A 144,179-nucleotide genomic window follows, 5' to 3' on the forward strand; every position below is an offset into this window, starting at 1 on the left:
GTGGCGCTCAGGTTCGGCAGGGCGGCTCAGCGGTGGGGGTGTTCGGCGGCGTGGCGCTCCGCGGGGGCGGGTGTTTGGCGGCGCTCCGCAGGGGGGCTGGGGGGTTCGGCGGCGCGGTGCTCCACCGGGGGGGGGGGGGGGTGGCGGCTCAGTGCTGAGGGTGTGTGTTATGGCGGCGCTATGGAGGGCGGCGCTCTTTTTTTTGCTTGGGGCGGCAAAAAAGTTAGAGCCGCCCCTGGCACCAAGGCCCAGTGCCAGGGTGAAAGGCGGATCAAGGCACAAGCCAATGGGGTGGGGGGGGCAGGTGTGCGGCCCCAGTGCAGCAACCGCAGCAGGGTGGAACGTGGAAGTTGTGCCCCACGACACAGCGCGGCGGGGGAGGAGAAGGTCTCGCGGGGGGGGGAGTAGTAACGTCAGCACCGGCCCCCATTTGCAGCCGGTTCGCGGGTTTGTTTTGCGCGGCTCCGGCCCCACCTGAGGGTGGCGCGCGCGGCTCTGGAAGGAGGGGGGGTCGCTCCCCAGGCTGCTGGACAGACTCCGCCCCCCGCGCCTGCGCAGTCCCCTCGCGGCCAGGCCGAGCCCGGAAGCGCGCGGGGGGTGAGCGCACCGCGCGGCCGCGGAGCGGAGCAGGATGCTGAACGTCCCGGCGCAGGCCTTCCCCGCGTCCGGCTCCCAGCAGCGGGCGGCCGCGGGGGGGCGCAGCAAGGTAGGGGCCGGGCAGGCAGGGGGGCTGGCCCCGTCTTTCCCGGCGGTGGCGGGGCGCTGCCTGTTTCGGGGCTGCCGCCCGGCTGCGAAACCTGGGCAGTGCCGCCGCAGGCGGGTGTCGCTCGGCTCTGCCCGGGGCCGGTGAAGCACCACGGGGGCCCCACAGCAGCCGGGCAGGGAGCAGCCAAGCGGCGCCGAGATGCTGTGTGCGCTCGAGCTGGGCCCGGAGTAGTGGGCAGGCGGGGGCTGTCACCCCGGGGGCTGGGAGGCAGCCCTGGGCTGCTCTCCTGCCTCGTGTTTGGAACCAGCTGCGTCCTCATACCGATGCCCTGGGGATCGGGCACCTCTCGCCTGTTCACACGCTTCACTTGCGTATAGCGGGGAAAGCATGCGGAGTGCGGATCAGTTCCTTTCAATGCGAAGAGACAGAGCTGTAGTGCAGCGTTAGTGTCAGGGACTGGCAAGAACAGCTCCAGAATTTCCAAAAGGAAAGTGGCACTTATGGGGGTGCAGCAAGGAAAACCTCTGCTTAATGAAACGTGGTATAATTGGTCTATGGGACTCATTGCCACATTCCATGAGTATAGCAGGATTTGGCATCTTTATATATAATGAAGACAGTCCACAATTACACTGTTGTATTTTTAATAATTTTATAAGGTTAAAGGATCTATCTCCTTGTGCTTCAGGGCCGAAGCTAAGGAGGACACTTGCCCTATGGGCTGACTTTTATAATTGTCCATTTGAAGTTTCTTGCACTTTCCTTTGAAGCATCTGGTACTGGCTACTGTCAGAGATAGAATGCAGGACTAGATAGATTGCCAGTCTGATGGCAAGTCCAGTGTTAACCATAACCCATATGTATTATTTCCTGTTAATTTTCTTTATTAAATCTAAACTTACATGTAGTATTTATCAATGTATATGCTATAAAATTATCTTTTGGAATTTCCTGACTTAATTTTTTTACTTTAATGTTGCGTTAATGCTTTTTTTCTTGTTTAATTTTATGTAGTTGGCAAGTATTGGTGGAACCGTTGTGCTGGGTGCTGTACGAACATTCAAGAACATGCATTCACTGTCCTTAGGAGCTTATGCTTGCTTGTTGCATTTTTGTTTCAAGTTTGTTACACTCTAATAATAGCAAAGTGGTAGGAAGGACATGGGTGGCAGCGATAAGATCAGATTGCTACATAGGTATCTGCACAGCCTTATGGTTCCAGATAATCTGTATGTCTCTTTAGAGAAAGAGGACAGTTACCAGTTCCTTGTTAGACTTTCTAGGTTATCTCAGAATTTATAAAGGATAGCTCTTCTGCTGATGTTAACTTCACATTTTGCAGCTCAAACTCTACATGAGGATGTTTATATCCAATAAAGCTCTTCTGTTTAGGTTCCTAAATAAGTTGGGCCTGGCTTTCAAAAGCCCTGAGGACAGTTGGCTCCTGTTGGCTTCAATAGGAGCAGGATGTGTTCAATGTTTTTAAAATAAGGCTCAATTTATTTAGGAGCCTAACTTATAGGCATCTGCTATGTGAAAATTTTGACCATGTCAAATTTAAATTCCCTATGCAATATTCTCCAGTCCTCCCTTTTTCTTCATCTTCTCTTCTGTACACTCACGTGCTTTTTCACCTCTTTTGCCATATGTAAGGCCTTGTCTACACCCAGCCGCTAGTTTGGCGGCTGGGAATCGAAGTTCCGGGTTCGATTTATCGCGTCTGGTCTGGACGCGATAAATTGATCCCGGAAGCGCTCGCCGTCGACTGCGGTACTCCAGCTCGGCGAGAGGAGTACCGCGGAGTCGACGGGGAGCCTGCCTGCCGCGTGTGGACCGCGTCTGAACCGCGGTAAGTTCGAACTAAGGTATGTCGACTTCAGCTACGTTATTCACGTAGCTGAAGTTGCGTACCTTAGTTCGAAGTTGGGGGTTAGTGTAGACCAGGCCTAAGGCTTGAAAATTTGATCATTGGTTTAAACCTGTTAGGCACAGATTAGTATTAAAGGTGTTAAAGATCAATGCCCAGGTGAGATGCCATCCTCACCTCCAACTTTTGGGAAAGGGAAGGTCCTGCTAGGATGGTATCCCTGGATCTTGCTTGGGGATTTTGGTTTTCTTTTTGGTCAGTCAATGACCGGTAAACTTGGAGATGTGTTTTCTTTGGGTGCTTGAATAGAGGAGGAATAGGTGTATCTATCTCTTCTTGAGCCTCCTAGCTGCTATGCAGTTTGGTGGAGATTCCTCTATCTGATGTGAAGGGTGTGTTTGTAATACTCTCTCTCCCTAAATTGTATTCTTGACTCCCTTCTTTCTGTGAATAGCTCTATTTCTTTTGCTATTCATAGACTTCCCAGCCAGCAGCAGAATGAAACTGATGTGACTCTTCACTACTGCAGTGAAGATTTGGTGTCTGCAGTCCAGTTTGTTGTGGACAAATATCCTCCCAGTGGGTGCTAATGTGGGCAAGGAGAGAGTGGAGAATGTCACTTGCCTCAAGTGAGTAGGTAGCTGTCCTAAGTAGTTTTGCTTTGGTCCAGGGGGTTCCCAATAGCAGTAGAGAAAACAAACAAGAGTGTCATCACTCTATCCATACCCTCTTTGTAAAACAAAACAAAGTAGTCTTTTGAATGTGCACTTTTCCAATAAAAGGTATTACCTCACCCACTTTGTCTCACACTTTTCCTTTAGCATTTTACAATGTTAGCATATATTTTACTTTTTAGGTCCCTTTAAAACCAGGCAGAAGTCTTATGGACTGGATTCGACTAACTAAAAGTGGAAAAGACTTAACTGGATTGAAAGGACGATTAATTGAAGTGACTGAAGAAGAGCTTGCTAAACACAGTAAAAAAGATGATTGCTGGATATGTATAAGAGGTGGGTTATTCACACAAAAAATACATATAGACAGTGTGAGTGTCATTTCTTCTCATTCATAAGTTGGTAGTTTGGGCATGTTTTACAACTTAGGCCAAATCCACTTTTGGCATAAGTGGATATAGCTCTGTTTAAGTTAAAAGTTAAATTGTTTAAGCCAGGAGTGAAATCTGATTTTTAGTGCACAAATTACAGGGATACCCATTTACCTTATTCCCTCTTCTGCCCACTAACCTCCAAATCCATTCTAGATTTTTCCTCTCAACAGAAGACATTTAAAAGGGGCCTCCAAAACTAGAACTGCTGTCATGGTAAATTCTCATGTTGTCAACTGTGGCTTGCAAATTGTGAACCCTGGAAGTTGCTTCTTACAGAGCTAATGCATGTTGTGTAGCTGAGCTTCTTGGAGGAGGTGTGCAGCTTGAACAGTAGTATCAGAATGCTTTGTGCTTATGAAACTATAAAGCCTCCCTGGCTCTTGACGGGGTGTGGTCAGATATTCCCTTGCTATAACATTGTGACAGGTTGGATCACAGAAACCCCCTTCGGGACTGCCACCTGGTGTGCCGAGACTACCTCTGAGCCTGTTTTCCCTGGCACCTTGAGACTTCAGAACCTTTGAGCCAGACACGCTAGCCTGTACAGACACAGACCCAGGTCTGAACCACGTTCCCCAAAAACTGCAGGCTTAACTGAAAACAGCTTAAGAAATGTTCCTGTCTCCAATACGCAGGTACCCAGCTCCCAATGGGGTTCAAACCCCAAATAAATCCATTTTACCCTGTATAAAGCTTATACAGGATAAACTCAAAAATTGTTCGCCCTCTATAACACTGATAAAGAGAGATGCACAGCTGTTTGCCCCCACCCCCGGTATTAATACATACTCTGGGTTAATTAATAAGTAAAAATGATTTTATTAAATACAAAAAGTAGAATTTAGGTTGTTCCAAGTAATAACAGGCAGAACAAAGTGAATTACCAAGCAAAATAAAATAAAACACGCAAATCTAATCCTAATACAGTAAGAAAATTATTACAGATGAAATCTCACCCTCACAGATGTTCCAATAAGCTTCTTTTACAGACTAGCCTCCTTCTACTCTGGGTCCAGCAATCACTCACACCCCTGCAGTTACTGTCCTTTGTTCCAGTTTCTTTCAGGTATCCTTTGGGGGTGGAGAGGCTCTCTCTTGAGCCAGCTGAAGACCAAATGGAGAGGTCTCCCAGGGGCTTAAATAGACTCTCTCTTATGGGTGGAGACCCCCTCCTCTCTCCTATGAAGAATCCAGCTGCAAGCTGGAGTATTGGAGTCACATGGGCAAGTCACATGTCCATGCATGACTCAGAACTTTACAGGTGGCAGCCATTGTTCACATGCTACCTTGAACGTCCCAAATAAACTTCTTATGTGGATTGGAGTCTTCCAGGGTTCCATTGTCCGTTAAGTGTTTCTTAATTGGCACTTGCAAATTCCTTTCTTAAGAAGCTGATCAAATGCTTTACTAAGGCTACTTAAAATCAAACAAGTACACAGCCAATATTCATAACTTCGAATACAAAAATGATACATGTATACAAATAGGATGAATATATTCAACAGATCATAACCTTTACAGAGATATGTTACATGGCATATGTAGCATAAAACATATTCCAGTTATGTCATATATACATTCATAAGCATATTTCCATAAAGCATTATGGGGTGCAACGTCACACCCTCCTCCTGAACTTACTGCCGGAGACTTGGACACTGCCCATGGCGGAGGCAGTATACTTAAAATTCCTGTTTGTCTCTGGTCACACCCTCTTTCAGTACCTTTAAACCGTATGATGTCATTCATAGGTGTTCTAGCAAGGTGCCTGAAAACAGGTTGGGGTGTAGTATTGCTAACAGAATGCAATCAGCAATATCTGTTAAAGTGTAGGTGTCTTGGAATTTAGCCACCAATGCCATGAGGCGATGTGCTTCAGTTTCCCCTTCCACACAGCAGCTTGGGCCTGTTATACTCTTGCTGCTGTGCCAAGCTTCCAGCCTGTTTACAGGTATAAGCTGAAAAGATGTCACCATCCCTAGCATGTACAAAAGTTTTTTCCACAAATCAGGTGCGTCCCACATCTTTAAAGCGTTTACCACTAGTATTAACTCCTTTGTTTTGACCCATAGATGAAGTAGTAAAAGACACAAGATTAACAGCAAATTTACGGCGGACAAGCTTTGTTCACACAATTTAGCTTGTTTAGTGTCTATTACATTTTCCAATTCCTTTGTGTACCATGATCGGTGCCCTGATGCAGATTCTTCTGCCTCTTTGGAGAAGGCTTTTGATTTAGGCATGTGTTTGGGGCTTTGGCAAGGAAAGGGTGTACTGCAACCATGCCTGCCCTCGGCCCCTCCCTCTGGAATTTCTTTGGGTTGGACCTCACCCCCTTGTGGAGCTTCCCAATAGCAGAGTTCTTCTTCCCCCAGCCTTGAAGAGACAGTGTTATTTTTTACAAGAGTGGCAGGAATAACATTCTTTAATGGAGTGCTTTGGATCGGTAAGATCCCCTCGGAGACCCCACTCTTTGCCCCCAACAGGTCAGCTGGATGGACTCCCCCTCCAGGAGATCTGACCCCCAGTCTTCCCTTAAAACCTGATCCACAGGAGAGGAGTCTGACATTTTAAATGCAGATTTTTCACCCTCCTCCTGGGAAAGAGCCTCCCTACAAAAGGTGGGTAGACTCTTCTGTCCCCCCTCACCTTCCGTCTGGACTTCCCTCTCTGGGCTCCCCCCTGGGTCAGTATAACTCCAAAAGGGAAGGTGACCCTGGTCCAGCTGTGGGCTCACAGCTACCAGCTATGACAGACCCTTCACTGGCCAGCAAAATCCCCCCCTTTCCCTCAGGTTGGGCTTGCTTCCTGCTACAGAGTCCCTGGGGTCTGTTCCCACCACAGTGGTTACCAGGACCCCAACTTCCACCTTCGGGATACATGTCTCTATGCACCCCATGGCAGGCCCTGTGCCCTGCTGACCTGCAACTTCCTGGCAGTCAGCAGCTGGGATGGCCTCCTGCTTACAAGGTGGAATTCTCCCCTCCCCCAGGCAGATGATCATGGGACAGGAGCTGGCTTTGTTCAGCCCCTCCTGTAGGGACTTGCCTTGAGCCCCGGGGCTACAGGAACTGGTTACAGCCATTCCTGCCCCCAAAGCTGCATCCTTCATTGCTACAGAGGAATTTAAGAGACACCTTCCTATTCCCCCAGCAGTCCATGTGGCCTCATCTCCTTCCCCTCCCTTCCCCCCCCCCCCCCCGCGGGCTTTTAGCACAAGATTCCTTCTCGATGCTAACCAACCCTGGTACAGATTCTGCCACATCAGAGAAATCATTCCCCAGTAGAAACAGTGCAAAATTGTGTGCCACTGTTGCAACCATCAGCTCAGCCTGCAAATAACCAGTTTCCATGTGCACCTTACCTAAAGGTGCAAGGATTTTGTAACCTCCCACCAGTTCTGCCATTTCCCCTGGCAACAAATCCTTCTCTTGGATCAGGTCCCTCCTGACCACAGAAATCTCTGCACCCGTGTCCCTTAAACCAACAAGCATTTTCCCATTAAGTTTAACAGCATGCATATGCTCACTGCTCGGTTGTGTAGAAGCAACCTTTACAAATCCTGTGTGGAAAGAGGCAGCAGCCTGGCTCTGAGAAGCAGCAGCTTCATGTGTTACCTGCTGCCTGCTCCCAATCAGCAAGGGACACTTATTCCTCAGGTGCTCAGTGGACTTACAATGATAGCACCTCTTGGGCTCCTCTGCTTGTACAGGAGATTTGTGACAAGTAACGGGAATGGGGAGGTGAACGCCCAGCCTCCTTTTTCCCAGGGGTAAAACAGTAATTGTGCTTTCCACCAACCCTGTACCCCTCTGCCAGTGGTTTATGTTTAATTGCAGCTTGTGACCGCTCGAAAGAGTCTGCAAACTCAGCTAATTCTCCCGCTGCATTCACCTTTTTGTCCCACAAATACTGTTTTACATCATCGCTGCACATATTCAGGAATTGTTCCTGAGTAACCAAATCTCACATTCTTTCAAAGCTTGTAATGACTTTTCCCCTCACCCACTTATCTAACAAGTCTCTCATTTCATTTACATAAGCCACATTACTCAATCCAGATCCCCTTTTAAGACTCCTGAATTTAGGTTTCAGGTGTAATCTGAAACTGTTTCAAAATCAGTTCCTTAAATTTACCATAGTTTTGAAGCATCATTAATAGGCATCTTATTGAATATGTCCAGAGCTCTTCCAGTCAATTTTGCTATCAATGTGGTCATCTTTTGATCTTCAGGGATAGCATGGAGGGTGCACAGTCTCTCAAAGGTGATGAAATAATCAGCAATATCGCTGGATTCATCATACTGTGGACATAGTCACTCCCATTTGTGGATTTTTGGGGAAGTAGAGCCAGCTGCTGGAGGGTTTTGTCTCTTCCACTCCATAACAGCCAGTTCATGCTTCTGGGCCTCAATCTGGGCCTGTATTTCTCTGTCTTTTAACTCCAGGGCTCTCTTGTCCCTGGCTGCCTCTGCTTCCATAGCCCTTTTGTGGGCAGCTTCCTCCCTGGCTGCCTCTGCTTCTATAGCCCTTCTGTGCACAGTTTCCTCTGCTTCTTTGAGCTTCAATTGAAACTCATGGTCCTTTGCCTTCTCTTCTGCTTCCAGTCTGGCCAGCTCTAGTTTAGTAGCTGCCTCGCTGGCAGTCATTTTCCTGCTCTCTTGTGCTGGGCCACACCCCTCTGCTGTTCACTGAAACTGAAATGCACTCAGCTCAGGGGCTTCTAGTTAACAGAGACTTTCCCAGTGCCCAGTGTTCAGTCTTTCTGGGCAATTTGCAACTTGTGCAGTTCTAGCTTCTTCTGATCTTCACTCTTACTTATTTTGCTTACTTTTCTGTCCCTATTTCCCTTACCCGAAATAAGCAAACAGAAAATAACAAACCAGTAACCACTTTGTCTGTTCTCCAGCCACCACGCCCAAAATTCACTTAAAATCACTATCCGTATCTCAAAGCAATCAACTGTGCACAGACCCTGCTCGACTACGCCACTGTGACGGGTTGGATCACAGAAACCCCTTGAGAACTGCCAACTGATGTGCTGGGACTACCTCTGAGCCCATTTTCCCTGGCAGCTTGAGACTTCAGTACCCTACCTGGTTGGAGCCAGACATGCTAGCCTGCTACAAACACAGACCCAGGTCTGAACCACGTCCCCCAAAAACTGTAGACTTAACTGAAAACAGCTTAAGAAGTGTTCCTGTCTCCAACACTCAGGTACCCAGCTCCCAATGAGGTCCAACCCCAAATAAATCCATTTTACCCTGTATAAAGCTTATACAGGATAAACTCATAAATTGTTCGCCCTCTATAACACCGATAAAGAGATATGCACAGCTGTTTGCCCCCACCCCCGGTATTAATACATACTCTGGGTTAATTAATAAGTAAAAGTGATTTTATTAAATACAAAAAGTAGAATTTAAGGTGTTCCAAGTAATAACAGACAGAACAAAGTGAATTACCAAGCAAAATGAAATAAAACATGCAAATTTTATCCTAATACAGTAAGAAAATTATTACAGATGAAATCTCACCCTCACAGATGCTCCAATAAGCTTCTTTTACAGACTAGCCTCCTTCTACTCTGGGTCTAGCAATCACTCACACCCCTGCAGTTATTGTCCTTTGTTCCAGTTTCTTTCAGGTATCTTTTGGGGGTGGAGAGGTTATCTCTTGAGCCAGCTGAAGACCAAATGGAGGGGTCTCCCAGGGGCTTAAATAGACTTTCTCTTGTGGGTGGAGACCCCCCTCCTCTCTCCTGTGAAGAATCCAGCTGCAAGTCTGGAGTCACATGGGCAAGTCACATGTCCATGCATGACTCAGAATTTTACAGGTGACAGCCATTGTTCACATGCTACCTTGAACATCCCAAGTAGACTTCTTATGTGGATTGGAGTCTTCCAGGGTTCCATTGTCCGTTAAGTGTTTCTTGATTGGGCACTTAACTTGCAAATTCCTTTCTTAAGAAGCTGACCAAATGCCTTACTAAGGCTACTTAAAAATCAAACAAGTATACAGACAATATTCATAACTTTGAATACAAAAATGATACATGCATACAAGTAGGATGAATATATTCAATAGATCATAACCTTTACAGAGATATGTTACATGGCATATGTAGCATAAAACATATTCCAGTTATGTCATATATGCATTCATAAGCATATTTCCATAAAGCATTATGGGGTGCAACATCACAAACATTTTAGTGAGATTTAGTGTGTGTTTGCTTTCAACTCAGCCATCGTGGTGAAGTGAGACCATGTCCCTTCCAAGGTCAGTCTATGCTAGCTGGTCTCTTGAATGTTGGAGTGTTTGTCACTATACTTTGGAATACCCCACTTGGTGTGTGTTTTGTATGGAAATCTTTTTCTCCACCCTTGCTTCCCTCTAAAGCACTCACACAGAGCTGAGCATATTTTAGTCTTGTCATATATTTGTATATTAAAATGACAGAATGCAGTTTCTTACATGGGATCAAACTAAAACCAATATGAAACAGCAAGATCAATATAAAAAAGTTGGCAAAAGTATGAAAGTCAAAATGCTGACATGCAGACAATCTTTACCCTGTCAGAGTTCAAAAAATACTAACAGATGAAGGAGCTTTAGTAATAACTTTTAATATTATTGTCTTTAAATTTTTTTTGACTTACATGATAGTCTAAGGGAGAAGTAAGCATGTGTGTAAGCGCATATTCGTATCCTTATGTCTTTAATATAATAATGCAAATTACAGTTGTTTACATTTAGCTGTAGCAGATGTCTGTGGTAACTAATTTTTTTAAATGACTTCTACTGAATCTTAGATCAAACATTCCAGTAAAAGCACCTCATCTTTCTTTGGCCTCGTAGTAATTAAAATAAATGTATTGTGAAAACCAAAGCTCTTGGTATAAGCAGTGTTCTTCTGGATATTTGATTGCTGGTATGCAGCTCAGTGGTTAGTTGAGAATAGCATATTGAGCACGTAGTTGTTTGTATTTCTTTTCCTAACCATTTTTCTCCCAAACTGGCAAAGCGTATGTTTGCAGACAGTTTAGTAATTTTTTATAGACCTCAATCTTCATAAACTCATTTAACATAAGTGTGATGTGGGGCAGCAGTGCCTTCATAGAAATAGTCCCTTACTTTCTGGGCTAGGAGAGGCTAGAATTGTCCTGGGGTAAAGCACTACTTCTTGATAAGAGGAGAAAAATATCACAATATCGACTTTTTTGACTCTTTAAGGAGTAGCTTTGATATACTCTGAATGGAGTTTATGCCATTCAAAAGTTGGTTTGGAACAAAACAGAACAGTTTACTGCCACATGCTTGATCTTGGACATACTTGCAAAAGTATAGTGGTAGTATAGTCAAAAGAAAGCTTGAGTACCATGGTATCTTCTGCATCTCAGTCTTCATCCAGAAAGAACCTCTTCCTGTAGTCCATCCAAAACACGGCTGCAATATCTTTCTTTCCTGCTGTTCTGACAATCTCTCCCCATTCTGGCTTCCCTTCTCCCGAGCTGCTGGGGCTTGGGGCTTCAGCCCCCCGGCTCTGCTCCGATCCCAGTTTCAGCCTCGTGGGGGGGGCCCGCACCAGGGCTCCCCATAGGTCTGCTCCCGGTTTCAGTGGGGGGCGCTGGGGCTCAGGGCTTTAGCTATGGGGGAGCGCTGGGATTTAAACCAGTGTCCCCCTGTAGCTAAATCCCTGAGCCCCAGCGCCCCCCGTGGGGCTGAAGCCAGGAACAGAGCTGCAGGGCTGAAGCCCCGGTACTTCCTGCGGGGCTGAAGCCAGGAATGGAGCCTCAGGGCTGAAGCCCTAAGCCCCAGTGCTCCCCACGGTGCTCCCGAGGGTCAGAAGCCCCGAGGCCCCCCCGCCCCCGGTGGCTGAAGCTCTGAGCCTCCGAGGCAGTACAGTATTTGCTGGGTTGGTGTTTTGGTTTTGTTTTGTCTCCACTGCTGCCTGATTGATTATTTTCAGGTCCACATGGTTAAGGCAGTGATTTAGTCATGGGTATTTTTAGTAAAAGTCATTGACAGGTCACGGGCAATAAACAAAAATTCACGGCCCATGACCTGTCCATGACTTTTACTATACAGTATACCCCTGACTAAATCTTAACTGGGTGGGGGGGCACTGCTATGGAGGATCAGGGGGCCGCTGCTCGGGGGAGGATACGGGGGGGGCTGCTGCTTTGGGGGGGGGGGACAGGGGCCACCGAGCAGCGGCTGCTCCTGCTGCTCCTGGGGCCGCTCACCTACTGCTGCTCCCACAGCCCCCGGGACTGCTGCTCAGGTGGTTCCCAGGGCCAGCCGCACCGGCCGCTGCTCTGTCGGTCCCTGGGGCCAGCTGCCCAGAGCATCCTGAGCAGTGGTCGATGCGGCTGGCCCTGGGGCCGCTCCAGCAATGGCCTGTGTGGCTGTCCCTTGGGCCACCTGAGCAGCTCGGGCAGCCCTGGGGTCAGCCACAGCAGCCGCTGCAGAAGTCACGGAGGTTGCAGAAAGTCACGAAATCTGCAACCTCCATGACAGACACGGAGCCCTACACATAGTGTCTGGTTGACTGATAAGTCCGTAACTCTGGTATTCGGATCTTTGAGGTTCTATTGTATTTGCTTGGCACATTTCACCTGTGTAGCATATTGTACTCAAGGACCATAAAATATTTAAAGTTATGAAGGTCCCTGAAGTTGTAACCACATCTCTAAGTACATGATTTGTGAGAACTTAGTACTAGTACTGTATGTCTCATACACTGTTTTGGGTTTTTCCATGTATGGTCATATGGGGCCTAATCAAAGCCCATTGAAGTGAATGGGAGTCTTTCTTTTGTCTTCTGTAGGCCTTGGATCAGGCTCACGTGCATGAGAAGAGACCATTCCAAGCATAAGTGATGGCAGGAAATAGAATGAAGAACAGAGTGATAGAAGGACACAGAGAAATAGAGGCCTGGAAAGAGCATAGGGAGTGGGAGAGGAAAAGAATGACGATGTAGGCTGTGGCAAAAATATGAAGGGCTTTGAGAGGGTGGATAAAGCACATAGACTTGATACCGAAGAGGAAGAATGCTAAATAGATTTGGGGAAGGGTGTGTGTGTGTGTGTGTGTGTGTGTGTGTGTGTGTGTGTGTGTGTGTGTGTGTGTGAGAGAGAGAGAGAGAGATTGCTGTGCAGACAGCCCAGGGAGGGAGGCAGGGGCTGATGTCGGGGTTTCCCCCACCCCCTGCCTCAGGACTGGTTGCTTCTTGCCGCTGTCTGAACTTACAAGACAGCCTGCAGACACACACTCTGTCCCCCAAAACACACTGTCTCTCTCCCCCTCTCCATACACACACAGACACACTCCCTGTCACACACTCTCTCTTTCCCCCACTTCAGTTGTAAAGCAGCTGGCAATGTAGTAGGATGCCCATGGAACAATGGGATTGGGAAACCTGCATCATGTGATGCTGTGCCTTCCCCATAAGGCATTGCAAACCCTTCCCAAAGCACTCTGCAGCCAGTTGCACAGTGGGATAGCTACCACAATGCACTGCTGTCTTTGCTGTTGCAAGAGCTGCTAATGTGGATGCGCTCCAGCGTCACAGGGAGCAATGTGAACACGCAACAGCGTTTTAATTCCAGTGTCTTAATAAAAGTGGTATAACTTGTGACGTAGAAACTTGCCACTGTAGACATATCTTTCAGGTGTAAATCTTGGAAATAAACTTGAGCTAAAAATGGTTCAGTTTTTGAGGACAAGGAGTAGAACAATGTCTCTTGGGAGGATCTGTATTTGAACAGTTTTGATGTCTTAGCAGGGAGTGACTGGAAACTTTAAATTTGTTAGGGACCCTAGGGCCTGATTTTCAGAGGTGATCTGGAGTAATGGATGGGCAGGACCTCTAGAAATCAGGCCCTAGGTTGAAAGTGTGCTTATTGGTGGTCTGCTGAAGCTCTACGTAGATTTGAAAGTTACAAGGGTTTAAACAGTGTTCTGTACATGCAAACTAATGTTTATTGAATAAGAGTTCATTGGCTCTGAGCATGTGTGTGAATGTAAAAGGTGTATTGGAAATGTTTTGGAGGATCCCTTGCCTCACTGAGTGCATGTCATACAGGACTGAGCTTTTTATTGTAGCTGCACATACATGAATTTCTTTTGTTTTTGTAATTTTTCCTAGTAAAAAACCCTAGTAAACGCCATACATAAAACCTCCATTAAAAACATTAAGATTGTGAATTGAAGCACTCACAAGTCTGGGTATGGCAAAGTTATGTCTGCATGTATTATAATAGCTTTAATTACATGGTCACATGTAACTTATTTTCTTCAACATTCCTGCTTTGTTTGCACAGGTTGAGTGGTGAATGGGGTAGTATTTTGTAGTTCAATAAGGCTGTAGTTAAATAAGGTTGCGAGGTTATTACATGGGCAGGATGTCATGTTGCTGAGGGCATGAAGAAGGTCAGTTTGTTTTGTTCTTTTAAAGCTTAGAAAAGTTAAATTCTGTGTAAAGGCGTCTTCCAGGCATTCTTCTAAGCTAGGCATATTTTTGGCACAGAACAGATTTAGTCACTTTTAAATCAATATTCTAAAACAGTCATCTGTTGTATCTTGATTTTAAACTTTAGGCCTTAATCCTGCCAAGACATGAGCAGTTGACTAACTTTAAACATGAGAGTAGACCCATTGATTTCAATTGGACAACTCATGCTTAAGTCTTCGCAGGACTGGGATTTTAGGCTGCCTGATATTACTCCATTTAATTAAACAAAATAGCTGTTGTATGACGTAGCGATATGGAAATTTCCAGTCTGCTTCATTTTAAAATGTTTCTCTTTGTTCATTATTGTATTACTGATGATTGAAGTATAGTGCAGTAGTATTTCATAATATTCTTTATGCCAAGATCTCTCTGCTGTTTCCCATGACTGAAGAACATTGAAATACTTTAAAATTAAAATTTGTTTTCTCCAAATAATTTAAAATACACATTTTTAATTAGGGAATTCTTTGCTATGATTTATACCTCCATTCTTTGATGCAGGACTTGTGTATAACGTCACTCCATATATGGAGTATCACCCTGGTGGTGATGATGAGCTAATGCGAGCGGCAGGAACAGATGGCACAGATCTCTTTGATCAGGTAAGAATACTGGAAGTAAATGACACTCACTTTCTTAAAAGGTGTTCTGAAAATTGCACATTTTCTGAGTTTCTTAGGGCATTTGGTGCATGGAGAGGGGAAAAAAGTTGTTAAAACATGTTCAGGACTTGGGTTCCAATACAGTAAAGCCTGACCATTCTTCCATTTCCACTTTGGTGTTTTAGACTATAGAGTTGGAGTATTTCTTATGGCTAAAGCTCTGAAGAACCACTGAAAATTAAAAATCCTTAGTTTCTCAAATCCTTTTATAGCAGAAAACTTGCTATTGATCTTGTTTATAGATCTGACTAATCCTCCTCTACTGTGTTCCCACTTTTTTCACTGCATTTAACTTCTTGTCCTTGATTTCAAAGCCCTACATATCTCCTCTAGACTTCTATCATGTTACGCCCCATTTCCTCTTCTCCACCCACAGTGTTGGTCTTGATGCACTGTTTGTCCAGTTGTCCGACAATGGTTTCATGCCTTTTTTTGTACTACTCCTTATCATGGAAACTGTCCCAATTCCAGTCTGATAAATCACTGCCTTTTCTTCATTCATATGACTCCTTAAGATTAACTGCTTCTCTGATGCCCACAAGAATGTAATTCAGCCATGATCATATATATGTACCTAAACTGTATGATCTTACTGTTATATATCTTCTACTTCTTCACCATCCCCTTTCCTGTTCTTTGTTACTCTTACACATCACCTCTAAACTAGTTTTAGCTCTCTGGGGCGGGAGCAATATTTCCTATTTGTCCTTCAAAATAGCTAGCACACTGACTTAGGTCATGTAAACATAATAAAAAATTACAGTAAATAACTATTCAAAGAATCCAGGAGTAACTTTAAAGACTGCTGAATCCAAATATTTGCAAAGCATGAAATATAGTGAACAAATTACAGTATCTCCCATTTTCCGAGGGTCCAGGAAAGAAAGATGACCAGTTGACTTCCAGTACAAAAGACAATGAAGCAAAATAAACATGTAAAAAAATCAAACTCTGATTAATAAAAGGTCCTTGGATATGTACTAATACCTTTGTGGCCCTGATGCTCCTGCCTGTGTTGATTAATGTAGCACGGGGGTGGGCAAACATTTTGACCCGGGGGCCTCATCTGAGTATGGAAATTATATGGTGGCACATGAATGCTTGCGAAATTGGGGTTGGGGAGCAGGAGTGGGTGAGGGCTCCAACTGGGGGTGCAGGCTCTGGGGTGGGGCCAGGAATGAGGAGTTCAAGGTGTTTGAGGGGGCTCCGGGCTGGGGGTTGGGGTGCGTGGGGAGGTGAGGGCTTGGGGTGCAGGCTCTGGGGTGGGGTGGGATGAGGGGTTTGGGGTGCAGGAGGGGGCTCTGGGCTGGGACTGAGGGGTTCGAAGGGCGGGAGGGGGCTCGGGGCTGGGGCAGGGGGTTGGGGCGTGGGAGGAGATCGGGGTGCAGGCTCAGGGAGACGCTCACCTCAAGCAGCTCTGGGAAGCAGCGGCATGTCCCCCCTCCGGCTCCTATGCGGAGGCGCGGCCAGGTTCCCAGCCAATGGGAGTTGCGGGGGTGGCGCTTGGGGCAGGGGCAGTGTGCGGAGCCCCCTGGCTGCCCCTACACATAGGAGCTGGAGGGGGGACATGCCGCTGCTTCTGGGAGCTGCGCAGAGCCATGGCACGTGTGGAGCAGGACAAGCCCCAGACCCCGCTCCCTGGCAGGAGCTCGAGTGCTGGATTGAAACGTCTGATGGGCTGGATGTGGCCCATGGGCTGTAGTTTGGCCAACCCTGATGTAGCATCTCAAAATTTAACCAGTGTGTTTGAGTCTCCAAAATAAAAACTGACCTTCATTTTCTCACCGTATAGTCTCTCACATGCAGTCAGAATTATAAATATTCTTAAATATATGAAAACTAATCTTTTCCTCCATGCAGGTTCATCGTTGGGTCAATTATGAATCCATGTTGAAGGAATGCCTTGTTGGAAGAATGGCACTCAAACCTGTTGCTGCTACTACAGGTACATTTTATAAAATGGAATATTTTAAAATCAAATAAATTAGAAATTAGATTATTTGAAAGTCTTGGGACACCTGAAACCCTCGGGTTGTTTGAGAGTTGGCACTCTGAAGTGAGGGAGAAGATTTAGATACCCATATCCGACTTTCCCAAAGCCATCTGTCTATTGATGGAGCTATATTATAAACATAGGCTTCTATACATAGTATCCCTCTGTTTAGCTCCAGTTTGTCAGTCACGGAAGCAGGCAGTTCAGACAGATCATCTTCTTTTTTTATCACAAGATGCTACTTTTAATTGCCCCACATCCTGTGCCAGCTCTGCTGGGGTACTCCCTTTGCATAACCTAGAGCAGTTTGTAAAGCCTCAACTCATTTTCATGTGGTATTTCCATTAGATAATGTTTAAAGCCCAAGATGTCAATTATGGGCTCACACTTCCTAAAATATGCTTTGTATTTTATTAAGCAGTTTGAATAAGCTAACTACTTAGGTGGTAGTGTGTTTCCCTACCTGTGCTTTTTGGAGTTAGTTCAAGCTTTGAGGCTTGTTTGGTCTTTATATGGAAAAACATATTGGAGATATTACTATTTGTTCTGCTTAAAAAATGCTTGCTTACCGAAATCCAAAACTGGTCATTGCTGCTTTGGATCACTGGATGAGATAAATAAATTGTCTTAAAAAGTGCTGGTGTGGATTCCCAGAGGCTTCAAAGTCTGTTATATTCCTTTTGCCTTCTAGTAATGATCAAGTGGCTAGTAATAGCCCCCTCACCCCCCCCCAAATATTGCTGAACAGCAGGTACTGTTTTTGAGTAGTAAATATGAGAAAAGTAGTATGGAAACAATGACAGAATTAATATGTAAAACTGATTTTTTTTTTGTGACTTTAGTTTTTAAGTGGCATTTAATTTACACTTTAAGCAATAAGTCCCATGCATCCGACGAAGTGGGCATTCACCCACGAAAGCTTATGCTCCAATACATCTGTTAGTCTTAAAGGTGCCACAGGACTTTCTGTCACTTTAAGCAATGAATCTCTCACTTCTATCTCCTAGTATGGAATGCTAACAGGCATTGTAATCCGGATGTGATTAGACCTTTCTAGACCTTACTTAAGTTACATCTCTAGGGCCATATTGTTTAATTGACTGTGTGCTTTATATCTACACTTACGGAGGAGAAAGCAGGAGACTGTGTTTCAGTGTTGTATGCAGCTAATTCCACTGTAAAATTTTGTACTTAAATGCTGGAATTTATGAACGAACTGAACCAAACAAAACAAAACCAACTTCCAAGCTAATGCAGTTGAGCTGTGACAGATGAGTTGCTGCCACTTACATTAATAACCTTTTCAGAAGTACCACTTACATTAATAACCTTTTCAGAAGTACATTGGCATAATTAAAAATAAACCAAACTCAGTGGTATCTATTGAATCAATTACAATCTAAACTTCCCTGCAGTGGGAGGGATGCAGTGTTAAACAGCTGTGGCCACTCGTTTGTTTGCTCCAGTGCCATTTCTTTCCTGTGTTTGTTTGGCTTTTCTTCTTGCTTACTCCACCATGGCATGCTGAAAGCTTGTACTTTTTAGCAATATCTGCAACATAGGACTTCACTTTGCAGTGGGCCAGCAGTATGAAAATGAATAATTTATGTATTTATTTTTTTGAAATAATAAAATGTTAAATATTTTACTTTAAAATGGATCAAGGTGTATTTGCTGAATGTTTATCACTACAAGTAAGTAGCATTAACAGGTCTGCTTTCCACAATCTGCTGCTGTTTATAATCATATAATATTAGGGTCTCTGATAAATACCCTTCAGTCAAGGCTATGTTTGACATTTGAAATATGACAATATTCTCTTTTTTAAAAGTGAACATAAAATAAAAGCTTTTCAGAAGGAGCAATTTCCTTCAGGGGAAAAAAAATAATTTAATGCAGAATTCCATAGCAAAAGGTTTCTTTCCTGTTCTCATCAATTAATAAGTTAGCAAGAATATCTTAGGCCTTAAAGTGTCTGAAAGTTAATATATAGTTGAGAAAATTATCTTGCCAAAAACCTTTTCATTTTGAAGTTGGTGATATTTTTCTAGTCTGTTTAGAGTTCAGTTGTGATCACAGTTTGATGAGTAATGAAAGTACTGCTAGCCCTTGGCAGCAAAGGGCAAATATTAAAATTTCTCCTGGTTTTATCCCAGTTTTCTAGATAGTGATAAAATAGACATCTATTGTGTGTATTACACAGTTCTGAAGGGGTGTTGGAGTATTCGCAGATGGGATAAAAATTAAACACTTATGAACAAATACAGGCTAATGGATTGCAGTTATTCAGTAAAATTACTTGCTGAATTTTCATGAATAATTCTCGCTGTGTAGCTTGTTTGTTAGCAGTTCATGACATACTTGAAATCTGATCTGTTTGATCACCTAAGTAACATGGTCTGATTTTGTTCCCTGATGGAACATCTCTTAGAATCAGCTTTCTATTAGAAATGCTCTTGGAGAGGGAAATTAACTAATTTTAAAATGTGAACTAATATTAGCAGAACACCTTTGCAGTATTTATCCAGCTCTTGAAATTGCTACATTAGCACTAATTTATTAAATTATACTGTAGAATTGGTAAATTCCTTCAGTACTTCTCTCTCCCCCCCATCTTAAAAAACAAAAACAAAAAGGAATAGTACCTATTTGTAGCATATACCCTGATTCTACATAGCAATACATGTGGTATATGAAGTGATTGTAGAAGAAAATATAGTGTGGCATAGGATCTTCAGATGACATTGTGTGCTGTTTTGATCAGTTTCCTTTTGATGGTGAGAAATGGGTGACAGAGGGTGGAGGGTGAATGCTCAGACAATGGCTGAACTAATTTGAAATAATAAAATACAACAAATATACCAAGTATAAAAGACTTTGGAAAATCTTGAGTTCATCTGAAATGTTTTAGAGCAATAATGGAGAATGCTCCTAGAAGACAAATTGATAGTCTTAGAAACAGAAACATGAATTACAAACAGGAGTATACTTGTTTTAAAATTGATCAGTCTATCTGACATATTTTCTCAAAGAAGCTAACAAATGATCTGATTAAGCCAATTGTATTACCTGAGGTGGTTAGCTACAGTCATGATCAATAGTCTGTATTACATTTTTCTGAAAAAAACAACTAATGATGCTACATAGAGAGGCTCTTTGGGGATAGTTTTAATACATTAAATATTGAATATATTAAAAATGGGACTAACAAATACACATGCCAGTCATCAGCTGACCTCTTTTTATGTTGTATCTCCTTCCCCACTCACTTTTCACTTATTTTTCTTTAGATAGTCTGACTTGAAGAGTTCACAATCTTACTATATGATTTTACAGTGCCTAACATTCCTTAACTATTACAATATAAGTAACAGCACCCTTATCCTTGAATCAGTACTGGAATTCTAGGACCAAATTTGTTTTCCAAATGTAAACATCACACTTTCCCCAAATGACTACATATACTGTTTTTTATGAAAGATGGTCTGTCTGTGTTATGATTTAGCAAGTATATGACCAGAACCTACCTGGACCATTTTGTTTTGTATCCTTTACTTGTAAAGCCATTACATTTTTAATATGTCTCTGTAGATGTCATATAGTGAAAATGTAAATGAATAGGGAAAACAGTTGTCTAAGGTTTGCTCAAGTAATGTTTTTAGTGAGAAGAGCATTTTTCTACTTGTGCTCAACAGTGAAATGCTTGTTTTGTAGGTTGTGATGTTGGAATCATATATTTCATCCTTAAAAAGATTTAGAATAAGGACTGTAAATTTGAATGTTTAATCCAAATACGTATCTTTATTATAGGCAGCACATTCAGCCTATACTTAACTTTCTCGACACTTCCCATTATAAGATAGTGTTTTCAGTTATCTATAACTTTGTCAAACTTTAACAGTTTGGGCTAAAACTTTCAACGCTAGGTGTTTGCCTCAGGCTTACATTTTTGAAAGTTTCAGCAAAAATCACGTAGTTGTTTCTGAGAATTAGAGAAAAAATACATTGTCTTGCACATGATAAAAATTCTTACAACCATTTTGTTGAGAAGCTCTAGTGCCGCCATCCTTAGGATCAAGGACTTGAAATTGGGCAGGGGAGTCACTTTTGTGGCAGGGAGGTGCCTTTTGCTTTTTCCATGGAAAAACTGCATGTTTGTCCAAGTTAAAGCCTCAAAAAAAATTTGATTCCACACATGCTTAGTAGAGCCTTGTTAGTTTGGCAGCGAAATTCTCTGAAGATTCCATCTGCGCTAAATATGCTCCATCCCAGGACTTTCCCTGTAATTGCCTGTGCAACCATAATTCAGCCCCCTTGTGTATATGCATTATGATAAAGTCTTTAAATACACGATCACATATTTTTTTTCCATGGGATCTCTGCCTCATTAGTACATTGGCAACCATAATTCTGACATTTTCTAACTTTTGAGGGATTGATTGTGAAACCTTAATTTTCTTCTAAATGTAGTGTTTTGCATGCAATATATAAAATAGCTAAAGGACTGAACATTTCATTTTGGCTGTTTTATTTCTTGATCTTTAAGAAATGTTATTCTGGTTAATCTGTTTGAATATTGTGTTGTAACTTGATTCTTGATCCTTATTTAGTTTTCCATGACCAAAGCTTTTTTAGTCAAACATATTTGAGTACTGTGTCTTAACCGTAGTAGCTGTCTAGTATTTTGGTCATTGTTGGGTTTCTTGCGTCCTTGCAGAGACTTGCTGCGCTCTACCTGAAGAGAAGAAACTCTTAAATGGTAAGTTTTCAGATGGTAAGAATTTGAAACTTAAACTAAGGAATATCCAAAGAAGTTAATAGGAGAAGCAAACATCTAGTTCAGGGGTTCTCAAATTGGCAGTCGTGACCCTTCGGGGGTCACAAGATGGTTACATGGGAGTCGTGAGCTGTCAGCTCCGTGGGGCTGACAGCTCCTAACCCCCATTAAATTAACACCCCATTTTTAATTTATAAGGGGGGGGGGTCACACTCAGAGGCTTGCTGTGTGAAAGGGATCACCAATACAGAAAGTTTGAAAACCACAGCTAGCTGGTGAACTCTGCATTATACATTTCAATCTATGGTGTTGCTGCAGTAGAGACTGTTGGACAACTCTGAGAATTACAATTCACAAAATCTTAGGTAGGATTTGTGAATTTAGCACTGAAAGATGTTTCACCCTAGAGAAGTTTGCTTTTGGGTTCTAAAATTCTGAGTACAGCTATAAAAATACAGTCTTAAATTGAGATGATATCAAAGATGAGTTCATCTGCTCTTGCCTGCTTTGCTGCTTTAATGATGCTCTGTCCTCCTGTTTCCATTTGTCATCTCTGATTTGCATATTGTCTTATAAGGTGCCTTACAATATTCCAAAATAGTTCAGAGTGATGAGTTTGGTAGGGCAATGACTCTGTAGGCAAATGGAACAGGCAGTATGCATTCTGCAGTAATTAGTTTATTCACAGCCTTTGGAACCTGTTTTACTGAGACACAATGTTGGTTGGAACATAAGGTTTATCAACAACTCTTGTTAGAAAGTGCTGTGGGACTTTTAAGTTGGAAGTGGAAAAAGGGAGTAACCCCAGTTTTAGCGATCATGTGAGAAATGTCCCGCTTAACAGTTCATCAGCCTTCCTGTCCCATTTTGTTCATTGGAGTATCAGGTTTGGGTACAGCTATAGTGATACAAATTCTCTTCTGTCTGTGCACTACCTTCTGCCAACTGTGAATTGTTGCTTGTTAAAGTCATACCAGACATCTCGAATGACTTCACTAAGGCATTAAGGGGTTCAACTTCACTAATACACTACATATATTGCAGTACCCTGATACATGTGGAAAAGTAGCTTACACCATGAATAGGCCCATTGAAGACAATTCTATTACATTACAATACTTGTGGAGTAAAGTACTAGTCAGTGTTAGCAAATGTGGGGCAGTGGGGTTTGATAGAAGTGGATGGATAATTTAGAGCATGTGAAGTGCAGAGTTGTCAAGGAAAATTCCATTTTTATAAATAAGTCTCAACTGTAAGATATTTAACTCTTTTGGATAAAAACTGTGTTCCATAAACATAATTAGAAAGGTCAAGATTAACATGGTAGTAATTTTTTTTTAGATCATCTTCAAAGTTCTGTTCTTGCTGTAGCTTCATTTGTAATCCAGACAAATTCATTTTTGTTATATATGCATGGAGTTACAGGACCCACAAATATCACACCAGAATTGTTATCTTGTTTGCTGGAGTATATATAATCCTCACAATGATATAATTTCTAAACTAAATAGGAAATGCTTCTAACTTTAATAACTAGAGTCTGATTTCTCCCCCCCCCTTCCCAATTTATAGGTTGTTAGATACAGAGTTTTTAATAATATGGTATCAGTGTTTCCATGAGGGCCTCAGTTGGGGAGCAAGCCTCAGATTTAGTGGGTGGTGGTTCTTCTTTTGGAGGAATATTATTTTTTAGCCCCAGTCTGCTGTGGCAGCTGCTGTATCACCTGTGATATATAAACTGTTCAGGAGCAAATGCATAATGATTTGCATTTATTTCGCACATGGTGTTCCCTCCTTAGTTAGTCATAGGTTTGTAAGGCCAGAAGAGACTGTTATGATCTAGTAGTTTGATCTCCTGCATGACATACACAACTTAATTTCACCCAGCAACTTCTGCATCAAGCCCAAAATATCTGGTTGAACTAGAGAACCTGTTACATGATATTTGGTTTAAATGGGAAAATGAATACATTCCCTAGTTACTTATCCCTGTCCGGTATGCATAACCATCTCTGGTTCACATGGTTTGTTGTTTAATGCATCTGAAACTGATTTTGAAATTAAAAAATGGGCAGTTCTATCTGGAAAGGAAGCATGATAGATCAGAGCACGCTCTGTCCAACGTAATCTTTGTTCTTATCATGAAAGTGCGTAAGAAAGTACTGGCTATGCATCAAGCTAATTTTAGGAAAACATCACATTGGTTGCTCAGGGGATTGGCCTTGGCTGGCATAAAATCCTTGCTCTTGTTTTGATAATAAACAGCCATCCACAGCAATAACCATTCCTTCCCAACTCTATTGTTACCCTTCTGCCTAGTCTGTTCCACTAGAAATCCTGCCCTCCACTTGGTGTCATGGACCACATAACATTTCAGGCTGTTCATTTTTCGCCATGCCCACAATGACGCAGTTCAGCTTCTTTTTAGCATCAGTGTTTAGGAAGGAGAATTGAAATCACTTGAACCTATATTCTCATTTCAGATTGTTGCCTGAATATTATTCTCTCTGTCAGAGATCAGTATTGTTGCTCTCCAAGAAAACTGAATAGTGATTGTTCTCACTATTAGTTTCTCAGACTTTGGTCAAGGTCACTGTGATTAAAAAGTAGAAAAACACTAAAATGAAAGCTGTTTATAAAAGCAGCTAGCTGAATACTACAAAGATCTCTAGCAAGATGCTTAGTGTAAAACAAGATGCTTAGTGTAAAGCAAGATTTAAAATGCCTGGAAGTCTCTGCTTGGCTTACTGAGGTTAAAGCTGAATTAGTGTATGACATTAAGTTACATACCTGAAAGTCACTCTTACTTTATTTTATTTTATTTTATTTTATTTTATTTTTGGAACTCTGTAAACAAACATGTCTAAGTCTTGTTTGGGTAAGTTATCTGGGGCTAGCATTCTAATGCTTTGAAAATTAAATAAAGTAAAATATAAGAGGTAGTTAAGAACATGCTTATACATATAGCTACAATTACATTCCACTGGTTTCCCAGAGCACATGCCAATTCCAGTGTAACTTGGGAAGCTCATACACCAAAGTTTTTTGTGGTGTACCAGTTGCATGGAACTCAAGTATGTGAAGTGGAAGTTAGTTTTTGGGGGGCTTGGGACTCATTTCTCAGGGGGGCAATGGCTAAAAAGCTTGTGACTTCCTGATTACCAATGGAAATGGAAATGCAAACACCAGGTATCAAGGAGCTATAGCTATTGCATGCATTTAATTTTAAAACTTTCTGGATTTCATTCCTACTAGGAGTAGATGTTAACACTCTTGGATGGGTGACAATCAACGCAAATGTGTTAATAAATTCTGTTTTTTTGTTTTGTTTTTTTTAGGCATACTTCCTAAAAATAAAGTATTGGATACTTCTTCCAAAGATTTAACTCCAAGGTATTGATCTATATTTTTATAGTACACTTTTTGTACACATTTTGTTAAATAGTGTATACTGTTAGCAAATACAGAGTGTACGCTAATCCATAAAGCTCAAAGTGCTTTATGTAGGTGGGTATGTGTCATTATCACATCTTACAGATAGGGAAACTCATGCTCAGTTAACTTAAATGTTTTGCTCGAGGTCCCACAATGAGTCTGTAGAAATGAGGGAGAATAAAATGTATATTTAGTGACTTTGCACTAGCTGCTGCCCTATGCTGCCTCCTACATAAATATAAAGTTAGTTCTTGATTCAGGATTCCTCCCTATTTGTGTTTTTCTATAGTGCAATAAATATTATTTACTTCAAATGTAGAAAAATTCAACAGTATCCAGTATTTATTTTGTTAAAGTATGGAATTTTCTGATATTACATTTTTTTAAAGGACGATGGGTAAGTGCAATATACACTTTGAACTATACCCACCAGTGTATGATGCTTTGGAGGTTCCCTGTGTAGCAGCACTGATGCAGTTCTGTGGCACAAGGGAAGATTGGCTCCATATAGGCTAGTGTAGAATGGGAACAGAATACAATGGAATATACATGAAGTGTCCAATGTGACTCTGATTACATTGATCTAATTGCTAAAAGCCCAAGGAACAGTGACTGCAGGGGGCTGTTTGCATGTCCTGTGCACTGTCTGCCAGTTGGGGTTGATTCCATTCCTACAACCACTTCATTTTTCCCCTTTTCCTAGTCTACCTCAGGGTTTGTGCAATAAGTTGTGAATCCTATCATTTGGTATGGGGACTGAGGTAAATAGGGAAGAGAGGACAACTCAGACAGACTACAAAAAGAACTAATCTACTTGCAAACATTCTCATTTGCAGTAAGTTTCAGGGTTTTGCTTTCTTGTCCGTTAGTCTAAAAGATGAGTACGATAATGTAAGATTTAAACTCAAATTCTTGTCCGAACATAAATACTGTATATCTAATACTTAGACATATTGTATATCTAATACTGAGACATCCATCCTAGAAAGGGGACAGGATCCATGGAAATGGAAATGAAAATAGGGGTGAGAGTAGTAATATTTATTCCACATGGCCAAAAGAGTCCTCTTAAATGATTTCTATTCATCCAAAGAATGAACTGCTCACTTTACTCAAATGTCTATAATCAATAACCAGTTTCTTTAAACCAGTCATGTGCAATTGTATACACATTCATACAGTTAGTACAAAGTTTATGCGCATTCTTGCCTAATCGTACTTTCTAATAATATGATTAACTATTGTATGCTAACTAGTGATGGATAACTAGAGTTCCTGTTTTTTAATGTTGAATAACCTTTCTTAAAATAATCAGTTTTAGACTTCTCGTCAGGATATAAAAATATATATTTGGTATATTATTTCATAGAAAGGTCAGCTTGGAAATTCTTGCCATTTAAATGTATTTTTTATTGGCTCACAAGAATAATTCCTTTTTTTCTTAATATTTTACAGCTATGATTGGTTCCAAACAGATTATTTGGTCACTGTTGTCATATATACTAAACAAAAGGTAAATGCATTTTATCAAAAGAAAAGAAATCATGAAATCTTACTGTGAATGTCGCCAGATATGTTCTGTGAGTTCTTCAGCATTGTTCTTATGTTCAAAAAGTATTTGAAATAATTTCCTTTTCTATATAAGGGCATGAATTCAGAAATGGTGATAGTTGACCATCAAGATGGTAGACTGAGAGTAGACAGCATTCTGAGGGATTATTCATATCTCTTGCATATTGGTAAGTGCTTTAGTTTTGCTTTGAAAAACATTAACATTGAATTCTATCATTAGTTTAATTTTACTCCTTCTCTCCCTGCCCCCAATCTAGTAGTTAGAGCATTTGTGTATTTTTGTATCTTATGCTTCTACATTTCCTATCATCATCGTCATGTTCCTATTACGCCTCTGGCGTTTAGGGCAGTGACAAAGCTCCTCCACGCCTGTCTGTTTCTGGCAAGTCTTTCAATGGTTCCCCAGCTGTGCCCCAGGTTTTTCAGCTCGACTTCCACCAGGGTGGATTTGATTTAAATCAAATTGATTTAAATCGCTAGTCAGGAAGACTCGATTTAATCATGGATTTCTACCATAAAAGTGCATTTTTGTTGGTTGTTATAACCTTAATACATATTCTTCACAACACAGAGATAGATGTAGGTTTAATTTTTAGAAGGTACACACTATACATTTTTAAACAGTGATTTTTTTTTAAAACTTTTCAGATTAGTTTTACAGCTATATGAGAAAATGAATGCAGATATTTATGAAGTCATTGGGAGGTGAACTATCTCCAATTCAACAGGTTAATCATTAATATATTGAGGATTTTCTTGCCTTTCTGAATTAGGAGGAGAACATCACCAGACAGACATTTAAGTTGTTTTATTTAACTAAAACAACGTTATGTATTTTGGATTTTTTTCCTTCTGCAGCAAACATATAACATTTTAACAAAACAAGCATATGAATTTTTGAATTTAAACATTCAAGTTTTTTAAAATCAGGTTTGTTTTTGTTAAAGTTGTTTTTAACTAAAATAGTTAAATATTAAAAAAAAAAAAAAAAAATCGGCTATGTCAGCCAGGTCAACATGAGAAACTTAAAATATTGGCTTCTGCAGCTAACTCCGTCGTCTTCACCTTCATTTTCCTGTTTGTTCATAATCTGGAAAAGAGAAACAAGTTTTCCTGCTTTTTCAGGTCCCAAACAATTTCTCAATTTGGAATGAATTAGTCCAAAGGAAGAACATATTCTTTCTACACCAGCAGAAGAAGCTACTGCTGTTAAAAGTGAGATTATCACTTCAACCGTCTCTGAATCCAAGTGCTTATGTGACTTCCACCAGTTCACTGGTGTGACTTTCTTTAAAACATCATCAGCAAACATATATTTCTTGAATGGTTCGCCCTTAGCTCTGAAGTTTATTATAGTTGGCATTATGGAGGGATGATTGCTGGATGTCCATGTCATAGCCAACTCCCCTTCTTCAGCAGTTAAGGTTTGACCCTGGTACCGAGTATTGAGAATATTTGCAAGAAGATGAGCTGGAGATAGTGCTTGTCCCATTTGTTTTTTTAATGCTTGTAATTTAACTCTGTCATTGCATATTTCTCTTTTTAAGATCTCACTCAGTTCCTTCCAAATTTCAACAGCGTCAGCAATAAAACAGCTATTTCCCTGCATTTTGTTCAAGGCTACAGAAATAGGCTTCAGGATACTCAGCATGTGTTCAACATTTCTCTTAAGCTCAATGTTGATAACTCTGGCTGTGTCAGTGCCATCTATTTTTTCACGATTTTGTTCACAAACTGTCATTAGATTAGGCCAGTTCTTGATATAGTGCTCAAAACAGTCCACTACTGAGTTCCATCGCACGTCTGGTGGGAGAGTTAGCTTGGTTCCTCCCACTTTTTTCAGAGCAACTGCTGCAAAGTGGTTGTTACGGAAGTATTTTGCAATTTCAACATCATTAGCCTTTATTTCTGGAACACTGAAGTCTTTGGCTAGGAGGTGCATCAAATGAGCACTGCAACCATATGTTATTAGCTTGGGACTCTCTTCACACTCTCCTAAATTTCTTCTCATCTTGGATACATTTGCAGCATTGTCTGTGACCAAACTACGTACTAGACATTTGAATTTTTTTTCACAGTTTGTTATAGCTTTTACTGCTACTTCTTGTCAGTACTACTGTGTGTGCATTTCTTGATGTATCAATTGTTTCTGTAAGGAAGACATTCCCTTCTTCTGTTGTCTCACAAGCCATATACAACAGGATCATTGTGGACATTGCTCCACCCATCAAGACTCCAGGTTAACAATTTCACCCTCTAGACCAGGGGTCGGCAATCTTTCAGAAGTGGTGTGCCGAGTCTTCATTTATTCACTCTAATTTAGTTTCATGTGCCAGTAATACATTTTAATGTTTTTAGAAAGTCTCTTTCTATAAGTCTATAATATATAACTAAACTATTGTTGCATCTAAAGTAAATAAGGTTTTTAAAATGTTTAAGAAGCTTCATTTAAAATTAAATTAAAATGCAGAGCCCCCTGGACTCAGGCAGTGTGAGTGCCACTGAAAATCAGCTCTCGCGCCGCCTTTGGCACATGTGCCATAGGTTGCCTACCCCTGCTCTAAATCTTTTGCACACTGCTCAATTTCTCTTTCATACACTTTATCCAGCAGTTTTTCTGCGACATCTGCTCTGTTGGGTGGACTGTATCCTGGTCTTAATGACTGAACCATGTTAATGAACTGTGGGTTCTCAATCATACCGAAAGGAGCGTATGTTGCATAAACAAACCGGGCAATTTTTTCATCAATTACCTCTTTTTGTAATCTGCTGGTTCTTATCACCAGGGCCGGCTCCAGGCACCAGCCCTCCAAGCATGTGCTTGGGGTGGCACCTGGAGGGGGGCGGCGCTCACCCGGGGAGAGCGGGGCCGCGGCCGGGCTCGCCACCCTCCCCCCGGCGCTCCGGCCGCCGGGGAGAGCGGAGCCGCGGCAGGCTCGCCGCCCTCCCCCTGGCGCTCCGGCCGGCCGGGAAGAGCGGGGCCGCCCTCCTCCCGACACTCGGCCGGTCGGGGAGAGCGGGTCCCTGGCCGGGCTTGCCGCCCTCCTCCCGGCGCTCCGGCCAGTCGGGGAGAGCGGGGCCCCGGCCGGGCTCACCGCCCTCCTCCTGCGCTCCGGCCGGTCGGGGAGAGCGGGGCCCCGGCCAGGCTCGCCGCCCTCCTCCCGGCGCTCCGGCCGGCCGGGAAGAGCGGGGCCGCCCTTCTCCTGGCGCTCCGGCCGGTCGGGGAGAAACGGGGCCGCGGCTGGGCTCGGCGCCCTCCCCTGCTGCGCTCCCCGCTGGGGGGCGGCGGGAGGCTTTTTGGCCTGGGGCGGCCAAAAAGCCAGAGTCGTCCCTGCTTATCACAAACTTATCTGTGGTTGTTTCTGGATGATGGAGATTTTTTTTTTTCTTTTTGCTACAGGTGATATACTGTGGCTATGTGTCACACATGATGTGACTGAAACACTATAATTGTAGATAACTCTGAAACTATAGAAAATGATGGTGATCTTGAAGGTGGATAGTCTTCAGAATCCTGTATATTGAGGATGGATTCTCCTAAACAAAATAAGTCAATGCAGTTATTTAATTATTATTACCGTACTGCTCATTTAGTATTACTCATTGCATTCACTGACACTCAGTACTATATTAAAGGTGAAATTATAAAAGGAAGATCTGCCTATTTCAGCTATTTATTTTGTGTCACAAGTGCATCTAAAATGATAGTACCTTAGGGTACGTCTACACTTACCGGAGGGTCCGACGGCAGGCAATCGATGTTCTGGGATCGATTTATCGCGTCTGGTTTAGACACGATAAATCGATCCCGGATCGATCCCGGAAGTGCTCGCCGTCGACGCCGGTACTCCAGCTCGGCGAGAGGAGTACGCGGCATCGACGGGGGAGCCTCCCTGCCGCGTCTGGACCCGCGGTAAGTTCGGACTAAGGTACTTCGAATTCAGCTACGTTATTAACGTAGCTGAATTTGCGTACCTTAGTCCGAAGTGGGGGGTTAGTGGGGACCAGGCCATAGAGTAACAACTATATTTTTTGCTCAAACATGAGAATTCAAGAATAGTCCAGAAGGAAGACAGGCAGTCCTTAAGAAAGAAGTATGAAATAGAAGAGTTTACCAACCTGAAGATCCTGCATGTTCAGACATGTTCCTTTCATCATTGTCAACGCAGCTTCCTCGTGAGAAGGAACACTTCTCATGATGTTGTTTCATTCGGGCAACCAGGCCTTGCATTTCTTTGTTGCATTGTTTGCATTTTGCACGCATGCCTGTCTTACCCACAGGTAGAGGAACTTCATTAAAATATTCCCAAACTGGGTCTCTTTTACGGCCTGTTGCCATTATAGGTTTTCCATTTTAGTGAGAGAATGGTATGGTACATCTCAAATCAATGACGTCTACACTCAGAAAGACCTCAAGACTTCTGGAATATGCTGCTCAAACTCTGCCTGTCCCTCCCTTCTCACATTTATCTCCAGACTTCTTCTCCTTGTCCAGATCTGTTCCGCCCCCAACAATCTTCTGTTCATTGAACTTTTTGAAACTTTGCACTTTTAGAGAGAGATAAGGGATTGACTCTGTGTACACAAATTTGCAGAGAGACAGTAGAGTTGAGGTCTGTTGTTTCTCACCTCTGTATATTACTTATTTATTTAAAAACATTTTTGCTGTTAACAAGCATGTTATTCCTGGAGACACAAATCCACAGTTTGAGAACTGCAAATCTTAAGTATCTCTGATGGTATCTTCTAGACTGAGCACTGAGTCCCATTGGGTAGATCGAAAGATTAACCTAAATAATCTATACAGAAGCCCCTGGAACCCTATGAGATTGGGTCCCTAATCTATGAACTATTGGAACTCATTTACAAAACTTTTCTTAAACATTACATGAATATATTGTCTCATACTATAGAATTAGAATTTATAATCCCTATTCCATGATGAGATATCTTTGAGCTATAATGTATCTTAATTAAAACGATCTTTAGATAGGTTTTTCCCTCAAAAATCCGATTTAAATAAAAAAAATTATTATTATTATTATTTATTATTATTATTTTAAATCATTGAATGTATCCACCCTGGCTTCCACAGCTCTTCGCCATGTTTTCAGACGGCCTCATTTTCGCTTGCCTTCAGGTGTCCATCTTATTGCTACTCTGGTGATGGAATCAGTTTCCATCCGAAGCACATGACCGATCCATCTCCAACGCCTCCTGGAAATGATAGTGCTCAGATCCTCTTGGCTGCACTGTGTCAATAGATCTTGGTTTGAGATTTTTCTGAGCCAAAAGATATGGAGGATTTTTCTGAGGCAGGTTGTATGGAATGAAGATAGTTTGGACATGTACTTCCTCATTCCCCAGCATTCTGCACTATAAAGTAGTGTTGAAAGTACGCAGCTCTGATAAATCTTAAGTTTGGTTTTGGTGTTGTATTTTGATGATTTCCAGACTGTATTTAAGCTCCTGAAGTTGTTCCTGGCTTTATTGATTTTGTTCTGGCTATCCTGGCTACATTTCCCATACAAGATGTTAATTTATATCCTGATACTCTGGAGTTAAGTAAATTGTGACATATTTGTCACCTTACAAATATTAATTTACAGTGAATGCTTAACTTTTTGCCATCTCATCTTTGATCTTAAAGTTAATTGAACTATTCACATACATAATGTCAGGCAATTAAGACATGAAAGGGAATTAGTATCTAGAAGCTAATTTGGTTACATTGTTAAACTTCTAACAGGATATTGGTAAACACAGACAAATACACTTAACATCTACACTGGATTTCTATTACTATAAATGAATGGTTTACTGATTGCTAGTCTAGTACATCTCTTTGAAATTCACATACAAGTGAATTGTCTGGATACAATTGTAATGCTTCTTAAGTTGTTATGGGTCATACACAGGTTGGCTGGTCTGTCAGTGTCACAGATGCTGATAACTATAGAAGGAGAAGGCAATTTGATTTCCAATTATATCTAAATAAGAGGATGTGCATTTTCTTCATTTTAGAGCTGAGTTATGCAGTTCAAGAGGACATTACTGGTAAGGTGTTTCCTCCTCTTCTCCCTGTTCTCTACCCCATTAATGTCAAAACATGAAAACTTAAGTCTGTCTACTTTGTTCTGCCCTTCTCCATCTGGCTAGCACATATTTAACAGATAAATGATACCTTTGCCTATGAATAATGTTTTGACACAGCACGCTATTTTGAACAGTCAAACAAAACTTAAATTTTTTCAGTATTGTTGTATTTGAAGCCACAGGAATGAATGTATCATTTTCAAGAGATTCTGCATGGCACTAATGTCATGCCAATATTAAGAATATAGTTCTAAGAAACAGTAGTTCAAAAGAAAATATAACTGTGTCAGGGAAAATCTTGGTGTGCTGGAAGAGAGCCTCCATATTTTTTATGTATGCATATATCATTTATAATAAAGGACTCTCCGTAAAATTAGACCAATATTCAGTTAAGTAGTTGGAGAGTGAACATAGTGTTTGAATTTTTTAGAAGTGTTCTATTTAAGAGTCAGGTAGGGCCAGCTGCCTTCTTGAACTGTCAGCTTTCTTGAGTCATCACAATGGACGCTAAAGTTTTAAAGTGAATACATCTAGATGCCTTGGAAATACTTAAGTTAGAATGTCAGCATTATTCTGGTCCCCAGAGGTATCTTTAAAATGTGTTCCTTAGTAATTAGAAACATGTTCTGTAGTATATTTTCATACAGGACTTTGCATTAGATTGGATTAATTAGTTTTTTAAATTAATCTGCATATTAAAATATAGTCATAAAATAGAGGGGCTTGTCACTTATGCATTACAGAAAAAGTGGTACTATGTATCAATAATTGATAACTCTGAAATCATGAGCATTAACTTTTTGACCAGGTGAGCAAAACGTACTTGCTAAATATACAGTAGATGCGTTATTAGTCATGCATACTAAGCTATTGTTTTTAATAATATACTGAAGCATGTCAAGGAAATTTGACATTTTAATGTAGCAGAACAATTTTGTATATTTTGAGAGGTTATTAGATACTAGTCCTTGCTGAACTTAATTATAATGAAACTAAATAAAATAACTTCCTTCAAAATTTCACCAGAATTTTTTTTTTTTTTTTTTTTAAAGTACACATTGCTGAAAAAGTGGGAAAGGTGGAGATTGTCCTGAAGAAAAAAGATAATATTCCTTGGAGTAAACTGGGACAGCCACTCAACAGTCATAATTCATTTATCAAGTGCACAGACAGAGGTAAATAGTCTCATTTGTTATACAGGACAGTGCGTTTCTCTTCTCAACCACATTTGAGGCAAGGACCTTCCAAACCTATTTTACCAACTGGTCCAAAATAGGATTCCCAAGGAATGGGGGACAGATCTGTGTTGTCTCCCTTGCCTTTTATAGTCAAGCCTTCAGGCTAATGTAAAGAGATTTTCTGGTCGAGAGTATTACTCCTGAGGAAATTCTGTGCCAAAAAATAAAAATTATGTGCACAATATTTTAAAATGCTGCAACATTCTGCAAATTTTATTTGTCAGTAAATAAATGTCGCTCTAGCGCATGGCAGTGGGAGCACAGGTCACTGGCTGCATTGAGGTGAGAGATCACCCTGAAGCTCCCACCTCCCCGGTACAGGGACTCGCAGTGAGGCTGCATCCGACTGTGACACAGCTCCGGGAACACCCTGGGGCCCAGGTGTGGGTGGGCTGGCTCAGCTCTGCAGGATCCATGTGTGGAGGGGCTTAGTGTGGGGGGGATCCAGGCGTGGGGTGAGAGGTTTCTGTGTGTGGCACTCTGGGTGCGGGTGGCTCAGGGAGCCCGGTATGCAGCATCCCCTCGGCAGCAGCCGGGGCTCCCCTGTTAAGCAGGGCCATCGAACCGTCATCCTGACAAGCCCTACCCACCTATACCTGGACTCCCCCGATGAGCCCCCCACACCCAGATCCCCCCCCCCCCCCCGCTGAGACCCAACCACCTTCACTTGGATCCCCTGCAGAGTCCCATTGCCCCTGTACCCGGAACCCCCCAACGAGCCCCTGTGCATCCAGATCTCCCGCTTCCCACCGTGATTCCCCTATCTCCTTTTTTTCCCCATTTCATCCCACTGCCCCATCCCTCACTCCCACATTCTCCTTCCCCTGCCCTATTCCACCCCCCTTCCTTCCCCACTGCCTCTTCCCCCCATTCCCCCTTACCCAGCCCCACTGCAGGCACTCTCTGTTGCACAGAAAACAGGAAAGCTCCCAGCACACAGAAGGGGAGCACGACTGGCACTAGGACCCAGGAAGTGGTGTTTAGCTGCAGAGTCAGCAGAGCTGAGACGCAGCCTCCTTCAGCTGGGCAGCATTGCATTTGCAGAAATGAAGGGGCGAGGGCAGTGGCATGTAGCCCCGTGCCTCTGTTTGGGGGGGCAATCCCTCCCCCAAAATTGCACCTATGGTCGTTCCCCTCTGCCCCACCCCCGTGCAGCTTTCCTTTGCTTCCCTGCCGTTTTCTTCAGGGAATAGCAGGTATTTTCTGTAGGCGCGCAGTCACATAGGATTCCCCCAGGAGTAGAGTATGTAGAAGCTCTGTTAGACAGAGCTCAACTGAAAGGCTTCCTGTCCCAGGTCAGAATCCAAGACCTTTCTTATCTGCAGAAAGGACATGGGAGAGCCAGCAGGTGGCAGCTTGGACCATTCTGCCATTGTTGGATCTCATCATAATACCTCTGCTTCATAGCCACTTGAGAATACTTAAGTGGACATTGACATCCCAGTAAAATAAGCAGTGCAGGGAACATTGCATTTGGGTGATGGATGACCTCTGGGCCTCTTGGTTGTAGTGGTAGCCTGATGGTAACTGTCGGCTAAGGAATGGATTTCTAAATGCCTTCAACTCAAACTGTGGTTACTACAGATACATCCCTTTTGGGATAGTGAGATCATGCCGATAGACGCTGTGCCCAGGGAACTTGGTGTTTTGAGGATGGGGCTCAGATTGTTCCTTTTTCTTGAAATCTGTCTTGCCAATGCTTCAACTGTTTTGTGGTGTGCTGATTGGCCCATATTGACCCCTCTGCATGCCCCTATTCAAAAGTGACTTGTTTTGAGATCATCTTGTTTCATTTGGCAGAAAAATGCTGGGTTATCATGAATTAAACAAAGGTAGATTAGTCTCTTTGAAGCCTCTTTGCCTCGTACATGTGGTGCTTTACACTTTGATCCTTCCTATCCCAAAATTAAGAGCCCTGGTGTCCTGGAATATTAATGTGGTCTGACAAAGCCAGTGGAAAGCGACTTTTGTGGCACTCAGTACCTCTGAGCTTGTTTCTTATGTGAAAGCTCATTTTCCTGGTGGTAGTGAGTTCAGCTTCAGAATCTGTTGACTGTTCCTCCCTGAGATCAGATTTTATAAATATAAGAGATGGTGCTCGTAGCAAGAAAACTTGTCTCAATTTTTAAAGTGGAGATACGCCGATTAACCAAGTTATTCACTACCTGGAATATAACCTGAGTTGTAACCTTTATTTTTAATATTTCTGAACTATACATTATTAAAATAAAATGGGATTTTAAAAAATGAAGAAATATCCTCACAGGCCATGGTCATTTCACAGATGGCCCTGTGGATGAAACCAGGGGAAGGGATAACTATAGGCTGGTTGCAGAGGTCCCAGTCTGAATCAGAACAATTGCAACAATTTTTGAAGACCTATTCCACAGATGTACCGAGACACAAGTGTTTTTGACTCCCGCATGATGTGTATAAAGTCACACGAGGCACAAGTTGTGATAAATGAAGGGGGGGGGGAGAGTAGCTCCCTTTTATGGACACCTGGCCAGCCAGTAGCTATAAAACCCTCTTAGTGGCTGTTCTCTAATTGCTCTACCTGTAAAGGGTTAAAATGTCTCACTGCTGTGCACAGGTAAAAGGAAGTGAGTGGGAACCTGGCCAAAAGAGCCAATGGGAAGGCTAGAACTTTTTAAAATTGAAACGACTCCCCATTTGTCTGTCTGTCATTCTGTTGTTGAGGTCGACAGGACAGAGCTATGCTGTAAGAGCTTGGGCCCAGTATGAAGAAAATCATTAGTATCATACCTAGAAACTACTCATTTAAAAAACCCCAGATATGTAAGTAGATCAGGAAATGTCTAGGAAGATGTGATTAGGTTTATTCCTTTTATTTCGTTATGGCTTGTGGATTCCTCTGTGCTAACCCCCAAAAGCTTTTGTTTGCTTGTAACCTTTAAGCTGGACCTCAAGAAAGCTATTCTTGATGCTTAATCCTTGTAGGTTTTTTTTTTAAACCTAGCAATAGCTTAAGTTCCTAGATATATTTTCTTTCTTTTTTTATTAATAAAATTTACCTTTTTTAAGAACTGAATTGGATTTTTGTGTCTTAAGAGGCTTGTGCACATGTTGTTTAATTAGCTGGTGGCAACAGTTGATTTCTTTTCTTTTTTTTCCTCTTTCTCCTCTCTTCCCTGAAGATGGGGTGAAATTGCTTCCTGGGTTCTCAAAGGGGTTCTGCACTTGGGTGGTGGCAGCATCTACCCATCCAAGGTCAGAGAGAAGCTGTAACCTTGGGAGTTTAATATGGGCCTGGAGTGGCCAGTATTAATTTTTTGAATCCTTGCGGGCCCCCACCTTCTGCACTCGAAGTTCCAGAGTGGGGAATTAGCCCTGACACAAGTGTTCCAGGTAGTTTAGTTAATCAGAGCTGTCTCCACTTTAAAATTGATTTTTTTTTTTTCTGTGAGGAGTTTTCTGGTTATTCTGTGGCTTTAAATTGCATTGATTTGGAAGAAGCGTGCTGTCTATGGGTTTCCCCATTTCTAGGGTTGGAAGAAAGGAAAGAGAGAATATTGAAAACAATTTTAGGAGTCTCAGAATAAAAGCTTCTAAACACCTCCGATATAGTTTGCAGAAAAACCTTCAAGATCCAACCCCCTGACTCTCATAACCCTAAAATTTGAGCCCCTAAAAGAAAAACTTGACTTAGTCCTAAATAGCCCTTTCAATCTACATACATGGTGGTAGTAAGTAATGTCCCTTACTCTGAAATGCCCTGCTTTTGCTTCTACCTCTAAATGAGCAAACTATGACATTGTTAAAATAACAATGTTGGAAACTGGTACTTCCTTACAGTGTAAGGAATTCTGTTCACTCTTATGAAGGGTAATCTCCCTGTCTTTGAGTGTAAAATTATCTGTGGGTATGCAAAACCGTTTTTCTGAGAGAAACAAATTTCCTAGAGAATTGTTGTTTGTACACATCTGAATAATCTAGACCAGTGGTTCCCAAACCTGTTCCGCCGCTTGTGCAGGGAAAGCCCCTGGCGGGCTGGGCCAGTTTGTTTACCTGCCGCGTCCGCAGGTTCGGCCGATCGCGGCTCCCACTGGCCGCCGTTCGCTGCTCCAGGCCAATGGGAGCTGCTGGAAGCGGCACGGGCCGAAGGACATACTGGCTGCTGCTTCCAGCAGCTCCCATTGGCCTTGAGCAGCGAACCGCGGCCACTGGGAGCCGCGATCGGCCGAACCTGCGGACGCGGCAGGTAAACAAACTGGCCCGGCCCGCCAGGTGCTTACCCTGCACAAGCGGCGGAACAAGTTTGGGAACCACTGATCTAGACTTTCAAATTAATTAGTGGTCAAGTATATAGACAGTAACGAGCAAACTTTGTGTAAGAGGTTCAGTATTTCTTTGATGAGAAGATCTGATAAATGAAGTTAAAGTTTATTCAAGGCAGATTATTCCTAATTGGACGGCCTACAGAAATCCTTGATCAGAAGTGTAGTAGAAGAGAATCTCTGAATATGAGATACTATTCGATGTAGCCAGTTATATTAATAATGCATCTTTTGATTTAATGGGGCTATAAAAAAACCCCTTATGTACTAATAGAAATCTTTAGGTAAAGAGATGGCTTCTTTGATCAGAAACATGGAGCCAAGAGGCTTGACTCCTAATTCTGCAAAAACGTACCCATATGCTTAAAGTTATGCACTATGAGGTGGGTTGTCTGGTCTGCAAGGCCACTTTGCGGCATACAAGCATCTTCCTCTTCCCACATATAAGTGGTGGGGGAAATATCTGCGAGGGGAGTAGGCATGGCCCTTGTGCATCTTTAACTTGCAGTGGAGCCAAGAGGGAAAGGTTTAGGGATACTCAGCTGGCTCCCTTCAGCACCCCTCTCCCCCAAATCTCTGCTCCCTCTGATAATACTCTCTTCTCTTTTTGAAAAATTACTTAATTCAGATTTAAAACAATGTAAGTTTCTTTTCAGATATAACTGTAGGGATAAAAAAAATCTATGGACAGATTGGGAAACAGTCATGCTGTCTTGAAATATTATATTTCATATTTGATTTTATTCAAGATTGGCCATATGTATTTTGACAGCATTACTGGTGTGTTCCAGTGCAAGGACCATATTGCTTCAAATGTTTCCATACTATCATATAACTTGAATGAGAGATCCTGTTATTGGATGCAAGGTTACTCAGTTAGGTAATGGTCTCTAAACATTGGTAGTGGGGTTTCCATTTATGCTGTCTCATTTTTTCCAACTATTTATTGTCTTGCTGTTTGTTTCCTGTTGATTACATCATGTAGTGAAGAGACATTTTCTTTAATAAAAATTGCTTTGGGTTTAATGGGAGAATTTTTCTAGTGCCATATAAATTCTGACTTACGTTGCCACATAATATGCAAGCTTTTGGTTTGTTTCTGTAACATTTACTTGTTTGAATTTTTAAGCAAGCTTCTGTTATGCTTTCAGGGTCTTTCTATATAATATTTATTTTGTTTTAACTGTAGTGGGAATTGAGATTTGAGACTCTTGTTTGCACTTGTCTGATTTTTTTTTCTAGTGGCTATTTACTTGTATGTATATTCATTTTAAATACCTATCTATAAAAAGGGGAACAAGGACAACCCAGGGTATTATAGACCAGTCAGCTTAATTTCAGCATGTGGAAAGATAACGGAGCAAGTAATGAAGCAATCGGTTTGTTTAGCACCTATTAGGTAATAAGGTAATAAGTAACAGTCCACATGGCTTTGTCAAGAAAAAATGTCAAACCAGCATAATATCCTTCTTTGTTAAGTAACAAGCCTTGTGGATAGGGGGAAGTAGAAAATGTGATATATTTCTTTACTTTAGAGTAAGGCTTTTTATACTGGCTCACATGACCTTCTCATAAACAAACTAGTCTATATAAACTTATTATAAGGTAGATGAACAATTGGTTGGAAAACCATACTCAGAAAGTAGTTATCAATGGTTCTTCTTTGAGTGATGTCCATATGGGTACTCCATTGTAGATGCGGCAGCACACCCTGCGTCTGGGATTGGAGATCTTCATCAGTAGTGCCCGTCGGAACACGCACCTCCCCCCTTCTTGCTGTGAGCGGGACGTATATACAGCACTGTGCAGTCTGACCACCAGTTGCTTCTCTACCGCCTTTGGTCTGGGACAGAATCCACAGCAGAGCCTGCTTCTCCCTTTGCCTCCTTTGATAGTGCCTTACCTGTTAGTTTTAGTGTAGTTTTATACTTTCTTCTTCTTTCCTCTGTCTGCAAAAAAATGTTTTTTTGTTTTTTGTTTTGTTTTCGCTTTGCCTTAATTGTTACTTCATAGTTTAGGTTTTTCTTTCCCCATTTCCTGCCCTTCCCGACCAGGAATCCTTTTCCCTCACCCTTATGCCCAGAACTCCTGAGTTTAAGAGGTGCATCTCTTGCTTGGTCACCTTCCTGGTAGCAGACAGTCAGCTGCAGTATATTCGCTGTCTGGGAGAGGGACACGTCCCACAAAAGTTTTCCCACTGCCACGACTTGACAGCCAGGGCCAGAAAAGACCAAAACATTTGGTTATGACTTCTCCTCATGGAGAAATCACTGCAACCAGCAGCGGACCCGGCCTGGACTCTCCCCCTGTGTAGCTTTCACGCCCTGTGGATTTCCTCCACAGATGCTCATTCCCCACGTCTCTCTCTTAGAGAAAGTCATCTCTTTCTCGCTCTGATGAGAAGAAACAGGCTCCCTCCTCACTCTCTGAGGCATAGCCTGCCACAACACCATTCCCTGCGAGGTCAGTTGCCTCAACATCCATGGACAGAGGACATAGCTCCAGGATGTCCAAATATCTCTGGTACTGGAATGAAACAATGGTCTAAAGACCCTAATTGAGCAGATTTACAGCCCTCTGCACCGTCTCTTGGCTCTGGAGACCGAGACAAACCAACTTTGGGAGCTACGGCACTGACAAAACTGCCAGCACCAACGTCTCTTTTGGCATCAACCAGGACCTCAGCACCCACGAAGCCATCGGCATTGAACAAGTCCTCTGCATCAATCAAGTCCTTTGCACTGAGCAAGACTTCAGCTCCACCTATTGGCTGCTCAGGAGAATGTATTTCTCCCTCGGCACTGAGTCATGCACTGGTGCCGATGATGCGCCTTCCTCCTCCCCAGGAATTCAGATACCCTAAAGACCTACTTGTATCTGACATGCCTGAGTCATCATTGCTCAGACACAACTTCTCCCCACTCCCACCCTTCTCTCCAGACACATGACATTCTTCCCTTTCTCCTTCGAGGACGGCACCTCCCTTTCCCAGTGATGAGGATGAGAAGAGGAGTGCTTCATCATGTCTTTTTACTCAAGACAGGCGCAAGCAACTTCTTCTGCGTGTCTTCACTATTCACAGTCCATACCTGGACCAGAACCCTGGCATGGACAACCGTGGATGCAACCCCACATTCCACTCCCTCCACGTTGGCCATACTGGGACTCCTGGGTCATGTACAGGGCACAGTTCAGGAAGCCTCTTGTGGAGCAAAGCTGGAAACCTACATCTTTGCCTTCTCCATCAGTTTTTTGACCACCAGAGACTGAGCCTCCCCCAGTAACAGATGAAGATGAAGAACAGGAAGAGGAAGCTCCACCAACACTATTTCTCCTCCTTTTCCCCTGATAACCTTATCATGACTCCACCTTCTACTTCTGCTGACGACTTCAAACTTCATCCGGATTCCTTTGGAGAAAGTGAAAGATCAGCAACATAAATTACTTGATATCCTGCACACATCTTCCTCATCCAAAATAGTCCTACCTATTAACAAGGCCCCTCCTAAAGTGCTCTGGCAGACCCCGGCGTCTATCCCTCCCACCTGAAAACGGGCAGGCAAAAAATATTATGTTCCCGCAAAAGATATGGAATTTTTTTTCTCTCATCCCACTACAAATTCCTTAGTAGTTAATACGGTGCAAGAAAAAGGACGCCAATATCAATCCACCCATCAGGACAGAGACTGAAAATGATTAGATTTATTTGGACGCAAGACTTATTCATCCGCCATGCTCCATTTTTGCATCTCTGATTATGAGGCTCTTATGGCTAAGTACAACTACCTCAACTACTCTAAAATAGAGGAACTCTGCCAAGACCTTCCTGATGCCATGAAAGAACAATTCCATGCGCTCATATCTGAGGGACACCTTTTGGCCCATACAGCCTTAGAAGTCTCTCTAGACTCTGTGGATACTTCTGCCCATTCCATCGTGACTGCCATAGTCTGCACCTCTCTGGCCTTCCTAAGGAGGTACAAACTAGTGTGGAGGGACCTACCCTTTGAGGACCCCAAATTATTCACGGAGCATATGAGTGATTCGCTACACTCCCTTAAAGACTCCTGAGCTACTCTCCGCTCTCTCAGTATTTACACATCAGTGCCAAAGAGACACCTGCAGAAATACCAACTTCCCCCATGATCACAACCATTGCAGTACACTCCCAGTGGCACTATGACATTCAATGCTGGTGACAAAAGCCCCCTACCAAATGCAGACAGGTAACTCCTCAATGGGCTACTTCTCACACACCTCTAGCCAAACAACAATTTTGAAGGTGTGGTCAAGATACCTTCCCCTGTTTCAGTCACACCAACCATCTTGACGTCCCACCCATTTGGCAACTGATTAGCTCCGCTCTTTCCATCATGGAGGCTAAATACATCGGACTGGTGGGTTCTAGAGATCATCAGGGAAGGATACTTCACCCCTTTCTGTTCTATCCTGCCCCGCCACTATCCTTTCCTGTCCCTTTTCAGGGACCCATCTCACTACCCCATTCTATGAGAAGAAATAGATCATCTTCTGCAACTGGGAGTCATAGAACTGGTCCCTTCCCAACACTCCCATTATTTTCTGATCCAGAAGAAATCTGGCAAGTGGCGACCAATCCTGGCCCTTCAAAACTTAAACAAGTTAATCAAACTGCAGTGCTTCAAGATGGTTACTCTCTCTACCATTATCCCAGCACGAGAACAGGGAGACTGGTTCTCAGCCATCGATGTGTCCAAGATGCGTATTTCCATATCACAATACATCTGCCCACAGATAGTTTCTTCAGTTCACCATAAGCACTGACCACTATCAGTACAAAGTACTGCCTTTCAGACTGTCAGCGGCCCCTCGTGTATTTTCCAAGGTCCTTGCAGTAGTTGCTGCCTACCTACACAAACAGGGTGTGTCATCTTTCCACACAAAGATGACCATCTCCTCAAGTCTCCATTTGCAACAGATGCTCTTCGTTCCATCCGTGTGACGATGGACCTTTTCACGAATCTTGGCCTTTGTGTGAACTTGGAGAAATCTACTTTAATGGTGGTACAATACCTGGAGTTCGTTGGGGCACAGTTGGATGCCATAGAAGCCAGCTCACAGATATTCGACCATAGTCAATCTTGTATACATGGTATGAGCCTGCCCCCAGATCTCTGCCAGGATATATCTCCAGCTACTCGGCCATATGGCAGCAGCCACGTATGTGGTAAAGTACACACGGTTACTCATGTGATATCTTCAGGCATGGCTATGTACAATATACATATCTCACAGACACAGCCTGCACAAATTCTTATCCTTGCCAAGGAGGGCTAAGGACTCCCTACTTGGTGGACACAGCCCAAGAACGTCGGTGTTGGGGTTCCTATCCTTCAACCGGTGCTGATCATGATTCTAATAACTGATGCCCCTTAAATCAGTTGGGGAAGTGCACCTTCACACTCATACAGTGCAGGGCAGATAGTTCTTAACCGAATACACCCTATACATCAACCTCCTAGAGCTATGAGCGGTCGGAATGCCTGCCGACATTTCTTCCCACTTATTACACATTGCATCATCAGAGTTGTGATGGACAATGTTGCCTGCCTGTTTTACATCCACAGGCAAGGCAGAGTAAGGGCCCACTCTTCATGCTTGGAGGCATTGAAATTATGGAACTGGTGTATCCAGCACAACATCACCAACTCGGTCACATACCTCCCTGGAAACCAAAACACTGCGGACTCATTGAGCAGGAGATTATCCCACAAGCACGAGTGGGAACTGGATACATGAATCTGTCAGCTCATCTTCAAGTGCTGGGGATTCCCCACTATAGATCTTTTTGCCACACCGAAAAATACTCAATTTTGCTCAAGGGCAGGACTGGGACACAGATCTCTGGGAGATGCATGCCTCATCTTATGGGATGCGCTACTGCTCTATGCCTTCCCTTCCTTCCCCTTCTGTTTTGAGTACTCTACAAGATACAGGGGGACCAAGCCCATGTCATCCTTATAACTCCAACATGGCCACAATTGATTTGGTATACTTACCTCCTTCGCATGATGGCATGCCAACCGATCTCTCTCCATCCAACTCCATGAGTCCTTTCACAGGATGCAGGTCACATCCTCAACCGCAATCCACAACTTCTTCACCTGAAACATGGCTCCTCCATGGTTCCGGGATTCGGAAATAACCTCTTTGGAAGCAGATAGACAGATACTCTTGAATAGCAGTCACAACATGGCTAGACACATTGTACCTCCACCAATGGGTTAGATTCCAGTGCTGGTGCGCCTCCCATCAGGTCAACGCAATAAGCTCTCCACTGCCACTTATCCTGGACTATATTTTACACCTTAAACAATCAGGATTATCGACCAGCTTCATTTGTATGCATTTGGCAGCCCTCACAACTTTCCACTACCACATAGATGCCCACTCCGTCTTCAAACACCCACTCATGAAACATTTCCTGAAGGGCCTCCAAAATCTTTACTCTCACATACAGGATCCAAACCCGGCCTGGGACCCTGGCCTCATCCTACACTCTCTTACTAGACCTCCGTTCGAACCAATGGCAACATGCTCCTACATTCACTTATAGATGAAAATGGCATTTCTTGTCGCTATCACGTCTGCCCAACAGGTCGGCGAAATTGGTGCCCTTATGGCATATCCTCTGTACACACCTTTTCAGAAAGACAAAGTTATGCTACATCCACATCTCAAATTTTTACCCAAGGTTCCATCCTCTTTCCATATGAGTCAATCTATCCACCTTTCTTGCTCCTTTCTGAAGCCTCATGGCAACCAACAGGAGGCAGCACTGCACACCCTGGACGTCAGACACGTGTTAGCTTTCTACCTGGACAGAACTAAACCTTTCTGAAAATTGCCACATTTATTTCCTTCAACTGCCAAAAGATACAAGGGCGCAGCCATCTCTAAAGCAACGCCTTTCCAAGTGGATCACGCAGTGTATACATCTGTCCTGCCAACTACACAATTGACAACCTCCTTCTGGAATTAGAGCACATTCCACCTGCTCGGTCTCCACCTCCATTGCTTTTCTCAGTAATGTCCCTGTTGCCGACATTTGCAAAGCAGCCACATAGGCATCAGCAGACACCTTTGCCCGTCACTGCACCATTACTCATGATGGCGCAGCAGATACTGTTCTAGGACATACTGTCCTATCATCTGTAGTAAATGCTGCTCCAAAGCCCCAGCCTTCCAGTGAGGGGCACTGCTTTCTAGTCACCTACAGTGGAGCACCCATTGGGATGTCACTCGAAGAAAAGGTTACTTGCCCTGTGCAGTAATTGAGGTTCTTCAAGATGTGTGTCCCTCTGGGTGCTCCACTACCCACCGTCCTCTCTTCTGCTTTGAAACTGAAACATAAGATCTGCAACAGAGAAAGAACTGGGGGGCAGTTGGACGCTTATATACATCCCGTTCACAGCCCTAGAGGGAGGAGGTGCACATGTGCGGTCCGACGGGCACTGCTGATGAAGATCTCTGATACCAGGTGCATATCTTTGTTTGCCAAACATTGCCTCCAGCCTTAGCTGTTATTTTGCAAAAACATTTTTATTTAAATGGAGGAATGAATAGGTTTCCCTGGGGCTCACCCATCACTGACAAGATAGTTTGAGAATGAAGCAATGGAAAAATAGTTCTTCTTAATTTAAGGAATTGACTTGTTTGCTGTACATTTTAGCTGACTTTCTGATTGAAATAGTATGGTATTTATTTTGGTGCAGTCGTTATGGTCTTCTGTATGGAAATTCAGACATATGGAAATCTAAACAAGTCTTTGACTAGATTTCAACCTTGCTGCAGAATTTTTTTTTCTTGTGTTGGTAAGACAGAGTCAAGTTAAATAGTTATAGTAGTCTAGGAATTATGACAGGTAAACTTCTAAAGGGAACCAATTTACAAAAAAATTATTTCAATATTTCCAAGAAAAAATACAGGTATACCTCAGGACTGATTGATACAGAGAAATGCTTCAAGAGAAATCCTTTGAGATTTTAAGACATTTATTCTACCAGGCTTATTCCTCTTTTTAAAGACCAAGTGCTAGAGATTTTCTTGAGAAATAGTTATACATAGGTGGTGACAGTGCCCTCTCTTTTGTTAGTTTTTGTTCTATGTTGCAATGTAGGTAATATTTGAAGTCAAATGTTGTATGGAAGGTATGTATCAGCAATTAGATGATACTTTAAAGAGAATCAATTGAATAATCAATTGATTTTAATCTTCACTGTAGTTAGACACAGGGCCGCCCAGAGGATTCAGGGGGCCTGGGGCAAAGCGGGGGAGCAGACATACTCACCGGGCAGCGCTCCGAGTCGTCGTCGTCGGGTCCTTCAGTCGCTCCGCGTCTTTGGCAGCACTGAAGGACCCGCCGCCAAAATGCCGCCGAAGACCCGGAGTGACTGAAGGGCCCCCCGCTGCCGAAATGCCACTGAAGACCCGGACCACCACCGGGTAAGTAAAAAGGCACCTCTAGCCAGGGAAGGGATTCTCGGCCAGGGCTCGCGGTGCCCCTGTGGGGCCCATGGCAAATTGCCCCACTTGCGCCCCCCCCCGGGCGGCCCTGGTTAGGCATATCTCTCCATTAAAGCGTAAACAAAAAACTGAGATTCATGTTACTGACATTCTGTTAGAACATATATTTGTAGAATAAAGGCAGCATGTACCCACTGAAATACACTTAGTACAGTGGTAGAACATAGCATCTATTCTATTCTTCCAGTCATTGAGACGTGATTTTCTTGTAGGTAGTTTTCTGGAAAGTGCGTGGTATGGAAATCCACCCATCAGGAGATAGGTTGAGATCATCACAACATATTCATACTGCTGTGCCAGGTGGGAATCGAACCCAGGCCCCAGAGGTGACAGGCAAGCACTTCAACACTATGCTACCAACACCTGCTTTATATAAGAGACTCTTTAAAGAAACACTATTAGGCAAAAATCATACTTAGTAAAATATTTTTGTTACTTATTACTTAAATTAATCCATATTCAACCATTTAAATAACTTTCAATCTTTAATGCTTTTTGTTTACTATTTGTACTTCATTCAGTTTGGACAATGAAATTAGATTTTCTAGCTTCATTTCCTGGTTCCCATACACTAGCACAGTGATGCAGCTTTTGTGGAAAATGCCGCAAAAAGCATTTAATTTAGTTTTTTTTAAAGTATGAAACATTATGGCTGATCACCATTTCAAAAGTAAATGTAAATTCATCTAGGGTCCCTTTTAAAAAGATTCATTGCTGGGAATGGGCTGAGAAAATATTGCATGTGTGTTCCTGGGCAGCTGGGGCATTGCTTTTCTCCTTTTTTTTTTTTTTTTTATTCCTGTTGACCACAACAATTAAAGTGACAACACTGTGTAGACAGTGTAGTTGTAGTAATGTCAGTCCCAGGATATTAGAGAGACACGATGGGTGAGGTAATATCTCTTATTATTGGTTAAAGAGAAGTTGGTCCAGTAAAAGATATTACCTCATCCACCTTGTCTCTCTAACACTGTGTGTGTATATATCGAATTCTAAATTAGTTGGGTTACAATCACAATTATGTCATCACCTCAGAAAGTATGCAGTAGTTAAAACTCAATAGAAAAATCAAATAGTATTTTATGAAATGTGGATTTTGTGTGGGGGGTAGCTTAGACAGGGTGATATGATATAAAAATCCTTGTTTTCTGATGCAGAGTAGAATATTTGTTTTTATACAGTAGGGGAAAAAAATAAGGCTTCACAAAGCATCTAGCATGGCAAGTTAGGAAATCATTGTAAAGTGACTATGTAAATAAAGGTTATAGCCAGATCCAACCTGGAAAAGCTGACATACTGGCTAGGATTTTCTGACTAATTTTTATCGAGAGAAAATTTTAGCCACAACACGGAGATTTTTCTACTCTTTTTCCCTCCCTTCCTTCCCCATCTCCCCACTCTCTCAAAAGTGCACATAATCTTTATTTTCCACCTGACCAGCCACATCAAGAACTTACCTTGGTTTAATATCTTAGTCAAAGACTGAGAAGAAACCTGTTAGCCAGTTATCGCCCCCAATTCTTTATTACTTTCATTATTTGTTTTTTAAACAAAATCTTTCAGGACCTGAACAAACATTTTATATTGTCATACTAAACATGCTCTTGGCTTTCTCTCTTCTCCCCACATTTTGTCTTCTCAACTACTCCCGAAATGCAGTTAAGTATGTATAAGGCTTGGTCTTGAGGAAATTCACTTGTATCTTCACTCCACCTTTGCTCCTTTTTGCACCTCCCTTCAGAAAAGAAATCCTTTCTAGGTATTCCACATGTTTCCTGGAGTTGCAGTCTGCTACAAAGTCTCCCTCCCACATACAAACAAATTGAACTGATGTGACAAAGAATGTGAGGAGAAGAGGGTTTTTTTAATTGGTTTTACACCAATGCTAAAAGTCTGGGTAACAAACAAGAACAATCAGAAATTCTCATTGATGAGAAGAAATTTGTTATAATTGGCATTACTGAAACCTGTTGAGACTATTGGAATGTTAAAATAACTGGTTATAACCTGTTTGGAAGGATACAATAGATAAAAGAGGTGGGAGGGGATGGATGGTGGAACTGGATATTAAACATACCACCTGTTTTGTGTTATTAATAACTCAAAATCACAGGATCTTGAATGCATATGGATCATTGTGCTACCTAATAAAGCACAGAAGCGGGTACTGTTAAAAATTTGTTCCTTATTTCTAGTAAGGGTATTTAACCATTAAAACAACTTACCAGTGGTTGTGGTGGATTCTCCATCCATGGCAATCTTTAAATAAAAATTGGATGTTTTTCTAAGAGAGAGATGCTGTAGTTCAACCAAGAATTAATTCAGGAAAGTCACATGGCCTGTGTTGTGCAGGTCAGATTAGATGATCGCAAGGGTTCCTTCTGGTTTTATAATCTGTTAATCAAATGGGAAATAGAAAGCAACCAATATAAATTGGAAGTTATGAAGTATAGAAAACTGATAAAGGAAGCTAAAGACATCACAGAAAAATCCTTGTCTGACAGGGCTAAGGACAATAAGGAGATAAGAATATAAGGAACAAAAGAAATCCCAGTGATGGTATAAACCCATTAGTTAGATGGAGATGATAAAACTGTTAATGCAGAAATGTTCAATACATATTTCTGTTTTGTATTTGGAAAGAAGGATGATATTTTTGAATCTTCTAAGGATGATTAAGTACTTTTCAGTCCATTAGTAACCAAGGAAGATGTTAAACACCATCTACTAGAGATGAACATTTTAAAATTAGCAGGTCTGGATTATTTTCACCCCAGATTCCCAAAAGAGTTGACTGAGGAGCTCTCACGCCAAATGTTAACTTTTGTTAAATCTCGGCATATTGGGGAAATTCCAGAAGACTGGAAGAATGCTAATGTTGTATCAATATTCAAAAGGACAAGCAGAATGACCCGGGTAATTATAGACAAGTTAGTCTGACATCAGTCCTGGGGAAGGTAATGGAAACACTGATACAGGAGTGAATCAATAAAGGATTGAGGGATGGTAATAGAATTAATGCCAGTCCACGTGGTTTTATAGGAAATGGGTCTTGTCAAACAATCTGATTTCATTCTTTAAGATTACAAGCTTAGTTGATAAAAATAACTGCATAGATGTAATATACTTAGATTTTAAGACATTTCATTTAATGCCACAATGTTTGACTAAAAAATGAGCACTAAATGGTATCAGTACAGCACATGTTAAATGGACTAAGAACAGGCTAACAGATCTCAAAGTAGTTGTCCATAGGAACTCATCAAACAAGGGTGTTTCTAGTGGGATTCCACAGGGGATTGGTTCTAGGCCTGTTGTTCTAGATTTTTATCATTCATCTGGAAGTAAATATAAAATCACTGCTTATAAATTTGCAGATGATGCCAACATTGGCTGAGTAGTAAATAATGGGGACGGCACGGCAGTCATACAGGGTGATCTGAATGGTTTGATAAGCTGGGCCAGTTCAAACAAAATGCATTTTAATACAGCCCAATGCAAGATCATACATCTAGGAGCAAGGAATGCAGGCCACACCTACAGAATGGGGTACAGTATCCTGGAAAGCAGTTACTCTGCAAGGATTTAAGAGTCATAGTGGACTGGAAACTCAGTGTAAGCTCCAGTGCAGTGCTTTGGCAAAGAGGACTCATGCCGTCATTGGATGTATAAACAGGAGTAGTGAGTAGGAGCAAGGAGGTGATTTTAACTCTGTAACAACATTGGTGAGACTGATACCGGAATACTGCTTACAGTTCTGGTGCCCACATTTTAAGAAGGATTTTTGAAAAATTGCAGGTGGTGCAGAAAAGGGCCATAAAAATGATTCCGGGACTAAAGAAAATGCCTTATAGTGAGAGACTTTTAGAGCTCAATCTTTAGCTTAACAAAAAGAAGATTGAGAGGTGAACTGATTAGTGTCCAAGTACCTTCATGGCGAGAAAATACCGGTTAGTAAGAGGGCTCTTTAATATAGTGGAAAAGGTCATCACAAGAACCAATGGGTGGAAGCTGAAGCCAGACACGTTCAAATTAGAAATTAGGCACCCATTTTTAACAGTGAGAATGAATAACCAGTGGAACAAACTGGCAAGGGAAGTGGTGGATTCTCCATCATTTAGAGGTTTTCAAATCAAGACTTGGGCACCTTTCTGGAAATTTTTTTAGCCAAGCACAAATTACAGGGGTAGATAGCTGTGTGAAGTATAATGATCTGTGTAGTGTAAGAGGTCAGACTAGATGATTGAGGCCTTTTGGCCGTTACAGTTTATTAACAGACTTGGTGAGAGAGGAAGATCCAAGAACAGTGTAGTCTAATAGTGCATAGGGTGCTGGATTGGGACTCATGTGACCTGGGTTCTATTCCTGGCTCTATCACTGATCAGCTGTGTAGTCTTCTGTGCCTCTTACCTGTTCCCATCATTTTCTGTCTTGTTTTAGCTTGTAAGAACTTAAGAGTAGAAAGTGTCTCAATGGGGTCCAGAGCTCAGTTGAGGTCTTTAGGTGCTACTGTAAAATGAATAATAATCTTGGGATTAAATGCTGGATTTGGACCAAGATCTGTGATCAATTCCTGGTTTTGCCATGGGCTTTGTGTGACCTTAGGCATGAGCCACTGAGGGTATGTCTACGCTGCAATTAGATACCTGTGGCTGGCTCGTGCCAGCTGACTTGGGCTCACAAGGCTCAGGCTAAGGGGCTGTTTAATTGTGGTGTAGACATTTGGACTCGGTCTGCACTCTGAGCTCTGGGACCCTCCCACTTCATAGGATCCTAGAGCCCAGTCTCCAGTTTGAGCCCAAACATCTACTCTGCAGTTAAACTGCCCCTTAGCCCGAGCCTCGTGAGATTGACTCAGCTTGCACAGGCCAGCTGTGGGTGTCTAATTGCAGTGTAGACATACCCTTAGTCTGTTCCTGAGTTCCCAGTTTGAACATTGAAGTAATACTGCTTTACCTCACAGGTCTGTTGTGAGAATAATATCATAAATGTTTGTGAGGAACTAAGGTTCTGTGGCAAAAAGGGCTATTTAGCTATTTGAATACATGGGGGGAAATTTCTTCAGGTTTTGAAATTGAAGCAGCGGTGAGAGCTTTCAAATAAGATTTAGCAAGCAGGTCATTCCTCCTTCAGATAATTAGGAATACTATGGCACAGTACTGTACTTAAGAGATTAGCTCACTGTGGACAAACTCTTGACTGGAAAATTACTTTCTGCTTAACTAAAACTTGGCTGAAAACCATGTGATAAATGTAAGTTTGTTCCAGATATTAATCTTTGAGGTAATATTAACTAATCAGATAACACGTGTAAATGAGTGCAACAAAAGTGTTTTGAAGAAAATTCCATAAAAATTAACTGAGGAAGTAAACAACTTTTGGCCTCTATAATGTCACACTCAAAGAAACTATTGTATTTTGGGGATTTATGATCTTAATGCAGTGCTTTCCAGATGCTTCTTATGAAGGTATGCAGAATCTATAAAATTCTTGGCATATATTGATGTCTTTCAGTGAACATAGTGATTTATTGTGTCTCCAGGAAAATATGGAGGCACTGACTGCGTCTCCTTAGTTAACGTTATGTTCTGACGTGGGCCTAAAATGGGGCATAAATTCCTGTTTTTCTTTATATAGAGATATAGATATATATATATAAAGAAAAACAGGAATTTATGCCCCATAAATATATATCTATATAGATATATATAAAGATATAAAGTTAGTGTGGAAACTTCACTTGCGAGTTTTTGTACAACTTGAATTTTTGTGTATGTTTTAGTTTCTCTTCATATGCTTTTAATAGGAAGTATTCAAAATTGATCTCTTAATGCAGTTTGTGAAAGTTTCACTTTTTTGTTGACATATTGCTAAAAATTGTGTAACTGCACAAAAATTGATAGCTGAATCTTGAGTAGATACTGATAAAGGGCAGTTTTTGAAAATGTTTAGCATTATAAGTCACTTTTTGCCATTTTCCCCTCATGATTGAAAATGCATACACAAGGGGGTAGCCAGTGTATAAAATCTTTTCTGTTGTGTACATAAAATCTTGTCCATCAGATAAAATTCATCATCAGCTGCTACACCTTTCTAGAAGATTTTTATCGTACAAAAGAGTTTTTATATGCAGTACTCACTGAGAAGGTTTTATGTGCTGGAAGACAGCTGCTGCTATCTTGCTGAACCTTGAATTGATCATGTCAGAATATGAAACTCCTTTATTGCCTTTTCAAATAAAATGATGTAGGAATCCTGCTCAAACACCCAAAGCATCTGGGTGTTTTTTTTCCACTCATCCAAAGCAAGCTATTATAGGATATATTAGAGAGAAACCCTGAAAAAACATTTATGAAAAAGATGTGCGATATCTCAAACACATTACGTTTTAAAGCAGTTTTCTATAGTGATAATCTCCATATTAATTGCTATATGTTAAAGTAACTCAGTACAATAATATATGCTGCAAAACACCATAGAAAATGTTGATATGTTTCAATAACAGTAATATGTAACTAGCAAATGAGACTCTAAATTAGCCTAATTACAAACTTTGAAAATTGCAGAGCAAACTGGACAGAAAGTATCCTGCACATACGTTTGCAGGTATAATTATATGGTCAGATGTTCTTGGCTCTTTTACACATATTTGATGCTCCTTGAATATAAAGCAATTTGGGGACATATGTACACATACAGCTCAGCTGGAACAACTTGCTTTAAATGCTTTTACTTTAATCCAATAAAAATGTCCTTCTGCTATAAAACCCTTTTTCTATTTAAAAGCTCTTGCTTTTACTACTTTTCAATGAAATTTCCTGAGACCCAGAAAAGTGTAGGCTTTTATCATTAGTGGTCTGGATGACCTGTTCTGTAAGGAGGAAAAGTGTTTATACTGTAATGGTAAAGTGCTTAGATTTAGTGGCACCAAGAGCTATATGAGGAGTTTTTCGGTGCTTACAGGTTACATATAATTTTTGCGTGTATTTACTTATTTTTAAATGAAAACTGAACATAAGTTTTGTATCTGTATTTTCCTTGACAAACTAGTAGCAACTTCTTGTTTGAGCTGAGCAGCAATAAAGTGCTGCAGTAGACCAGCTTTATCCTGATCCTGCAGTTACTGGGAGAAGGAAATTGAGGGGATGATCTTCAAGACCTAAGTAGGTTGCACTTGCGTGGCACACAGTCTCAGGGCCAGCAGCCTTCAGCACTTACATGAGCTTTTTTGTGTTGTCCCCCCCCCCCCCCCCCCGCCCCTTGGTAAAGATTAATCTGCTAACAGCAAAATACTCAGTGCAAGGATGACCAAAGCAACAATAAGGCCCACAACAGAGAAATTGCAATACAAATAAGTCTCTCTTAAAAGTTAAGGTCAGCATTAATCCATTAATGCTATTGGATGGCTGCTAGAAATGCAGGATTCTCTCCAAATACTTATGTAAACAGATCTATATGTGTTCTAAATATATGGGAAGGTGGTTTACCAAATAAAAGCAACCTCCTCTGCTAGTATGATCAGTCTAAAAGAGAAATGTCATATACATTATTCTTTTCACCTTTGTTTTGCTGCCCATTGGCTTCTCTCCTCTTTCTGCACTTTCCCAATTTTATGCCAGCTGATAACCCAACCTCCTTGATCTGTTCTTAAGAGTATAACATAGGAAGATATATTCAATTCCCAGACCAAAATAATTTTTATAAAATCTCTTAAACAGTGTAATAAAAATCCATTACATTCACCCTGCAATTTTTAGTGTTGTGTATGGGTGAAATGTACATATGTACAAACCTTTTATGCTGACACCACTAACAGGTGCAAAAGACTAGAAAGCCAAGATTAGATTTATCACAATGTAGAAACCCCATAAAAATATAGTTGTTTTCTGAATCCTTTTTGCACGTCAGAGCCTAATTTTGCTGCTTTACCAGGCATATTAAAAAAAAAAAAAAAAAAAAACCCTCTCAATCCTTCTCTTTTAGGGCTGTACTACAGAAAGTGCAAACTGATTTCTAAGACAGAAGTCACCCATGACACCAAACTTTTCTGCTTAATGCTGCCACAGAGTACTCATCTCCAGGTTCCTGTTGGGCATCACATTTACCTCAAACAAGTTATTGCAGGTAAGAATAGCTGAATCTGTCCACTAACATTACTTAATAAAAGTGTTTTTTCTTGATCATTAGCAGTGTGACAAACTGACAGTTTCTTGCAACATCCTGAATGAACTTTATTGAATTAAGGTAAACCTTATTGGGGTTCACTGTATTAAAAGTGCAGTTGTGTATGTGTTTTTGTGGAATTATATGTATGTAACTTCTCTAGGAGAGTGACTAATGCAGTCTCTGGAAGGTATTAAAAACTTCAAAGGGGTTTTTAGATCAATATGTAGGAAGTGGATTTCCTAGGAGGGTAACTGGGGATAAAGGGAATGCAAATGACCCACTTCAAATCCACCCTTTTGAAACTACTACCTGAGGAGGAAAACTAATTACCTGTCCTGGAAACTCCAGATCAAAGATCCCTGAACTGTATAAAGCAGCCGTCCTCAAATTTTTGTATTGGTGACCCCTTTCACACAGCAAGTCTCTGAGTGTAACCCCCCCCCCTATAATTTTTATATTTTAATATATAACACGATTATAAATGCTGGAGGTGAAGCAGGCTATGGGGGTGGAGGCTCACAGCTCACAACCCCCCACGTAACCTCGTGACTCCCTGAGGGGTCACGACCCCCAGTTTGATAACCCCCTGGTATAAAGGGTGGACAAAACTTGTTATGAGTGTGCTTATTCTAAGCTGATGCAGTGATGCACCACAAAAAGAAACCCCTTGAGTGGGGTTTGGAAGGACTGCTCCAGCCAGAGTCCATGTCAAGGTTGGAGTGATCTTTGGTAAGCTTATTAGCGTTTGTGTAAGTTCTTTTAAATATGCTTTCTTTATAGTGCTTTTACCTTAAGAATAAAATAGGCTTGCCTAGAAAGAACTGTGAGGTAACTTATAATTGTTGACAGAGAAAGCAAGCTGCCTGTCTCCGCTGGGAATAACCCAATGAAGCAGAAACAACAAGGAGTCCGGTGGCACCTTAAAGACTAACAGATTTATTTGGGCATAAGCTTTCGTGGGTAAAAAACCTCACTTCTTCAGATGCAACAATGAAGCAGGGAACTGTGCAGCCTGGAAATGCCCCCTCAGAAGGGTCTCCACCCTAAAAAAAAAAAAGGCTGGTGAGCTGGAAGCCTGAGGCAGGGGTGCCCTGGCTGGATGACTGAGGGAAAACACACATGTGCAGGTGTCCTGAACTGTGACCAACAGAACTCAAATCCAGTTTTATTAATAAAATAAACCAGCCTGTTAAATAACTGCAAAAAGTCAAGGAAGTCAGTTACTCTGTTCTTTTGTATGAACTCTTTCCTTAACTGTATCATTCAGTTCTGTTTGTCTGTTCCCATTGTCAAAAATCCAGCATTCCAGTTAAGTAATCTATAAGTATCTCCATTCTAGAGAGTGGGTTTGGCATTGAGTGCTTATGTAACTTTTCTGAACTAAGAGGTATACAGTTATTTTAGGTAATGGATGAAAATAAATGACTCCTTTAATTGGAAGAGTAGCAGTAGGGAGCACAAACAGCAGTTGCTTGTGGCCTTATGATCTCTGTCCAGCAGCAGCTATCTTTCTCACCACGGAGGCATACGTTCACTACTAATGAAAGGTACATATTTGGGGGGTATACAGCCTCTATCTTCAAGTGCCTCCTCTGCCACTAGCAGCAGCTGGGGATTATTTCATTCTACCTGTGGGGCAGCTACTTTAAAAAAATCAGACCTGAAGGAGAGGTACCAAAGCAACTAATGGTAGCTGTAACAGCAGCTGAAAGAATAGAAGGCTCAGGGCCTGTATCGTCTTTTCCTTTTCCCTCTCAATGTCTGCTTGCAATAGCAGAATCTGGAGGTCACAGACTTTTCCCTACTAAAAAGGGGGAAGGGAAGATGATAAAGCAAAAAGCTCCAAGTGGCCCGTTGGTACTTTGTAGCCAATTAGGCAACCAAAGTAAAAGGGCCAGCCTATTCTTGGAACAGCTGATGCCCTGTACTCCTCATGTGAAAACTGCACCTGTAAACACTGAAGCGAAACATGGGTAAAAGTAGCCAGAAAACACAAAACAACTAGTTATAATAGAAAGTAGTTTTTCATTCCAGCCCTAGATGCTTATTCTCAGATTGGCACAAGGATGTGGAAGATGAAGACCTTAACCCTTTCTGATCATCTTTCAGGGTGTTAAGAGATGGACAAACCTCTTAGATTGAGTGGGTTGTCTGGCAAATGTAAATAACAGAATTAAATTTTAAAAAACAGATGCAGAGTCATGCATTGTTTGCGAAGCTAACATCACTTATGTGGCTGTACTGAGCCTTCATGATGTCAAAGATGGACAATCGGATACATCCTGCAGATCTAATATATGGGTGATCTGGATTCTGAAACAGGCAAAGGGAAACAGCACAATTACTTTCATCTGCTATCCATTACAAGGCCTCTTACAAGGATTAAAAAGGATTAAAATCTTGCAAAGTCAAGTGTTCTTAAGTTAGGAAGTGCCAGAATGAATGTTGTCAGTCTTAATGTGGCCACCTTGTGTGTATGCATTATGACACAGGCGTGGTCTATGCTAGAAAATTAGGTTGACATAATATGTCTCTCAGGGTGTGAAAAATCCACACTCTTGAGAGATGTAGTTAAATCAATCTAAGTCCCCATGTAGAGAGTGCTAGAATCCCTCCCATCGGTGTAGGTGGTGTCTACGCTGAATCACTGCAGTTTTTTAAGTGTAGACAAGCACACAGTCTTTAATTACATGTTCACATACTACTTTTTTATTTTTAACCAGGACCCATGGTTCATTGAGTGCACAGGGTGGAGTTGCTCTAGGGATGAATCAAGGTTGCGAAGTGAAGGCTATTGTCTGTAGCACCCCTGTTGCATTTGTTACAGAAGTTGGAAGGCTTGTACTGAATGAGGCAGGGGGCTGCAAGAAGAGAAAGGGAAGTTGAATGCCACCCTGGAGACTTGGATTTTATCCCTGCCTCTGCCACAGAGTTATCATGTAAAGCTCGGCAAGTAAAGTACACCAAACTTTTCATAGGTAATCAATCTGTGTGCAAGTGGAGGCTGCATCATATAATGTATAAGCATCAGGGGGCCAAATTAAGGCTGCAAAGGCAATGTTCGCAATGGCATTTCCTAACTTTAGTGCTTGACTCTGCAACTTTTGTGTTCCTTATTAAATCCTTAACTTTGTATTTCCTACTTTTTATGTATTTGTTAATAGAGAGGAATGTTAAATTAAATCTTTTTGTGAATTTCTTTACATTTTGAGAGAATCTTTTATGTGTGTGCTATTTAAATAATAAAGCACTTACTCATTTTAGGGCTTCTATTTTGGAGAGTTCATTAATAGCAATTTCTGAGTCTCATGGGGATGCCCAAAAATATGGGCTTTTTCGGACTTTCATTACAGCTTATACTGGAAAGAGAGTAATCTCTCTGTAATATTCCTTAGTTTTCTTGTTGTACTGGTTGTGGTACTTTGGGGGTTCACCCAGACCAGAAGAGGTTGTCGCCACCTGCTCTGTAACCTTGGGTGCTTCTGTGCTGTGCAGTTTTGGCTCAGAGCAGTCTGGTTACAGTACAGTGACCTCACCGCCAGCCTGGTTAATCCTTGCCGCGTGACACCAACAATCCCGACTCTACCCAATGCTATTTCCTTTGCAGTGCTCAGCCCCTCTCACTGTAGCACTCACAAAACTGTATCAAGTTCCCTGTGCCTCTAAAGAGACACTACACAGCACCAGCCTGCTAGTTTGGCTGTGGATTTTATTCTTCAGTTTGAAACACTGTGTGGAAACTATTGCTGACAAAGCACTATTCACACCAGCACTTGTCGTTGGCAAAACTTTTGTCTTTCGTGTGTGTGTGTGTGTGTGTGTGTGTGTGTGTGTGTGTGTGTGTGTGTTTAACATCTCTGAATGACAAAAGTTTTGTCTTTCACTTGCCAGTGTAGACAAAGCCCCAGTTTTCAAAGTCAGGAATCCTTCCTGGAGGCTCCGCTTCCTGTGTCCACCATGGAGCTGATGCCATGTTAATTTTTGCATTCTCCTCCCCCTGTCCAGATAGTTAAGTGGCTGTCAATCATTTGATTGCTTTGTTTACCTTTTATGTTAATGTGCTTTCATTGTTTTTTTGTCTCAGTTTACACTGGAGACACATTCAAGCAGATGGGACCACATTTCTTTGTCTAGGGTGGAGTGATGTAAGCCTTGTCTGCCAAATACATTATAACTTTTCATATATCACCCCTACGTACACCATGCAGTGATAATAATGACCAACATGTTACCAGTTCACATATGATACCTTACATGACATCTTTTAGATGCAGATTATGACAACAATGAGTTGGTCAGGCCAGCTGACTCTTATTGTACATGCTGGGGTGCCCCTTGCCCTCTGGCATGTGGGTGCTCTCAGGGTCACAGCACTACAATAAAGTGCTCCTGGGAACCTTTAGTGTGAACCAACAGGGGCTACATGGACCTATTATTGTGCAAGACGATGTGCACTTTAGAAATCACACCCCTCCTGCTTTGTGTAGACAAACCTTTATTGCATGTAACCATTCCCGGTGTTTTTTCAGTGTTTTTATTGAATAAAAAAATTGCTTTTTTGTATTGTGGGTACAGTATTCTTTTGGTGTTTGTTAGTTGAAACCTAAAATCAGAAGGCCTACATGGCGGTTGTCGTTAATATGTGTTTTATTGCCATTGTCATCTTTGAAGCTCTGTATTTCACCACTCAGAGCCATATTGACCAATATATCGCAAGTAATTAAATTGTTTGCAAACAAAGCATGTTTTTAATGCAACTTTGCTGTTACTGCAGCTTCTAAATGACAGACTTTATAACTGGGTAACAGTTTGAATAGGGACTCATGTCTATAATTTCCCATTCTTTAAAAAGGTAAATGTTCAAAACCATAACCTCCAATTTGTAAGAAGTATAACTAATAGATGAAAAGGAGCTGTAGTTTTGTTGCTTATTTTCATGTAACCCTTCTTGAGAAAAGTAAGAATTACCATTTGAAAAGAAGCCGTGTAACTTACAGTTCAGACTCAAAGGAGTACAGTAGGAGCTTATCTGAAACCACTCTGTTTTGATTACTGTTCCTTGTGGGCCCCTTCTCTGCAATAATGTTAGTCTTCTGAGGCAAATCAGTCATCAAAGGTAGCCATGACAACCAGGGCAGATAGTGATTCTTCCCAAGTATGCAAATGAACTGGAGTGAGTGAGGGGCTGATTAGTTCTGATGTCAACAATGTTACTGCATAGCAGGCAGCAGAGGTGCACTCTTTGGGGGGAAATCAACATACAAACACAAAATATATATTGGAGATCAAATGTTAATTAGTGGCTGAAATTTGGTTCAAATTCCCCATTGCATATTTACTAAAAAGGGTTCTGAAAAAGGTGAGACACTGATGTAAAGATTCTGTAAAAGAAAATTTTGATGCTTCCTTAACTATGCAAGACCATAATGAATGGCAAGGTGATGATAGGAATATTTTAGGTACAGTAATGGGTAGAGAATTCCTGAAACCTTTACTTCACTCACTCCTTGCAATACTGAGTTGCTTAAAAAAATAAAATGCATCCCACATAACATTGGGAACTTCTTCTGTAACCTGCTGCCTTGACATGTACGCTGGTGTACAATGTACTAATAGGGATGTACAAAAAGGAGGAAACATTGCCTTGCGCAGTAACTGTAGTTCTTCAAGATGTAGGTCCCTATGGGTGCTCCACTACTGCCCTCCTTTCCCTCTGCTTCGGTTGTTCCTTAGAGGATTTTCTTACTTAGTAGAGAAGAACTGAGGGAGGTTTGCCCGCACACCCATGTATAACCTCGGTGTCTGCCATGAGGAGGCATAGGGCATGTGCGAAGGCTGAACGGGCAATGCTAGCTAGAAATCTCCAATCAAGGGCACGAGAGGCAAATGTGCATCTGAGGTGGAGCATCCAGAGGGACACACCTCGAAGGGTGCATGTGTGGTGCTATGTATTAAGATAACGTTTTTTTTCGGCATAAAGTAATTGTTTGAAATAGGGTGGAAAGGCTCTGGGTGGGGATGCAGCTACATCAACACATTTTACCCTGGGTAGTAGGCTTAGTCCTTGAGCTAGCTGGAGTTAGTAAATTAGCTGAGACTTGCCTTATAATTTCGTATAAATCTGAAATAGTGCTTGGCTACATTTACTTTTTTTGTTTGTGTTTAATGCTAAAACCTGTTTTATTAAAAAAAAAAAAACTTAAAAATTTGAAACAGCTGCTGAGAAATTATAGGAGTAGACAGGCTGCTTAATGAATATGATCGCATTAAAATCACTTGGTATGAGTCTTCTTTTGTGCTAGAAGTTTCATTTTGCGCTTTTCTTATGTTTGCATAGGTACTGAGATAGTGAAGCCATATACACCTGTATCTTGTTCTTTGAAATCAGATTTCAAAGAACCATCTCACCATGATAGTACACACCTAATTTTAATGATCAAAATTTATCCCAATGGACTTTTCACACCAGAACTTGACCACCTGCAAATTGGTAAGTGTTTTCTTGCACTAAATCATTTTATATGTATGTTTCCCACCACAGACTGTTCAAGTTGGTACCCACTTACATATGTGTGTTTTCTCCTTTGTGCCTCTTACATTTAATATTTGAAACCGTATTCCTTTAGCCGTATCCTATGTAGTTTTGTTAGGAACTGTATGCTGTAAAATATCACATTGGGGTCTACACTTCCAGAGTTTTCCCTAAATAATTATAGCTAGCTTATTGTAAAGTTTCTTTCTATGTACATTATTTACAGTTTCTCTGCTACTTGGAAAAAAACGTAGGTTTATTTTTGTGTGATTGATGTTAACACAAACCTAAATGCCTACTGCTCCAAGTGCAAGACACACTTTTGACTTTGTCATTACTAATCTAAACCATGGCTCTGTGTGTATTTATACCAAACACCCCAAACACCCTATCAAAACATTACATTGCACATCCAGTTTTTCTTTGGTGACAGAATGAGAGAAAATGAATCACATGTGACAGATATTAGTCATGTCAGTGCTGTTCTTGAAAATGCTCAGATACTGCAGTGATGAGGGCAGCATAAGAGCTTGTATAGAATAGATCACCAATATTCTGACTTCCACTTCAGTAACGTTTACTGTTCTGTTTTTGTTATATAGGAGACTATATTTCCGTGAGCAACTCTGAAGGTAGCTTCAAGAAGTCGCAAGTTCAAACTTTAGAAGATCTCTTTTTATTGGCAGCAGGCACAGGCTTCACACCAATGGTTAAACTACTGAACTATGTTTTGACTAATGTTTGTGGTCTGAGGTTAGTATACTCCTTATGGCTTAGGCACCAAACCAGATTAATTTTTAATGAGGAAGTAAAGGGTAAATGACTGAAATCAGTTCTATAGGAATAACAGAAAATGGATTAGGAAGTGTTGTACCTTGGTGTACTGTAAAGCCTGGTCTGTTTCAGGGAAATTTTTCCCTGATCTGTGGACTTTGGGAGCTCAAGCGTAGATGGTGACTGGATACTGCTGGTGTTTCTCATTGGTAGCAGATGGTATATAACTTTCTCTTGCCCAGTGGAATCTGAAAGATCAGCATCTTAGTTATCTGGAAGAACGTTTGGATAGTATTGCTAGTTAGGTGTATTGGGAATACCTTATCCTTAATTCTGAGAAAACAAGGCCTTGTTGGAGGGTAAAGGTGGTTATGGAGGTGCTATGATTCTTTTGCATTCCCTGCTTATTCACTACTGCTCAGCAAGTCCACTGACAGTGAAGAATCCTGGCATTACTTTTGACCTTATCCTTTCCATAGAAGACCATGTTTCATACATAGTATGAAAACTATTTTGCATGCATAGGCTCTTCTCTTATTTATCCTATGAACTTGCTAAAGGGTTCCAATCGCTTATTGTGGTGTTCTCAACAGGGCTTCTATCACCTTGTTCAGAACGCAGCAACATGTTTTCTCACTGGTTTGAGTGACTGATTATTTTCTAAAAAGAACAGGAGTATTTGTGGCACCTTAGAGACTAACAAATTTATTTGAGCATAAGCTTTCGTGGGCTACAGCCCACTTCATCGGATGCATAGACTGGAACATACAGCAAGAAGATATTTATACATACAGAGAACATGAAAAGGTGGAAGTAGCCATACCAACTGTAAGAGGCCAATCAATTGAGATGAGCTATCAGTAGCAGGAGAAAAAAAACTTTTGAAGTGATGATCAAGATGACCCATAGAAGGTGTGAGGATACTTAACATGGGGAAATAGATTCAATTAGTGTAATGACCCAACCATTCCCAGTCTCTGTTCAAACTTAAGTTAATTGTATCTAATTTGCATATTAATTCAAGTTCAGCAGTCTCAGAGACTTAAGTTTGAACAGAGACTGGGAATGGCTGTATGTTCCAATCTATGCATCCGATGAAGTGGGCTGTAGCCCACGAAAGCTTATGTTCAAATAAATTTGTTAGTCTCTAAGGTGCCACAAGTACTCCTGTTCTTTTTGCAGATACAGACTAACACGGCTGCTACTCTGAAACCTGATTATTTTCTGCTTGTCTTCTGGCTTTTATAAGGAATACCTATAAAATGTTGGATTGACTTTAAGTTGGTACCATTGGTATTTAAATTGGTGGTGGGCCATGTGTATTTAAAACAATCTACTTAAACTTGATGGTTCTGACCACAATTGGCTCCTTATTACCTGTCCTTCATATTTCTTGAAACCCCACTTTCTTTTCTAAAAGTTGCAAGAGTGGTGCTTTTAATTTTTATATTTTTTATTGTGTGGACTGTGAAGCTGGATGTGTGGTATAAAACCAAATTACATTCATAACACATTTTTCCACTGTATTGTGTTCTAAAAATGTCCATGTTAAATTGCCCCATTTTTGGTCCCCAGATTTTTTGTGCTAACCCCCCAAATGTTTTGGTTTTGCTTGTAATCTTTAAGCTGAACCTCAAGAGAGCTATCTTTTTAAGATCTAGCAAAAAGCCTACATTCCAGATGTATTTTCTTTCTTTTTGTTTTTAATAAAATTTACCATTTTTAAGAACAGGATTGTGTGTGTGTGTGTGTGTGTGTGTGTGTGCACACATATGTTGTTTAATTAGCTTGTGGCAACAGCTGATTTCCTTTTTCTTTCTCAGCTCTTCCCTGGGGGGAAGGGGGACTGAAAGGGCTTGAGGGTACCCCACAGGAAGGAATTCCCAAGTGCTCCTTCCTGGGTTCTCAAAAGGGGGTGGGGGTTTGCACTTGGGTGGTGGCAGCATCTACCCATCCAAGGTCAGAGAGAAGCTGTAACCTTGGGAGTTTAATACAGGCCTGGAGTGGCAAGTATTAATTTTTAGAATCCTTGCGGGCCCCCACCTTCTGCACTCAAAGTGCCAGAGTGGGGAATCAGACTTAACAGAACTTTTGGCCCAGATTACCCATTTTCTCCTTTCTTCATTGTATTTTTTAATGTGCTGCCTGGTGTTAGTTCTACGTGCAAAGGATTAGGATCAAGACTCTGAAGATGCAGTTTCTTGGCCATATAAATTGCCACTGAATTGTAGATTATTTTTTAACTTCCACATAATTCTGCTCCAGCTTGTAAGCATTTAATTTTTTTTTAGAAATGAAGTCTCTAGACCTTAAAAGATAAGTGTATAAATGTGAACCTAATGTAAATCAATACTGATGTCTGCCTGAGCCTGCAGGCTACCTGATACAATAGGAGTGAGATAGGTGTGAACTGCCTGACTCATGTCAATGGGATGTTAAATCTGGAGTATAACTTAAATGTCTACATTAACTCTTTAATTGCAAGCTAATATGATTACTTGTTATTGTTAGATAGAAGGAATTCAAATCTCCATCCCTCCACCAGATAGACTTTGTCTATGTATGTTTGCATCAGTTTAGTTAAACCTGTTCAGTAAAATGCAATTGCCAAGAAATATGGAATGCGAGCGGATTTAATAGATTTATTATCTACATGATGGACTAGTAATTTATTTTAGACTTTTTTAGTTTTAAACCTGTTCCTAATTGATTTATGCTAAATTGAAATAAGCCTGTGGTAGACTGAAGTGTCGACAGAGCCTTTTGTACCATTTTAACTAAAGTGTCTTAAAATTGCATCTTAATTTAAACGGGTGCAATTCTGCATGTAGGCAAGCTCTTAGTCATTCTGCCCCTGCCCACAAGGGAGGGAAAGAGGGGGTGCATCCCTCCAGTGTCAGAAACTTCAGCTGCTTTCTGAATACTTATATGCCCCAAACTAAAACCATCTTTTGCCCTTTCCTGGTTGCCAAAAACCTCTGCCCCTATTCAGCTTCCATTGCCTCCAGCTTCCTCAAATGGCTTCTGTGTTGCAGTTACTTATCGATAGAAAAATCTGTAGTATGTTAAAATTTGAGGGCCATGTAAAAATAAATAACCTTAAAAACACTGTATTGATTAAACTAAATTAGAGTGCTGTGAGAGGAGGCAGTGCAGCATTATATAGGTCTAATCTACCACAAGGACATGGGGGGCCTTGATCACTGTCGTCATCTTGTTGCAGCAAGTCACCCAGAAGTATAGCTGCATTTCATGGTAGATAAAGTGACTCTTGTGTCTCTGCTATTTCTATAATGCCCATCACAATAATATCTGACAACTCTATATATATCTGTAGTTTGTAAATTGTTCTGGGGTCATTTGGGATAACGGATGTTATATAAACTGCAATTTAAAATTAAGGGCATAATGCATTGGTACTGTGTTCCAGTGAGAAGTCATTGTTGGACTATTGGGTTAGTGTCTTATCAGCACCAGTTTTCACCTAAATATCTTTAAAACCAGATTACCTTAAGACCAGGTAATATACTGTAATTTATAAAGCTAATGGCAAATGATGAAACCAGAATCCATCATCACCATTTTGAAACTCAAAGTTTATCTGTACAACATGGAGTGTATAATGTTCAAATTATTTAGAGGTGTGCAGGGGTTTTACTTACATAACATTTATTAAAATAGCATAGCACAGTAACACTTAGATACTATTGAGACACCTAAAGAACAACTTTTAGGTAGGTATATAGTCCTGTTACTGAAGTCTGTGAAATTCCTAAAAAATTCATCATTCTTGTCCTGAAGAGAATATAGGTCTTAAATAGCTGCATAATTAAATGTGTTCTGGAGATGTGCCGTATTTTCTTTCTATTTAATTGTTGCTACACATTCATACATAGTTAAAAGCTTGATCTTGAAGTTGTGTGTGTTCTGTTTTGTCTTTTTAAGGACAGTGAAGTTGATGTTCTTCAACAAAACAGAAGATGATATACTTTGGAGAAACCAGCTGGAGCAGTTAGCCCTGAAAGATAAAAGGTATTAAATAGTTTGATAGAATTTCATTTATAAATTATTTATTATTTATATTATTGTAGCACCTAGGTGCTCTAGTCATAGTCCAGGACTCCATGATGCTAGGTAGTGTACAAAAACAAAACAAAGATGGTCCCTCAAAAGCTTACAATCTAATAAGATGAGACAATCGATGGATATTAACAGACAGGGGAGTACAAGGAAACAATGAGACAGTACTGGCCAGTATGATAGACAGTGGTCTCTGTTCACCAGCAGTTTAACCATTGTGAAGGTTTTTTTGTAGGCATTATGGAAAGGGAGAATTTCATGGAAGACTTTGGAGAATAATATGCTAGTTTTTGCAGATGTTTATGGGGAGCTCCTCCCAAGCATGAGGGACAGCATGGGAGAAAGCGCAAGGTGCTTGTTTGAAAATGTAACAAGTGGGTGATGGAGACTGGCATGATGGACCAAGTGGAGGTGGAAGCTGACATCTTGATAGTGTGTGAGAGATCATAGGGTGGGGATATGCCTGGAAAGTGAATACAAGTAGTGTGTGTTTGATGCAATTAAGAAAAGGGAGCCAGTGGAAGAATGCAAGAAGAAGGTGTTGACATGGTCAAAGTAACAGGCTAGGGAAATGATCTTTGCAGAAGTATTTTGAATTATAAAGCAATCATAAATTCTACCACATTTACCACTTATCTGGAGAGAATAACTCTTTTTTAAATGGGTAAGTAATATAGTGGACATCATCAGTTTACCACCACCACAGTAAGGGTAGAGGGGATGAGTTTTTAAGCTTGCGCTGGTAAATTTTCCTCTTAATTTAGCTGTTTATAACATGAGCTGTTTAAATATGTGCCTTTCTCAGTAGGGGTAGACTTAAGCATATGCTCAAATACTTAGCTGAATTTGGGCTTTTGAGCAGTTGAAAATCAGTAGATAGCACCATGTGATCCACCAGGTAGGCATGAATCACTAGTAAGTTGTCCACAAAACACTGCTGTTCCATGAACCATGTTTCAAGAATGGCTTTTATAATAATGTCTGTACACTACTCCATTTTAAATGAGATGTTCTGGTGATGTTTCTAGAACTTGAAAAGTGAATCTGCATCTTGGGAATGTAAGGTGGGAAACTATGAGTATACCCAATTTAGGCTTAATCAATTTTCACCTTTATTTATAAAATTTCAGACAGAATTATTGTCAGTGTCTGAACATATATTTATGTCAGATGATAAACATATAAAATAGATTCGGTTGGGGTCCCCTGTTACTGCATTCTGGAGCACTGGAAAGTTCTCCTGTACATCAGGATGGCCATCGCCGCCTCTGATCCCTGGTCTGGTTCTTCAGGCCAGTTCCTTCACTTTCTGGCCTGGTATTCCTCCAGCTTGGGCTCTCCTTTGCTTACATTCTCATACATGTCCACATTACCTATTCCTTAACTTTTCTCCAGTCAGCGTTAAGCATTTGTCTTATGTAACCCATACAATACGCATACACAAACTTTAATTTAAGCATTTTTAGTTGTCTAGAATTTTCATTTCATTATATTTCCATGTCACCCTGCTCCTGGGTTTTCCCAGAAAAGGGGACTTTTGTCATTACCGGTTTGTGTGTTTATTATACTAATTAACTTTCCCTTTTACCTAAAATCTTCCAACATAACGTATCACCTTTGTCCTGTCAAAGTAGCATTATTTTAATCAAATCAGCCAATCTATGTAAGAGGCGAAGAACTGGCAAAACCACACGCATTGCCAAGCAAATTTAGGCTGAGGCCTTGGTCTAAATCAGGCCTGCACAACTCGTAAAGCGGCGAGGGCCATATTACTCCAAAGAAAATAGCCGAGGGCCGAAACCCCCCGGCCGTACTGAAACGCCCCCCCCCCCCCGCGCCACCCAGCCCCGCCGAACCCCATCTCCCCCCCCCCAGCGCCGCCCAGCCCCCGTGTAAGCAAGCAGGACTCACCCCGGCGGCGCCTCCTGCTGGTCTTCTCGGGAATTAGCTCATCCAGCCGTTGGAGGGTCCGGGGGCATTAGCTGCCTTCCCCGCGGAGCCTCTGGCCCCCCGGCCCGCTGGAGCGCAGCCGAGCGGGAGAGGTGCGGGGCTCCCCGGCAGCGGCGGGGAAGTTTATCGGTTTGGGGGACCCTGACCGGCTCCTCGCCCCTGTACGCCGGCCGCCCCGCCTGGGACAAGTCTCGCCCTGGCAGCCCCTCTCCGCCGCGTGTCTCTGATGGGTGGCCCACACCCCCGGGCCGCGCCGCCCACCCGGGCCCTGCCCGCTCCGCGCTGCCCCCGGACGCACCGTGCTGCCCCGTGGGCTGCAGGGCTGGAGCAGCCGCCGCGCTGCACTGCAGCGCTCCCGGCCCCGGCCGGCCATGGCCCGTGTGCCCAGGCTGCTGCACAGGGGCATCTCCTCCCCAGGCCCGGCTCGGGATCCAACGGGGCAGTGAGGGGGCGGGGCGGGGCTGGGGGCAGGGATTTGGGGAGAGATCCAATGGGGGAAGGAGGAGGCGGAGTGGGGCGGGGGGGGGGGGGTGAGAGCCCCTCCGGGCTCCGCCTGTGCGCCGGAGCAGAGGGCAAAATTGTTTGTTTGTCCAGTGTCCCGACCGAACATCGTTCAGGACGCGGGACAAACAAGCAAATATCAGGACAGTCCCGATAAAATCGGGACGTCTGGTCATCCTAGCGCCGCGTCCAGGAGCAGCCCTGGACAGCGCTGCAGCGGCGCTGCTCCAGAGAGGCCTGAGCTCCTCCCGCTCAGAGCCGTGTGGTAAGAGGGCGGGGCTGCGAGCTGCAGCCGAGCAGCGGGAGCTCACGTCCCGCTGGAGCCAGGCCGCTGCAGCGCTGTCCAGGGCCGCTCCTGGACGCGGCGCGCTGAGGCTCGGGGAGGCGGGGGTTAGCAGCATGGTAAGGCTCTCTGAGCTGGGCATCCCCCCCCAGCCCTGACCCCCAGCTCCGAGCACAGCCCCTGTGAGCTGAGCAGCCCCCGACCCCATCCCCCAGCAGCCCTGACCCCCAGCTCCGAGCACAGCCCCTCTGAGCCGGACACCCCCTGACCCCAGCCCCCCCCCAGCCCTGACCCCTAGCTCCGAGCCCAGCCCCTCTGAGCTAAGCACCCCCCGACCCCATCCCCCAGCAGCCCTGACCCCCAGCTCCGAGCACAGCCCCTCTGAGCCGGACACCCCCTGAACCCAGCCCCCCCCGGCCCTGACCCCTAGCTCCGAGCCCAGCCCCTCTGAGCTAAGCACCCCCCGACCCCATCCCCCAGCAGCCCTGACCCCCAGCTCCGAGCACAGCCCCTCTGAGCCAGACACCCCCCCCCAACCCCATCCCCCCGCAGCCCTGACCCCTAGCTCTGAGCCCAGCCCCTCTGAGCTGGACATCCCCCTGACCCGGACATCCCCCTGACCCCAGCCCCCGTGAGCTGCGGCTAGAGCCCAGGCCGGATGCCTCCCCCCTCGCTCGGACTTACCAGGTCTGCCTCGTGCCCAGCCAGCGCTTCCCGCCTCAGCAGCCCCGGAAGTGACGCTGGACGCCAGGCAGGAGGCGCGGGAGATGGCGACGCGCAGGGCCGGCTCTGGCTTTTTTGCCGCCCCAGGCAAAAAAGCCTCCGGCCGCCCCCCCCCTCACGGGGGGGGGCGGAGCCCGGGGGGGGGGGGGCGGCCGGAGCCCGGGGGGAGGGTGGCCGGAGCCCCGGCGGGGGCTCCGCTCTCCCCCCGGCGGCCGGGGGCAGGGCGCCGGAGGGGAGGGCGGCCGGAGCCCTGGGAGGAGGGCGGCGAGCCCCGGCGGGGGCTCGGCTCTCCCCCCCCCCCGGTGGCCAGAGCGTCGGGGGCAGGGCGGCGAGAGGGCGGCGAGCCCCGGCTGGGGCTCGGCTCTCCCCCCGGCGGCCAGAGCGCAGGGCGGCGAGCCCCGGCGGGGGCTCGGCTCTCCCCCCCCCCCGCGGCCAGAGCGCCGGGGGCAGGGCGGCGAGAGGGCGGCGAGCCCCGGCTCTCCCCCCGGCGGCCAGAGCGCCGGGGGCAGGGCGGCGAGAGGGCGGCGAGCCCCGGCTCTCCCCCCGGCGGCCAGAGCGCAGGGCGGCGAGCCCCGGCAGGGGCTCGCTGCTCTCCCCCCGGCAGCCGGGGGGAGGGCGCGGGGGGAGGGCGGCCAGAGCGCCGGGGGGAGGGCGGTGAGCCCGGCTGTGGTCCCGCTCTCCCCGGCGGCCCGAGCGCCGCGCCGCCCCCCTCCAGGTGCCGCCCCAAGCACCAGCTTGGTTGCCTGGTGCCTGGAGCCGGCCCTGGCGACGCGTGTGCAGGGGGGGGGCTGACCTCACAGCCCGCGGTGGGGGGCAGTTTCCGAGTTCACCCCCTGCCCGGGGGGCCGACCTCACAGCCCCGCGCGCCGCGCTCTGACTGCCCTGACAGTCAGAAGCGCGGCTACCGGGTTCGCCCCCTGCCGGCGGGGGGGGGGGGGGGGGGGGCGACCTCAGCCCCGCGCGCCGCGCTCTGACTGCCCTGACAGTCAGAAGCGCGGGGCAGGGGGCGAACCCGGCAGCCGCGCTTCTGACTGTCAGGGCAGTCAGAGCGCGGCGCGCGGGGCTGAGGTCGCCCCCCCCCCCCGCGCGCCGCGCTCTGACTACCCTGACAGTCAGAAGCGCGGCTGCCGGGTTCGCCCCCTGCCGGCGGGGGGGGGGGGGCGACCTCAGCCCCGCGCGCCGCGCTCTGACTGCCCTGACAGTCAGAAGCGCGGCGAACCCGGCAGCCGCGCTTCTGACTGTCAGGGCAGTCAGAGCGCGGCGCGCGGGGCTGAGGTCGCCCCCCCCCCCCCCCCCGCGCGCGCCGCGCTCTGACTGCCCTGACAGTCAGAAGCGCGGCTGCCGGGTTCGCCCCCTGCCGGGGGGGGGGGGGTCAGAGCGCGGCGCGCGGGGCTGTGAGGTCGGGCCCCCCGGGCAGGGGGTGAACCCGGAAACCGCCCCCCACCGCTTGCCCGCGGGCCGCACAGTGGGCCCACGGCCCGCGGGCCGCGTGTTGTGCAGGCCTGGTCTAAATGTTACCTCATCTAAACTCATTCACTATCCATAATTATAAATTATTAAAGCATACCTAAAAGCTCTTAATCTTACCATTTAGCAATTCTTCATCTTAAATTAGTGTCTGTGTGTATATATATATATATATATATATATATATATAATCTATCTATCTCATCATAACCTTTCTATTTGGGGGCAGGGGAGTGTTAAAGAACACTGTGACCGCAAAATGTCAATATTTTCTTTGTATGCACTTTTGTGGTAATTGTGTCGGTCCCAGGATATTAGAGATACATGGTGAGTGAGGTAATATATTTTATTGAACCAACTTCTACTGGTGAGAGAGACAAGCTTTCGAGCTTACACGGAGCGTTTCTGCTGACCAACCATTTTCAGATGATTTCAGCATCTTTGCCTCAGTCTGCAGTCTCAGCCATCCACAACAGTTCAGATGTGCCTGAGGCTCTTGGGCCACATGTCCACTTTCATGTAGGTGGTCCAGTATGCAAGGTTGCCCCTTCACTCCCTCCAAATGTGGCTCAGGACAGCTTAGTGTTCAACTCTTCATCCCCTGGGTGGATTGGTCTGTCTTCCTCAACTGGTCTTGGATTCCTTGTAGTGGTGGACTTGTCTAGAGAAGGTTTGCCAGGGCATTCACTTTGCCTGGCCCTTGCCAATAGCTCAGTTGTCAGTGATGCCTGCCTGATAGGCTGGGTCACTTGAAGCTCAGGGTCTGAGGTCAGAGTAGGAGTCCTCACTGCATATTGGGCCATCTACAATGCATTTCATGCTTTTCTGGACTCTATTAGGGGCTCAATAGTTCAAATACTCTGAAAATATCACCACAGTGTATTATGTGAAGAAGCAAGGGGGAGCACACGTCAGCATGTTCTGCCAGGAGGCAATCAGGTTGTGGCAGTTGTGCATCAAGGAGAATATCACTCCGATAGCTGATCACTTGCCCTGGGGTCCAGAATCATCTCATGGACCATCTCAGCAGGAATTTTTCCCAAGTCACAAATGGTCTCTGAAGACAAGTGTCCTTCAGGTCATCTTCGCAGTTTTGGGTATTCAGACAATTTATCTGTTTGGTACAAGGGACAACAGGAAATGTCATCTGTTCTGCTCTTGAGGGGGCCTCAGTCTGGGCTTCCTGTCTGACACATCCCATCTAAGCTGGCAGTTGGCTCTCCTGTATGCCTTTCCCACGATCCCAATCATTCTACAGGACATCCAAAAGCTGAAGACAGATTGGTCCAAGCTTGTTCTCTTTGCTCCAATGTGGCCGAGGCAGTGCTGGTTCTCCAGCCTTCTCGCACTGTCAGTTCAGCCTCCCATATCATTTCCTCTCCACTCTGACCTACTCACTCAGAATCATGGCCCCACTTTGGATCCCATGCTCAGCTCCCTACATCTCATGATGTGACTGATTCATGGCTGAATGAGGCAAAAGAATGGTGTTCGGTGGCTGTTCCAACACGTCCTACTCAACAATAGAAAGCCCTCTACCAGAATTGCCTATTCAATTAAATAGAAGTGTTTTTTAGTGTGGTCACTGGCCGTTGGAGTTCAACTGACGCTGGCTTCTATTCAGGACATTTTGGAGTACTTGCTGCCCCTTCAGTCGTCGGGATTTGCACTTAGCTCATTAAGGGTGCATCTGGCAGGGATATCAGTGTTTCATCCTCCCATGCAGAGAAGATCAGTCTTCTCCAATACCATGGCAGCAAGATTCTTAAAAGGGCTTCTTCTTCGTCTCCATCATCCGGTCCAAAAGCTGGTTCCTCTGTGGGACCTTGACATGGTCCTGGTGGCTTTAATAGGACCTCCATTTGAGCCCCTGGCATCTTGTCCCTTTCCGCTTTTGTGTCAGAAGACTGCATTCTTGGTAGCGATAACATCCAGAACGAGAGTCTGAGTTGCAGGCTCTAAGGGCAGAGCCTGCTTACACACAATTCTCTAAGGACAAAGTGACTTTATGGCTACACCCCAAATTTTTGTCTAAAGTGGTTTCTCAGTTTCATTTTGAATCAGGCTTTATATTTACCTGAATTCTTAAGTAAGTTACATTCATCTCTGGAGGAGCAGCGTCTCCATACATTAGATGTCAGGGAATGTCTAGGCTTTGGTCTGGACAGAACTAAATTGTTTTGTTCTTCGCCTCACCGGTTGTGTGCCATATGCAGATTGTCACAGCAGTCTCTAAATGGATAAAATCCTGACTCAAGAGTGCATATTCAATAGCTTCAGCTACGGCGCCTGCGGGTGGAGGCAGGGCGCAGAGCTGCCTAGGAGCAGCCGGGACAGGTCGCCGCTTGCGGGAAGCCGCCCAAGGTGAGTGGCCCCCGGATCCGGCACCCCAAGCCCCCGCCGGCCCCGCACCAACTGGACTGTAAACAGGCATTTCAGTGAAGATCAGAAATGCTGGTTTATAGAGCTTTCTGCTTGGTGAAGTGCTGGATAAAACAGCTTTTACTGTATCATTATTGCGGTGTGAAAAATGTTTTCTGGAGTCTGGACCTTGGCTATACTTTAATGAAGAAATTTTCACCTTGACAAAAAATAATTGACTACCCCTGATTTATTTTTTGATTAAACAGGGAATATGTGTAAAATAAGATAAACGTCAGGAATGTGTTTCTTTGGGAGATGGGATTTAATGTAGCGGAAAAATGAGTTGAACATTAACAACTTCAGAGGGTTACTTTGCTCTGATGGTCTCTTGATTAATTAGGACTAGAACATTCTGAGGTCTAGAGAATGTTTTATGTGCATAACAATCTGCTGTAGATTCTCATGGAGAGGGGGTGGTAGTAGTAAGCTTGACTCAAACAAAATTTTTTTCTTAATTTGAAAATGCCAAATATGGTGTCACTTTTACAGTGACATTTTCCTCCATGTGTATTCAGAATAGTATTTACTTAGTGCCAAAAATTCGTTTTACTGCCTTCTACTTTCATTAGCGCTGAAAAAGAACACTTCTATGGAACAGCAGATTCTATTCCATTATGTGCACCTTCAACAGAATTGTTCAGTTAGTTACACCTGTGCAAATCCTTTGAAGGCAGTGGCTTTCCACAGGAGTTAAAGGCATAACATGGCTTGAAGAACTTTATAAATGATATGGTGTATGAGATGTAAAGAACCCAGCATGTCTATCAGAGACCTGGCTGAATTTTCAGGGATGGTAATAAGAAAAATCATTACTTATAAAACATGTTTGTTATGGAAACAGTTGTGACAGTCAACCTCACAATGCCGTTTTTACAGTATCTTTTCAGGGAGGAGAATCGCAGTTTAAGCAGATCAGGGTTGTGCCATGACATTTACTGCAATTGTATGTTCTAAGATGCACAATGCAAGGACTATTTTTGCAAACTTTTCCTGACCGGGTAGGTTGATCAGGGTATAGAATGGGCATGGGGGAAATTCTTTCATTTTTTTGGTAGATTGGGTGATTTTTCTTCTGGAGTTCAGTTTATCTATAACAAAGTGCATAGTTTGTAAGTGGCTTACAGCATTAGGTGTTATCTGTACATCCAAATTATTGTGGATTGTGAAATACTAAATATATATTATGACAGTAATTAATATATTGATAAATTAGTAAAAGCCAATTTAAATTAAAACATAAACTTTTTAATTTACAAAAGTATAAAATTATTCTTATACTTAAAATGTTCAAAATAAATAATTAGGCAACTTGTCACTGAGTAGCTTTCATTTAAAAATTTTTAATGTTCATAGTAATTGGTTATAATAGCTATTGAGAATTAAATAGAAAATACACTCCTTTTAAAACTAAGTAGCAGTTTGATGAATAACTGATTTACAAACTTTCATACTATGATTGTATCATTGTGGAGATATTTTAGTTTCTACCAGCTAAAGGTTGAGAGAACCTTATAATGGAAGGTTGAATAAAAGCTCACTTCATGGACATTTTACTAACTTGTGCATTTTAACTGCAGAATGGATTGGTTTACAAATGGCAAATTCATTTCACAAGGATGGTATCTACCTATAAACTGATTTTAAGTTGAAGTTGTTATGAAGGTTGCAACTTGCACAGTAATCCTGTCAATTATGAAATATTAGAAAGTTGAAACAAACCTAATGGAATTCTCAGGCAAAAGTTTAACCTGGAGTTAAGGCATTTCATTTTGGTGGGGAGGGAAAACCCTTGAGAATGGGAGGTTTCGAGGGGAGAAAACCCACAAATGATGTCTTGGAAATCCAAAGTTAAGATTTTACTTATTATTTCTACTTGTAACTGTGAGATTTTGGGGATCACCCAGACAGGTGAGAGGTTCTGTCACTGCCTGCCTTATAACCTGAGAGTGCCTTAATGCTGTGCTACTGTGGCTCACATCCCGGACACCAGTAGCCTGCCCACAAGCACAGGCCTCACCCTGGCTTCCATCAGACTAGTTACTCCCTGTAGGATGACACCATCAGCCTTTCTAGTCCTGAGCCTCCTCAAATCCATCCTTCCTGAGTTCTTAACTACCAGACACTTGGACTTTCCCCCTCTGGTTTGTCACCACCAAAGGTGTGAAACTAGCCCCCCAGTTATCAGTTCACTTGGGCCCCCACACTCCACAGAGCTTGCATAACAAACCCTGCTTGGGGTAAAAATAAACAAAAGGTTTATTTAATAGAAAAAGATTCAGAGATGAAATGATAAGGGAGAGCAAACATACAAGTTATACAGTAAATAAACTGACGAAACTTCAGGCTTTACACTTCTATATTAGATAAAATCCCTTTTCTAATACAAGTTGCCTATTGCCTTTGAACAGTTTCCCAGCTTACACCCTAGCCAGGGGGAGGATCCAGTATTCAGACAGCCTACCACCTTTGAGACTGTCCCTCAAGTTCTGGAAGAAAACTCCAGTTTTAAGTCTCCTATTTAAAAGGCTCTTTTCCCTTTCTCCTGGCATGGAGACTCGTGGTTTTGGGCAAACATCTGACTTAGTAGGTGCCACTCCCTGTCTAATAACTCACTGTCCTACTGTGAAGTGGAGCCAGAGTTTTAGCCCAGATTTCTTTCCCATCCTGTGGTATTTTCAGGTAGTGACTGTCTTGGCAGTCAGCCTTTAGGGGTGGAAGAGGTAAGTATGTCATGGAAATCATTAGCTCTAAAATGCATCAGAGTGGATTTATTTTAAATCAGTGATTTATATCACCAGTTTTAACCATGATTTAAATTAGCAAGTAAGAAACCTTGATTTAATTAATCAATTTTAATCTTGTTTTGCATTTGTACTTTTAGTTATTTTCCAAAAGAAAAGTTGATTCTCATTGGTTGGTAACCATCTAAACATGTTGAATTGCAACTAAATTTGTGCTTCTTTTTGCGAACCAGGAGGATACATTATATCTATATACATTTTTTTTGTTTTCATCAAAAAGTTTAGTAGCAATTGGACATCTAACTTAATGAACGCCAGTGAAAATGAGGTAGGATCAGAGGCTAAAATAGGGAAAAAACAAGTTAAAAATTACTTAGACAAGTTAGATGTTTTCAGGTCCCCAGGTCCTGATGAAATACAGCCTGGAATCAAGGAGCTGATTGAAGCGATATCTCCGCCATTAGTGGTTATCTTTGAAAAGTCATGTAAGATAGGTGAGATTCCAGAGGATGGGAAAAGGGCAAATATAGTGCCCATCTATGAAAAGGGAAATAAGAACAACCCGGGGAATTACAGACCAGTCAGCTTACCTTCTGTACCTGGAAAGATAATGGAGCAAATAATTAAGCAATCAGTTTGCAGACACCTAGAAGATAATAAGGTGATAAGTAACAGTCAGCTTGGATTTGTCAAGAACAAATCATGTCAAACCAACCTAATAGTTTTCTTTGACAGGGTAACAAGCCTTGTGGATAGCGGGGAAGCAGTAGCTGTGGTATATCTTGACTTTAGTAAAGCTTTTGATACTGTATCACATAACCTTCTTATAAGCAAACTAGGGAAATACAACCTAGATGGAGCTACTCTAAGGTGGGTGCATAACTGGTTGGAAAACTGTCCCCAGAAAGTAGTTATTAGTGGTTCACAGTCAAGTTGGAAGGGCATATCGAGTGGGGTCCTGCAGGGACCACTTCTGGGTCCAATTCTGTTCAATGTCTTCATCAATGATTTAGATAATTGCATAGCGAGTACATTTATAAAGTTTGCGGACGATACCAAGCTGGGAGGGGTTGCAAGTGCTTTGGAGGATAGGATTGTAATTCAAAATGATCTGGACAAACCGGAGAGATGGTCTGAAGTAAATAGGATGAAATTCAATAAGGACAAATGCAAAGTACTCCACTTTGGAAGGAACAGTCAGTTGCACCCATACAAAATGGGAAATGACTGCCTAGGAAGAAGTACAGTGGAAAGGGATCTGGGGGTCATAGTGGATCACAAGCTAAATATGAATCAACAGTGTAACACTGTTGCAAAAAAAGCAAACATCATTCTGAGATGTATTAGCAGGAGTGTTGTAAGCAAGACACAAGAAGTAATTCTTCTGCTCTACTCCGCGCTGATTAGGCCTCAGCTGGAGTACAGGCAGTCCTCGACTTTACGACATTCGACTTATGACAAACAGCACTTAGGACGTTTCTGAATTGACACACTGATTCAACTTACGACAATTGGTATCGACTTTACGACACTCAGTCCCACCATGGAGTGGATTGCGGTTCTGAGTTACAACGTTTTGAGAAGAACAATAAAAATGATTAAAGACTTAGAAAACATGACCTATGAGGGAAGATTGAAAAAATTAAGTTTGTTTAGTCTGGAGAAGAGAAGACTGAGGGGGGACATAACAGTTGTCAAGTACATAACAGGTTGTTACAAGGAGAATAGGACAAGAAGCAAGGGCTTAAATTGCAGCAAGGGCAGTTTAGGTTGGACATTAGGAAAAACTTCCTAACTGTCAGGGTAGTTAAGCACTGGAATAAATTGCCACGGGGGGTTGTGGAATCTCTAAGATTTTTAAGAGCAGGTTAGACAAACACCTGTCAGGGATGGTTAGATAATACTTGGTCCTGCTATGTGTGCAGGGGACTGGACTAGAAGACCTTTCGAGCTCCCTTCTAATTCTACAATTCTATGATTGATTTAAATAATTACATAGTTTAACTGACATTTATTCATATTCTTAATTTTTATGTTAGAAAATGGTGAATGATGCATTTCTTGCTAGGTGATTAATTTTTTACTTGAGATTTGTGTCAAGCTCCATTTGGATGGAAATTCAAAGTCAATTAAAAATGCACAAGAACAGCGTTGTAAAATTGTGTTTATTAATTAAAATATGCTGGATACATAAGGAAAAAGAGTTTATCAGAAATGTTTCAAAACACGTTTTGCATGCAAAACTAACCGATTTATTAAAGAAAAGAAGTATGGAATGGATTGTTTCTGGCCACTGTGTGGTTCAAGATTTAGAACTAGTAAAGCTCAGCTATAAATAAACACTGTGTGTAAGAGGAAGTGGAAAACATCTTTTTCAGCTCCCAGCAGGGCCGCCCAGAGGGTGGGGCAATTTGCCCCAGGCCCCACAGGGGCTCCCACGAGAATATAGTATTCTATGGTATTGCAACTTTTTTTTAATGGAAGGGGCCCCCAAAATTGCTTTGCCCCAGGCCCCCTGAATCCTCTGGGCGGCCCTGGCTCCCAGTTGATTTCTCAACTTTGAATGAACTAGTCATTCAACTGAACTAATTGAATAAAGTGAAATGAAGAAAATATTCTTTCTATACCTGCAGGAGATTACTGCTGTCAAAAGATGGTTTAGCACTTCAAGAAACTCTGGTTCTAGGTGCTAAGCCAATAAATTCCACCAGTTCAGTAGTTTGACTTTCTATAAAATTAGGCAGCAAACATATCTATGATTTTATCTACCCTGAGCTACACTGATAGTGCTAGAGATGTCTGTATGGAAGCAATATATTTACATTTCCTCCTGTTTTGCAGGTTTGAGGTTCAATTTATTCTCTCAGAGCCAAAAAATGAAGGGACTGGCAAACAGGGAAAAATTTCTTCATCTCTCCTTTCTGAGTTTGTGAAAAGAAGCAAAAAAGACTCCAAAGTACTTATTTGTGTCTGCGGTCCAGCACCTTTCACAGAGCAAGGAATACAGTGAGTGTAAAAATAATTATTCCTGTGCCTGAGGTGAACTATATAATTTTACCCCCTTTTAGAATTTCTAAAATGGTACTTTGAATTTTCCTTATATGCGAGTAAAACCATTTTTGTAAATGTTTGTGTTTATTAAGCAATAGATAATTACAAAAGGATAGAATACAATCATATGGAAAATCTTGTTTTTTAAACTAATGTTGCATACTATGTGCCATTCTTTTTATGTAATATAGGTTACTAAAATTTTATGACCATATTAGCTTAAAACTTACAGAAACATCCATTCATGCAAATATTAACTACAGCCCAAGTTTCACCAAGTTGTTAAAGCTTTTACTCTTAGCAAAATATCACTTTCCAGTTATTTTTGTAGCTACGTCACACGTTTTGATAGATCTAAGTTTTGTTTGAGAATTTTGAAACTCATCACTTTTTCCAAATGGGATTATGTTTCTGATATACTGGAATTTCTGAAAAGAGCTGTCTAAGTGGTGCCAATTTATGATAGTGTCAGCTGAGTCAGAATTGAATTTGAAGAAGTTCTATTAAAATCCTGTAGAAACATGAAAGCTTTCAGTGTGTTGCCGGCACAGAGGGCCCGAGGCAAAGCAACAGCGGGGTTCGTTGCCCGGTGTGCTTCGCGCCAATAAACACACCAGGGGGAGAAGCAAACGAAGTTTATTTGGGATCCCAAAGCGGTGCTAGGAGACAGGCACGTCTCAGATCAAGCACACTAACAGAAACAGTTTTTCTTCTTTTATACATTTTGCAGTTAAGCCTCACCCCCCCCTTCCCCTCTCTTCCTCCCTCTCTACCCCTCCCTTCCCTGGTAACAGTTACTAAGCAAATAACGATTACATTTAAGCAGTTAAGTCATTCTTGGCAGCTATAAGCCTAGCTTGTTAGTGACTTCTTTAAACCGTTATCTTGTCCTTTTTCCCTTCAGCCAGAAACATGCAGGCCTCATTATTACCGCTTGAGCAGAGGGTTGCACACAGATAACTGGTTGCTTACATATTCCAATTGCACCTGGCTTTTGAGGTTGATTAGAGTTTAAACATGGAAGGATAGAGTTTGGTTCACTTAGGCCTAGTGCAGGAAGGCTTTATTGACACTTAGTGGCCTTCCACCCTCCCGAGTTACCTAGGGTGATGCCTAGTGACGTCAACAAGTGCATTTATATTCATTATATAGCTATTCTAAAAACCTATGGAATATAAAAAAGAAAAGATGCAAGGAAAACAAGCACATCCATCCTCAAAACAGTGGGCCAAATATCAACGCTGGATACATCTGTTGAAGTCAGAGCAGTTTCATAGATCTAAAAATATTTAATCTGACCAATATATTTTATCTCTGTGTTTTTTTTTTTTTTTTTTAAGATTTCAGTGGGAACTAAATCTGAGATACTTCAAAATATTACACATTCTTGGTTTTTTTAGAAATTGATATAGCATCATATTAAGTATTTTTATGCAGTGTGTATGAATTTCTGTATGGACATGGAGTTTGCTCTCAATGTATTTGCATAGCCAGACTGATTTCAGAAGGTCGTCTTCTGGAAAAAGAGAGACACTGTTGCTGAACTGCAAACTGTTTAGCTTTACTGTTCTGCAATTCATGTTTCCTTACATGCGAAGTAACAAATTTGATTACTGATTTTCAGGTTTCTGCAGGATCTTGGATATTCCAAAGAAGAGGTCCATAGTTTTACTGCATAAAACAATATGAGGATATGACTGTTTAATTCATCAATCTTCTTTATTTACATTCATAAATAAGTTTAAATTCTTAAAAAGAAAAATATTTTGTACGCATTAAAATTTGACTCTTGGTATCAAAATATTTCTTGAATGGTATATGCATTTGGGGCAAAGGAATTTTATACTGTTTTCTTGCTTTTGTATTTTTGCTAATACTTACAGTTCAGCTAGGATATTAATTTATTGCAGAGGCAAGTAAATGTGAACAGTACATATTAGATATTTAATTTTGTTAGCCTAGAACTCTTTCCTCATAGCTCTGATTTATTACCATCCTAAGTACTGATTATATAGATTTTTACTTGAAACACTTTTATTTACTGTAAAATGTCTTAGCAATACTGTCTGAATTTATATATTGCACTGTTAACTCAGGTAAATGATCACTTACACTATGTTCTTATTGGTATCATGAAACCGTGTTTTACTTTTAAGTGATCAAAACATGTTCTTGTCCTTGTACATAATATTGATAAATAAGGTGCTCATATGTATGGCAAACTATGAGTAAAGATGCACTAAGTAATAAAAAGGTAAATATTGGATACTTGTTAAAATGCACACGGTGAGTGGAGTATCACTGTCATATATGATAAAGTGGAAGGCAGATGGGAAGGATGATCCGGTGGGCAGGGCACTAGCCTAGGATTTGGAGACCTGGGTCCAAGTTCATGCTGCACCACAGAATTCCTGCATTTAGCCACAGTTCCTCATTTCTAAAATGAGTATAATAGCACTTCCTTGCTTCACCACTGGTGTGAGGATAAATACATCCGATTGTAAGATGCTCTGATACTACAGTGATGGGGGAAGTATAAAAGTACCTTAGATTATGACCCAGATTGCAATACGTTAGATTGTTTGGGTCTGTGCCTCTGATCTCCAGTTATTCAAGGTTAAATATTGGGTGATTTGACCATAATTTACTACAGAGTGATATTTTGAAAAGACAGCAGAGATAATCAGCAAAACTGTTTACTTTTGCTTGGTTTTAGGATTATGTGGAGCCCCAGCTATTGCAAGTAATATTGCCCATACACAACATTCCCTTGTGGCTTTTAGTATTGTTGACATGCTACTTTACAAATCTGAATGGCTATATCTGTCCTGCTTCAAAATCCTTGTTAACACCAGGCTTGCAATGGAAGCATCCTTGATTCAGCACATGTAAAAGGAGCGTTAGGGTGACAGTAACCACTTTTGTCAAAAGCTGAAACTGATATGTGCCAGTAACTGGCTATCCCAAATTGAACCATCTGAGACAAATGAAAACAGTCAGTTTGATAGTACTCTTTCTTTACACAAAAAGGCTATAAGTGGAAATGACAATATTATTACACTGTGTTTCCTAGCAGAAGATAGGTTTTTGGACCATCTTGACAGGTTGTCACTGAAAACTTTTACAGTTCTGACCGACTCTACTAGCAGAATGCTTCAGACATTTTCTAATTATAGAATTAATGGTCCCTCGGCTGGCTTAACAGTTCCTCCATGTAGCTTGATAGCTGGTGTTTGAAATAGAGTATACCTTTTAGAAAGACCTCCAGTTTTGATTTAGGCCTGGTCTGCATGGAAAAGTTTCATCGGCATAGCTACATTGCTCAGGGGGTGTGAAAAAGCCACACCTCCACCTGATGTAGCTATGCCTACAAAAACCCCAGTATAGACACAGCTATGTTGACAGAAGAGGGCTTAGGTCAATGTAGCTAACTTTTTGGTGGGAGATGGGGTTCCTACACTGACAAAAAAATGCCTTCTGTTTGGTAACCTGCGTCTGCACTATGGGGCTGTGCTGACACTGTTAGGCCGATGTAATCTCCGAAGTGTAGACACACCCTTAGATTCAAAGCAGATGGATTCTCTGGATTCTCCCCCCCCCCCCCCTTTTTAACACCCTCATGTGGATTGCTTTTCTTGCTACATTAACTTAAAGCTTAAAAAACCCAACAGCCAACTTTACATCATTAAGGCCTGGGAATATGTAAATATTTAATATGTAATCGTTTATTTGAGCCATGATACTGCTTTGCTTTGAAATTATTAGCATATTATTAAATGTAAGTTTAATGGCAAATCTCTTAAAAGGGCTGTGGTTGAAAACACAATTAATAATTCTCTCCAAGTTGTGAATATTTTACTACCCCAGTATTCAGGATGGCAGTTAGTAACACATGATTTGGGAGGGAGAGAAATTCATTAATATATGAACAAATAATGCACTTGTTTATGTATTGAAACCAATACAAGAAACCGTGCTTCAGTTCTCTGAATATTCTGGTTCCTTCAGGGACTACTTAAAGTGGCCCTGAGAGTTCTACCCTTTTGTGCTTCTTTCTGGTGTATAAAAACCTTGTAGGTCTTCAGAAGATGGGTTTCTTTGGAGTGGGCTATAAAGAGCCCCAAGGTTCTGTTGTTTAGCTGAACTCCTGTGTACCGTGGAAGAGAGGAGTAGCTTCTCAGTTTGACTAGAGAGACAAACTACTCTACGTGCAAGAAGGAAACTGAGGTACCAGTTGGACCTGACAAAAAGAGAAGGTTCTTGTATACAGGGGTATTTGATGCCACGGTAAGTGTGTGAAGTAGTGTTTGTGGGGGCCTAAATTCAAATCCTAATGTAGGTTGCAAGCCTATGTCTGTAACTTCCTTTTCCCTGCACTCTGTTTTTATTTTCTTAGCAAAACTACAGTATAGTTTGGTATAGGACATAGGTGTTTCAGGTCACTACTGAGGTATGTTGTTTGTGGTATGTTGGAATTCACATGGTACCTGGATAAAGCGACTAACTTTAATCAATTACCTTCATTAAATTCATACTCATTTTTAAAGTCGCATTTTTTTATTCGTTCTAGCAACTAAGGATTTTTTCTGGAAAACTGTGTAATCTTAAGTATCAGGGGGTAGCCGTGTTAGTCTGTATTATCTACAAAAACAACAAGGAGTCTGGTGGCACCTTAAAGACTAACAGATTTATTTGGGCATAAGCTTTCATGGGTAAAATCTGAAGAAGTGAGGTTTTTACCCACGAAAGCTTATGCCCAAATAAATCTGGTAGTCTTTAAGGTGCCACCAGACTCCTTGTTGTTTGTGTAATCTTACTGTAGGATTGCCAGAATAGAGAGTAAGGACAGGGCCTGTGGCATGGATGGAGACGATCTCTGCCAAGGAGGTTCCTCTGGATCCCCAACAACAGCTTAGATCTGCTCCTGCCTGGTGGAATCCACAGGGGCAGGCAACAAAATAAGTGCTTCCTGCTGTCCTCCAGGGCAAATCCCCCCTGGAGTGAAGCAGCTGCTGTTGATGCACAAGAGTGAATGAAACCCTGAGTGAACAAAATGGGAAGTTTTGGTTTCTTTTTGGTTAATATTTCCGAATCAGGATCTACAGAATAATTCATACTTTTTCTGCATTCCTTGGACTGTCTGACAAGGTTGAGTTAATTCCCATTCTGTAATTTTCTTCTCCCTTAATGAACATAACAAAGATCAATTTAAGCTACAGCAGAGAAATGATCGTATATACAATGGTTCTTGATAGTGGTCCCTCTGTGCCCAATCTTAATAACTTTTCTTTGAATTTTCAAGCATTCTGGAGTTAGAACCAGGTAAATTTGCAAATTGACTTTCCTTATGGAAAGCTAAAAAGGTTGTTTCTTTACATTAGTAATTGGGGAGAATCAAATAGCCCAGATCTTAGTGTTTTGGGGATAAAAGGGAATACTCATCCCCTTGATCAATCAGTACCAGCAACCAAATACAAATCTGAAAGTTATTAGGTGTTAGTGGTCACAGTCTGTATATGTTTGGCATATACAACAGAGATATTTCTATGTGTTTCATTCTTTGGCTCTTAGATTTAAAATCTCTCCTTTTCTTTATATATAGTTGTTTTAAAAAAAAAAACAGGTCACCGCTTGGCAGAATTACTTCTATTTATAGCAGTGCCCTTAACAATCCTTTGAATCACATACTATCTGCTTTTTCAAATTTTCATAATTTTAGGTATTCAAAATGTATTAGCCAGTATTTCATGTCTCACTATGTTTCATATCTAGAAATATATTTGGAATTATATAAATAAAAAGAACATCTATCCAAGACTGTAGGTAATTCTACCATAAATTACGAAAACAAATACAAACAAGCAGTTGGTGGAATACAGGGCTCCCTGGCCCCTGCAAATGATTCTTCTCAGAAGCTTGCCAATTAAAGTCTTGTCTACTCTTCCTTCATCCCCACCATGACCACTTAAGGCTGTTAATCATTTCAGTCTGCCTTATCTTTCTTTTAAATATAATGTATTTTTCTTTGTGGAGTCTAATTTAATATCCAGATTTTTTTCCTTGTCAAAAATTAGAATGTTTTGTAAAACAGATTGTTGGGGGAAAAGATCCTTCCAAAGAACATTAGGCCAGCCCTTTGCACAATGTTGTGACAATAGTAGGGAGGAATTAGTTACATTTTGGTGTAGGAAACATGGTCAAGACCTATTTCACAGGACTACTTAAGAATTCTAAAACTGGCTCTGGCCTGGATCAGAGTGCTATTCTGATTCCCACTCAGTTATCTCATCTGACACTGTTGCTCATGTGCTTAAAGACTGAATTTCTGAACTGCCCTCTCCTGCTCCCTAAGTGGAAGGATGGTCCTTGGCTCTATTTCTACTTGTCCAAAGTCACCTTTGGTACAAAGTCTTATGATTAGATGAAGCACTGGGAACTGGTTCCCACAGCCTTACTGGGGATCGCTGGTCAAAGTAAGAAGAAGCCAAGGGTATTTGGAGGAGGAATAGTGAGTATAATTGCTCAGTTTTGGAAGAATGGGGCCTTGCTGGGTGTTACTTTCCAGAGGCCCCTTCCAACATCTGACTGTCTTTAGACAGAAGAAATAAAATATTAACTTTTAATTTGTGAAAATAGAGGTGATTTTGATAATTTGTAAATAATTTGTCAGAATACCTGGCACCTGTAGGTATCTATATTTCTGTGTCCTCAGCATTGCTAATGCCACCCCCTCAGAACTCAGACTGCTACTTCGAGGAGTGTCCCTGTGGGTGTTCCACTTTAGGTGTCTTGGCACCCTGTGCTTCTAGTCAGAGACTTGTGGTAGCAGTGCCCCGGTTGGCCGTGCATACGCAGCAGCCATCTCACACCGCTCCGAGCGGCTACCCTGCGTGCGCAGCCAACCGCCCCCCAGTTCCTTCTCTACCACCCTTGGTTTCAGTCGGAAGGACAGCAGCGCCCTTATCTACTCTCATATTCCTTTAATCTCTGCCCTTTTCTCAGTTAATTTTCCTCATTGTTTATCACTCCATTCATTTTCTTTTGTTTTCGCATTAAAAAAATAAAATAAATAAAAAAAACACCTTTCCCCTTTTTTCTCCCTGCCTCAGGCAGGTAGTCACTGAAGAGGCATTAGACTGGGACTATTCCCATTCTTTATTCAGCTAGCCTCTCGGACATGCCTGGCTCTCCAGGTTTCAAGCGCTGTCTGACCTGCAGACTCTCAATACCAGTGACAGACAGCCACTTGGAGTGCATCCGTTGCCTGGGGGAGACAAATGTTACCCCAAAGTGTCCCCACTGCAAGAAACTCACAGCACACAATATCTGCAAAATGGCTGCTGCTGGTTTATGAACCATTCCAGAGAATTCCACTTACTCTTCAAATTGTTAGGTAAGTCTCTCAAGAATTAACATTCTATTCTTGAATAGATAGAATCAGCAAGTTTCATCCCCTTTCTCCGCAGTGTGTGCTGGTGAGAATCTGTAGTTCAGTGTTACGCAGATTCCATTACTTAATGACTGCAGCCCATCCACATAGGTATAGAGATCACACACCTGTACCATTTCCTTAGTGATTCTCATTTGTATTCATTTAATAAGCTATTTGCCTATAATTAGGGCTATATTGAGTCAGTCTTTTTGCAGAAGCATACAGCTGCTTTTGTAGCTATCTCTTATGACTCTTCCATTAGCATAATAAGTGCCCATGACAAGGAATTTGTCTCTGCACTGTTCAGTTATTGAACAAAATGTATTGTAAATGAGTGTATTTGTGTCTAATTGAGTCATTGTGTGTTTTCCCCATAATTTCCTTTACATGTGATAAAACGATGTGTGGCATAATTATAAATTGGACAAGAACATGAGATTTTGATTCATTTTCTTCAGGATTTCCAGAGGAAGTACTTGATTAAGGTAAAGAGGATAATTGCATTGGCTGAGATGAAGTATGAAAGAGACATTTGAACTAGCATATTTATTTCTTTTAATGAAGCTATACAGCCACTTGCCTATCTGTGTATGCAAATAGATTGAAGGGATTAATAGAAGGTGGAGATGTATGCTTTAGAGAACTTCTAGAAATTATAATTGCTAATTGATACATGCACTGCTCTATATAAAATAAATAACCAGACATTTGTGTAAATAATGTTATATGTATAAGAAACTACAAACAGTTGGTAAAAGGAAAAGTTATACAAAACCAAAATTCTAGTGTGTCTGGATGAAAGAGTTTTGCTTACCTAAAAATATTTGAAGGGATTTGTCAGAGATATTAGAGGTGGGTGCTGACAACTATAAAGTCACACAAATATTAGGATGAACTAAATGGTTTTCTCCATCTCTGTCATCCTGAAAATGCAGGGATTTTCCTGTGTAATATACTGTATACTTTATATGATATGTAAACAAAAAAGAGGGAGAGGGCATGCTTATGACAGTCCAGTGCATTACGAGTAGGAGTAAAAGGATGATATCAGACAGCTGGATATTGTGACTGAATATGTGGAAATGTTCTCTAACAGTGAGCTCTGTTGATGAAATGTTTACCCTGGATAAGTAGTGAAAGATCAATTGCTTGAATCTTTTTAAAACCTAAACTGGTCGTTGCAATGCAGATAATGGGACAAACTGAACTAATACATCTTTTCTATTCTCCAGTTCTGTGATAAAGAATTCTAACTTATGATTCATCACAAATCCAGTGAGTTTAAATTAAAAGTCAAAAGAGCAAATAACACTTGGGCAGCAAACGCACATTTTGCTTCCTAATTATGCTCTAATGAATCAATTTTGCTGTTTTGGTTTTTTGAACTGGGCATGACCTGCAATTAGATGAGCAGCAGTGCATAATCAGCAATGCCTTTGGGGTATATAAATGTTTCATCTGGCACTTACTTGTTAGACATGAAGCAAACACCTTTTTGAACAGGGTGATGGACGGGTATTACCTATTTTTGTTGCATTATTGCTTTTTCTATTCTTAACACATGTTTTGAGAGGAAATAAGATTTAATACTGTACACCAATAAAATAGCATAATAAACAAAAAGAACAAACATTAAAAAGTTAAATATCCAAAGGCTCAGAGCTTTGGTAGTATTATTACTGAATGTCGGGAGTATTTTAGAGAGAAAAATTTCATTGCCACTATCATAATGACACTATAAATTCATGGTACATCCACCCCTTGAATACCATGTGCAGTTCTGGTCACCCCCATCTCAAAAAAGATATATTAGAATTGGAAAAGGCACAAAGAAGAGCAACAAAAATGATTAGGGGTATGGAATATCTTCCATACAAAGAGAGATTAAAAGAACTAGGACTCTTTAGCTTAGAAAAGAGACAACTAAGTGGGGGTGGGGGGAGAGATATGATAGAAGTCTAAAAATCATGAATGGTATCAAGAAAGTGAATAAGGAAGTGTTATTTACCCCTTCATATAACAAGAACCAGGGGGTCACCCAATGAAATTAATAGGCACCACGTTTAAAACTAATACAAGAAAGTAGTTCACACAATGCACAGTCAGTTTGTGGAACTCATTGCCAGGGGATGTTGTGAAGGCCAAAATTATAACTGGGTTAAAAAAATAATTAGATATGTTCATGGAGGATAGGTTCATCAATGGCTGTTAGTCAAGATGATCAGGGACGCAACCCAATGCTCTGGGTGTCCCTAAACCTCTGATTGCCAGAAGCTAGAACCGGACAATAGGGGATGGATCACTTGATAATTGCCTTGTTCTGTTCATTCCCTCTGAAGCAACTCCAACTGGCCACTGCCAGAAGACAGGATACTGAGCTAGATGGATCGTTGGTCTGACCCTGTATGGTCGTTCTTACGTGCACTAGTTTAGTGTAGCTAACCTAATTTCAAGTCCTTCTATTGTGGATAGTCTGATTATTTTTGTCTTACTTTATCCCATATTATCCAGAAATTGCATCCATAAATGTCTTTGGAATGTCTGCACTGCAGCCGGGAGTGTGCTTCCCAGTGCATGTAGACACATGCTAGCTCTGCTTGAGCTAGCATGCTAAAAATAGCAGCGTGGCCACAGCAGCACAGGTGTTTGCTTGGGCTAGCCACCTGAGTATGTACTCGGGATCAGGTGTGATTGAACTCAAGTACTTGCGTTTTTGCTGGCTGTCTCAAATATTTTTTTTTGTAATTTGCAAAATTCTGTAAAACTGCATCTTACCAGTATACACTAAGGATTGTAAATGGTTTTCAGCGAGAGATAGTAATGGCAATGCATGGGTTACTGATCTCAAGGGTCATAACCCTGGGACTTGATCAAGGAAGGAGCTGTGCACACTTGTGAAGTTCAAAGCACCCTCAACTGCTGTTGAAGTCAGTTGAAAGTGATGGTGCTCATTTCACAGGAATGCCCAGCACTTTGCACCCCAGAGTGAAAAGGAGGGATCTTACTGTGTTAGGTGGAGCCAGCCTATGGATTTCATCACCACATTTTGCCACCTTTGGCAGGGAGGGAGTTCTCCTCAAATGCCCCTAACCCAGATGAATTTCTGGGCAGGTAGGTACATAGCCACTGCTCTCTTGAATGATGCCAACATGTACATATGAAATTCTGTGTGTGCCTCCAAATCTTCCACTATACCTTTGCTTTGGTTTGTGAGGCAACAATAATTTATCTCCATTTTACATATGGACAAATGGAGGGATTGGCTTGTCCAAGATCACACAATACATCTGTGGAGAGCCAAGAGTAGAAAACAAATTGTCTGACCCCTTCCCCTTCACCATCACCTGTCATTTAACTTCTTGACCATACTGCTTCAATGTCTAGTTTCCATGTCTAGTTGATAATTGAAAACCCTTTTAGAGCACAAGCTAATATGAGCACAAACTAGCCACCCTAGTACATGCCATCAATGTTTCAGTATCCTAGCTGAAGTCCAAATGTGCTCAATCCTTTAACCAAGCTACTATTCCCAGTCCTTTCCTCCAGGGGACCACATGTATTTTTAATATAATGTTCCTACTACGACCTCCTTCCCGCTCCTCCCCCCTTTCCTTCTTACTAGCACAATTTTGGATTTAACAAGCTCAAGCTTCAACACAAGCTTAGGTGTTTGGTTCCCATGGAGACAGTTTGTCATCCCACACAAACTGGAAGTTGGGTTGCTGTGGCAACATAGATAAGAACTTCATTTAGGGTCATTAGAACTGTCAAATCAATGCTGAGCAATGGCTCATCTTGTCCTGTGTCTTGTCTCCATCAGGGGCCCGATGGTGGCTGCTTCAGAGGAAGGTGTAGAGGTGTCCATAGTGCAAATAACTGCAGTATGTTAAAATTGCAGAAAAAAATAGTTTATGTATTAAAGCAGAAGTGATGATAGCCTGTAAAACTTCATTTTATCTCTTTCCTCCATATTTAGTCTTCTATTGTTGTTCCCTATGAGAAGTCTACATATGTTTATGGTGAGTGCTGACAGTCTGCCAAGTGCTATACCAGAGTCAGAGGCATGGTCCTGCCTCTGCGATATTTATAGCCTAACTAAAGAAACTCTTTAAAGTGTACTGGAAGACCAGAGATCAGTTCAGTCACAGTGAATTAAAATAAAGTTTTATTTCCTTGTGGTGGGGGACACACCCACACTGTTCTGGGATGAGAAGGGGTTAAGATACTCCACTGATTACAACTAAGAGGAAACAGCCTCACCCTGCATAAATTGCCTGGCTGCCAAACTTGAAAGGGAAGCTCTCCAATAACTACAGAAGAACTGGAAATAAAAGGAAGGGTATGGTTAGAACAGGAGAATTACAGAAACAATTTCCATATAGGAGTAGAAGAAACCTTGGGCTGATCCACTGAGTTCCAATATCCAATATCTCTTACTGCAAGACCATCCTTGCTGTCAGTACGCTCCCCATAGGGCAACATCTTATAACTACTGTGAAAGTGTAGCTTGACAAGAGCACGCCAACTCACTTAAAGTGGTGTTCAGCACACAAAGCCTGGTACACTCGTATTCACTGGTCTTCACTGAGTGAAGTTTAAGGTGTTCATTTCGACCTGTAAGGCCTAAACGGCTTGGGTCTGGCTACTTCAGGAGGAGAGTTGAGTCAGTGGGAGAGCATGATGGGGGAGTGTGATTTTTAGGAGAGATTGGAAGGTCTTGTTTTCAGGTATTGACGCAATTAAGGGCGGGTATAGAGGAAGCATTTGTTTTGGGTGGGTCCAATAAATAAGGGTTTGTTTTAACAGACTGCATACATAGGCACCTTTTCTGCATTCTGGGCCCTTTAAAGAAATTTGAATAAGTAATACTGTAAATAATAGGACAATAAAGCATGTGTTTCATAATCAAAGTAGTTAGGCAAAAGAAAGCAAAGGTCAGACAGTGCCTGTTTGAGAACAGAATAAAGCACAGAATGACCAGTTTTCTGAAACAGAGGGTCCTGTGGCACCTTTAAGACTAACAGAAGTATTGGGAGCATAAGCTTTCATGGGTAAGAACCTCACTTCTTCCCCACGAAAGCTTATGCTCCCAATACTTCTGTTAGTCTTAAAGGTGGCACAGGACCCTCTGTTGCTTTTTACAGATTCAGACTAACACGGCTACCCCTCTGATACTTGACAGTTTTCTGAAGAAACTCTCATCTCCAGTGAACGATGAAGATATCACCTGAATAAGGACAAATAATTATCTTGTCTTCATGTGAAGATAAATTGATCTTTAATAGAGGCTTAAGCTGTTCTTATGAAAACACTAAAAATTAGACTCGTACTAATGCTGATGTCAACTACAGGGATGCAGAAGAATCCAGTATAGTACCTCTTCATCTGGCCAGACATACTGAATTACATGGCAAAAAATGGAAATGGAGGTCATATGGGATGACCTGGTCATAAAAAATATTAATGGCTTAAGAGATTAAATGAAAGATAAACTGTTGCAATTGTTAATGTACTTGCATGGTTCTGAGGGATTTTTAGCTCTTATCTCCCTTTCTGGGCGTATTAACGTAAAGGGTTAGATCCTCAACTTGTGTAAATTCTCATAGCTCTGTTGAATTCAGTGGAGGTAGTTATGCCAATTTGCACCAGCTGATGACCTGGGGTAATACATTTTATCCTTTATCTTAGCTTTGGAGACCAGCTCAGGCCACTTGTATCATAAAAAGCTGCAGGAAGCACATTGTTAGGGGGTTTCTGTTGACTATTGTGTAACCTAGGCTATGTCTTCACTACCCGCCGATCCGGCGGGTAGCAATCGGTCTATCGGGGATCGACTTACCGCGTCTAGTGAAGACGCGGTAAAATCGATCCCTGATCGCTCTGCCGTCGACTCCGGAAATCCACCTCGGCAAGAGGCGGCAGCGGAGTCGGCGGCAGCGCGGCAGCGGTCGACTTTCCCGCGTCCTCACCACCAGGTAAGCTGACCTAAAATACGCAACTTCAGCTACGGTATTCACGTAGCTGAAGTTGCGTATCTTAGGTCGGACCCCCGCTGTAGTGTAGACCTAGCCTTATGCAGAGGAGAGGTAAGTCAATCTGTTTATCAATTCTATGCTAAAAAGTTCCTCTCTCTGACTTAAACTATTTGCACAGACCATGAATTCCTATCCTTGCAAGAGGCTACAGCTGGATGTTCTATAGGAACCTTTCCAAATACTAAAAGTGGAAATTATAATAGGATTCACTTTCCTTCTCTTCTTAGGAATCCGGTACCAGTCTTTACCGTAAATCAGTTACACTCACATACAATTCATAATTTCCTTTTTATGAATAATGCTCCAAAGGTAAACCAGTACAGCACAGGAGTTACAGTGCACCCTTACTGGACTAACATCACTCACTAGAGATTTGTTATTTTTCCTTTAAAATGGAGAATATAACACAGAACCTAAGCCTGAGAAATATATATTTATTTATAATGTCTTACAAAATCAATATAGGGATTAATTTGGGACTCCTGACAATCGGAGATCTGCTTTCACATAGGCTGATCCTGAGTATTATATTGACATTTCAGTAAAACATTCAGTTGTACTACATAACCAGTTGTTTCGGCATCTATACTGTTGAGCAAATTCAAAACTTCAAATAAGAAAGGAAAAAACAATTACTGCAGCTATTAAGCTCTCTCACACACTCTGGTTCAATGACATAGTACACCTCTTGAAGATATTAGGTCTCCAGTTTGCATTTGTTCCTGTATGGTATTTTCCCAGTCTCAGTCCCACTGACCCTGTAAAATTATAGGAAACTGTATTGAGATCCAACCCACACATCAGTCTGGGTTACCTCTGACAGCTTTATCTTCTCCCTGCAGGGCTGGATTAGATCTGAGCCATGCTCTCTATAGAACTCTCTACTTACTGGCCAGAAGGTGACAGCCTCTAACTTGGAGGTGTGTGTGTTTGTGTATATGCAGGAATGTCTGTCCTTAATGAAGCCTTCCACACCAGCTTAAAAACAACTATTGAGTAGGGTAACAACTTCCTGCACACCCTCTGGTGTGCAAAGAAGTAGTTGCTATTTCAGCAGTCACTCAAGGTTGCCATCTTGTCTGAGAGCAAGTAGAAACAGCAGCTGTAATTACAGCAATAAGGCCAGGTCTACACTATAAACTTACATCAGTTTAACTACGTCGCCCAGGGGTCTGAAACATCCACACCCCTGAGCAATGCAGTTATACCGACCTACCCCCGGCGTAGACAGTGCTATGCTGATGGGATAGCTTCTGTTGATGTAGCTACCGCCTCTTGCGGAGGTGGATTAACTACACTGATGGGGGAAGCTCTCCCATCGGTGTAGTAGCATCTTCACTAAAGAGCTACAGTGGCTCTGCTGCACCAGTATAGCTGTGATGCTGTACCTTTTAAATTATAGACCTGCCCTAAGTGTTTTTGGATGATATTATGGGGTACAACAATCACTGCTGGACTGGCTCCTCCTCCTCCTTTTACATGAGCCCTGCTGAGCCCAAATTGGTTGCTCCTAATGTTTTGTCCTAATATTCATTAGCTATTTGCAGATCATGTGTTGACTCATTTACGCTAATAAAGCATATTGATTGGTTTTCTTTAGAAAAGTATCCATGTATGATGTGCACATTCAGCTATTACAAGCTGTCTAATGCTAACATTATCCTCAAGTATTTTAAATTATTTGGTTGGTAGAAACCCTAGTGTTGTTACTTTTCCAGTTATATAATACGGACGACGCTTTTCTGTCTTACCTGTTATGTACCTCATGCTGGGCTTTTCTCTTCTACTTCTCTTCTGAGTATTTTCTCTTCTACTTTTGAGAAAAGGGGGAGGCAAAACCATCAGAATCTGGCCCCTGACCCAAGATGAGACAAAAATGAGCGAGTGCATCCTTCACAGCTAGCTCTCTCAATTTGAATTCTGTGTAGTCAAGTACCCACAGGTTTCTCAAGGACAGGTAGGGAAGGGCAAGACAGGTTGCCAAAGCAGCTGAACTCTGCAGCATTTTCCCCTGCTGATCTTGAAATATCAGATTCGGTGTTAATGCTGCTTGAAGCAGCATCATTACTGATGTAATGCTGCTACTCAGAAGTTAGGAATGAGTCGGTCAATGACACCATAGCTCAGGAGGGATGCTACCAGGGGAGGTCAGGCTGCCGGGGCAGAGGTACAAGCCCTCCCAGGATTTTCCTGAGTTCCATGTGGTCTTTGGACCATCTGCTGCTCTGGGGAGAGGGACAAGTTCCCTGCTCATTCTTCATCATGTTTTTTTTTTTTTTGCATATGCCTTATATAACAGAAAAATACATTTTAAAATATTTAGGATTAAAAAAAATATTAGGACTATTTTCTAGTTTTCCAAACCTCGTTAGTTCCAAAAGCCCAGTCAAGCAAACCTTAGAGAGAGATAGTGAATACATAGTTTAAAAAAAAAAAAAAACAGCCGTCCAAGATTTGAATAAAGCAAGGAGCCTGAAGTTAGGCTCCTACGACGGTTATTTTCAAAGGCACAAATGGCAGTCAGTGAAAATCATGGGAGTTAATCTCCTGTCAGCCATTTGTACCTTTGACACTTTCTCCCACATCTGTATTTATGTTCCTATCAGAGGGTCTGATATTCAAATGTGTCCAGTAACTCCCATATGTCAGAATTGTTTCCAGTCCCTCAGTAGTTGAGAATTTCAAGGTCAGTCTTCCTTCCTTCCTTCCATCAGCCTTCATTTTCTCCTCTTAACATGAGTTGACATCAGAAAAACATATCTAATAGCCCAAAAAGTGCACAAACAACCTATTTAGATATAAATTTCAATCCAGCAATAATTCTATGTCTCATCCCTTGGAGGAAGAATAGGCTTATTAACCCAAAAACCCTTCTGAAGTAAATGAAGACTTTTGTTTTCTGTGTCGAAAGCTCTGTAGAAATCTTTCAACAGAAAATATTGCATGTTAATTTTTTTTATCCATAGGTTTCTTGAGAAATAAGTTTTTAGTCTGGGGGAATTCTATACAGGAACCCCTCTGCACTTCCTGAAACTCTCAAAAAGCAACCAAAGCAAGCTTAATAATTCACAAATTCCCCTGGTACTCTTTTCACAAAATGTAGATTTGCCAGCACAGCTTGTGAGTTTCCTGGGGAAACTCTTGTTCTGTCTTCTTTTTGAGAAATGGGCGGGATGGTCTTACTAGTCAGCGTGAAACTTACAGCCTGCAAATGATGCAATTCCTTCCTGACTATTAAGAACCTGTCATGATTCTTACAGTGTAAGATCTGCAAATATTGTAAGGTTAGACAACACCTTCAGACGTTGTAAATTCTATAAGGATGGACCTTAAAAAAGCTGCAGGGTGGTGTTTGAATGTTGTAAACTTCAGGCAACACCTATGAATCTTTATAAGTTTTGAAACAAAAAGTACAGAACTTCCAAAGCCCACAATCCATATGGGAAAATAATAAGCTGTATACTAGCTTTAGTTGGAAACCAATTTGGAAAGCAAATATGAAGCCTTAGACCCAAGATGAGTCTGATTTGTTTAGATAAAGCACTAAGACAGTTTTCAGAAAGAGGAAAACTGGTGGGTTTTCAAAACCCTATAACTCAAATTGTTCAATAAACCTTAAACTTAAAAAAACCTAATCTTGTCACGTAAAATTTGAATCTGAAAGCACTTCATTTAGCTAAATTAGGTGAGAATAAAAATCATATCTATAGTGGATATTTTACTGAGTTGCTACCTGTGCTTTGTAATCAGATAATGAGTCTGCTTTCATTTCTGTACTATTTTGCTATGTAGTGTTCTCTGTGGTTCTAATCGGATCAAAAATTACAATTTCTAGACCCTTACATAGTGGGCTCAGCTTGCTCTATGTTCTAGTGTCTCTCTTGACTGAGATCATGAGCTGTTATTAAAGCCTTGTCTACACTACAGATTTAAGTCGACTTAAGTTACATTGACGAACATATGCCACTTTAATTACATTGGTTGTGGACATCCACACAACGTTCCTTGTGTTGGCAGAGTGCATCTAAAGTTGGCATTCTTGCATCGACAGAGTGTTAAGCATGGGTAGCTATCCCACTCTACAACTTGCCATCCTCTGCTGCTGGGAGATCTGGGAACAGATCGCAGTGCATCATGGGGGCATGCTCACCGTCCCATGATGAAGTTCTGTCCGTCCCATCATTCCATGGGCTTCTGACTTCATTTCATGCTGTTTTTTAATAGCCCCTGTTAACTGTGCACCTGCCATCTTTTCCTGAAAACAGGATCCTGAACTGCTGACCAGTCTGGTGATGAGCATTATGAACACAACGAAACTGGTCCTGCAGTATTTCATGAGCTGGGAAACAGAAAGTGCATCTGTGGTGCCTGCCCTGCTATATGCAATGGAAAGAAACAATTCAAGATTGCTGCTGGTATTCACGGAACAGCTCCACATGGTGGACTGTCGGTACTGGGCTCGGGAAACAAGTACTAAGTGGTGGGATTGCATTATGATGCGTAAATGGGATGATGAACAGTGGCTGCAGAACTTTTGGATGTGCAAAGCCACCTTCCTGGAACTGTGCACGGAGCTCGACCCTGCCTTGTGGCGCAAGGGCACCAGAATGAGAACTGCCCTAATAGTGGAAAAGTGAATGGTAATTAATTGCTGTGTGGAAATGGCTACCGGTCAGTCATGAATCAGTTTGGAGTTGGAAAATCCACTTTGGGGGTTGCAGTGATGCAAGTGTGCAGGGCCATTAATCGCCTCCTGCTACGAAGGACTGTGACTGTGGGTAATGTGCAGGAAATAATGGATGGTTTTACAACAATGGGATTCCCTAATTGTGGCAGGTCTATAGATGCCATGCATATCCTAATTTTGGCCCCAGACCATCTTGTGACAGAGTACATCAAACAAACGGGCGACTTCTCCATGGTTTTGCAGGAATTGGTGGATCACTGGGGCCATTACACTAATTGTCGTGAGGAAATGTTCCTGTCTATAGCCACTATGTTTGAATTTTAGCCGCAACTACCATATGTATGACACAAATAAAGACTCTTTTTGTTTCAAATACTAGACTCTAATTAAAGGATAACACTTTTTTTTTTTCTGCAACCAGGAAACATGGCAATGAGGGAGCAGTCTCTCAGTTCAGGCTCTCACAGCTGTGTGTAACTCCAGATTTCATCATTAAATCAGTCTCTAGGGGTGGATTGCAAGGGGTGCTGCAACATAATGGGAACATGTGAGGAATGAGTTGGGGTAGGGCATGGAATGGCGTTCTCAATTGGCTGCAGAGGGAGTCATGCAGGGGAAGTTGTGCTCACACTGCAGCACTATGAGGGACTTGAGTATCTCTGTTTCTCCAGTAGCTTTATCATCCGCTCCTGCCCAGGTCTCTTTTTCAGGCTATCCAGACTGAGTTTTTCATTAATTCTCTCTCTCCACACTCTTGTTTCGGTATGTGCAGCATCTGTTGACTGCAGCACTTCTCTAAACATATCCTCCTTACTCCTCCTAGTTTGCCTTCTAATCTGATGAAGGTGCTTCACCACTGTGTAGAGGTTGGTCCTCAAGGGCACATCTGCAGAAGTCAAAGAAACAATGAACAGAGACATTATTGAGAGTGCACTTAAAGCCATAAATAAGTCACGTACATCTCTTTCTCACTATTCCTTTGATAGCACACAGCTCAGTGAGAGGCTCAAATATAGTGAGGTTGGGGAAGAAAGAATGAGCAAGAATGGGCAAAGTTTGGGGATTTGCGAAGTGGGTCACTACAAACATAGGGAAAGTATTCTGAATATTGGCACCCTTTTCCACAGGCTAGGGTAATAGAACCCAATATCTCACTCCTGAGGATAACCCGGGATGCCAGGGTGCATCTCCTGCATGCATGCAGCTTCAGACCTGGTCCATATGCTGCTTGCATGTGTGCTGCTCAGCAAAGTTTCCTACAGCGGGGGCAGAAACAAGGCAGCTCTCTCAAGGAACCTTTCAGAGGATTGCTGAATATCTACAGGAAAGTTTCCTAGAGATCTCTATGGAGGATTCCTGGGGCATCCCAGTATACATTAACAACTTTTCTGCCGGGCCCCCACTGCGTAGCTGCATAGGCTCTGTGGTTAATTTCTGTCCCTTATCTACCATATAACAAAGTAAATGAGACTTCAATCTCCTATCACTGTACATTATCAAAGCAAGACGCATGCTTACCAAAGCTCACATCCCCAGCTTCGTGAGCACCAAAGCCAAAGTGCTGGGATTGGCTAGACCCCTCCAGAGTCAAAAATAGGTCCTGGCTTGCCACGCCACCAGACAACCCTGTCACATGTCCCATATCTTCCTCCAACTCCCCTTCCTCATCCATCACTTCATCTTCAGGGTTGACTCCTTTGGCCGCTGCCTCCAGTCTCACCCCCAAAGTATCCATGGGGGTCATGGTGGTGGGGTTAGCACCAAGGATGGCATGCAGCTCCTTGTAGAGCAGCATGTCTTAAGCACTGCACCAGAGTAAAGGTTGGCCTCCCTTGCCTTCAGGTACGCCTGCCTCAGCTCCTTGATCTTAGCATGGCAGTTGCTGCATGTCCCTTCTGGTCCCTTCTCCTGCATGCCACTAGCAATCAGCCCGTAGATATCAAAGTTCCTACAGCTTGAGCAAAGTTGCGACTGCACAGCCGCCTCTTCCCACAGGCCTGGCAGATCCAACAGCTCAGGTGTACTCCATGTGGGAGTGCATCTTTTGTGGAAAGCTGGCATGGTCATCTGGGAAGATGCTGGGCCAACAGTCCACACCCAGCAAATAGGAAGAGGAATTTCAAAAATTCCTGGGCCTTTAAACAGGGGAGGGATGCATGCCTGTGTACCTGCAGGGCAGTGGAGTTCACACTGCTGACCAGAGCGGTCATCATGGGCATTGTGGGACACCTCCTGGAGGCCAATTAGGGTGACATAAGCAAGTGCACTGTCTACACTGACACTGTATTTCTCTAACTGCATCACAAAAAGCTCTATGTCAGTCATTGAGGTGGTTTTATTTTGTAGCAGGGGAGTTAAGTCGGCAGAAGGAACATTTGTTGTGTGTACATCTCCACTGTTTTGTTGACGAAAGCTGACTTTTGTTGACAAAACTCTGCAATGTAGACAAGGCCTTAGGCTTCATCTTGTCTTGAATTCAGATGTTTTAAATGACCGTCTACAGGGCTAATTGATAGGCTTTTGAACTCATGCCTCAGATTCCCACAAATCCTACCTCGACACCTCAACATGGCGCAGCAGTGACCCTGGCTGTTCGACAGCAATGGTAGTGGAGTGCATTCTCTGGCAGGTCTAACCATGCTGTCAAGGTGTCGGACTGTCAGCCCAGCGAGGGGTTTGCTTCCTCTGTGGAGGGGTGTATAATCTCTCTTTCTGATGCTGTAAGCTAGCTAAATTGAGGAGGTAAACGCGCCACTGACAGCCCAGCCAGCGGGTGGCTGAAAATAATGGCTAAAACAACATGGAAAACCAAGTCTCAGTTCTCGGCACGTCCCTCGATCCCCACTCCGGAGGCAGTGGGGCATTCGAATGACGAGAGGCTGCAAAGAATCTCCGGTGCCAGGTCACCAAAAGGAAACCGGACAACTCTCTGTGTGCACTTATAACTGCAGAACACTGACGAGGGAGGAATCGATAAACCATCTCATGGAGGAAAAGGCAAAAACAGCCTGCGATGTGCTGGGTGTTTGCGAAACACGACGAAAGAAGGAGATGGAGATCAGCTGGAGGGATGGAAGCACGGTCATTTTAGGAAAAGGAGGAGGCACGAGGACAGTTGGAGGAGTTGGATTCATCATAAACAAGGAATGGTCTTCGAAAATTGTCTCATGCCATTTGAAGTAATTGCATATCGGGGTGCTTTACCTCCGATTGAACTGAAATCGTACCCTCAAAATCATCCAGATCTATGCTCCCACAAGTGCATGCAAAGATGATGATGTGGAAGGATTCTATCAGGCACTGGAGGAAACCCTCGTTGAGAGTTCCACATATACGATTGTGATGGGAGATTTTAACGCCAAGGTTGGAAGAGGGAGAGAGGGCGAGGTATGATTACTTTCTGATGGATAGATGACGGATTGTGCAGGATATTTCAGTAGTGCCATCATTCAATATCGGTAGCGATCATCGCCTACTGGGAGCTAGACTCATGTTCACTGTTAAGGTGGAGAAAAAGGCGCTATGTACGGCGAACAGAAGGCACCAACCGGTAGCTTTCGACAAGGTAATCCTGAAGGAAAATGTTTCCAGGGAAGATTGGAGCCTCCTGGACAACTGCGATGACAATTATGAGAACTTCAGCAAGAGACTGAAACGGTGTGTGAAATCAGCTGAACGTGAAAGATCAAGAAGAGCTAGTGGAAGAATCTCAGAGAATACAAAGACTTTATTGGAGAAGAGGAGGAAAATGAAAAGAAATGGTAGCGACAGGCTTGAATACTCTCTTCTCTGTAAACTCATACGAATGAAGTTGAAGGAAGACTTTGAGAAATTTCGAACCGAAAAGCTCCTAAAGGCTGCTGAAGATCATAAAAATCTCAAAAAATGCAAACGGGAACTGGTGCTGTACAGGTCATCATTATCGGCTTTGAAGAACAGGGACGGAGAATCAGTAACCGATCAAACAGAGATGGAGGCAATCTGCAGGGATTTCTATACCCAGCTGTTTGCATCCCATATAGACGTCCCAATGCCATCACTTCCAACAAACCGATGAACACATACTCCCGGTTCTCATTAGCAAAGTCCGCCACGCAGTCCATCAAATGAAAGAGGGGAAGGCTCCAGATAAGGACGGTCTGACAGCAGAAGTGCTTAAGGCAGGAGGTCAGGAACTTTGGAAAGCTCTTATCCAAAGGTTCAGCCTCTACCTGGAAATCCAGAAGATACCATCCTGTTGCATAAGAAAGGCGAGTGAGAAAATCTAAAGAATTATCACCCGATCTGCCTGCTTTTGCATATCTATAAATTGTTCACTAAAATAATAAATCAACTATCGCGAAACAGCAACCTAGACAGCAGGCCGGCTTTCGAAGGAATTATAGCATGATAGACCACCTCTTCACTCTAAACCAACGACAGCTGTGACAAAGTTCCTCCTCTATCTTGGTGGGTCCTGCGCTTATTGGCGGATTTTCTTGCCTCAGAGATTCACCATGTGGGTTGGGGAACAGCCCAGAGACCTTCCCCTCTGGAAGAACCCACAGTCCAGGTCAATTGGGAGGTTTGGGGGGAACCCGGGCCCGCCCTCTACTCCGGGTTCCAGCCCAGGGCCCTGTGGATTGCAGCTGTCTATAGTGCCTCCTGTAACAGCTGCATGACAGCTACAACTCCCTGGGCTACTTCCCCATGGCCTCCTCCAAACACCTTCCTTATTCTCACCACAGGACCTTCCTCCTGGTGTCTGATAATGCTTGTGCTCCTCAGTCCTCCAGCAGCACACCCTCTCACTCTCAGCTCCTTGCGCCTCTTGCTCCCAGCTCCTCACACTCCCACCACAAACTGAAGTGAGCTCCTTTTTAAAACCCAGGTGCCCTGATTAGCCTGCCATAATTGATTCTAGCAGCTTCTTCTTAATTGGCTCCAGGTGTCCTAATTAGCCTGCCTGCCTTAACTGGTTCTAGCAGGTTCCTGATTACTCTAGTGCAGCCCCTGCTCTGGTCACTCAGGGAACAGAAAACTACTCATCCAGTGACCAGTATATTTGCCCTCTACCAGACTCCTGTACCCCACTGGTCTGGGTCAGTCTCTACGCTGTGTGACAAACGCCATTCTTGAAGCTCTTTCAGACAGGGCATCAGTGTGAAATATATCACATTACTAAAGGAAGCGAACTCTGGCTGCAGCACGGACATATTGCTGTTTGATACTCCCCTCCAAATCCCTATCGAGAAAGATGTGAAACAAGGAGATACAGTTTCACCAAAATTATTCACAGCCTGTCTTGAATTGTTTTTTTGACGAGCAGACTTGAAAGGTGGGATTAATATCAATGGCGAGCAACTAAACCATCTCAGGTTCGCAGATGATATAGTGTTGATAGCTGAAAATACAGCCCAGCTTGAGATAATGCTTAAAGGACTGAAATAGTCAAGTCAGATTAAAAATGAATCAGTCGAAAACGAAATACATGAGATCAGATGTTCTGCCAAGAACCCAAATAACTCTTGGAGAAGAGCAGATCCAAGAGGTTGATAAATACGTTTATTTGGGCCAGGAAGTCAACATGCGCCACGATCAGAGGCGAATTGTCGCGCAGAAAAAAAGCTGGATGGTGTGCATTCAAGGACATCCTCCAAGGAAAGATCAGCAAAACAACTCATGTGAATCTTTTCAACTCGACCGTACTTCTAGCAATGTTATATGGCAGAGAAACATGGGCGCTGACAAAGATTGAAGAACAGCAACTGTCTGTCACACAGAGGGCGATGGAATGAACATTTTTGGGCATTTCGCTCTGCAATCATATCCCCAATGAAATAATTAGGCAGCAGTCTGGAGTGTGAGACGTTGTTGAAAGCAGGTTCAGCAAAATGCAGTGAGTGGGACATGTGGCCCGACTCAGCGACAACAGATGGACCACAGCTATATCCGAGTGGTATCCACGAGAACAGAAACGGCCACATGGTCGGCCTCCAAAGAGGTGGGATGATTTCCTAACAAGGAGATATGGACAAGCATGGCAAAGGATGGCCAGAGTGAGAGAAGATTGGAAGACGTGTTGTGATCGGCTCAGTCTCAACTGATGTAGGACCGACAGTCTACACATCATAATTCGCTAGAAAGGACTTCTTTCACAACTATAATTGTTTATCTAACTTAGAGTTACAAAAGCTAAGGAATTGACAGGAAAGCCTAGTGCTATCCTTACTGTACACAGAATTGAATCCTCTCATTGCATAATACCCAGGCAAATAAGCTTTGCTCAGGAGGTTCAGCAGTGATTTGGTAGGGGATGAAGGAGAGGCAGAATCCATGGTATGTATTGTCTTCTGCACAGAGGGGGCTAGTGTATCCACATATTCATAGCAACCAGTCATGCCTCAGCCTCACAGTTCCCCTCTACAGTGGTATAGCCAAAGTAGTTTATCTGCATCCTTTTCTCTCTGTGCCCCTACACAGCAGAACTGCACCAGAATTTCTAGAATTGATGCCATTCTCTGGGACTTAACTTGAGTTGACAGATGTGGCTCAGATGTGGCTCACAGTCATTTAAAAAAAGCACTTTATCATGTGTTAAGGATGTGAGAGCCTTCACCTTGTGTACACCAGCAAGGGTTGCCAGTGCAGCTACTCTGCTTATATCGGCAAAAGTTATTTTACCGCCATAGCTATGACAGGCTTGTGATTTTCTTTTTAACTAACATACCTATACCAGCAAAATTTTAAGTGTTAATTTTTAGGGTTAACGTTGAATCTCTGACACAATTATCTAAAGGTGATTGCAAAGGAAATAAAAATTAAGCATGTGTCCCCCCCCCCTCTCTCCTCCATTTTATGATGTATAAAGAATGTGTGGAAGAGGTTTTGTCTACCCTGGACAATTCTATGGACTCTAGTGAAATACTTGCATCACAGGACACTGAAAAATGAGTAAAAATGAATGAGTAAAAATGTTTAAAATTCTTAGTTTTTTATCACCTATTTAAATCTAATGCCTAGTGAACATTATAGAGAAATGATGCCTCTTACAGTAATTACCCTTTTATTTAAGGTGTGAGAACTTGCAATACATGTACCATGAGACCACCAAGAGGTTCTCCAGCAAAATCAGAGAAGACCAGTCTTAACATTCCTGATATTTCTCATGAGCTGCCCCCTGCTGGTTGATGGTATAACAGTTCAAGTGAAATGTAGCTGTAAAAGGAGGTTGTGTTCAGAGAGAGGTGCTTGCATGCAGGACTTTGTTTATATCAGGACAGTGACCTTGAACTGAACTCTGTTTGAAAAAGAGTCAGTGTCCTCTGTTGCTAGGTAGATTGGCTGCTGTATTTTGTACAAACTGGAGCTTTCTTTGGGGCATGGGGCTTCATTCCTAGCTATGAGTTTCTGTAGTCCTACATGAACAGCATGAATATGTGGAACACTGTGGCCAGGGTCTCTGTTTGATAGATTTTATGGCCAGAAGGAAACATTGTGATCATCTAGTCTGAGCTCCTATATAGCACAGGCCATAGAACATCCTCAAAATAATTCCTAGAGCATATCAAAACATCCTGTCTTTATTTAAAAATTGTCACTGATGGGGAATCCACCCCTTGGTAAATTGTTCTAATGATGAATTACTCTCATTGTTAAAGGTTTGTGCCTGACTTTCATTCTGAATTTTTCCAGCTTTAACTTCCAGCCATTGAATCATATTATACCTTTCTCTGCTAGATTGAAGAGCCTATTATTAAATATTTCTTCCCCATGAAGGTACTTGTAGACTAGTCAAATCACCCCTTAACCTTCTCTTTGTTAAGCTACATAGATTAAGCTCCTTAAGTCTGTCACTATAAGGAAGGTTTTCTAATCCTTTAATAATTCTCGTAGCTCTTCTCTGAATCCTATCCAATTTATCAACATCCTTTTTGAATTGTGGTCATCAGAACTGGACACATTATTCCAGCTGCATTCTCACCAGAGCCAAATACAGAGGTAAAATAACCTTTCTACTCCTATTCAAGATTCTCCTGTTTATGCATCCCAGGATCATTCAATTGCATTGTTCTGTTGCACCCAGTTTACCAAGCAATTCAGTTGGCTCAGTATCCGTGACGTGTCCTCTTCATTATTTACCACTCCCCCAATTTCTGTGATTTATCAATTTATCAGTGATTATTTTGTTTTCTTACAGGGCATTGATCAAAATGTTATAGTGTAGGGCCAAGAACTGATCTCTGTGGGACCTCACTGCAAACACAGCCACTTAATGACAATTCCCCATTTATAGTTGCATTTTGAAATCTACCAGTCAACCAGTTTTTAATCTATTTAATATCTGCCATGTTAATTTTATATTGTTCTAGTTTTTCAATCAAAATGTGTGGTACCAAGACAAACACCTTACAGAAGTCTAAGTATATTACATAAGGACTATTACCTTTATCAACCAAATGTATAATCTCATCAAATAAAAATATATCAAGTTAGTTTGACAGGATCTATTTTCCATAAACCCATATTGATTTGCATTAATTATATTACCCTCCTTTAATTCATTATTGAATCCCATATCAGCCATTTCATTATTTTGCCCAGGGTTCGATGTCAGGCTGACAGGCCTATAATTATGCACAACATTAGCTATCTTCCAGTCTTCTGGAACTTCCCCAGTACTCAAAGACTTATTGAAAATCAACATTAATGGTCCAGCAAACTCTTTTAAAACTATTGGATGCAAGTTATCTGGACTTGCTGATTTAAAAATATCTAACTTTAGTAGCTTCTGTTTAACATCCCCTAGAGGTACTGGTGGAATGGAAAGAGTGTTATCATCACCATATGATGAGACTATATCAATTGTTTCCCCCCAAAACAGAACAAATACTTATTGAACCCTTCTGCCTTTTCTGCATTATTATTGATAATTCTACCATTTCCATCTAATAATGGGCCAGTAACATTGTCAGTATTGTTTTTGGTTCTAGTATATTTAAAAAACTTTTTTATTGTCTCTGTGTTGGCCATAGATTTCTCTTTGTTGTCCCATGGCTTTCCTTATCATTTTTCTACAATTTCTAACTTCCGATTTATATTCATTACTATCAATGTCCCCTTTTTTCAATTGTTGTATATTTTTTTAAATTGTGTATAGCTGCCTTCACTTCCCCTCCAAACCAGGTCAGTTTATTTAATGAGCATAGCCCTTTTTCTCAATTGTGTCTTTTTGGGCATCTAATAAGATGTTTTTAAATGATTCCCAATTATCATTCAAATTTTTCTGATTAAATTCTTCCTCCCTGATGAGTTGGCTCATAATTGTTTTCAGCGCTGTGAAATTAGCCCTGTTAAAACACCAAGTATATGTATTACTGGTCTGGACTTTATTCTGCTTGCACATTATAAATTTGATCAAGTCACGATCACTTGTACCTAAGCTGTCATTAATTTTTAGTTCTGTGATCATCTCCTCTTTGTGTTAGGATAAGGACACAATCTTCTGGCCAGCTGCAGATGAAAGTAGGTGTTTTTTGCTGCCATGGTTATTTGGGCATCCAATATCATTGAGGAATTCTAAGATTTCCCAAAGGTGCAGATTGACATGATAGTCTGAGCAGAATTGTCTGGACTAAATAATATAACAATAGAGAAAAATAATAAATACTCAATTACTGAAGGTGAGCTACATTCGCTGCCCTCATCTGTATAATCAAATGATTGTCATAATAACCCAGGATGAGTTCAAGGATGCATGTGCAGAACAGCAAATATCTGGAAGATGGCCATGGTGCTTTGTGTAGTTCTCAGAGAGACCTTGATCACTGCCTACTCTTCAGTTAAAGCATCAGCTAAATCGATCGTGCTGAATGCAGGGCACTGAAACCTTTGTAAAAGTGGGAGGGCCAAGGCCAAAGTGCCCCCCTCCCTCTCAGTGGCTGGCTGCTCTGGCGGTGAGCCAACTACTCTCATTTCTGGCATCACCGCAGCCTCTGGTGGGTGAAAAGTGTAATTGCAGTCCTCTCTGGGAGAATCTATTATTCCGGGGGGAGGAGAAATCTGTGGGGGACATGATTTCTGTGCTTATGTTTCTTTTGTTAAAAAGTGGGGGCACTGTCCTCCCACTTCTAAAAGTGGAGAGACCATAAGCCCCTGTCCCTCCAGTTCTAGTGTCGGTGTTCCAGATGAAACGGGTACCTGCAAAATCAGAAGACGTGGGAATCTCCCTGCAGAAGAATGAGCAGAATACAATTTTTAAGTTTGTCCCCTGTACTACCATGCATATAGACATATTTCTAAGATGTGTGTTAAATCTTGGAGGGATAGCCAGCCTCCAAAAAATAATTGTATTTTTTCTCTCACATTGACCTGCCATCTACACTGTATTTTCAAATTAATTTTGTGCACGCAGGAGAGAGAGTGTAAGGCTCAGAATTTATGTCCTTTAAAACTGCATACTGTGCAACACAGATTGGAAAATGCTAGTAAAAATTCATAATTTATTGCCTGCAGTGGAAGTTTCCCTTGGTGGAGCCATTCTACCCTGATTCTGAGTATGACAAAAATCCTTTAGGAAAAGTGTGTGGAGGCTGAGCTCTTTGGAGCAGAATGTGATAGAGATCAGAACCCTGTAAAGAGAGGGGTGTTCTTTGAGTATGGGTCAGAGTGGATCCCCCTGTACATGCACATGTTCCTCATCTGCATGAGATCAGAGTCTTTTGAATAACTCTTTTCGTTGGGGTTGCACATTCACCCTGTGCCTCCTTGTGCTCCTGTGTGAGGGCATAAAAGCTGGAGCAACCATGACGTTCCGTCAGTTCCCTTTTTGCCATCTATGGCAGCCTGATGGAACCTGGCATGCCTCTGACCCGCTACTCTCCTTTGAGATTTCAGAATTGGTTTCCAACTACTTAAGAAATCTTCTACAGTCACACTCCCGCTTCCTGAAATGTGGACTGTCCAAAAAGACAGAAAAAGAAAAACTACCTCTGACCTCCCTGTCTATACAACGGGCAAGACGCTTTATGCCAATCACCACACCTCATGGTGGACACAAGACTGTCAGGGTTCAAACCCTGCTTGCCTTGTGATGAACTCATTTCCCTTCAAGGTTGGTTGGAGTTGATGCCTCTTCTGCATGGGTGAGATACGCATCCCAGATAGGTGCTCTGTGTGAAAGTCCTTTTCTGCCATATAGAGAGATACTAATTTCAAGCAACACCTGCTGAAGCAGCCCAGGCAGGTTGCTTCAGACCCAGAGGTGATGGTAATGATGAAAGGCTGGATAAGTTCACATTGGCTAGTGCTCCCTCTAGCACACATTGTACCCTGAGATCAGGAAGAGAAGAGCTGAAGTGAATGCTGACGGAGGCAGCACCAGTCACTTGGACGCTGACCATCTCAGCATCAGCAAAATCTTTGGCACTGAAAATATTAGCAATGGCAGCCTCGGTGCCCGACTTTTCCCATCCCTCAAGTGACCCTTTTCTTAAGAACCAAACAGAAATGTCCTCATTGCTTTGTCCAAGAGCCATATAAGAGGTACCACTAGACTACGGAGAAAAGCTTCTACTGTCAATATTTCCTTATCCTGAGAAGAAAGGGGGGTCTTCATCCTATCCTAGACCTGAGGAAACTGAACAGATTCAGGATAGTAATGCTTGCCTCATTATCCCATCTCTTCAGGCTTAAGACTGGTTTGAAACTCTCAATTTAAAGGATGGGTGCATCCACATAGACACTCAGCCTACAAGAAACACTGAAGCTTCATAGTGGGGCCCAGCCATTAACAATGTATTTTTCCCTAGTCTCATTCTCAGAAACAGCTGTACTATTTTGATAGACATATTCAGCCTGAGGCAGACACCTGGCATGAAAAATTTCAACTCAAATAGTTAATCTGGTAAAGTTATAAACAACTGAAAATAGGGTTTTATAATAGGAAGTGTTAGGCAACCTTAATGGGTGGTGCTACCAGACATCTATAATCAGGGCCGGCGCAACCCATTAGGCAACCTAGGCGGTCGCCTAGGGCGCTAACATTTGGGGGGCGGCGACCGCGGCGGCCGCGGCGGCCGGATCTTTGGCCGCCCCAGTCGTCGTTGGTATTTCAGGGGCGGGACCTTCCACCGCCTCTGTCGGGGGAGGCATTTCGGGGGTGGGACCTTCCGCCACCTAGGGCGGCAAAAAAGCTGGCGGCGCTCCTGTCTATAATACATAAAAAGGCCTTTAAATAAGTAGTGGAATAGAATGTACATTTCTAATATCAAATTAAAAAAAAAAAGTAAAGTTCCCTGCATGTTTTATTTAACAATGAGTTAATAGACAATAATCCACCTTACTAAACACTAACGGTGTTGTCCTTTTTCTCGTACTAGAAATTGCTAACTATTTGACTCCTCCTGGTGATTATCTTAGTTACTACTTATTTATTTTTAATGGGCCTATGTGGATACTGGAACCCTTTCTCCAAACTAAAGCTGATTCAAAAATGAGAAAAAATTGGGAGGTGTGTTTGCTGTTTTTCCCCAACAAAATTCAAAATTTCAGTGAAGCACTTCGTTTGAAAGTTTTGCTTACTACTGCTACCCCAAACACCTCCAAGCTTTGGTGGTTTGCCTAAAATAGAAACTGGATCCAAGCTACCCTGTGTGTTTAGTATTGCTAAATTAAAATCTGACTGAGGTTATGCAAAACTGAGATAAAGATGTTACTTCTTTGACCAGTCTCTTATTCAGCTGTAACTACACTTGTCCAAACACAACTCTGATACCTGAATGTTACGTGTCATTATTACTTTTATTTTATTACAGCAGCACCCAGAGGCCCCAGTTAGCATCCCCATGTGCTGAGTGCTGTATAAACACACACTAAGAGACAACACAGTCAACCTGTAGAACTCTTTGCTAGAGGATGTTGTGAAGGCCAAGACTATAACAGGGTTCAAAAAAGAACTAGATAAATTCATGGAGGATAGGTCCATCAATGGCTATTAGCCAGGATGAGCAGGCAGGGTGTCCCTAGCCTCTGTTGGCCAGAAGCTGGGAATGGGTGACAGGGAATGGATCACTTGATGATTACCTGTTCTGTTCATTCCCTCTGAAGCACCTGGCATTGGCTGCTGTCAGAAACAGGATACTGGGCTAGATGGCCCTTTGGTCTGATCCAGTATGGCCACTCTTATGTCCCCACTCTGAAGAGATAGGGCCTTTTGAAAATGTTACCTTATAAAGGACTTTGTCTCAATTTGACTCTGTTCCTTATTATGTCCACTCTCTTGGGTCCTGCTGGCAAAGAACTTGCAAGATATCTAGGACTAAGTGATATCCTTGTACAGTTCAATTGTGCGTATCTTTGATTCTTGACATCTGTTTTTCAAATATACTTTTCCAAATAATATTGTACCTAGTAAAAGAGTCAGTTTCTCACTGGTGATGTGGAGAACAGACTGTTATTTTCTGAGGGTGTGATTAAAGATTCATAAATGTACTGGGTGTATATTCCAATATTTCTATATGTATATAGGATCAACCATAAAAGGAGACATCAGTGAAATAAATGGCAATTTGTTGGTCAATGTACTAAATATGTTCACACACATTCTGCACCCCAGAGAACTGTAAAAATAAAATAAATAGTATAAAATAGTGTATTGTGCATGCATATATCAAAGACACTTTTCCTCAGGATGGATTATAGAGCCTGATTCACAGCCCATTGTAGTCAGTGGGTTTTTCCGTTGGTTGAGTTATTTGAATGCAAAAGCAGCTTCTAAAAAATTTCTTAATTGAGCATAGGAAAGAAGCAGAGTTTCTTCATTGGGTAAAACAATTGCTGAACAGAATTTAACCAAATTATCCTTGGCCTGAAACCTCTCATGCTTGTTCTTGTCACATTTGTCAAAAATGTAAGGGCTTGATTATATCATTTTATAACAAATTTTACCTCGCATACAACAATAATTTGATTCTGTAATGAAAAGAGCTATAATTATCTCAAATGGAAGATGTCAGAGTTACACAGTTCAGACGCCTCATTTTCGTGGAAGAAAGGGGCCGGCTGAATATATATATTTCTCATATTTTAGAAAATACAAACTTTTTACTAGGGCTATCGATTAATCGCAGTTAACTCACGCGATTAACTCAAAAAAATTAATCGCATAAGAACATAAAAATGGCCATACAGGGTCAGACCAAAGGTCCATCCAGCCCAGCATCCTGTCTGCCGACAGTGGCCAATGCCAGGTGCCCCAGAGAGAGTGAACCTAACAGGCAATGATCGAGTGATCTCTCTCCTGCCATCCATCTCCACCTTCTGACAAACAGAGGCTGGGACACCATTCCTTACCCATCCTGGCTAATAGCCATTAATGGACTTACCCTCCATGAATTTATCTAGTTCTCTTTTAAACCCTGTTATAGTCCTAGCCTTCACAACCTCCTCAGGCAAGGAGTTCCACAGGTTGTGCGCGGTGTGAAGAAGAACTTCCTTTTATTTGTTTTAAACCTGCTGCCCATTAATTTCATTTGGTGGCCCCTAGTTCTTATGGGAACAAGTAAATAACTTTTCCTTATTCACTTTCTCCACATCACTCATGATTTTACATACCTCTATCATATCCCCCTTTAGTCTCCTCTTTTCCAAGCTGAAAAGTCCTAGCCTCTTTAATCTCTCCTCATATGGGACCCGTTCCGAACCCCTAATCATTTTAATTGCCCTTCTCTGAACCTTTTCTAATGCCAGTATAACTTTTTTGAGATGAGGAAACCACATCTGTATGCAATATTCAAGATGTGGGCATACCATGGATTTACATAAGGGCAATAAGATATTCTTCGTCTTATTCTCTATCCCTTTTTTAATGATTCCTAACATCCTGTTTGCTTTTTTGACTGCCGCTGCACACGGCGTGGATGTACCTTCAGAGAACTATCCACAATGACTCCAAGATCTCTTTCCTGATTAGTTGTAGCTAAATTAGCCCCCATCATATTGTATGTATAGTTGGGGTTATTTTTTCCAATGTGCATTACTTTACATTTATCCACATTAAATTTCATTTGCCATTTTGTTGCCCAATCACTTAGTTTTGTGAGATCTTTTGGAAGTTCTTCACAGTCTGCTTTGGTCTTAACTATCTTGAGCATCTTAGTATCATCTGCAAACTTTGCTACCTCACTGTTTACCCCTTTCTCCAGATCATTTATAAATAAGTTGAATAGGATTGGTCCTAGGACTGACCCTTGGGGAACACCACTAGTTACCCCTCTCCATTCTGAAAATTTACCATTTATTCCTGCACTTTGTTCCCTGTCTTTTAATCAGTTCTCAAACCATGAAAGGATCTTCCCTCTTATCCCATGACAACTTAATTTATGTAAGAGCCTTTGGTAAGGGACGTTGTCAAAGGCTTTGTGGAAATCTAAGTACACTATGTCCACTGGATCCCCCTTGTCCACAAGTTTGTTGACCCCTTCAAAGAACTCTAATATATTAGTAAGACACGATTTCCCTTTACGGAAACCATGTTGACTTTTGCCCAGTGGTGAGCTGGAGCTGGTTCGCACTGGTTCGCATGAACCGGATGTTAAATTTTGAAATGGTTTTAGAACCGCTTGTTAACCGGCTTCCCTGGCGGGGGGGAGGGGGGGGCGCTGCAGCTTTGATGGGCTCTGGCGGGAAGCATGTAATTTCTCCTCCGGCCGCCAGGGGGCGCTGCACTGCGGGAGCCATGTGGGTTGCCTCCTGGCCCTGTTGCTGCTGCTGCTCCTCAGACCTCTGGCCGTGGGGCTCCCGCTGCTGCCTGGTGGGTCCCCGGCTGCTCTGCTGGGCCTGGGCTGCGTCCTGCTGCTCGGGCTGCCCCGAGCCGCTCTCCCCGTATGAGTAGCCAGCCCCTGTCTCCAGCCAGCCCCGCACCCCCTGCCCTGCCCGCACCAGCCCCACACCCCGTGCCCTGCCTGCACCCAGCCCCTGCCGCACCCCCTGCACGCAGCCAACCCCTGCTGCACCCCGCTGCCCTGCCTCCAGCCAACCCCGCATCCCCTGCCCTGCCTCCAGCCAACCCCTGCTGCACCCCCCTGCCTGCAGCCAGCCCCTGCCGCACCCCCCTGCCTGCAGCCAGCCAGCCAGCCCCTGCCACACAGCCCTGCCCTGCCTGCAGCCAGCCCTGCACCCCATGCCCTGTCTCCAGCCAATCCCTGCCGCACCCCCGTGCCTGAAGTCAGCCAGCCCCGCACTCCTCTATCTCCAGCCCTGCACCCGCTGCCTCCAGCTAGCCCTGCCCCACGCCTCTGTCTGCAGCCGGCCCCACATCCACTGGTGCTCTGCAGTTCCCAGGGCAGTAACCCTAAACACCTGCTTCAATGAGGGGGGCAGGGAGCAGCTGGGACCCACACATACACCCCCAGGGAGTGATGGGGACCCACACATGTGAAACGGAGCTCATTTCTAGATCAGGCCCATCTTTTAAAAAAAGAACTTTAGGTAGAGTTAACATACATCCGTATTTTCCCGGACATGTCAGGCTTTTTGGGTCTTAAATCGCCTCCTGGGAAAATACGTACGTATGGTAACCCTATTGGTACAAAAAATACATACTGTGGAACATCCCTTAAATCAGAACTTTTTATAGGGAACCGGTTGTTAAAATTTTGGCAGCTCATCACTGCTTTTGCCTAACAATTTATGTTCTTCTATGTGTCTGACAATATTATTCTTTACTATTGTTTCAACTAATTTGCCCAGTACTGATGTTAGACTTACCGGTCTGTAATCGCAGGTTTAATCGCACTGTTAAACAATAGAATACCAATTGAAATTTATTAAATATTTTGGATGTTTTTCTACATTTTCAAATATATTGATTTCAATTACAACATAGAATACAAAGTGTACAGTACTCACTTTATATTTTTATTACAAATATTTGTGCTGTAAAAATGATAAAAGAAATAGTATTTTTCAATTCACCTCATATAAGGACCATAGTTCAATCTCTTTATTGTGAAAGCGCAACTTACAAATGTAGATTTTTTTTTGTTACATAACTGCACTCAAAAACAAAACAATGTAAAACTTTGGAGCGTACAAGTCCACTCAGTCCTACTTCTTCTTGATCAGCCAATCACTCAGAGAACCAAGTTTGTTTACATTTATGGGTGATAATGCTGTCAGCTTCTTATTTACAATGTCACCTGAAAGTGAGAACAGATGTTCGCATGGCACTTTTCATAGCTGGCTTTGCAAGGTATTTACGTGCCAGATATGCTAAACATTTGTATGCCCCTTCATGCTTCGGACACCATTCCAGAGGACATGCTTCTATGCTGATGACACTCGTTAAAAAAGAATGCATTAATTAAATTTGTGACTGAACTTCTTGGGGGAGAATTGTATGTCTCCTGCTCTGTGTTTTACCCCATTCTGCCATATATTTTATGGTATAGCAGTCTCGGATGATGACCCAGCATGTTGTTCATTTTAAGAACACTCACTGCAGATTTGACAAAACCCAAAGAAGGTACCAAGGTGAGATTTCTAAAAATAGCTATAGCACTCAATTCAAGATTTAAGAATCTGAAGTGCCTTACAATCTGATCAGGATGTGGGGTAGAACGTGATTTCAGAAGTCTTAAAAGAGCAACACTCCCATGCGGAAAGTACAGAACCCGAATCGCCAAAAAAGAAAAATCAACCTTCTGCTGGTGGCATCTGACTCAGATGATGAAAATGAACATGCGTTAGTCTGCACTGCTTTGGGTAGTTATCGAGCAGAACCCATCATCAGCATGGCCGCATGTCCTCTGGAACAATGGTTGAAGCATGAAGGGACATAGGAATCTTTAGCGCATCTGGCACGTATATATCTTGCAACGCCGGCTACAACAGTGACATGCAACTTACAAATGTTCTCACTTTCAGGTGACATTAAGAAGCTGGCAGTATTATCTCCTACAAATGTAAACAAACTTGTTTCTCTTAGTGATTGGCTGAACAAGGAGTAGGACTGAGTGGTCTTGCAGGCTTTAAGGTTTTACATTGTTTTATTTTTGAATGCAGTTATATTTTGTACATAATTCTACATTTGTGAGTTCAACTTTCATAATAAAGAGATTGCACTACACTACTTGTATTACGTCAATTGAAAAATATTATTTTTTTAATTTTACAGTGCAAATATTTATAATAAAAATAAATATAAAGTGAGCACTGTACACTTTGTATTCTGTGTTGTAACTGAAATAAATATATTTCAAAATGTGGAAACATCCAAAAATATTTATATAAATAGTATTCTCTTATTGTTTAACAGCATGATTAATCACAATTAATTCTTTTAATAGTTTGAAAGCCCTAATTTTTACACGTTAGTTTAATTTACATTTGCAATGTGTAATGACTCTCATCCCAAAGTGCCCAGCCCACTATGGACCTGATCCTGATCCACATGGATGGATCCCTCTGTGTGGCTTTGCTGACTTCAGCTGGGCTCTCTGCATGTTCAAGGACCTGACTCCAAGGTTCAGCTTTCAGGAATGGGCTCTATATATGTACCTCACCACTGAAATGCAGCCATTGTTGGAGGGGTATGCAGCAGAAAGATAATAGTGCACCATACAGTGCAGCACTCTCAGCTGGGAAAGACAGAGAGGGCACAGTAGGGCAACAAGGCTATGTCAAATCTATCTATCTAAAAGAAGAGATGCAGGATCTTTACTGACCATGCAGAGCAGAAAGGACCCCTATTCATTCTTTCTTTCTTTCTTTCTTTTCTTTAGATGTCATTTGAAGACAATAATAAGCAACAATGCTCTGATATAATGCAAGCTAAATTTACTTGGGTAGGAACAATTTGATCTACATGTAGTCAAAGCAGTTGACTTGCCATTTCCTTTCTGGGACATGTTCTAGCTCTTTCACAGCTAATTCTGGAGGTATTGTTGGATTACTGCCCTGTCAAGAAACACGCTGTTCTGTTAAATGGACCTGGCAATAGAAGGTGAATATCTTGTATGTGCTCCGTCTGACTAAGAATTTAGCCACTTCAGAAGAATAACTACAAACTCACTTAATCAGCTTCTGAGCCCATTCTTGAAGCTCAAACCCAAGTGTGTGGATTTACTGTTATGCAATCACACCTTCTGGAAAGTTATCTCATATCTGTTCCAATTATTCCATGCTCTCTGTATGCGCCTCTGTTACTAAGATCCTTAACATACTAGATCAGACCTGCTGAGAGCAAATTTACATTGCCCCTCACTTCTATTCCCCAGTTACAGCTATATCACTAACACAATATAAATATTTTCATTTTCAGCAGTGGTTTTTATTTTGTACAGAAAAACAGTGTTTTCTGTGGCACCCGGCAATAACAACATTGTGGTGACACATGCAATTTTGTAGTGACCTTGGTATCGATCAGTATACATCAGCATGATACTTAGGTACTTATGTGCCTATTGCCATAATACCTGATTTGTATTTCTGCACAGTTGTACTGCACTTTGCATCATGTCTCTTTTTTATTCTTATTTGTGGCTAGAGCTGTATATTTAGCTTTAGGGAAAGGTTAAATTAGATAATTACTCCTATGTTTTGTGGGGAGGGGGCAGATTTTCAGAAGTGCTTAACATCCAGAAGCTTCCAGGGTACTTTTGAAAATCTGTCTGCTCAGTTTTGGCCTGAACTGGAGATGAGCTGTTTTGAAAATTTTAACTTTAGAAACCCCTTCAGTGCCTCATGTAGAGCATAGAATCATATGACTGGAAGGGACCTTGAGAGGTCATCTAATCCAGGCCCTGCACTCATGGCAGGACTAAGTATTATCTAGACCATTCCTGACAGGTGTTTGTCTAACCTGCCCTTAAAAATATCCAAATATGGAGATTCCACAACCTCCCTAGGCAATTTATTCCAGTGCTTAACCACCCTGACAGTTAGGAAATTTTTCCTAATGTCCAACCTAAACCTCTCTTGCTGCAATTTAAGCTTCTTGTCCTGTCCTCAGAGGTTAAGAAAAACAATTTTTCTCCCTCCTTGTAACAACCTTTTACTTACTTGAAAACTGTTATATCCCCACTCAGTCTTCTCCTCTCCAAACTAAACAAATCCAATTTTTTTTTCAATCTTACCTCATAGGTCATGTTTTCTAGACTTTTAATCATTTTTGTTGCTTTTCCCTGGACTTTCTCCAATTTGTCCAAATGTCTTTTGAAAAGTAGCACCCAGAACTGGACACAATATTCCAGTTGAGGCCTAATCAGCATGGAGTAGAGCGGAAGAATTACTTCTCGTGTCTTGTTTACAACACTTCTGCTAATACATTGCAGAATGACGTTCGCTTTTTTTGCAACAGCATTACACTGTTGACGTATATTTAACTTGTGGTCCACTATAACCAAGCATGATGCTTAGTTTTGAGTAGACATCCAAGTGTCCACATTTATTTCCTAAAAACCAGTGGGGAGAGGGAGTTGACAATTACTACTGTAGCTTCTTATCAGCATGCTCCCAGCTATCATCCCTACAGTCTTCTCCAGAGAGAAAGGAGTCAGTACAGCACAGCTGAGTATGGACACTGAGATTCGGAAGCTGGACAGAGGAAATATAAACTTGGAAAGTGCCAAGTCTGCAACTGTTTCATCAATTAGATTAGACTAATCCTGGAAGCTTTGTTTTTCATCTCATAATAGCGGTGTACTGTAATTATTTCTAGCAAGTAATAGGTGTAAGTCTGCCTGTTGTTACAGATAGGCAATATCCAGAAACAGCTGTCTCAGGCGATGTTAATCATATTCAGCATACAGTCTGGTTGATAGCAACATTTTGATTAATGCTGAATTGGTCCTAAAATAATATGGTGTATCTGAATCAAGGGGCTATTTGAAAAGGCAGACAACTAAAATTAAATATTTTGTAGAGTCATTAGACTCAGCACTCTCTTGTGTTGCACACAAATCCTTTTACTTTAGTAACACAGCTTCAATAATAAACAATGGGAAATTGTGGTCACTCTCCTCTCAAACTGTAATAGAGGAAATCTGCTTTTCATTACCATAAGCTTTACAGCATGTTCTTTTGGTTAAAAATGCTATTTGTAAATGTTATGACATTCTAACAGCTGCAATGATTAGCTTTCTGTGAAGGAAAAAGATTGCATTTAAATACAGCATGAGAGGTAGAGTGCATTGCCATGCGCCCTGTCATCACATGGTATATCAAATGTAGGGTCCCTCATTCAGCCTCTTGCTTCCAAGGAAGATAAGAGCAGAATACTTCATTAATAGGCTCCTAGGAGTAATGATTCCTGGGTCACTTACCCCTTAAATCATTAGCTATAGTGTAGTTACTCAGATGTTCAGCTGCCAGCAAGGACAGAACTTGAGATTTAATCCAAAACTACAGGCCCTTAATCACTTGAATTGATGGAGTTTAGTATACACCTGTATGGGCTGTTAACAAAATGTCTTTGGTAGAGGTTAAGAACGTAAGAACGGCCATACTGGGTCAGACCAATGGTCCATCTAGCCCAGTATCCTGACTTCCAACGGTGGCTAGTGCCAGATGCTTCAGAGGAAATGAATAGAACAGGGCAATTTTGAATGATCCAGCTCATCTTCCACTCCCAGTTGGAGGTTTTGGGACACCTTCAGCATGGGGTTGCATCCTTGACCACGTTGGCTAATAAGCATTCATGAACCTATCCCCCATGAACTTACTTAATTCTTTTTTGAACCCACTTATTCTTCTGGCCTTCACAACAGCCCATGGCAGTGAGTTTCACAGGCTAACTGTGCACTATGTGAAGAAGTACTTCCTTTTGTTTGTTTTAAACCTGCTGCCTATTAATTTTATCAAGTGACCCCTAGTGCTTGTGCTATGTGAAGGGGTAAATAACACTTCCCTAGTCACTTTCTCCACATCATTCATGATTTTATAGACTTCTATCATATCCCTCCTTAGTTGTTTCTTTTCTAAGTCCCAGTTTTTTAATCTCTCCTCATATGGAAGCTGTTTCATACCCCTGTTCATTTTTGTGGCCCTTCTCTACCTTTTCCAATTCTACTATATCTTTTTTTGAGATGGGATGACCAGAACTGCATGCAGTATTCAAGGTGTGGGTGTGTCATGGGTTTCTGTAGTGCATTATGATATTTTCTGTTTTATTAGCTATCCCTTTACTAATGAGTCTATGGTTTTGGTATCAATCCCTCCCCTCCCCCCCCAAAAAAGTTTAGCCACTCACTAAGCATGTTGCAAGACTAATCTTTCATGTAGCCATGTTCCTAATAGATTGGCAGTCTCTCTCTGCTACCAGTTGCTAGCCGTTCCTTCAGGTAACAGATTCTGAGGGAGGAGAGCTAGTCTCCTCTTATTTGTGGTCTCTGACTGTAGAAATATGTATTTATTATCTTCTATATGGGCACTAGGAGCTTTAGAAACTGATATAGCTCTATTTCTGCCCCACATCCCAAGTACCTCGTCTCTGAACATGGGCAAGTCAAACATTGCTTAGGCAGGTTGTGGAATCTCCGTCATAGGAGATTTTTAAGAGCAGGTTAGACAAACACCTGTCAGGGATGGTCTAGATAATACTTAGTCCTGCCATGAGTGCAGGGGACTGGACTAGATGACCTCTCAAGGTCTCTTCCAGTCCTACGATTCTATGATTCTACTGAAGCATTACAAGGTGCAGCAAAGTTGTTAATGTGAATAAGTGTTGTGCAAGTGCATCAGGAAAATATGCACCTTTAAAACTATTATGTAGTCTCTTGATACATTTTATTTTACTGTCCTCCTCTGTTCATGTTAGAGAGGACAGAGTGGGGAAAATTAAACAAACCATTTTATTGTGTTATGTATAAGCTTCCAGGTTGTCAGATGACTCATTCAGATCCTGACTTGAAATATCTTGCTCAGAATGAGCTAGAACATCCCTGTTTTGGTTGGAACATTTCTGCTAATTCTGGCAAACACAGCTTTACCTTTATTTTACATGCTAAGTCTTCCCCCGACCATGCATCAGCAATACCAAATAAAGCTTATAATTAAAACACTGCATGTGATAACAAATGTTTTCTGAATAGGAATGAGATATTTGGCAGGGAAATAATTTTGTTCAAAGTGGTGGTGATTTTTGTAACAATGCCAATATATTTTCTCATACAAAAATAAGAACATAAGAACATAAGAAAGGCCGTACTGGGTCAGATCAAAGGTCCATCTAGCCCAGTATCTGTCTACCGACGGTGGCCAATGCCAGGTGCCCCAGAGGGAGTGAACCTAACAGGCAATGATCAAGTGATCTCTCTCCTGCCATCCATCTCCATCCTCTGACGAACAGAGGCTAGGGACACCATTCTTACCCATCCTGGCTAATAGCCATTTATGGACTTAGCCACCATGAATTTATCCAGTCCCCTTTTAAACATTGTTATAGTCCTAGCCTTCACAACCTCCTCAGGTAAGGAGTTCCACAAGTCGACTGTGCGCTGCGTGAAGAAGAACTTCCTTTTATTTGTTTTAAACCTGCTGCCTATTAATTTCATTTGGTGACCCCTAGTTCTTGTATTATGGGAATAAGTAAATAACTTTTCCTTATCCACTTTCTCAACATCACTCATGATTTTATATACCTCTATCATGTCCCCCCTTAGTCTTCTCTTTTCCAAACTGAAGAGTCCTAGCCTCTTTAATCTTTCCTCATATGGGACCCTCTCTAAACCCTTAATCATTTTAGTTGCTCTTTTCTGAACCTTTTCTAGTGCTAGAATATCTTTTTTGAGGTGAGGAGACCACATCTGTACACAGTATTCGAGATGTGGGCGTACCATGGATTTATATAAGGGCAATAATATATTCTCAGTCTTATTCTCTATCCCCTTTTTAATGATTCCTAACATCCTGTTTGCTTTTTTGACCGCCTCTGCACACTGCGTGGACATCTTTAGAGAACTATCCACGATGAAGCCAAGATCTTTTTCCTGACTCGTTGTAGCTAAATTAGCCCCCATCATGTTGTATGTATAGTTGGGGTTATTTTTTCCAATGTGCATTACTTTACAATGAAGCTGTAAGCCAGGTGTCCTCCTTCCAGCTGGGTGGCAGTGTCCCATGCAATGCAAAGGATCTTTGTGCTCAGTAAATATATCTGATGAATGCAAAATAGTAAGTTTGTGAAGAGTGACTAGAAATATCCATAAGATTTAAATATATCAGTAAATATACTTTAATATACAGTGAGAAACCAACAACGTTACCCTGTGATTTAGGTGCACAGTTACATACCATGCACAAAAAACAGAAAAATAGTGTAAGGGTCTGAGCCAAAGTCCATTGAAGTCAATGGAAAGATTCCTATTCTTTTCAGGGGGCTGTGAACCAGGCTCCCAGGATAAGATTTTCTAAAGTGCTCATCATTAGCCTAACTCTGCCCCCATTGAAATCAATATTAAAATCTCATTGAGTTCAATGGGAGCAGAGTTAGGCCAACTAAAGTATGTCTACACGTTGAGCCGGGGGTGTAATTTTTAGCTCTAGTCTCTAGGAGACATATCCACACTAGCTCTGATTGAGCTAGCGCACTAAAAATAACATAGCCGTGGTGGTGGGAGGGGCTAGGCACCTCTGGGGTGTAATCCAGACCAGTGAGGGGTTATGTCACCAGCTGCCTTGCAATCTCACAATGCCTTGCTGCTGTAGCTCCCAACTTGGGCCCCTGACAACAGCATACAGGTCACAACTTGAGTATCTGTATATAGCTGCAGCCTGCCAGCAACACAGACCACAGCAGCATTGGTTACTACCTGCAAGGTGACCCCAACACATTCCCAGTATTGAATTTTCCCCCAGAATATGTGTTCTGCCTCTCCTGGATAGTTCAGGTATCATAAGTCCATTGCCCCAGTAAGGGGTCAATATACAACAGTTTGCTACTTTAATTGAAGTTACCTAATATTTCACTTTAAACACAACACTGGATTAGTTTGGTAAAATAATAAAACAAGTTTATTTAAGTACAAAGAAAGAGAGCTTATGTGAGGACAAGTGCAAGGCATTAAAGTCAGAAATGCTTACAAGAGAAATAAAGATAAAACGCTTTCTAGTGCTAAAATTAAACAAACTTGACTTGGTTCAAGATAAAATCCTTAGCACATGCTACCAGCCATAGGGTGGACGAAACTTCAGCTCAGGATCTCTCCCAAAGTCAAACGACTGGTTCCTTTGTCATCTTAGGTGAAAGAGAGCTAGATAGGGAGAGAAGAGATACATTGGGGTGTTTTTGCCCCTCACTTTGAAATGCGTTTTCCTGAGGGTGACTCCTAGTTAAAGTTCATTCCCGCTGGGAGATTGGAGTAATTGAATCTCATGGTAAAAGAGGTTCCATGTTGTTGTTTGCTAAAATGTAGATTGATCTGTTCCTGCCCCCCTTCTTTGCCAAAGAATATGCCACTTGACAGGTCATTGCCCATCAATTTTGATGACACCTGACTGTAGGCATCAACTTGGTTTTTGTCTTTGAGAAACAGGTTTATCCATTCCCCAGACTTATCTGGTAACCACATTTCAGTCATAATATCAGCTTATGTTCATAAATATCCATGTAATATTCCTACATACATTTCACTATGATATTATTGAACAGTGAGTTGTTAGCTTTCAAATGATACCCCACAATGCATATTTTATGCAAAGATTATTACAACAGTGCAAATAGAGGGGTGCATTTGGTCACACTACCCCAAGTATGTGCCTGTCCAAGATGGTAGGCTCGTACTCAGGGTAGCTAGCTTCTCCCACCAAATCATACCACTGTAGCTACACTTTATTTTTAGCACACTAGCTCCATGACAACTAGCATGAGTATGTGTCCTTGAGCTAGGAATTGGAGCACCCACTCAATGTGTAGACATACCCTAAATGAACAGCTCACAAATCATGTGCAGGTTGTGAGCTTTGTCTATAACCAGAGAAATGGCTAAATTCTCAATAGCCATTTTGTACTCTCTATGGCTGACTGCAGTTGACACACATGTACTTTGTGTTCTTCACTGAGACTTTATTTTTGTTCATTCTTGTTGTTTTTCCTTTTTAGACTAATCTAAAATTAGTCAATTTACACAGAGTACACATTTTGCTTTGTGTAGATGGAAACATAACCCTCTTCAATGCTCAAATTAGAGAGAAGAAAGCAAGCAAGAAGGCCTAGAGAGCCAATGAGCATCTACAGAATATGTAATTTGCAAGAAAAAATTACCAGAGATTCAAGGGCCATAGAAAATGGTAAATGACCTTCATGGCCATGTGAGGAACAGGGATTGGTGTACAGTTCTTACACACAAAGCATCTTGGTCAATTGAAAAGCATGATTGGGTTCTGTTAGTTTTTATTTTACTTAATGAATATATTGACATTGTTACCCTTCTGAGGATGCCAGCCAGGACAAGAACATTAAAGGAAGCCAAGGTTGATGGAGGACAGTGGGAAGGAGTCATACAGTTATGAAAACCATTTACTAACTAACATAGCCTCTGACACCAGTCAAACAAGATGAAGGAAAAGACTAACAGCAGCCTAACACTGCCCGGGACAATGTGTGCTAGGAGTTAAATGGCAAGGGAGAAGGATGAGCAAGTGAGTCAGCGAATAAATGAATAAAAAAAGAAAGTGGTGGGCGATGTCCTTACTAGGTTTCACAAAATTAATGGCAAAGGGCATGACGCATATTGAGAGAAGATGGACAAAAGTGCTAGGAGACTGTGGGGAGAGAGGCTGAAAACTAAAAGCACAGAAAAAATATGGAATGAATTACATTAATTTTAAAGTGGAAATTGTGGGAAACTTTTTATTATTGGATCAAGGAAAGCAGACAAAAATATTGCTTGTCTTTCATTCAGCAGCAGAGAAAGAAAGCTAATGATGGTGATTAAGGCCAGTGGCTTTATTATTTGTGGGTGCTCGGCACCCCTGAAAATCTGACTACAATTGTTCAGAACAATAATTTCCATCACAAATGCTCATAAAGGTTAGAACACCATGTACCGTGTTAGGTCTTTCATCTCCCAAGCCCTAAGTGAAAATGTAGCTCAAGCTACAATGAGTTAAGTTTGGTGGTTTCCGCCTAATTCTTCTTTGAGTGATGGTCCCTATATGTATTCCAAAGGTGAGTGCACATGTGTGTCATGTGCCTAAGCTGGAAGATCCACGCATGCATCCCCTTGTGCTGACAGCCGAGGATATAATTGGCTGTGCAGGTCCATGCCTCTCCAGTTCCCTCTTACCGCCACATGGCCTGAGTCGGAACTCCTGTTCCTTCATGCTCTGAGATTTTACTACGAGAGTGACTTTGTCCATTTGTGTATAGTTATTTATAGTTATTTCTAGTTGTCGCTAGTAGTTGTAGCATTAGTAGTAAGTTAGTTAATCATCCCCACTACAAACTATCCTCCCACTTTCCCCAGGAGTATGCCCCACATTCTGGGGTTTAAGAACTGTATCCTGTCCACACTCTTTTCTGTGAGTGACGAGCACCAGGGGTGTCTCTATTGTCTCGGCAAGGCTCATATCGCAGCATGTTGTTTGATCTGCAAGTTGTTCCCACCTCAGACCCAGGAAGCTCGAAAGCTCCACCTGTCAGTTCCTTATAGAGGAAGCAATGCAGCCACATACACATTCGGATATGGGACGGTCGGAACCGCTGGTACAGTGATCAACATCAGTGGTGAGCATCCTTCCAACTACTTCCCAGGACCAGCCAGCCCCACGGATGCTACCTCAGGTGTTTCTATTGGCACCCCTCGGATTCCCAGACGTTTGGAGCCTCGCCTCTCAGCAGCAGAACTGGTGCTTCCCTACCCATCCTCTCCACTCCTCTCCGGACCTCTGCTCACCTGCAAGGTCCCCACTCTGGCAGGTGAGCCTCTTAGGGTTGCCAACCCTCCCAGTTTCACCGGGAGTCTCCCTGAATCTGGCCCTATCTCCCAGAGGCTACTGAAGCCAAACTGGGAGATTTTAGGTGCTAAAAGTCCAGCAGCACAGCAGGGCTAAAGCAGGCTCCCTGCCTGCCCTGGCCCTGCGCCCCTCCCGGAAGTGGCTGGCACATCCCTGCGGCCCTTGGGGGAGTACAGGGGGTCTCCATCCACTGCCCCCACCCCAAGCACTGACTCCGCAGCTCTCATTGACTGGGAACTGCGGCCAATGGGAGCTGCAGAGGTGGCACTTGTGGGTGCGGGCAGCGCGTGGAGCCCCATGCTCCCCACACCCAGGGGCCGCAGCGTGCCGGCCGCTTCCGGGAGCCTGCCTTAGCCCCACTGCACTGCCTCCCGGGAGCTGCCCGAGGTAAGCACCTCCCGCCCACACCCCAACTCCCTGTCCCAGCCCTGAGCCCCCTCCTGCACCCAAACTCCCTCCCAGAGCCTGCACCCCAACCCCCAGCCCGGTGAAAGTGAGTGAGGTTGGGGGAGAGTAAGCGACGGGGGGGGGGGGCCTCAGAGAAGGGGTGGGAAAGGTGCAGGGCCTCAGGGAAAGGGTGGGGCAGGGGCAGGGGCAGGGCAAGAGTGTTTGGGCTTGTGTGATTAGACAGTTGGCAATGCTAGAGCCTCTCCTGCTATTGCTGGGCAGGTCCCTGCAGGCACCGCACCGAGGCCTGCCCATTCCCCCAGTTCTGGAACCATCCTCTGAGTCGGAGGAGTTCCCTGAGCCGGAACCCTGCTTCTCCTCAATGTCTCGGCAAAGGTCCGACTCACATCCCTGACCGATATATGACCCAGTGGCAAAGGTCTAGTACCAGTACTCATGGGGCCCACCACACCCCCAGCAACCCTCCCCTTGGCCATACTGGGTGACTTGAGACCCTAACAACAGCTCTTATCAGCCCTCCCAGGCACCCTCTTATACTACCCAGGCTCCTCCTCCAGCATCGTCGATCTTGGAGGAAGAGGTCGAAGTTGAGTCAGTACTGCTGGCTCCACCGCTCCCTACAGCCACTTCCTCCTCACCGGATGAGGCAATCATTCCCCTCTCCCTCTCTCTGCCAGATGATCACCCACAGTACCAAGACCTGCTCCAGCAGGTGGCAGTGGTCCTGGGGATCCCACTGGAGAAGATTCAGTACCGGCAACACCAGCTCCCAGACATTCTTCAGCCTCCAGGGACCATCTGGGGTGGCGCTTCCCATTAATGAGGCCATCCTCCATCCAGCACAGGTGCTGGGCACACCCCAGCCTCCTCTGCCCCCTGCCTAAGAGGACAGAGCGGAGGTATTTTGTCCCTGCCAAAGGGGCAGCTTTTCTTTTCTCCCTGCTTCCCCCAGCTCCTTTGTTGTCCATGTGGCAGCTGAACGGGCATGCCAGCAGCTGCAGAAATCGTCTGGACCTGTTGGGGAGGAAGGTGTCCTCCTCTCCGGCAATACATAGCCAATTATCAGGCTCTGCTAGCCAAATATGATTTCAACAACTATGCATGGCTAGCAGAGTTCCAGGACAAACTGCCACCAGAGCAGCAGCAGCAGTTTCAGGCGCTGGTGGATGAGGGACACTTGGTCACCAAGGTGGGCTCCAAGCGGCTGTGGATGTGGCCGACATGGCCTCTCGCTCCTTCACTACAGGAATCGTCATGTGCCAGGACTCGTGGCTCCAGTCCTCCGGCTTTCCCAAGGAGATCCAAACTACAACTGAGGACCTAGCCTTTGACGAGAACAAGCTGTCTTCCAGCAAAACTAACAAGTTCCTTTATTCTTAGAAGGACTCCAGGGACACATTATGATCCCTGGGTATCTATACCCTGGCCCCACACTGCAGACAACAGCAGCAGCAATTCTGTCCCTGCTCATATGCGCCCTACCTGGTCCATTACCAACGCAAGAAGGAATCCCCACACCGGTGACATCGTTCCCAGCGATCACACTTCCCCACTTCTCTGCCCCCTCGCACCAGCAACCGAAGTCCCAGTTTTTACGCGACTATCGAGACCCATGAACCTCTCCCAATGCCACCCATGGAGCCCCATGTTATCATTGGGGGCTGTCTTGCCCTATTTCCCACAATTAGGGCAAGATCACCACGGACCGTTGGATACTGGAAATCATCCACCATGGATACTCCATAGAATTGCTCTCCTTTCCCCCCCCCCCGACTGGACAGCCCCAGAGGACCCTTCCCATCAATGCATTCTCCAACAAGAAGCAGATGCCCTTCTCACGAAGGGCACCATAGAGCAGCTACTGTCTCCCTACCTAGGAATAGGCTTCTACTCCCCACACTTCCTCATTCCGAAGAAGGGTAGAGGGCGCCGCCCCAGTCTTGACATTTTGCTACTAAACACCCTTATTAGAACATCCAAATTCCATAGGGTGACGCTGGCATCTATTATTCCATCTCTCCCCAACAGGGCCTAGTTCGCAGCTCTTGAGATGAAGGACACCTACTTCCACATCGACATTCATCCGGCCCACCGGAAATTTCTCCACTTCCAGGTGGGACACCACTACTACCAATTCCGAGTCCTCCCTTTCGTCATAGTGACAGCTTTTTCAGAGAGTTTTCATGACGGTAAACAGTGTTTTCAAGAAGGACTGAATTGATATTTAACATTTGCAGAAATGCAGATGCTTAGAAGATATTATAGACCTCATTCTCGTCTTGCTTACATAGATTTTACTAGTGTAACTCCATTGACTTCAGTGTAAGTGAGATCAAAGACCTACTGAAGTCCTAGCATGGATGAAAGTGGTTGATCATTCTGCATTCTGAGAAGTTTTAGTTTATAATGTGTATAGAGAGTCTTGATGTATTAATTAAAATGTGGCTTCTTAGATCATAAAACCACTGAATTCTGAATAGGACTGAGGTTGAGACTCAATATGAGGCAAGACAGAATGTGCAACCAAATATGAATACCCTGAGCACTATATTTGTGAATTTATAACTATCTGGGTAAATAGTTAAGCTTGTTATTGTAGCTCCCCTATAGATTTGCCACCTAGAGAGAGATTTTTTGTAACTAATTATAAATACTCTAGATAGCTTCTTCTGAATGTTTTTAACAACTTTTCAATCATCTGAAAATAATAAAACATACACAGCCTAAAAAATTCTTTCATTCCTATAGCATCCTGGCCGGTGAGAATATAGGCACAAATGATAAATAATCTGTTTTTAAAATGACATCTTCTGCACAATGAAACATTTTTGTCATGAGTTTTTAAATGTACATAAAAATAAAAACTCAGATCTGCAGATTCCCCAGAATTAGTTTGACTCATTTTTTCCCCTTAGGAAAATAAAGAGTATGGCACTAACCGTGTACTCAAATTACAGTAATGATACTGGGAATGTCCTCAAAATTTGGACTGTGTAGTTTAGTGAGGAAATGAATAAGAGGGGATATGACAGTGGTGTACAAAATAATGAATGGAAAAGAGAAGGCAAATTGGATATTCCTCTATTTGCTTTCTTATAGTACAAAGTCAAGAAGCCAGGCAATGAAATGGAAAGGCAACAAATTTAAAATTGATAAAAGGAAACTCTTTTACACTTGCATAATTAATCTTTGGAATTCATTCCATACAATCCCACTGAGTATAAGAATTTAGTAGGATACAAAAAAAATTAGACATTTAGATTGATAATGAGAACATCCAGAGTTTTGCATTATAAGGGAAATATATATAAAAGGATATAACTGCTAATGTTCCAGGGCATAAGCCACCATTAACTGATGTGATTGGGAGAAAAAATTCTATGAGTATCTTAATCCATAATTGTCTGTTTTCCTCTGAAACATTTGGTATTGGCCGCTATCAAAGATGGGATACTGAATTCGTGGTCCACTGGTCCAGTTTTTAATTCCTAACTATTATGGTGTTCTAATGAAGTTCAGCATAGACCATTACAAAGGTGCAATGCACACCGAAAGGAACAATTTAAATTATTCTGATACATATTGATGGGTTCTTAATTAGTTGTGAGCACTCAGAAAAATGATTTAATTATCATTATGGATAGCTCAATGATGCTGTCTGCTGAACGCAGAGCAGTAGTCCAAACTCTGCTGCTCCAAAACCTATTAAGATATTAGGCTTTATTAAAAAGTTCAGAATATTCTTTATTAGAGAATAATATACAACATATTATAATGACATTATATAAACTGATGGTAAAGTACACCTTCCCTTTGAATGCTTCTGTCAGCTTCAGTCAGCCTCATTTCAAGATAAAAAGCCGAAATAAAACAGCATCCAGAAAAAGTCAACAAAAAGTATCAAAGGCGTGAGGGGGTTCCAGGGAGATTTAAGAGACCAACAGACAGAATCTCATTTACACTAAGCTCATTTATACCACTCTGGCAGTATAAAGGGGTCTTAAGATGGGTATAAATTACATTACAATTAATTTACTAACCACATTTAAGTTACAGTTATGTTTACTTTATACTGCCAGATCAGCATAAAAGGGGCCTTAATGTAAATGAGAACTAGGCCACAAGGGTCTGATTCTCTGCTGCATTGCACCAGATTTACATTGCTATAACTGCATTATAATCAGTAGCGTTGCACTGGCATAAAACTAGAATAACAGAGTGGAGAATCAAGAGTGTCTGGTTTTGTAAAGTTTTAGCGTTAGAGAGATGACAGAGGTATATATAATATTAGCTGCCACTGAAGTCCATGGGAGATTTGCCATTGACAACCAGCAGCCAAGCAGCCAATATTTTAACTTCACTATTAAGCAGGATGCCCTTTCCAGACAGTCATAATAACAGAAGGCTTCATCACAGGACTCTTACCTTTGAACACATGGCTAAATGTGTAAAGCTAGAAGAAAGCACTGTTGGAAAATTGTTACAAAATTCTACCCCATGCCCATCTGTGTCTGTGGTTTGACTCTTAAAACAACCTGAAATGACTTGTAAGTCTGTTTACACTTTTCGTGGCATACTGATCATTTTTTCCCAAATGGGTGTCTCATACAATTTAGAAGTTCTGCATCTGTGCATATCCCCTGGGATGAACCAAAAGAGACTCATTAATCAGTTTAAGCTATTTCAGGATATCATTTTGACAAGCAATTGCAGTTGAAAGGAAAGTAGCTTATTAAGGGGTCTTTTTGCCCATATCATATTATTTTTCTTGGCTAAATTGTGGGTAAAATTCTTTCATTTTTTAGTTGAAAAAGAAAAAATTGATTGAGCTTTCTTCTTGTGATGTTTAATGTTATCTTTGTACACATAGGTTTTACAGATGGCATCCTCATACTGCCTTCCTTATTCAAAGACAGCACACGTACCACAAAATACCACCACTCACATCATTATCACTGTTAGAACATATTTTTGTCCCTTCCTGTTGTTAGAAGCTTGAGTATTATGTCTAGTTCCAAATGTAGCCTTATGTGCAGTTATATTTTCTCTGGACGTGAATACAGACAGGTTGAATGTTGGCCTGTTTCCCTCTACACCAGCGTTTCTCAACCCCTGGGTCGTGACCCAAAATTGGGTCACAAGAATGTATGAAAGGGTTGTGAACAAACTTTAAAAATAGATAATATTTTGCATACAATTTTCTTTAAATAGATGCCACTTGTGCATCACTGTATGTTAACAAGTTATTTGAACATGCAGGTTCCACCAATTAGCCAATCAAATGCAATGCACAAAGAGTTATGGGAAAGACCACTCTGGGGAGCAGGAGTCTCGTGTCCCTGTCCCCCCAATTGATTACCTCGGGAAGGGATGCAGCAGGAACTATTGGCCAGCCCACCTATTGCTGCCATGTGCATGGTAGCTTCTGCTGGTGCCCAGCTGCCTCGCAAGCAGCGGAGGACATGTGGCGGCTCCAGGGGGGAGGCAGGTGAGAAAGCAGGAAATGGAGAGCTGCAGGTGAGGAAAGCAAACACAACCCAGCAGGAGGGAGCTGCCTGGATCTCCCGCCCAGCTCCAGCCCCGTCCCTGGGTGCCACTGGGCAACTTTCAGCACCCTGGGTTCATCGTCCGGCCTTAGACTGCAGCAGTCCCAAAAGGGTGGATGCCCCCGAGCAGCCCCGTACTGACCCAAGGCAGCTGGTAAGCACCAGGAGGTTAGGAAGGACGTTTATTCCTACCTCACAAAGCAGGGGTGGATATTGCAGTCTGGGGGGGCTGGAGTCCCGGGGGAACTGAAGAAAGGGGAGAGGCCCTGCAGGGTTCCTTGGCAGCCAGTGCACCTGGTGCTCCGCAATTGGGGGGGGGGGGGGCCCACGACGTCCTGCATGTGCCTGTGCAAACTTTGCCCAGCACGCCTGGTGCTCGAAGTGGAGCCAGGTTTGGCTGTGCACACTGTGGACCACTGGATCTGCTGGTAGCGCTGCGGGGCTTGCTTGGGGGCCAGGCGGGGCTGACATGGGGGCTGGGCTTGCTGCACTCGGCCTTTCCCGAGAAGTTGGCAGCGTTGGGCAGCTCGGGGGCAGCCGAGCAGAGCGCCCCCCAGAGCACCAGTGGCAGTGGTGGAGGCTCTGGGATCGCGCTCCACTGTGGGCTGGTACCGTACTCCTGGGGAGGCTGCATGGAGCACCAAGCAATGGGTGAGGAAGTAAATGGGAGGGTGGTTACAGCAATTGCATGGTTTGTGACAGGGCTAAGATTGTGTGTGCAAGGCTGCGGGCAGGACGGGATGATGGTGCTGCGTAGTGGGTAAAAAGTATTTTGGGGCCAAAATATTTGTGTGTTTTCTATTTAAGCTATGTACTGGGTCAGGACTGGCCATCTATGTTTCCAGAAAAGGTTGAGAGCCACTGCGCTACACTGTCAGCTTCCTTCCTGGTCAAAATGACAGAACCATCAGGGTTGTGATCCCTTCCCACAGTGAAAATGGGAAGCTGTGACTGTGCGGCTCCGTTTTATTAACACGCAGATCAGTGCGGGCTAGATCCACAAAGAGACTTAGTTGCTTAAATGCTTCATTAGATGCCTAAGTCTTACAGTCAGATGCCACTGGCACTCACAAATTCCCTGCTCAGCGGCTGCTTAACCCTGCAGGTGCCTGAAGCCCCTTAGGCACCTAAGTGTGTGTCTTCTCTGCAAAAGAACCCTGCAGCAGTGAGTCTCAGAGCCCAGGACTACAGACTTGGGCTTGCACTATGGTGCTAAAGATAGCCAGGTAGTCGTTCGGGCTCGGGTTCCGAAGCCAGGGAGGGTTTCAGAGCCTGAGCATCTACACAGCTATTTTTAGCACCATTGCACAAGCGCATAGCCCGTGTCTGTCAGCCTGGGCTGTGAGACTCGCTGCTGTGGGGGTTTTTTGCTGTGTAGACGAACTCTTGAGTGTCTGCTGTTGGGCATGTGCAAAACTGCCTAAGTTCTGATGCCACTGAGCTGCTCAGTGCCCTAGTTCATGTCCAAACCCCAGTGGAATTCTCATATACGGCGCTCGCGCCCCTGCCTAGCTGACCTGTGGGCCCAATTCTGTTTGCATGCTCAGAGCACACCTAATCTGCACAAAGACAGCTGGGGATGAGATATTGTGGGGTTATATGTGCATCTGTCGCACTAGCCCCAGAGGTGAAAGTAAGCCGGTGCGCCGTACCGGGGCGGCCTGGCTTCCCCAGGCAGCAATTTAAAGGGCCTGGGGCTCCCAGCAGCGGCTGGAGCCCGAGGCCAGAGCCCCGCTGCTGGAGCCCTGGGGTAGTGGCAGTGGGGCTCCGGGGGTTATTTAAAGGGCCAGGGCTCCCGCTGTCTCTACTGCCCTGGGCCCTTTAAATAGCTGCCGGAGCCCCGCCGCCCCTACTCCAGGGCTCCGGGGGCTATTTAAAGGGCCGGGGCGGTAGAAGCAGGGGAGTCCTGGGCCCTTTAAATAGCCCCCAGAGCCCCGAAGCTCCTTCCAGGGGAGCACCCCAAGCACTGGGCTCTAGGGTCTCTCTCTGGTCCAAAGAATATGTAATAAGTTATACAAAATTATGTAACTAATTACATATTCACTGGACCAGAGAGAGAGAGAATAAGTGAGAGAGAGACTCCATAGGCCAGTGGTTAGGGCAGTGTCATGGGAGTCCTATGTTCAAGTCCTTGTTCCAAATCAGCAAGAGGAAGGATATGCAAACAGGTTTCTCACATTGCAGCAGAGTACGCTAACTGCCAGGCTGTAATGTGGTGGGGGTCTCTCTTGCTGGTTTTTCATGAGAGAGGGATGACCTGTTTTAGGTGCCTAACTCCAGGGTTTACATCTGTGAATCCTAAATGGAGATAAGTGATTAACTACCCATGAGAAGTAAGGCCTAAGCCCCCCCTTTCTCCCCAGCATTTCTTCCTGGCTGGCTTAAGTGGCTCCTCACTGAGTTTGCTGGCATCTATGAATCCCATTCTTAAGTGCCTAAATCTCCCCATACAATGTTCGGTGAGCCTGGGCACCTATCACAGGGCTGTGAATCCCACTGGATGGCAATGTGCGTAGGACTGAGGCATTGCAGCACCTAAGTCCCTTTTGTGGATCTAGCCTGAGACTCTTTTGCTGTTGCCATTATAAATAGTTATCTCCCCGTTTAATAGTATGTCACATTTACTTAAGTAAGTAAGCATTTCTGAACAGTTTCACTGTATGAACCATAGATAAAATGGCCACCAAAGCAATCTAAAGTGATATTAAAGATGTGCGGTGTGAAAGCAGATGCACCTTCAGCCAGATCTCCCTGTAGAACCAAAACCATTCAGATATTACCATCGATTCTGGGGAGAGAAGGTGCTTCAAAATAGGGTCCCTTGCGCATACACTCTCTCTTTTGGGTGGGGCTCAGTGCTGTAGGTGTGTTCAGAAAATGCCTACAGCATCAGGTCCAGCTGGAAAGAGAGGTGTTCCTCCATCTGCTTTGAGAATCCTGCTTCGGGATTCAGCTTCAGCCAGGGCTTGGAGCAGCATGTTAGTTGTGGGATGGCATCAGCTCTTGTCAGGGTAGGTTGTAGGGCTGCAACTAGTAGCTCAGACTCTTGAAGCAGATACGGACTGCTATAGAGCTTCCTTCTTAGAGAGAGAGAGAGAGAGAGACCAAAGATGTTTTCAGTATAAGATCCTTTATTGCACCCCAGGTATATCTGTTGTATGCACACATAATAAGGTGATAAGTAACAGTCAGCATGGTTTTATCAAGAACAAACCGTGTCAGACCAAACGGATAGCTTTTTTTGACAGGGTAACAAGCCTTGTGGATGGGGGGAAGTGGTAGAGGTGGTATATCTTGACTTTAGTAAGGCTTTTGATACTGTCTCGCATGAACTTCTCATAAACAAACTAGGGAAATGCAACCTAGATGGAGCTACTGTAAGGTGGGTGCATAACTGGTTGGAAAATCATTCCCAGAATAGTTATCAGTGGTTCACAGTCATGCTGGAAGGGCATAACGAGTGGGGTCCCGTTGGTTTTGTTCAATATCTTCATCAATGATTTAGATAATGGCATAGAGAGTAGACTTATAAAGTTTGCAGATGATACCAAGCTGGGAGGGGTTGCAAGTGCTTTGGAAGATAGGATTAAAATTCAAAATGATCTGGACAAACTGGAGAAATGGTCTGAAGTAAATAGGATGAAATTCAATGAGCAAAAATGCAAAGTACTCCACTTAGGAAGAAACAATCAGTTGCACACATAGAAAATGGGAAATGACTGCCTAGGAAGGAGTACTGCAGAAAGGGATCTGGGGGTCATAGCTAAATATGAGTCAACAGTGTAACACTGTTGCAAAAAAAGCGAACGTCATTCTGCAATGTATTAGCAGAAGTGTTGTAAGCAAGACACGAGAAGTAATTCTTCCGCTCTACTCCATGCTGATTAGGCCTCAACTGGAGTATTGTGTCCAGTTCTGGGTGCTACTTTTCAAGAAAGATTTGGACAAATTGGAGAAAGTCCAGGGAAAAGCAACAAAAATGATTAAAAGTCTAGAAAACATGACCTATGAGGGAAGATTAAAAAAAATTGGATTTGTTTAGTTTGGAGAGGAGAAGACTGAGAGGGGACATGATAAGTTTTCAAGTATGTAACAGGTTGTTACAAGGAGGAGGAAGAAAAATTGTACTTCTTAACCTCTGAGGATAGGACAAGAAGCAATGGGTTTAAATTGCAGCAAGAGAGGTTTAGGTTGGACATGTAGAAGCAGAGAAAGAACTGACAGGAAGGGGATTGCAATGCATGACAGTTTGTTAGCAAGAGTTAGGCTAACTGTAACCCTAATAACGCGAGATTTGTAGAAGCGAGGATTGTGTGAGGCGAGTGGGAAAGAACTGTGTGAGAAGTTGTTGCGACCTTGTGTAGATAATATAATATTGTATGTAGACTAGAGTCTAAACGAGTGGGGAAAATAAGATATCAGGATGACCTATGTATAAACAAAATGCAGCTGTTGCTCATTATTGTCTGTAACAAAAGGTATAAATGCTTGCTGTAATTGTTTACCTGTGAGAGACCTGCCTAGGAGGGGGAGACCCCGTGTCCTAGTGCACTCTCTCCCTCTATGCAATTGATAGAGAGAGAATAAAGTATCTGACTTTGCTGTACCCAACCAAAGAGTGAGAACTGTGTTTTTCTCTGACAGACATTAGGAAAAATTTCCTAACTGTCAGGGTAGTTAAGCACTGGAATAAATTGCCTAGGGAGGTTGTGGAAACTCCATCTTTGGAGATTTTTAAGAGCAGGTTAGACAAACACCTGCCAAGGATGGTCTAGATAATACTTAGTCCTGCTATGAGTGCAGGGGACTGGACTAGATGACCTCTCAAGGTCTCTTCCAGTCCTATGATTCTATAGAATATGTTACCTAATGGCTGAAGAGTATAATACAGTTTAATATTATATTACAGTTCTGTGGTGGCTTTGCAAGTGTCTACTGGTGGAAACTAAGGGCAAGTCTACACTACAGCGCTACATCAGTGCAGCTGCAGCATGTCTGGTGAAGACATGTTATGCGGATGGGAGAGAGCTCTCCCGTTGGCATAATTACTCCACCTTGGCGAGAAACAGAAGCTATGTTGGCGGGAGAGCGTCTCCTGCCTATATAGCACCGGTGTGGACAGCATGAATCTTGTAGCATGGGTGAGGGGTGGGGGGCTTTTTCACACCCCTGAGCAACATAAGTTATATGAACTTAGGCTGTAGTGTTGACCTGCCCTTAGGCACTCATTGGGTTAGTCAGCAGATGAGCGATGGTTTTGAGAATGCCAGTGACAGCAAAACGGTGAACTTAGAGGCAGTTCAGTGCCTAAATACCTTTATAATCTGTCCCTTTGTGTTTACTTCACTGGAATCCTGTCTCTTCTCTAGCATGAAGGACACTATCTGTTCTATGCCACTCTTTGATTTCTTGGGCTATAGGGCTGGTTGCAGTTTAACAGCAAACCTGCAATGCCAGTTACATTGCATTTCTAATTGTGTGGGCAAAGGGTTTGTTATGCAAAGACAAATGAGCCAGATCCTCAGCTGTTGTAAATCAATGCAATCATTGGCTTCAGTGGTACAAAACTGATTTAAACTAGCTGAAGATCTGACTAAGGCTTTGTCTACACTGGCAATTGAAGGACAAAACTTTTGTCTTTCAGAGGTATTAAACCTCCCCCCCCCCCCCCCGAAAGACAAAAGTTTTGCCACGACAAATGCCTGTGTGAATGGCGCATTGTCGGCTTGTTGGGGGTGGAAGTATTTTGTTGGCAAAAGTGCTGACAAACAGCGGCTCCATTGCCTGACTTTTAGCCACACGGCTGTGTTGACATTGCCATGTCGCTAAAAGGCGTGTAGTGCAGACAAAGCCTGAGTGGGTGAAGTGCAAGATCATCCTCACTGTCCATTATCACTTTAACTTTAGTAACACTCCTCTAATTCTTTTGTTAGATCTGTCCTAAAGCTATATAGAATAGTTACTCCCTTAGTAGTAGTTTTTACAGCAACTATACTAAATAAATCCCAAACACCTGTTATCAAGGCAAGAACAGGACACTTCACTGAGCGAGAATGACTAATTCCATGACCTTGAGCAGAATCTAAGTTTGTATTTTAAAATAGATTTCTAACTGCTATTTCTCCAAACACTGAACTGAACCTAACTGAAACTGCAGCTGCTGAGCAGTGAGTGAGCAGCCACACTGTTGGGTTTGTAGGAGGAGTTTCATCCACTCTCCCTCAGTCCAGCAGCAGAGTGAATGGAAGAGTAACTTCAATATCTTGCCCCCTTCCACAGCTGCATTCTCTTGGTTTCTCTAAGTTCCCCTATAGTGGGTTGATAAGAGAGAGAGAGTGTGTGTGTGTGTGTGCAAGATGGATGGGTGTGTAGAAAAAGAGATCATGTCTGGGATGGGCGAATGAGAGTGTGAGTGTGCATTTACAAACAGATACCAGATGTACTCAGGAGCTCGAGCAACAACAGCTGCAAGAGGACTAAATAGTATTGTGACGGTTCCCTGGGGGTACCACTGAGCCCTCTGTCTGACTTATCTGGGCTCCCTCTCACACTGTGATGCTGTGACAAGCTGTTAAACCTCTCCAGGTGCTGCACTTACACAGACATCTACAGGCAGGGACACATCCAGCTGAGTTACATGAATGCTTCTAGACACTCATGAACTAACAATAGAGAGGCTCCAGCCGATTCACCCAGCTCAGGACCCCAGAGCTGTACCATCTTCCCCTTGCCAGAAGCCTGACCAGTGTAAGTTTATTACTCAGTGTGCCACTTCTACAAAGGAAAGTGGACGTGCATCAGGTTTTGATCCCCCAGGTAAAATATAAAACAGATTTATTAACTACAGAAAAGATAGATTTTAAATTATTATAAGTAGTAAACATACAGATCAAAGTTGGTTTCCTAAGAAATAAAAAGTAAAATTGCAATCTGAGTTCTACAACCTAGACAGGATTTCAATCAAACAGTGTTTCACCCTGATGGTATTCAAGCTGGGATTCTCCTTTCCAACCTGGGACCACCTCCCCAGTTCAGTCTTTGTTCTCCACACGTTTCTAGGTGTTGAGTTGTGGGGGGAGTAAGGACAAATGATGATGTCACTTCCCCTCCTTTATAGGTTCCTCCAGCTTGCAGGAAAGAGATTTTGCTATGATGTGAGTCAAACAGTCTCCATTGTTTACGTGCTCTCTCTCAGGCTACATCTACACTAGAAACTTCAAAGCACTGCTGTGGGAGCGCTCCCGTGGCAGCGCTTTGAAGTGTGAGTGTGGTCACTTGTGAGCACTGGGCGAGAGCTCTCCCTGTGCTCCTGGTAATCCACCTCCATGAGGGGAATAGCTCCGAGCGCTGGGAGCAGCGCTTGAAGCCTGTCCACACTAGTGCTTTAAAGCACTCAAACTTGCTGCGCTCAGAGGAGTGATTTTTCACATCCCTGAGCCAGCAAATTAGAGCGCTACAAAATGGAAGTGTAGACAAGCCTTGAGAGGTCTCCATTGTATACAATTCCTGGGGTAGTCTTTGTGAGTGTGTATTTCCCTTAATGGACCATCATCAGTGTCTGGCTGCCCCATGTTGTACCTGAAAGGCTGATTGTGGGTGTTTTAACTTCAAACACCATATTTCAGTAACATACACATAGCAAAACTTTATAACTTCAGATACTATGACAGAACATACAATCCAACAGGATACTAATATTCAACAGATCAAGCCTTTTAGAATGATACCTCACAAGGCATACTTTGTACAAAACATATCATAAATCATATCATCATGGTAAATATGGGGATACCAGGGTGTTGCTTTCAGGTACAGAGTGTCGCAAGTATCCCCCTTTCAATCAACACACAGGAAAGGAATAAGGATACTACATTTCTATTGCCATCTCAACTAAGTTGCTAGCACTCACTATTGGTGAAAGCATAGAGCTGAAAATTATTCTTGCTAATTTCCAGTATCAAATAAGGATCTGGAGAAAAATGACATAATTCTACTACCTGTATTTTGTTTTGATTGTTTTACGATATTTTTATCCTTTTTTCTTTTTGTTTGGATTTTAATATCGATTGCATTTGGATAAAGGCTAACTTGAAATTAATCCCCCAAAATGCACAGCACAGAAAACATATAGGAATGTGGTAACAACTAATGAGTTAAGCACCCACAGAGAGAAGCTGAATGATAAAGATTTTGTTTTAAGCTAAAAATGTGTCTTAAAAAGAACCAGAGTCAGCAGCTTGATGGTACTGAGTGAGGCCCCAAGGCTGGTCTAATAAGGTGTATGTTTTCTTTTCTTACCAGAATAAGGTATTTAGATACCTATGAGGGTTTTAAATTTTGATACTACATTTAGAAAAATAAATTACTCCTACCAGGAGAAACAATGGCAATGGATGAGAGGGAAATATGGGCCGCAAAGTAATTCCTAATAATGGTCTGATTACATCAATGAATTGCCTCACCTATGTGATCTGGGGCCAGGGATAAGGAGAATAATGGATCTGGAACAGGTGGAGAGACGATGTCCATCAACCAGAGCTTGTTCCATTGTGCTAGCAGGTCTAACGTTTCGCAGGGTGGGTGGAGGAAGTAGCCACTGGCTTCAGTTTTGCACGGACCAGTACCGGGGGGTTGTGGCAAGCTGGCAAAGCTGTACAGAATTATTATAACCTAGTCCGCAATTGGGTGAATTTCGTGCCTGGGGAAAGCACCCAACTGAAATCCTCCACCTAGCCCCGAAGCAGGAGCCACATAGGAAGCAGTAAAACCAGCCTTCTGTGGTGTAGTAGCGTCCAAGCATCTTCCCCGTTCACTCGCTATCCTGCCAATGCGCCTCGCCCCTGCCCTGAGGAGCTGACAGGTTATTTCAGCGTCCCTGGCTGTTCACAGCGGGGCCTCTCTGCTGAGCCAGTTAGCAAGGGCGCCGCTTAGAGAGGGGCCCAGGCTGCAACACTTTGGAACGGGCAGTGTCGTGCGGGGGCTGGGACCCACCTGGGGTTTGCGTTCCTGCCGGTGCCGGTGGGTGCGGAGGGGCAGTAACAGCTTTGGGGATGGTCACATGTTACTGGAGTGTGTTTGATGGGCCCTGATGCTGCCCTTTGCGGTCAGTAAAACCAGCGCAGCGCCTGCTGCTTCCTGCTCCCAGCAGCCCGACACTGCAGCGGCTGCGGGAAGCCCCGAGGAGGAGAGAAGCGCCCACTCCCGGCTCCCCAGTAGCTCTGATTAGCTTTGCCGCCCCCACGTGATCGCCCAGGCGGCGTGCGGGGCAGGCAGGCAGTGGCAGGGCTGGGCGAGGGGCGCTCCTCGCCGCGCGGATTCCTTCTCCCGGGGCTGAGCTAGCCGGCTCCCCCGCGCGGGCCCGCCCCCTGCCCGAGGAGAACTTGCCAGCCCGGGACGCGGCCGGCACGGGAGGCGGGAGACCCAGCCCGGTACAGTGAACAGGAGCGAACCGTGCCTCGCCCGCGCCGCGTCCCCCGTGCTCCCGGGGAGGGGGCGAGAGCGGGCCGGGGGCGCGCGCCGGGGCTCTGGCCGTGCGCTCGGGTTGGGCGCGGCTGGTGCCAACTCCAACAGCAACCCCCGCGCGTGGCCCGCTCCCTCCCGGGGCTGCTGCCGTGCGTCAGGCAGCGGGGGAGGGGTGTGGCTCGGGCTCGCGGGGGGCTGCAAAGGCGGGCTTGGCTGCGAACGGGTCAGGGCACAGGGTAGGCAGCAGAGCCCAGCCGCGCGCCGGGTCCGCGTGGGGAACGAGGCGCGGCCAGGTAACGTGTTAAGTCTGATCTATCTGTCGTCTTCCAGTCTGCGCAGCTGGCTTGGGAACGGGTCGTGCCGATCCGTTATTACCCGCTGTACGGGGGTGGCGGGAGGTGGAGAGAGAATTTTCCTCGTAACAGCCCGCAAAGGCTAAAACTTAACCATGCTGAGAGGTTGCACTAAATGAGGGGTACTCTTGTCTGTTAAATGGCCATTGCAGCCCTCTTGTGTGCCTCGTGGGAGGTATTGCATAGCACGTAACATGGGAGAAATGCAGACCTAGATTTCAGCTCTTGCCCCCTTTGCTTTTGGGCGAGGTGTTTGGGGGTTTTCCCTTGGTTCTCGTGAGTGGGGGCTTTATTAGTGTAAGAAGGAAATTGTTGAGACTTCGTTGGGAGGGAAGGGGGTGGCTTTTTTTTTTTTTTAAAGATTCCATATCAGTGAACCAAGATTAGTTTTTGGTTGTGTGTATTTCTTTCATTTGCGTTTAAACAGTACGTCAGAATAGTTGCTCCACAGTTTTATGCATCTATTTTTTTAAATTTTTTCCTGTAAATTCAGCAAAATCAGTGGGTTCAGAACAAAAGAAACATCTGTAGCTATGTTATTAACATTAGATTAGACTAAAGCAAACACAAATTTGATAAATCTCAAGACAAGTAAATTTTGAACACGTGCAATTTTCCCATTCAGTTTTAATGTATTTACTTATTGCATTTGAACTAGGAGAAAACATCTTTTGAAACTGGTACATTATTTTAAAAATAATCAAAAATGGAAAGAGAGAAGCATTTGAACTAAGGATAAGAAATCAGTGGAAATTCTACTTGAAGAACAGCAGGATGTGGTCTTATTTCAGAATTTAAACACTTAAAATGAACAGTTGTGTGTCATAAATATACTACAAGTATCAGAGTTTGTGTAACTGGGTATTAGAGGATAGGTCATTATTCTGTTTAGGTCATTATTCTGTTTAGAAAATATACTGTGATTTAGGGTAAAACTTTCAAAAGCATCTAGGTCCCATTTTCGAAAGTGCCTTAGGTACTAGGAGCCTAAATGTCATTGAAGGTCAATAGGTTCCCAAGTGCCTATGTCACCTTTGGAAATGGCACAGAGGCACTCCTGGAAACTTTACCCTTTGTGTACATGTGGGTATTTGTTAAGTAACCTATTCCTTTTTGTTGCTAAATCGAAGTGTTCAAAAAAAATCAATCAAACTCTCCTCAAATCATGAAATTGTTTTTGTTTGTTAGGTTTTGGGCAGAGGTGGGAGGGGAAGCTTGTCTACACTGCACAGCAATGCAAACTGATTTCTAGAGTGCACCAATGTGTTGGTGTACTAGGATGTGATATGTAGAATGTATGTTTTACGTGTTGGGACATGTGAAAATATGTCTGCTTGTCTGTCAAGGAAAGAGAACAACCAGGTAAAAAGGTTGGTCAGCAACCTGATCAGGTAAACTATCAGTTAAACAGCTGAGTTTAGCAAACTAATCTTAGTGTTAGTCAGGAAAGTATAATGAATAGCTTTGTAACAGTGTATTTAAGGTGAACACCTGAATGTGTTTGCATTTAACCCTATGTATGCTGTGCCCTTTTTTGGTGGACTGACCACTCACTGAAGCAGCAAATAAATGACACACTTTTTCAGCTCAAGAGTCTCTGTGAACCTGTGCATTCTGGGTAGTGGGGGAAAAGAACCGGTCAACAGTTGGTAACTGGCCTACGTAGACCCTGCTGGAGCGAACTAAAAGTTCTCTACTATGAGACCACACCCCTACAGTGTGCATTGTTGTGTGGTGTAGACAAGCCCTAAACATGATGATTTCTAAACCAATAATAAACAGCACAATATTTTGGTCTGCCTTCTGACTTTTGAGCACTTGAGCCCAACTCTAATTTGTGTGTGTTAAAATTCAACCTATAATGGATGCAAACATGCAGGGGTCCTCCATTCCTGCTCAGAAGGAGGTCCCATTTATTGTCTCCAAATACTGGAGGGGAGGAGCTATCCTTTTCCCCTCCCCCCTGTTCTCTTCCATTTCCCATTTTTCTCCCTGCCCACTCACGTTCTCCTTCCATGTTCTTCCGGTCCAACTCCTGCCTCCCATATTTGTGCTCCCTTTACCTCAAGAACTTCCTTCTCTTACATTCTGTCTCTCCATTCCCTACTCCCAACATCCCTTGATCTTCCTTATGGCCATCACCCATTCCCCTGTCTGTGTTAGTCTCCTTCTCTGCCCCGGTCCACATGCTGCAACATGACCCTCTTCAGGCTTGTCTATGTGGGGAAATTGACTGGTATAGATATAGTGGATTAATTACACTAGTCTGCTATAACTATGCTGGTCAATTTCCCTGTGTAGACCAGGCCTTAGCCTCCTTTCTGCACTTTTTGCATTCCCTTATCCCTTCAGTTTCCTGTCCAGTTTTCTAATCAGAAAGCCTAGGGTGGCAGTTATCTTTACTAGAGGCAGCATCACATGAAAAGCTACTGGAGAAATGTCAGCCATCTTGATTGAAGGCAATCTGGCTTAATTCCTGATTAAAGTAGTGGGCTTTTGAGGCCATTTTGAGTAAGGGCAGATATTCACGAAGAAGCTGAAGACATCAGGAGATCACTAATGTCCCAAAAAAGACCACCAAAAATTGTGAGGCTTGTGATAACATCAAGAAGGTTGACCACTCTGCCCTTTATCAAGTATTGTTCCAGGTTTTGCAATGGAAGATATTTTGTAGATAAAGTATGGCAGATGATATACAGTTTGGCCTGCTATTTAAATGCAGTTGATTTCTGTCCTGCAAGGGTGGTGGTATTAGCAAATCTTTTTTTTTTCTTTTTCTTCCCAGCCTATGATAG

The 144,179-nt window shown here is 42.8% G+C and overlaps 1 protein-coding gene across 1 annotated transcript; it reads left to right on the top strand.

Moving 5' to 3' along the window:
* The first annotated feature begins 631 nt into the window (after positions 1-631).
* On the top strand, positions 632-81,207 carry LOC135876372 (cytochrome b5 reductase 4). The gene is made up of 16 exons (XM_065401561.1): positions 632-706; positions 3,430-3,583; positions 14,702-14,802; positions 16,723-16,797; positions 21,575-21,614; positions 24,971-25,025; positions 26,523-26,580; positions 26,713-26,806; positions 32,664-32,696; positions 33,788-33,910; positions 54,820-54,960; positions 61,340-61,492; positions 62,137-62,287; positions 66,254-66,340; positions 79,319-79,483; positions 81,153-81,207. The coding sequence occupies exons 1-16, from the start codon at positions 632-634 to the stop codon at positions 81,205-81,207; spliced, it is 1,560 nt and encodes a 519-aa protein (XP_065257633.1).
* The last annotated feature ends 62,972 nt before the right edge of the window (positions 81,208-144,179 follow it).

The sequence above is a fragment of the Emys orbicularis genome, chromosome 3 (genome assembly GCF_028017835.1).
Source record: "Emys orbicularis isolate rEmyOrb1 chromosome 3, rEmyOrb1.hap1, whole genome shotgun sequence".
Classification (NCBI taxonomy): Eukaryota; Metazoa; Chordata; order Testudines; family Emydidae; genus Emys; species Emys orbicularis.

Excerpts from the sequence above, each read along its gene's own strand:
- LOC135876372 (XM_065401561.1), top strand. The coding sequence starts at position 632 with ATGCTGAACGTCCCGGCGCAGGCCTTCCCCGCGTCCGGCTCCCAGCAG. Across the intron at positions 707-3,429 it reads CCGCGGGGGGGCGCAGCAAG|GTCCCTTTAAAACCAGGCAG; the intron begins GTAGGGGCCGGG and ends TTTACTTTTTAG. Across the intron at positions 79,484-81,152 it reads TTCACAGAGCAAGGAATACA|GTTTCTGCAGGATCTTGGAT; the intron begins GTGAGTGTAAAA and ends ACTGATTTTCAG.